Source organism: Acartia tonsa, chromosome 13, assembly GCF_053477335.1.
Source record: "Acartia tonsa isolate MP-2025a chromosome 13, ASM5347733v1, whole genome shotgun sequence".
NCBI classification, from domain to species: Eukaryota; Metazoa; Arthropoda; class Copepoda; order Calanoida; family Acartiidae; genus Acartia; species Acartia tonsa.
The window spans coordinates 29470151-29614329 of record NC_137272.1 but is presented as its reverse complement, the minus strand read 5'-3'; the positions used below and the strand labels follow the sequence as shown (position 1 = coordinate 29614329).

The 144179-nt window shown below is 35.1% G+C and overlaps 3 protein-coding genes and 3 long non-coding RNA genes across 7 annotated transcripts; 4 read left to right on the top strand and 2 right to left on the bottom strand.

Moving 5' to 3' along the window:
* Window positions 1-33955: 33955 nt before the first annotated feature.
* Window positions 33956-116846, top strand: LOC145335245 (uncharacterized). Its single transcript, XM_080180982.1, has 11 exons — window positions 33956-34058; window positions 34796-34928; window positions 49973-50037; window positions 62049-62122; window positions 93787-93862; window positions 95532-95613; window positions 109865-109929; window positions 114845-115023; window positions 115384-115506; window positions 116062-116166; window positions 116611-116846. Exons 1-11 carry the CDS (start codon window positions 33997-33999, stop codon window positions 116844-116846), a joined length of 1200 nt encoding a protein of 399 aa, XP_080037108.1. The 5' UTR covers window positions 33956-33996.
* Window positions 63186-65719, top strand: LOC145304177 (uncharacterized). The gene is made up of 3 exons (XR_013874012.1): window positions 63186-63264; window positions 64509-64616; window positions 65586-65719. It is a non-coding gene; the product is annotated as an uncharacterized LOC145304177 (long non-coding RNA).
* LOC145303847 (uncharacterized) lies at window positions 68706-70899 on the bottom strand. The gene is made up of 2 exons (XR_013873837.1): window positions 70782-70899; window positions 68706-69899 (listed from the first exon to the last, which is right to left on the bottom strand). It is a non-coding gene; the product is annotated as an uncharacterized LOC145303847 (long non-coding RNA).
* Window positions 116847-117155: 309 nt separating the features above from the next.
* LOC145335244 (uncharacterized) lies at window positions 117156-120477 on the top strand. Its single transcript, XM_080180979.1, has 5 exons — window positions 117156-117238; window positions 117647-117828; window positions 118632-118770; window positions 119508-119614; window positions 120184-120477. Exons 1-5 carry the CDS (start codon window positions 117162-117164, stop codon window positions 120288-120290), a joined length of 612 nt encoding a protein of 203 aa, XP_080037105.1. The 5' UTR covers window positions 117156-117161; the 3' UTR covers window positions 120291-120477.
* Window positions 120478-130381: 9904 nt separating this feature from the next.
* Window positions 130382-132499, bottom strand: LOC145335417 (uncharacterized). 2 transcript variants are annotated; one of them, XR_013885215.1, is made up of 4 exons: window positions 132423-132447; window positions 132101-132147; window positions 130978-131118; window positions 130382-130556 (listed from the first exon to the last, which is right to left on the bottom strand). It is a non-coding gene; the product is annotated as an uncharacterized LOC145335417 (long non-coding RNA). The 2 variants fall into 2 exon arrangements; XR_013885216.1 differs by lacking the exon at window positions 132101-132147 and having other exon boundaries at window positions 132423-132499.
* Window positions 132500-139484: 6985 nt separating this feature from the next.
* LOC145335243 (uncharacterized) lies at window positions 139485-143906 on the top strand. Its single transcript, XM_080180978.1, has 5 exons — window positions 139485-139691; window positions 141723-141849; window positions 142212-142361; window positions 142481-142591; window positions 142894-143906. Exons 1-5 carry the CDS (start codon window positions 139485-139487, stop codon window positions 142935-142937), a joined length of 639 nt encoding a protein of 212 aa, XP_080037104.1. The 3' UTR covers window positions 142938-143906.
* Window positions 143907-144179: the final 273 nt, after the last annotated feature.

Genomic DNA, 144179 nt, shown 5'->3' with positions numbered 1-144179 from the left:
TTTTAAATAGGGGTTTATCTAGGGTGGGGGGAAAGCCACCTTTCTATGCTTTATTTGATATATTTCAATGTTTTATTTCTAATTTAGTTACAATTTAACTGCTTTTTAAATGGGTTTGATCATTTCAGAGAGGCAATATAAATGTCTAGATGTGGTATTAGGCTATTTTCCTCACCTCGCCCGCAATCACCTCGAGAGGCTAAGATCAAAACAATACATTTTTTTCTCCACACAATTTTTAAATTAGTCGAATATTGATTTTTCTATATACACATAATAATATTCAATAAAATATGTATGAGAAATATTTATTGGAAATTATATTTAAAAGGGAAGTTTTTCTATAATTAGGGTCGGCCCGTCCGTCCGTAACGGTAAGCTCTTTTCGCTAAGTTAGACATGTTAGAATTGTTTTATGATGATTCCTATGACAGTTAGGTACAATTTAGAAAGCGTAGCAACTCTATAATCTTTGCTATAATTTGCGTACGTCCATTTTAAACAAGCTAATTTTTTAATATTTGGCCGTTTTTTATGATATGATTATTCATCTGATTTTTGGTATAATGATTCTTAGGACAACAAGGTACAGTAATGAAAGCGAGACATCTCTATAATCAAAATCTAAAAATGAAAGTATAAAAAATTGAAAATTAAAATTTTGGGGGTGATCCAAGTTCATTTTGGGGAGGGGGTTAATAGAGAGAAGGACGTGCAAGCTTTTTGGGATGTGATTACCCCCCTCCCCCCCACCCTCTTGGACGTCAACGCGCTGGTTGAAATGTATATACTTTTCAATTATTTTATCACAAAAATTTAATTTTTATAATAACTAGAGCCAAAAAATCAATGCCAGAGAAAAATAGATTGGTAATAAAAATCCATTAATTAAGACAGAACCATTGCAGGGGTGGGGGGAGGATGAATGAGAATATACAAAATAACCCTATATTGATAAATTCAATGGTTGAAAAGTTTGGAACCATGTGTGGAATGTGCCTAAGTTTTGATGCAACGAATAATATAACTTGCTTATAAAACTTTGGGTACCAGTGTAATTAACAGCCCAATGGCCTCCTCCCTCCCTGAATAGTAAAATTCTTTCATTTCAGGGAGGGAGGGAACATTGGACTCTATATTATTACAATGGTACCTAACTTTTTAGTGTCTAATGATTTTAAAGGGTAATTTTATGTATCTTTGACAGTGAGGGAAAATGATACTTATAGAGATGCCATGCATCTAAAAATTAATAGTTAATTATCGCATCGTATTATAGACAGCTTTCCGCGGATATTGGAATGATCATGGAAAAAACGAAGTAGCGGGTTTCGTCGTATTTTAACAGTAGCTTTTCTCCTAAACCCTGAACCACTTCATTATGCAATCTACATTTTCCCGGATTTTGTCTATGGTAGTCCATAAGTGTACAGCTTTACAGTACATTGTTTCTATTTGTTAAAGCAACACGTATGATAAAAGAAAAAATATAGATTTTGATTGATATATAAGCACTTTACTTTCAAAAGAATCTTTTTCTTTTATCATACGTGTTGCTTTAAACTGTTTTTAACCTATTTTTAAAACGTATATAAACAAGGATGACAACATACATAAAAAGCAAAGCAAAAATCTATTATGATATAGACAAACGGACAAATTGAGTTATAGAGCAGATCACCTGTTATAAGGACAAAGAAAAGAGAGAGAGAGAGAGAGAGAGAGAGAGAGAAAAATTTGCAAAAGAAATTTAAATCACTAAACCTAAATAAGATTTTGTCATTGAAAACTATAAAAAGAAAAGCAGCTAAAAAGATGCTTAAAAGCAGTCAAACTATGATATACCTGATGGCTAATTATGGTGCTTAATGAAGGGAATATTAGCAAGAAGTTTCTGCCGTGTATCTTTTGTAGGAGCAGAGAATTATGATGTAACAAGGATGACAACATCCATAAGTAGCGAAGCACAAAAAATTGTGGATGGGAATACGTAGAAGTAGATTAAAAGTGTATTTATTAAAATTAAGAATAGATTTATTGGAAAAAATAAACACGAAACCTTGTTTTATTTTGTATGATGAAGACGGTTAAAGTAAATTACATACTAGATGCTCCCTAATGATGGGAATGTTGTCAAAAAATTTCAGCTCTCTATCTTTTAAAGGTACCGAGTAAATTACGTTTCCCCTAATTCATTAATTACGGACGGACAGACGGACGGACATTGTGAATTATAGAGTAGCTTCGCTACTAAAAAGTATAAGGGGCTATAAAAGTACTTAAAAAAAATCTAACGGCTATGGATTTTTTATTCTTTATTATGCTCAATATTAATGGGTATGTTGACAAGAAGTTTCAGCCTTCGATTTTTTACAGGAGCCAAGAAAATATGTTATAAAAAGTAAAAGCGGCTATAAATCTGCTTAAAAGCAGTCCTATGGCTATGGAGGATTCAGACTTAAGTATACTCCATTTACCCGCGACCGTGGCTCAACATGTAGCGCACTCGCTTGTCGTCAGGGAGGTGATAGGTTCGAATCTGCGTCATAACTAAAGACGTTAAAAATTGTTCTTACTGCTACTATGTCAGATGCACGACATTAATAGTTAGAGTAGTGGAAATGCCTCAGTACTTCTCAGTCGTGCAATCAAAGGGTTGGTTGTCTAATGGGTGCTACCTAACCTAATACCCTGGGTGTTTGGACAGAAAAGGAGACATTTATATATATTTATCTATAGTTATATAGAATATATAGTGTAGATGGTTGATGATAAAGCAGTGTCTACTCTAGTCAAGTATATTATATAACCAGGACTATAGAGACACTACCTTATCTGTAGTTATATAGAATATTTAGTGTAGATGGTTGATAAGAAAGCAGTGCCTACTCTAGTCAAGTATATTATGTAACCATGACTATAGAGACAATACCTTATCTATAGTTATATAGAATATATATAGTGTAGATGGTTGATAAGAAAGCAGTGTCTACTCTAGTAAAGTATATTATGTAACCATGACTATAGAGACACTACCTTATCTGTAGTTATATAGAATATTCAGTGTAGATGGTTGATAAGAAAGCAGTGCCTACTCTAGTCAAGTATATTATGTAACCATGACTATAGAGACAATACCTTATCTATAGTTATATAGAATATATATAGTGTAGATGGTTGATAAGAAAGCAGTGTCTACTCTAGTAAAGTATATTATGTAACCATGACTATAGAGACAATACCTTATCTATAGTTATATAGAATATATATAGTGTAGATGGTTGATGATAAAGCAGTGCCTACTCTAGTCATGTATATTATATAACCATGACTATAGAGACACTACCTTATCTATAGTTATATAGAATATATATAGTGTAGATGGTTGATAAGAAAGCAGTGTCTACTCTAGTAAAGTATATTATGTAACCAGGACTATAGAGACAATACCTTATCTATAGTTATATAGAATATATAGTGTAGATGGTTGATAAGAAAGCAGTGTCTACTCTAGTAAAGTATATTATGTAACCATGACTATAGAGACACTACCTTATCTGTAGTTATATAGAATATTTAGTGTAGATGGTTGATAAGAAAGCAGTGCCTACTCTAGTCAAGTATATTATGTAACCATGACTATAGAGACAATACCTTATCTATAGTTATATAGAATATATATAGTGTAGATGGTTGATAAGAAAGCAGTGTCTACTCTAGTAAAGTATATTATGTAACCATGACTATAGAGACACTACCTTATCTGTAGTTATATAGAATATTCAGTGTAGATGGTTGATAAGAAAGCAGTGCCTACTCTAGTCAAGTATATTATGTAACCATGACTATAGAGACAATACCTTATCTATAGTTATATAGAATATATATAGTGTAGATGGTTGATAAGAAAGCAGTGTCTACTCTAGTAAAGTATATTATGTAACCATGACTATAGAGACAATACCTTATCTATAGTTATATAGAATATATATAGTGTAGATGGTTGATGATAAAGCAGTGCCTACTCTAGTCATGTATATTATATAACCATGACTATAGAGACACTACCTTATCTATAGTTATATAGAATATATATAGTGTAGATGGTTGATAAGAAAGCAGTGTCTACTCTAGTCAAGTATATTATGTAACCATGACTATAGAGACAATACCTTATCTATAGTTATATAGAATATATATAGTGTAGATGGTTGATGATAAAGCAGTGCCTACTCTAGTCATGTATATTATATAACCATGACTATAGAGACACTACTTTATCTATAATTATATAGAATATTTAGTGAAGATGGTTAATAATAAAGCAACGTCTACTCTAGCCATGTATATTATATAACAAAGACTATACAGACACTACCTTATCTATAGTTATATAGAATATAAATGGTGTTATAGTTATATAGAATATATATAGTGTAGATGGTTGATGATAAAGCAGTGTCTACTCTAGTCATGTATATTATATAACTATGACTATAGAGACACTATTTTATCTATAGTTATATAGAATATATAGTGTAGATGGTTGATAATTCTACCTTTATTCAAAGAACATTAACCAGTGAATAAATAACAAAAATTACTAATTTTTGTTCCATGTGACAAGATATATAACAATGCATTGATTTTCATTTTTGTCCATGTGGCGATTAAGAAGAACTATTGCAAGTTGTATGTATGTCACAATTGGGTTGATGAAGGCAAAATCCAAATAGGTCATCAAACTGTGATATGAAATTTGAAACATATCAGCAGTTGATAACCCAAATGGAAATACCATTTCCAAATACCAGTATACATAAGGAAAAATTTAAAGAGACTTAATTATAAATAATATACCAAAAATAAAATATTAAGATCAAATAAATCTTCTTAAAGGTCCAGGTAAGACAGTAAGGGAAGATACTAATTTTAATAAAAAATTAGCATATTTATTATTTATATTCTTAACAATATTAAGTTAAAAATATATTACAATACTAAAGATAAATCAATAAAGATTTATAGAAGCAAAAGCTAAAATTTAATGTTTTTACTGCATTTTTATCGATTATTATTTGTTTGATTTGAGTTTACTACTCGAAGATATTTTTATCAAGTTTCCCACCAAATGACCAGAAGTATAGATTATTATAAACCTTCTATGGTCACTCAGTGAAAAACTCAAGGTATAGGATTGATTTTTTTCTTTCAAAGTTGAGATTTGATTTTTTGAAGATAATTGTATCAAGTTCCCCACCAAATGACCAGAAGTATGAATTAATATAAACCTTCTATGGTCACTTAGTGAAAAACTCAAGGTTTGGGTTTGATTTGTTGGATTCAAAAAATCTTCTTAAATAATGAATAATGAAAGACAGTAAGGGAAGATGCTAATTCAAATAAATAAATAACATATTCATTATTTATACTCTTAACTATATTAAGTTAAAAATATATTACAATACTAAATTAATAAATTTTAAATAAATTTTTCGAAGATATTGTTATCAAGTTCCCCACCAAATGACCAGAAGTATAAATCATTATAAACCTTCCATAGTCAATCAGTGAAAAACCTGCTCGGGATTAGGTTTTTTTTTAGCAGGTAACCTGTAGCCAGACACAACGGAGTGCCATAGGGACAAGGGAAAGGGATAGGGAGAGAGACAGACATAAACCTAGAGGGTCTTCATGAGGGTCTTCTTGAGGGTCTAGGAGATTGGTCGGGTGACCAATTGATGGTTCAACCAACAACACAACAGCTCCAGCCACAGCTGGCAGCTACCCAGGATCCTAGAATACACACGTCATCAGTGGTTAAAGAGTTAAGAACACTGGTCATGACACTGCGTACTTTCCTCACCACCTCATGTAATGTACGGGGTAATTTGCACTAGGAACGGACAGAACCTCCCCCTCATGAACAAAAAGAAAAGCAGGATAACTGACCAACCAATACTAAACATCCACCACTAACCAACCAATATTAACCATCCAATATTAACCAACCACCACTGACCAACCAATATTAACCAACCACCACTGACCAACCAATATTAACCAACCACCACTGATCAACCAATATTAACCAACCACCACTTACCAACCAATATTAACCAACCACCACTGACCAACCAATATTAACCAACCACCACTGACCAACCAATATTAACTAACCAATACAACTACCAATCAATTAACCAGGATCCAAAGATACTAACAAAGCAAAACAACAAAAGAAAAAAGTTGAAAATATCATGTCTCATGTCATAATATCATTGTGTATTAATTAATATTTTGTCTGCACCTGTATATAGCCGACAAAAAATAATTTATAAAATATAAAACCTATAAAATTTCAAACCAAAATAAAGTTCAAGTTTGCTATAAAACTTATATTCATATTTCATGTTGTATTAAATCATTAAATTATTAATATTTTGTCTGAACCTGTTTAATAGCAGACAAAAATAAAAATGTTAAATTTAAATCTAAATTTAAATTTTCATATATAATTACGTCCTGAAGATATGTTGCGTTCAAGTTTCTATGGTACCTATGTTGCGTAGGAGTCTCTATACCTAAAAAAATTCGATTTTTATGATTTCTATTGTGAGGGGGGTGGTATCCTTCCCCAAAATAATTATAAACCTTCCCTGGACCTATGAGAAGCTACTCTGTTAAGAAGAACCCGATCGGTTCAGAGGTTAACGAGATCATACGGTATAAACAGACAGACAGACAAACACACATCCTCTACTTTATTATAAGAATAATATTTAAAAAATAGCCCACAATATAAAGAAAATGAAATTGGCAAAGCATACGGATTTCTTTATTGATTTGCTTGATTACACAATTGATAGGACTAACCATGAGTCATATTCAGATAAGGTTTTATACATTTTAAATAAAATGTTACAGATAGACGTAATAATTATAGAGAAGCTATAACATGAAGTTTACCTGTAAATACACACTAGATAAAGCTGCAAGGTAGCCAGGTGTAGAATAGAACCTAAAAATAATTACTTTTCATTGGATTCAAATTTATCCAAATATAAGTAGGGGGAGAGGGGATATGCAACCACAACTAACTTAAGTGTTCATTATTGCAGGTGTTATCAGTAGGTACAAACCTCAGACAAACGAAGAATTTCGTGTTCTTTAATAAAGTAAGCCACGGAGCAGGCTTCCACCCTCTTTGCCCAATACCCTCACCTCCTACTAGTTAAACGAATTGACTTATTCCATTTTGACGTCAATTTTTCAAATATCCATGAATAATCTACATCCAAATAAATATTTACCTTTAAAGAACACAACAACAATTAAACTCAACCAAGTTGCAAGATTGAAAACCTAAAATAAGAAATAAGAAAAGTTAAGTAATGTAAACAAAGATTTCAAGATCCATAAAAGTAAAGACCAGCAAAATAGACTGAGACGGCTGTTAATATTTTTTTTTATTATAAAATGATAACATATTTTTGGTTAATGCGACCATCTCGTAATCATTGATTAAATGGCACTGAGAGACACAACCCAATATTTCCCGATTTTGTATAATTTTTGAGGAACATGATTCCCGTTACGTCATATTTTTCTTTCCCGAAAAAGGGAAGGGGGGAAGAAAAAAAGGAGATGGGAGAAAAGGTGGTTTTCCCCATCTCTTTTGAAGAGATTTTCTCCCCCCCTTCCCTTTTTCAGGAAAGAAAAATATGACGTCACTGGAATCGTGTTCCTCAAAAATTATACAAAATCGGGAAAGATTGGGTTGTGTCGCACTTAGAATTCTAATTTCGATCTGAAATTTTTCATGAGTAATTTTTGGTATATCAATTTTCCCTAAATCGAACAAAAAGCTGGAAAAGTAACGGCTGGCGGCTCAGCCGTTTAGCCGTTTTTTTTGCCTATTTTCATGGCAAATTCATCATGAATAACGTAGGAATCAACTTTTTAAATAATATTTTTGGTTTAATTCATGTTAAATGATAGCAATAACCATTTTTAAATTTCTATTACCAACAGCTACTAGCTAGAACCGTTTGAAAGGTTTTTAAGCTACAAAAAGTGTCATGTGGAAATAGGTTTCATGACTAATTTGCTCCAACTTTTTGTTCTATTTAGGGAAAGTAGACCTACTAAGGATTATTCATGCAAAATTTCATTTCGAAATTTGAATTCTAAGTGCCAATTAATTATTAATTACGAGATGGTTGCATTAACCCCCCCCCTCTCCCTTATATAATTAGTCTTTAAACCATCCAGAAGTAAAAAATAAACATTACTTAACTTACCTTTATGCTTAACAATCATGGTTAAAGTTTAAGGTAATCGACGGACCATTAAAGACCTTTCAATTAAAGTCGGACCTGATAGTTGTCTGTGTTATACATCTATACATACATTTTTTATTGTTAACGCAGACCGACTAAATTCCAAAAAAAAATTTTTAGAGCTTTGTATCAAAGAAAAGGGTTGAAATATTTAGTCTTACCTCATTCTACTCCGTAAAATTACTCTGGAAGAATCTTGAAAGCAGGACAGACCTGAAATAAATAGAATATAGGATGACAACATCTATACAAGCGAAGGACAAACTTGTAGAGTGTCAGAACTGAATAAACTGAATATTAAGTATATACAAAATTGTAAGTGATTTGTTGCAAATACAGAATACTGTTTAAGGACGTACTGACGTTTTTAGGACTTGATTTTAGAGATGATTCCTAACTGTTATAGGAATCAGAATGCTAAGTAAGAGATGGATAGGACAATTCTAATCTGTTTAGATTAACGAAGAGAGCATACCGTTACAGACGGACAATGACACATTACAAACTGTCCCAATTTTGTATAACTTTTGCGGAACATGTCCTAGTTACGTCATATTTTTCTTTCCCGAAAAAGAGAAGGGGGGAAGAAAATCTCTTCAAAAGAGAATCTCTTTTTTCTTCCCCCCTTCCCTTTTTTTTCTTTCCCCTTTCCCTTTTTCGGGAAAGAAAAATATGACGTAACTGGGACATGTTCCGCAAAAGTTATACAAAATTGGGACAGTTTGTAATGTGTCACGGACAATAATTATAGAAAATATTCGCTTTTAATAATAGGTTATATTTATAAGTTATACAAGACCAGAAGGGATCACAACATGCAAAGTTTATTACACTAGTTCCCAAAGTTTTTGGTGAATTTGATTGGTTGGCTCATTAAGTTAAATGTTCTAACGTTACGACCACTAATTTTAATCTACAGAAGGTGAAATTTTGTGTATCATCATTGCGTATGTACATAAATTTAACGGCCAATAGTTATTAAAGAATTTATATTATATCTTAGCGAGAAAGTTTCTTTAAATAGCAATTAATTTACACCTTTATGTAATTCAAGAGTATTGAATAAAGAACACGTCCTAACTTTTGTGATTTAAAAAAAAATGCTAGTCCATGTTTTTTTGTAAGTAGTAGACGTTAAAAGATCCATAGAATTTAGATTAGACACCTTATTTTTCGAATTCTGTTCAGTAAATCTATTTTGTTCAACCCTATTAAATATATAAAAAGTTAAGACACATTGTTCAGATTTAAGCAAATAGAATATAATATTTTACCTTATTGGGCTTACAATTTTCATTGAAGTCCACTGTCTAGGGAAGCCTAAATAAAATAAAATTGTATTTCATAGTATTAAAAACGCATAGATAATCATAAAAGAGTACAGAAAGTCCTTTTAAAATCCCAATGATATATCTCTCCTTATAAATAAAAGTTAACATATGCTTAACTATTTTAATCGCAAATCATGCATAGAAGTCTGGATTCCCGGAAGTAATATAATACCTCTCGCATTTGGGACTTATTTCAAAGTTGAAAATGATTTAAAATAATAAAGAAACAGTAAATTAATCTAAACTTTTTGAAACACTTACGCACCTGTAAAAAAATTTCCATACAGATGGATAATATAGAGATAGTCCAAAGAAAAGTAGGTTATAAGCCACAGCAACAAACCTGCAAAAAATAATATTTTTAATAATATTTTTTAATTTAGATGGCATCCACAAAAGCGAAGCACTAAAACGGTTGGACATTAACACTTGCATATATAAATGTATACGAGTCGAAGCAAAATTGTATGTAAATTTGTTGAAAAACTGTTTTTGGACATTTTTAAAGTTGCTTCGCTTATAATATTGTACTTTGTTGTCCCAGGAATCAATATACCAAAAATCAGATCAATCGGATAATTAGATCACATAAAAAGCTATCCGTTCCGAACGTACCAACCCTAAAATCTTCACTTTTAAAAAGATGCTAGGATATAAGAAATTATTGCAATACAGACTAGATCGAAATTTAAATAAATAATTCACATCAATTAAATAAAATCAATTAATAAAGAAAGATGCTAAAAGTATAGAAATATGAAATAACATCATAGCAATTTGACAGATTGAATCATATTTTCTATAATAACTGGTGGTCAAAGTCAGCTTATATCAACAACGAAATTAATTCGAAACCCATACGTGTTTTTCAGCTGTCGTTGGGAGACAACTCAAAATTAACAACCTCTCCATTTGCCCCCCAAATATTATTTTAGATTTAATTCGCTTGTTATCCATGGGTCAAAGTAACGATGTTTTATGGTAATTATGCTCCATAATACTCATATTGACAAAGAACTTTCAGCCTTCTATTATAAATAGCAGCCGATAAATTTCCCTAATATTGTTACAGACAGATGAAATGACGGACGGAGGAACAGACATAGTGAATAGAGTAGCTTAGCTACAAAAAAAGAAGCCTAGCCAGAACATTATTAATCTGAAAACAGAAGAAAAAGAACACAAGCAAGTTATATATAAAAGCTATGAAATGAAATACCACTCAAGCAAACTACAGTGTGTGTTTTTTTATGAGAACTTTTTTGAAAGCAATTTTACCCCACTTATAGTAGCGCATTTTTCTCATGCTTAAATCTTTTATCCTTTGCAAGAATGGCTGCAAAACGCTTCAAAGTTGAGATACAGAATTTTAAAAAATTTATACAGATACTTTTGGGGACATGTACTAATACATATCAAAGTTTGAAGGCCATATTTTAACTAGGGATGAAGTACTGGCCTCCCAAAGTGGACTACTGAAAATCTAATTTTTTTCTTGCAAAGGGTAGAAGATTTGAGCTTAAGAAAAATTCGCTAAAACCTTTTTTAGATGTTGACACCTAAGTTTTGAATTTTTGATTTTACTGAACTTTTAAAATAAAAAATGAAATATTTTTTTGATGTTCTATAAATGGTTATTAAAAACGAAGAAAATAAGCCGTTAAGCATTAAATTTTGATAACTATAAGTAGGGTAAAATTGCTTTCAAAAAAGTTCTCATAAAAAACAACACACTGTATAATCAACAACCTAAAATTACTTATAATGTAATTAAAAGAAAAACATGTAATGAAAGGGAATGTAGAATAATGAAGGCAAATAACAAAAATATATTAAAAGAACAATTAAAGAAAGAAAAAACCTAAATGTAATCTAAAAATCAATTAACATATAATTAATAATAAAGCAAAGGATATGAAGATAATTTATAACATGCATAAAATAATAAACACATAAATTAAATCAACAAAAACGACAAATAAAGTTTACGAAATCAAATATAAAATAAGATTAAGAAGGCTATATAGTTAAAAATAAAGTCTAAACATACTAAAAAATAAATTAAAACAAGATATATATCATGCAAAGTAAAGCACAAAATATTAACCATAAAGAAAAACAAATAAGAAGGCAAAATTTAAAAAACATAGAAAATAAAGCACAAATTTTAACCATCATGAATAAAAATTATAAGGCAAATTTAAAAAAACATAGAAAGAAAAGCACAAATTTTAACCATAATGAAAAAAAATTTGAAGGCAATTTAAAAAAAAAAACATAAAAGTTAAGCACAAAATATTAAATATAATGAAAAAAATAGAAGGCAAATTTTAAAAACCATAAATAACACGGAAACAAAATTTCCTAATACTACCCAGAGATTCATGAACATTAAAAAATATAAGATTTAAAAATGAAATTATTTTAAACATACATTATAAAAAGTGCCAAGGCAAAGTTTAATATAAATGATAATATAATACTAACATAAAAACAAAAGTTAAAAATATTTACCAATCATACATTAACTGTTTGTGCACTACTAAATTATATCATCAAAAACCTCCCTATTTATATACAAATTTCAAACTGGAGAATGGTTGTGAGTTTGAATAATCCAGAAATAATCAGGCGGTCAATTTAATTAGAAAAAAATAGATTTATCAATGTAGATGCTCAATTAGACACAATAATTCGTCCAACTTAGAAAGTAATTGTGGCTTCAAAACAATTAATATCCACTGGATTAGATCCCAGTTATATACCATACTCAAAAATCATATATTGTATCGTTTTATATCCAGTTTTCTATGAGTATAAAAGTGTACAATCATAATATTAAAAACTTTTTAAATCTTTAATTGTACATTTGTATATCTGCGAAAAGCTGTTTATAATATAACACAATAAATTTTATGTTTGTTTAATCTTAAATTCAAGCAACAGATTTTTTGTAGGTTAAAATTTCCCAAAGCAAATCTTTATTTTAAGAAACTTAACTATTTGTTTACTTATTTTATCAATGAAACGAAAAAGAAACTTACATTTTGTACAAATTTATGTATATTTTAAAACAATAATGTGGCCGCATTGTTCCTTCACTGTGTTCCTATTAGCCCAATAATGATTGAGGATCTAAACTTGCATTATTTAATGCTGGACACAGCGTCCATTAAAACCCGCGAAACTGTCGCATTAGTAAAAGTTACGAATCCTATAATTTAAAGTAGGAGGGCTCTTTTGTCTGAATCTTAAGCTCTCAATAAACAATGAACTGCTTGAGTTCTCCTATTTTGGGGAAGATTCACCTAGGTCTCAGGGAGGTTTTAAGGTATTTCATTTTTAGATTCGTTTTAGCCTAGTTTTTCCCCCTTCTTAGCCACTTCAGTGCTAGTGGCCTACCCACTAGTACACAGAAAAGAATTAGCAAAAATGTTTGCTAATATTATAGAACACCAAACTTGGCGTGCAGGTAGCCATGATATGAGCAGCTACTATATAAAACTAAATTTTAGTTTTTTAATTTTTCTCATGAATCTATAATACAAAGTAGAATAATGTTTGTCCGTCTGTTCGTCCGTCCCTTAAGATCTCGGTACCACTTAACCGATTGGATTCTACTCTTCAAGGAATATACCTACTAGTCCTTTGGTGTTTTTAGGCTATTTTCTTGGGGGGTGGGACACCCCCAACCCCCCCAAAAACAAAAATCCCCCCCAATTTTTTTTTCGAAATTTGCGAATTCGCAATTTGATCGAGATAGTTTACGACCCATTCACAATTTTTGGCTGGGTAGGTAATAGAAGATGTAAATATTTTGTTACTCACATCATTTTTTAGGCACGTTTTTTTAATTACCTCTAGTTGCAAAGCCCCTATAGGCTAGGGGCAAAACCGCTAGTATACATGAAATCATTACTACAAAACAAAATTTTTCATTTAACTTTTGTTATTCTTTGCAATAAGCATTCTAAAAGATTTTGTTATTAAATATTTTAAAAGGAAATTGATTTCAAAAAATTAAAAATTGACCTTAGCCAATTATGTGAAAACAATTAATTTAGAAAGCGTAGCAACTCTATAATCCCGACCAGAATGTCCGTACGTTCATTTTAAACATGTTGATTTTTAACAAAAAAATTGCGTATAGTCTCTCTTCCCCCTCCCTTTGGTATTTTCTAAGCAGCTTTTTATAGGTTAGATTAGGTTAGGTGATTGACCCACAGGGTTGGGCAATTGACCCGGCCCGCAGTAATAGAGCACCCCGCAGGAGCAAGAAATAGGAGGAAATCTACTGTGAAAATAAGGCGAAACACACCTTAAGAGACGTTGCCACGAAAGGGACTATACTCAAAAAAATATATTTTTTATGATTATTTGATTAATCTGATTTTTGGAATACTGATTCCTAGGACAACAATGTACAATGTTATAAGCCAATCATCTCTATAATCAAGGCATAAAAATGTAAGTATGTCTTTAAACATTATCCTGCATCTAAGCAGTTCTTAAAATTTACTTACAATTTTGTTTCGAATTTATACATTTATATTCTGGTTATTCAGTTTTGACACTCTACAAGTGTTAATGTTCTTTCGTTTGAACTACCGTTTCAGAGCTTTGCTTTTATAAATGTTGTCATCCTTGTTTAAGTCTAAACAAAATTACATGTAAATTTACTGCAAAATTGCTGTAATACTGTTTAAGGATATTCTTTTATTTGAACCTAGTAATAGTGTCTAACTTTTTATCTTTGTGACGTAATAAAAATCGAAGGATAAGAGGGGAGGTGGGAAAGGAAACCCCTAAAAAAGAGATGGATTTTTGTTACGTCACAAAGATAAAAAGTTAGACACTATTACTAGGTTCTTTTATTTCAGGATTGAATATGTGGAGATTTATTGCTTTTAATTGTACCTTGATGTTAAAAGATTCCTCATAATGCGTTTGAAATTAAAAGGGCAATTTCAACAAATGTCAAAATTTACTAAAGGTGCTATTGTGGTATTCGGCAACCGTGAGCCATGCCTATGGCACCCCTGATCTGGGGTTCGGTGGAGGGTCAATGGCCCTCCCCCGAGTCCTGGGGAAGGGGTCTAGTGACCCCCTCCCTACGCTTAGAATTAATGATTGAATCTGTCATGTTTATTATGGTTAACTGTATTCTTAATTCTCCCCCACCCTTTTCAGGGATGGGGGATCATTATTGCCCAAACTGACCATTGTATATGTATTATTTATGCTTTTATGTTATGATTATTTATTCCTATCCATGTAATTATTGTTTGTTGTATATAGCTTCAGTATCTTTTAAACCTTCAATAAAGTGACAACTGAAAATAGATGTTGATCATTATCTAGTGAAAGCTAGAGAAGCGTAGCTTCTCTATAGTAAGGTGTCCACGTCTGTCACACTGCCGTAATCTAATTGAACTCCGGTGTCTGCCATTTATCCTCGGCGGATACCACAACTTTGGTGACAGCTGTGTGAGATTACGGCGAACCACAAGTGTAGAGCAGACGCGCATCTGAGGCTAAGGTACTCCCAGCAGTGAATCTGGCAAAACTGACGCAAGCAACCTGAATTACCCACCCTGGACAGCAAAGTTTAACTCTGCATCCGGCAGTTGTGGAAGCGAGACAGCGAAATTTGACGAATAACCGCGAGCAGCGCTGATATCTAACGGAGAATTGAGCGCCAAAAGGGCTGAAACAGGCCTGCGGACCGGCTGAAACAAGCCAAATAAGTGTAAACGGCTGGAAATAGGCCAACTTTACTGCAAGAAATAGCAGGATCCGAACCAGTGGCGCTAGCAGGACGGGACATTCCCTGCCGCCATCAGCCGGATTTGGATCAGCGGCGCTAGCAGGACGGGACATTCCCTGCCGCCGATAGGCTGAAACATGCCACATAGCTGCAAGCTGCGAGCTAACATACGAGTGTAGTGCACCAGAACAGAGAAAAACTACGTCAACTCCGAGTATCCTGAGAAGCTACAACGCAGCCACCCATCTAGAAAAACAGATATTATGTTACATTGCAGGGATTACCACCCTGGTGTGATGGCCAAACAATAGATTTATGAGCAAAGCTTGGCAAACAAATTGTTGTGTTGTGATAAATCTAAGAATAGAACAGGCTTGGATTATTGTGTATTGTGATAACAGCTAAAAATAGAACAGAGTTGGTAAACAAATCTGTTATGCAATTGTGATAAGGACAGAAATAGAAGCTAGATGTAATATAATAAAGACCCTGATATACAATCAAAACATCTCAAGCCCACAGCACAACAACAATACACCCCTTATTCCAAGGGAAAGGGAGGAGCCCCTCTCCATTGAAGGCAAATACAATCAGGGTGATATAATAGATAAGCCTAGGATTAAGAAGAAAAGGCACTATTACACCAGCACACAGTTACCCCCCTCCCTCACAGGGGGAACGGACGGAGTTACCCCCGTCCCCTCACGCGCTTCCCCCTTCCTACCCACACTAGACTAAGTCCGTCTGTAGTGTGGGGCTAGCGATCGGACACACAGAGCGCCATTCACGGGTAGCGCAACAGAGTGCGGAAAATATCATAAATCCAACGGACGAAGCGGACCAATGAGAGAGCGAGTTGAGGGGTGAGAGCGCGTTTTCCCCGTGTGCGCGGATTTGACGGCGCGGACGCGCGTTACAAGGACAGGAGATTCCACGCACACACACACACACACTCACACCGGAGCGGAGCTACTCCATAGCATTTAACAGGGGTATTTTTAGCAAATAAAGAATTACAAGCTTCTTTCCTTCTAGCTCTAGTGTGATAAAGGAAAACCCAATCAGTTCCTGACAGCAGTTCAGACCCTCAACATCTATCTACCTCTACCAGCCTACCCTACAACCTCAACACCTAACTAGTGATAAGTACAGCTAAGTTATATCTTTGCAACTAAACTCCCAACCTAGTGATACAAACAGTGTTGGCTGTTAGGCTAGGAAGCCTCAAGTGACAAACCATTCATTTTAGTACTGTATAACTTTGTGCCCGCCGTTGCACCGTTGACCCAATGGACCAGCATCAAGCCCCAGGAGGTGACCAAGCCCCAGGATGGCTCCAGGATGACCCTCAGCCGGCCCCAGCCGAGTACCGCAAGCTGATGCTGAGCAATCTGCCGGAGTTTAGAGGGCCGCCCAAGCAATCCTGGTCGGCACATATCCGCAGACTCGAGATGTCATGGGCGGCTTACCGCGTGCCACCTCATGATTCCCTCAACCGCCGCAACGCCCTCCTACTGTCACTGGTAGGGCAAGCGGCGGAAATGGCGTCCCATCTGTTTGGCGAGGCAGGCCAAGCCTTGACCTACGAACAGGTCAAGACTGAGTGTGAATTGCTATTTCGCCCTGCTTTTGAATCCCAAACGCTTAAACAAGCGTTTAGGGATTACAAGCAACACTCGACAGAACCTATACAAGCGTACATATCAACTAAGTGCGCCTTGTATAGGGACGCCTACAACCATGAGGATCTTGAGTTGTTGGTGGACGAATTAAATCGTGGAATTCGTAACGCCAATGTAAAACGCCTCATGATGAACCATGAAATTACGAGTGTACCTGAGTACACTCGTAAGGCCATGTTCACCGTGACCATGGTTACTAAGCAACTGAAGGAAGGTGTGTGCTTAGTGGACTCGACCGACGGGCTGACTGGATCTGCCTGCATCCAGTTGCCCCAATATGACGAGTCGGAGCCAATGGAGATTGGCTCCTTGGCTCCGGGTCTCCACCAGATGGGGAAGGTCGCTCCAGATGACAAGGTTCCAGGCCGCTGCTACCGCTGCCAGGGGAGAGGCCACCGAGCTCAAGACTGCCCGACGCCTGTGGAAGTTAGCCTAGAGGAGAGACGCACCCAGCCACGCCGTGACCGTTCTGCCAAGTGTGAGCGTTGCCACTATGACTGCCACACGGCGGCCGATTGTAGAGCTGACTGGGCCCAGGTAGCCAGCCGCAGGCGCACCGCCGACAAGGGTGCCCCTCCAGGGAAGCCCAGCCGAGTGGCCCACATGGAAGGGAGCGCGCCCCCAGCACCACCACAGCAAGCAGCCGCCCCCAGAGCTGCGGACCGAGCCGATGGAATGCCGCAGTTTGGGACTGTCCCAGCTAGGATCAACGTACTGGGCGGCGCGGCTGAACCCAACCGGGTTGGCCTAGGCTTCAGTCTTAACCATCTGGGGCCAGAGCTGATACAGCCCAACAACATAGCCGAGCCAGAGGTGCTGAGGCCCCAGCCTTTTAGCCTCAACATGATGGAACCTGCCCGACTGAGCCTACCCAGCAAGAGTGGAGGGGCGCTGCCCAGCGTCCCTGAGACGGTGTATGGGGAGGGCCTGGCAGCCGCCGAACGAGAGAGGCAGGAGGTGCTAGCCAGCGCCTCTGCATCGATGTATGGGACGCCACCCGGCGTCGCCACCTGGGATGATGGGGGGGTGCTATCCAGCGCCTCCCACCTGGTGCCTGGGGCGACAACCGTCGCCGCCACCGAGATACCTGGATCCTGGAACGAGCCAGCCTCCAACCTGATGTCTGGGGCGACAACCGTCGCCGCCACCGAGAGACCTGAGTCCTGGAACGAGCCAGCGGTCCCAGAGGAAGGGGTGACACCCCCAGTCAGCCAGCGCCACCAGCCTGCAGGGAGAGCCCAGCTACATGCCATCCAGAGCCCCCTGCCAGCCAAGGGAACCCAGCTGCTCAACATCAGGATAAGTTGAATTTGTTAAATGTGTTGTATCCAAGATATTGTAAAAACCCAGCCTTGCCTGTGCCCCCTGCACCAGAGGCTGGGGAGATTGAAATTTGGGAAAATAAGGACTTGCCTGTGCCACATGCACCTGAGTTCCTAGGGCAGGGGAGGGAAGTGAGTAAGGGCGAGCCTGTGCCACATGCACTTCAGCCCCATGCCACTGGGCATGCTTTGGACAAGGGAAGGGAGCACTTAGGGCTAGGGGAGCCGACACCCAGGCAAGTGCCAGTCGCTTGCCAGTCTGTCATTGGGGAGGGTATCGGGGTGCCTCGGCCGCATACAGATAACGCTCAATGGAAACTTGTATCTAGCCAGGAGCAGCCCAGCCGTGTCCAGTCCCAAGAAGCAGCCGTGACCAGAGCTGAAGATCCCCAGCCGCGTGTACGAGGAAGATGGTTGCCTGGAAGCCTCTCCCATTGGTGGATGGTCCTGTGGGGCCTCCTGCTGGCAGCCGTGTGGCCTACAACCAGCTACGTCCTGGTGGGGTGGGACTGTGCCAACCCCACCCATGTCACGTCTTACAATAACGAAAAGATGTGTAACACGGAGCCCCTACACCAGGAGGTGCCCCTGGGCCATGAAGTACACGTCCTGCAGCAAGTCAAGGTGAGGGAAACCACTGGGTACAGTTGTCAGCTCACCGTGTCCCAGTGGACATTCAGGTGTGGGGTATGGGGTCACCTCAAGGTGACCTCGGTCCCCACCCTCATGAGGCCAACCAAGATAGACCCAGAAGCGTGCCGAGACCTGGCCAGGAACCGAGTCTACACGTTGCCAGGCAAGACCCAGCCACTGACGTTCCAGCTGAACCATCCCCTGTTCTTCACCATCGATATGGTGGGCGCCCTCGTCAACAGCCCCGAGGGGGTGGGTTGTGAGGGGGAGGACGTCCACTTCGAGGGCCAGCTATACCGCAACGAATTAGTGCTCCAGGAGCGACGGCTGCTGGTCAAGGAGGAGACCTATGTGGTGGAGGATGGACGGGTGGAGTCCCAGTCTGACCACCTGACCCTAGAGTGTCCCCATTCTGAGCTGTCCTGCATCACTGGGGAAGCAACCTACGTGTGGGACCACCTGGGAAGAGATTGCCCCTTGAGGCTGATCCGCAGCCTCCAGCCCAGCCTGGTGATGGATGCATATCTGGTTGACCATCAGGCCCAGTTTTTCATCAACATGACCAACCCCACCTCGATTGTGAACTGCGACTTCGAGGCCCATGCCACAAACCATCCAGCGTTGTTCGTGGCAGCTGACCCAGCCGCGGCTGCGCTGCCCAGAGTGTCGGCCAGGGATGTTGACGTTCCCCTTCAAGCACAGATACATGCAGGTTATATTGGGTTTACCCTGGAAACGCGCATGAAAAGCACCGCAGCAGAAGAAGTAGCGGCCAACTGCTGGAAGCTCCAGCAACTAGACCCGGCCCACCCGGTGCGTGTCCAGGGGAGCACGTTCTCGGTACTGAGGGGAGACATCCTGCTGCAGCTGACCTGCCAACGTCACAAGTACGTTGTCCGCGAACACAAGGAGTGTTGGGACAAAGTGCCAGTAGAGCCCACAGGTTTTGTAGACGCTGTGACACGGGTATACAGTGAACACGCCACCAAGATTCCCTGCTCCTCCACCTACCCCCTGACTGTGCACGCGGAGGAAGGCTGGATAGAGTTAACCCCCGCTCCCAAGAAGAGGCCACCCCCGCTGGATACGCCTAAGCAGTTGTTGACAGAACCCTTAGATGACTTCAGTTCAGGTGGCTTGTATTCGCAGGCTGAGTTGAACGACTGGCAACAACTGCTGGCGTTCCCAGCATACAAGAGTGCCATGCTGACCGGCCTATCCTATGGCTCCTGCGTTCAGCAAGGCAGCTGTTCGGCCACAGGAGACCATGGGATAGTGTCCTACAACATTGACCGACTGGCGGAGGAAGGAGAGGCAGCCCTGGATGTCTGGGCTGGATTTAGACAAGCCATCCACGAGTGGGGAGATGGCGCAGCCATACTGTGTTTGCTGTTGTTGATCCTCAAACTGCTGGGGGACCTAACCATCATTTCCCTGGCAGCAGCGCAGGGAGGAGTCCGGGCAGCCCTGAATGCGATATCACAAGTGTTCCTGTACCATCCAGCTTTATATAGGAAAGCGCTGGCTAGAGCCAGGCTCAACCATGCCAAGTCCCGGGACTTTTCAGTGGACTGGGATGCCATTCCCATCGGCAGGGAAGCAGCCGAGGAAATGGTGTCTATGAAATCAACTGACAGCGGGCATGACCGCCCAGGTAGGCCAGGACCGCCCTCTGGCAGACCCCGCGGCCCCTCAGGAGGACAGGCCGCTGCTCAGACGATCAACCTGGCAGCCAGTGCCCCAGCCGCTGCCAACAACAACCAGCAGGCCCCACTGCTGACTGTTCCAGCAACAACTGTGCCACCAGCAAACCTGATACCTGCCGGCGCTGACCAACGTGTCCAACCCAAGCCAGCCTCTGCCTTCTATCCCACATTGGGAGCCCATCAACCCTAAGAAGATACTCACCACTAGGATTCCATTGAATCATTATCGTTTGTATATATTTTAGCCCTAAGGAGCGGGCCGAAGGCCTCAACCACTGTCGGAAGTCTGGTAGGGAAACCACCTCCCAGCCTTCCGAGGGGAGAGTTGTGGTATTCGGCAACCGTGAGCCATGCCTATGGCACCCCTGATCTGGGGTTCGGTGGAGGGTCAATGGCCCTCCCCCGAGTCCTGGGGAAGGGGTCTAGTGACCCCCTCCCTACGCTTAGAATTAATGATTGAATCTGTCATGTTTATTATGGTTAACTGTATTCTTAATTCTCCCCCACCCTTTTCAGGGATGGGGGATCATTATTGCCCAAACTGACCATTGTATATGTATTATTTATGCTTTTATGTTATGATTATTTATTCCTATCCATGTAATTATTGTTTGTTGTATATAGCTTCAGTATCTTTTAAACCTTCAATAAAGTGACAACTGAAAATAGATGTTGATCATTATCTAGTGAAAGCTAGAGAAGCGTAGCTTCTCTATAGTAAGGTGTCCACGTCTGTCACACTGCCGTAATCTAATTGAACTCCGGTGTCTGCCATTTATCCTCGGCGGATACCACACTATCAGTTACAGACAATGTAAAGAGTAAAGACCGACGTTTGTGTATTGGTTCCTTCTTAGTGACAAAAACTTCTGCAGTTGGACCTCATTTCTTAGTTATAAAGTAAATTCTAAAGATAAGCTTAAGCGGGTATTAACAAGGATGACAACATACATAAAAGCGAAGCTCTGAAATGGTAGGACAAACGGACATAAACACTTGTATAGTGTTAGAACTTAATTATCATAATATAAATTTATAAGAGTCAAAGCAAAATTGTAAGTAAATTTGTTGAAAAACTGCTTGATTCATGATAATGTTTATGGACATACTAACATTTTTAGGACTTGATTTAGAGTTGCTTCGCTTATTACATTATACTTTGTTGTCCCAGAAATCAATATACCAAAAATCAGATCAATCCGATGATTAGATCACATAAAAATTTGTTGTTAAAAAAGTAAAAAAAATCAACATGTTTAATAAAAATGGACGTACGGACATTTTGGTAATGATTATAGAGTTGCTACGCTTTCTAAATGGTACCTAACTACTAAAGGAATCACCATACAAAATTTAAAATCGATAGGACAATTCTAACATGCCTAAATTAATGGAAAAAGCTATCCGTTACGGACGTATGGACGGACCGACCCTAATTATAGAAAAGCTTTGCTTTTAAAAATATACTATGACACCAGTAGAACGAGACTGCAGAGCCTAAATTTGAATTAAGTCCCCAATAAACTTTTTTGGGGGGATTTAAATATTAATTTTTACTGTTGCCGTGATCATTTTGACCGAAGCAAAAGGTCTTTTTTTTATTTGGGTAAAATTCGTAGCTTTTAGAGTGTTTTGCTTCATAAATATTGTATTCTGGTATAGAGTAAAATTAGGCCTTATGATTTTACTATAAAAATTCACTAAAAAGTTAATTCTTTATAATATATCAACGAATTAACATTAACATGTTTGTGTTCTCTCACTTATTTTAAAAACATAAAAAATGGCTGTAAAGGGTTAAATGACAACAAATGTTTATGCAATACAACAAATTTATTTTTGTCACATATACAAATGTGTTATAAAATAAGATTATTCAAACTTATCTTTTAAAATAATTTTAAAAAGTATGTATCTTTTATGTGTATGGTTTTCATTCTTTTCATTTTAATTAAATAAAAAATATTTAACTACATTGGAAATACGTCACTTTGTGAAAACACTCTTTTTTTGAATTGTAAAGAATTATATAAAACAAGACTTCTTATTGGTTAGATTTCAGAATTATTTGTTTTATTGTAAATGTTAGATTTTTCAATGAAATTAATTGTTTTGGAAAAAATTATTTCCAATGAACAGAGTAATGTTTTTTTTATTGTATCAATATAAAGTGAATTATATAAAAATGTTTTGTAAGCCACAATATTACCCGAAGTAAAAAAAAGGTTAAAAACAGTTTAACAAATAGAAACAATGTACTGTAAAGCTGTACACTTATGGACTACCATAGACAAAATATCCGGGAAAATGTAGATTGCATAATGAAGTGGTTCAGGGTTTATTTCTAACCCTGCATGGCAATCATTACCATTCACCTAACCTAACCAAACCTATAATAATCTATCAAAAGCTACTGTGAAAATACGACGAAACTCACTACTTCGTTTTCTTTCCATGATCCAAATTGTCTGTAATACGATGCTGTACAAGATTTTTTATCATCCTTATGGTTAAGAAACGGTTCTAATCCAGCGGATTTTAATCGGTTTCGAAGCTATACTGATATAAACAATTTTATATTCACATTTGTAGTTTTTACAAATGTCGTCAGTAGCTGGAGAACTTTTAAAAATCAGTTTTAATAATGATCGATCTTTTTTTACTTAACGAGAATGGCCACGCTAAAAAATACAGTGCAGCGCTTAAACAAAAAATCTTTTCTAAATCTTAAAGGAATATTGCAGTAAATACACCGCTCCTACCGCTGAAAGACTGCCTCAAGTAGACCCAATACCACAAATTTTATGCCTCCAGCTTCAATAACAAAAAGAAAGGTGTTTAAAATGACATTTTAAGAGGCCTATAACGTTTTTAAAGGGGTGGGGGTGTCTGTCGTCAATACCTCCTTAAAATTTAAATTGGGAAGGCCTGTTCCCCCCCCTAATAGTTTCATATCCCCGTTGGTGAATCGCTGTGCATGCCACTTTAACATTCTAAACTGCTTATAGTGTTTTTTATTAAAAAAACACTATAAGAAAATAAACTTTTGTAAGTGAATTTTGTTTTAATGATATCTAGGACAATAGGTATAATATTATCTCTGTAATCAAGTCCTGAAAATGTATAAGTGTGTCCAGAAACAATAATCTATATTTTAAGCAATTTTGTAACAAAACATACAATTTTGTTTAGACTTATAAATTCATTTAACGTCTGATTTTAGATTCTTGCTTTTATAAATGTTGTCATCCTTGTTAAGAATATGGAGTTGCTTTGCTAAAAATATTGTATCTTGTTCCAAAAAACTGGTGTCAAAAAAGTAAAAAAAAAAAGTTTTATGGTAACGATTACAGAGTTGTTGCGCTTTCTAAATCATACCTAACTGTTACAAATATCAGTATAAAATCAATGGGACGATTTTAACATGGTAGATTAACGATAAGAGCTATACAAAACGTTGGGACGGACCGACCCTAGTTATAGAAAAGCTTCGCTTTTAAAATTTGATTTCCTATTTCTGACTCAGTATCATAAGCAGTAAACAGATTTTATATGGATATAGAATATGTAGAGATATATTGACAGGGGAATATTTGTCGGCAATTCAGGATGCTAACATGGATCACATTTATTGGTCAGCTGGTCCATCCAGTAGAATGAGAGGAGATGAGGTAACGGAATGTGGATGTGGGTATCGTTATTTTAGCCAACTGCTGTTGTATCACTTTATTAGAGTACATGAAAATCTGGTACAATATCCAAGTAATAATATATCGATTATTAAACTTGATCATCCTTGTTTATGATTTAAACCTGAAGTAATGATGACTGGATTTCAGGTATTTCCAGCAGAGGTTTTCCCCTCTGCCTGTCTACAATAACAACAGACAAGAGAGAGGGATTTTTTGTTAGTTTTGCAGGGATTTCAAGAGATAAGACAATGGCCAATAGATTGATATACATCCCAAATAATGATACACAAATTACCCCTTCTGTAGATTTAAATTGTGGGTTGAAACATTTAAACACTCAACTTATTGAATAAACCAATCAAAATTCTCTGAAGTCCCCAGAGTTGTTAAGTCAACGAATAAGAAAACGATATTATAAAACTTTGGAGACCAGTGTAACAAACAGCCCATTGTCCCTCTCTCTGTTAGTTTTGTCTCATTTTAACGTTCGTAGGGTTCAGAAGTGTAGCAACTCTAACCGTTACAAAAAAGATCATTTCAAACAGCAATTTTGTAATAGCCCAATCATTTGATGAATCCTATGACTACATGGTACAATGTTTTAAGCTAAGGTCTGCTTCTATGGATGTTGATTTCCTTGTTCTATACAAAATTGTTAGAAAACCTGAAATATTTTTGCATCAAAGAGCTTTAAATTCAAGTATTGAGAATTTAAAATCAGCTAATTTTATTATGATACAACAATCATATTGTGTTTGCTTTCATCCTTACCGCGTTATACTAGAGACTTTAAAAATATAATCTACAGCTGCAATGTTAGAAGTGTGACAACCCAAATAACGATAAATGTAATTACCCCTTCTATAGATAAAAAGTGCAGAGATGGGTTTTTGAAAGATGAAAGCCGCGTTTTTTCAATTCGCGAAATTTAAAGAGAGTATACAACTATTTATTTAATTATTTCCCTTTTGTTGGTACGGCCTTCATAGAAGAAAAACAAATTATCTCAAATCCATTTTTTTTGCATATTAATTAATACATCTTTTTATAGCTGTATTAGACATTATACAAATGGCTAAAATAATAATATTAAAATTTTGAATTCTTAAGTTGTATACTCTGTTGAAATCCTATCGTCTTCGTTCAATCAATCAATGTCTAAAAATTGTCGAAATAACGCGGCATTCATTTTTCAAAAACTAATCTCTGGTGAAAAAGTTTGGACACTCAAGGATTGTACAACCCAATCAAGATTGAATAAAGGTCCCAAAAACGAATTAAATATCATGATTTCAAGATTTATTAAAATTTGCTGTTCATTCTAATACATTTCTTATGTTTTAAAAGTTGATTTTAAATTAAAATCTATTAAAATTACTGTTAAGTTTTTTTCTTGATTTTTTCGACGCAATGCTATGCTTAATTGTATCATGAAAAAATTTTAAAAAAGTATAAAAGTCTTGTTGTCTATAGATTATGCTTTAGTTTTTATCTATAGATTCTTTACAAACTATCTAAATATTTAAAAATTATTGGTGTAAAAGATTATACTCTACAGGATTGAACAACCCAATCAACATTAAGCAAAATTCCAAAAAGTATCTAATGAATATTATATCAGGGAGAGAGGGGAGAGTAGTCTCCAAAGTTTTATGATATAGTTTTCTTATTCTTTTACTTTACAACTTTGGGGACTTTTTTATTCTTATTGGTTACTTCATTAAGTTGGGTGTCCAAACGTTTTAACCACTAATTGTAATCTACAGAAGGAGAAGTTGTGTGTAGCATTTTTCGTGGTGTACATCAATTTATTAACCATTGCCTTTATATCCTAGATGAGAAATAGTGTTTTAACAGTAAAATTTTCAGTCCGTTTTAATATATTCTTCATATTTTTATTAATTGCATTAAATTGTATATCATTCAGTATACCATACACAGCGTAAGATAACTTAACCTCATAAGGTTTCGTGATTTTTAAAGTAATTTTTATATCATATCTTAATTTAATCTTAATTAGCTCAAACCACCCTAGGACCAACGTGAAGCTTTCCCTAAAATGAAAACTTTATTTCTTTAATAGGATAAAGTGGTCATATAAATAGTATATTTTCTATATTTTTCTCTAAAATAGGCCTTAATTACATTAAGCAGCTGCTTTTTTTAGTCGATATCTTTCCCCCCCTCCCCCACCCCCCTGGCCTGCCCTTATACCATCCCTAGTATTGAAAGTGGACCAGAAAAAATGGTTATTTATCGCATTATATTAAAAACAGCTTTCCGCGGATATAAAAATGAACATTGTAAGATTAAAACAAGTTTTAATCTTATGATTGTATTTTTTTGTATTCGTAGAAAACTGGATATAATACGAAGCTATACATAATTTTTCAGGATTGCTGAGAAACGGTTCTATTCCAACGGATTAAAATCGTTTTCGAAGCGCTACTGGAATAGTTATCTATCGCATCATATTATAGACAGATTTCAGCTAGTGATACTAAAATAAATCAGGGTTCGGAAGCCGCGCCTCAGCCGCGCATAAGCCTCAGTTTTAAACCTACTTGTGAGCAGAAAAAGAAATTTTTGAAAGAAGGATTGTCTACTATAGAGACAGTTTTATACATCCAGCTAAATTTTATAGTGATAAAATGACGATTTCACTGAGGCTTACACGCGGCTTACGCGCGGCTTCCGATCCCTGAAATAAATAATCTTAAAATGAATTTCCAGTTTTGTTGCCCCTTTGAGGCCGATGGCCCGTGCTAACAAAAATGGTATTGATATTGATTTCATGATTTTTGTTTTATTACTTGTGGACAATTGTCTAGAATTCGATACAATACGTGATTTTTCAGTAAGCTCCATCGGATATTGAACGGTTACAAAGTTGTACTGAAAAGCGTAATTTTAGGCTGGCTTAGGTCAGGTTAGCAAAATTGGATTACAAAGCTAAATTCTGAAGAAAATAAATGTTAATCAATTTTTTAAAAAATCTTAAAATTTACAACGGACGTTTTATCAGTTTTAATAATTCAAAAATAACGTGTAGCTGCGATACTAAAAAGGACCTAATCGCAACGTTTTGGCAGGTAGTGTCGTTAAATTGTTTTAAATTAATCGAGTAATTTGCCCTTTTCAATTAACTTTCCCCAATTTTTTGTTCCATGTATGGAGGATAGATAGAAAGGTAAAAATATAAATGGATATATAATTATATGGATATTGCCACATATTTTCGCCTACTGTAAGAAAATGATTCTTTCAGCTTGCTAATAGTACTATACCCTTCATCCCCAATCCCTTCCCCAATCCCATTGACCAATAAATGATATATCCATATTGGCAATCTAAATAGATACAAAAATTTCTCTGTCACAATATCCACGTATTAAATATCCATTGGATTATAAAACTTTCCCATGTTACAAACACTAACTACTCCTTTGGGAGAAATGAAAGGTCCTACGCAGTGCAAACATTTTAGCAAAAAAAATCTTACACAAAAATAGCAATTTGAGATTTTTTGGGGCTTTTTTTCAAAGATTGTACCTTATCGATACAAAAAATTTTGTGTAAAGTTTAAAATTGATAGGTCTATTCAAGTAGGTCTAAATTAATGTCTTCTTAAGATTTGTGAAAAAGTAATAGCTATTTTATATATATTTTGTTAAATTATAAAAACTTTCAAACTGAAAATAAAAAAGTGGTTCTTATAATTTTAATACAATAAATTTTTTTCAACACTTTAAAAAGTGAGCTACAGTTGTTATTCTAGTATCTTGCAGTGGTCGAAAACTTTCATGGAACCCGTATAAATGATTGGTTGATCCTAGGAGAGAGGGATAAATAAATGGAACACAAAATGATACTCCCCGCAAGACTCTCATTCCAATTCCATAGACGTCCAAGGAGGGGGGTAAAGGGGTGATTGCACCCCTGACACACCTGGATAAGCCCCCATTTTACCATCCTCAAAATAAAAAGCTTGGACGTCCCTGTCCAATTCATTAATTGCTCAGCAACTTCCTTTTTATCCTTTTTTTTGTAAGATAGACACTAAAATTCTTATGTCCAGTGACAATCTACTCTAAAACTTTGTTTTTCCGTTTGTCTGTTTGGCCATTTTTATTAGAATAGGCATTATAGCTACTCTACTTATAGACGTTGTTTTCCTTGTGTTTAGAATAATATTTCCAGTGTGGCTTCGAAAACGAATATCAGCTTGGTTAAAACCGGTTCTCATCCACACGGAAAAATCATGTTTAGCATCGAATTACATACAATTTTCCAAGAATATTAAAATAAAATTCATAAAATTAAAACCAGTTTTTCATTTTAATATCCGCCTAAATCTGTTTATGATAAATAAATATTCTTTTATTGTCCTGTCCGGTTCTCCCTGGAGATTAGAAAGGTGCCAGAGAATTGTTTTAAAGCAGGTAGACTAATAACCTTTCCCCCCCGTTTTTAGTTTGTCAGTTTGTCCATTGGGCTAATCATACCACTATGGGAAAGAGTTTTAATATCAGAACTTTGAAAAAAACTTTGGATCATGGAAAGAACGTTGCGGGTTCCTTCGTATTTTCACAGTAGCGTTTCTCCTATTTCTAGCTCCTTCGGGGTGCTTTAACCCTGTGGGGCAATCATGTAACCTAAAATAACCTATTAAAAGCTACTGTGAAAATACGACGAAACCCGCTACTTTGTTTTCTTTCCATGCCCCAAAACTTTTATGCAAATGGTATTTTTAAAAGGATTATTTGTGATTTCGCAATATGTAAAAGTGGACCACAAACAAGCCCATATATTTGTTAGGCTTATTTTAGGTTAGGTAAGTTCTAAGATAAAAAAAAAGTAAAAGAATTTTGAAATGTACCTTAATAGTAAAGTTATCCTATATCAATCATAAAAATTAAAGAAAAAAATCTGTCAGAAAACCGATCAAAAGGCATAAAGTCCAACCTAATTCCACTGTGGATAAAAGGGGGGCTTTAAGAGAACTTTCTACCCTCCCAAAGGCTTAACCAAAGGCCACTGTGTGTGCTTAAACTAAAAATTATATTTTTGTGAAAACTGCAAAAATACTATTTATTGTTAGCTTAAAAAACTTTTCTACTGTTATTTTATCAATATACAATTTTGACTACTTGATAATGTTATAAATTTATATAACGTTATTGTATTCATTGGCTCTTAAACTTTGGGTTACTTTTAGTGAATTTTGTATAGTTGGTTATAATCTAGTGATGTCCAAATTTTTGGACCAATAATTTTAATATAAAAGAGGTGTAATTTTGTTTACCAAATTTTATCGTTCATTGTCTTATCCATTAATATAACTGAACTTTATAACTTCTAAAATTGTTTTTAAATTTTCTTATTGTTCGCTATTTTTTTATAATATTTTTTTTGGTTGAAATGGAAAAACACATCAATGCACTAAAACCATCATGGTATAGAATTCCCCCTACGGACCTAATAGATAGATAGATAGAAAGCAGATAGATAGATAGATAAAAGGTAGATTAGTCATTTAAGTTATAAGCTCAGTCACTGTTATTATAGCTTAGTGTCATGCTATATATACAAACCTTTGTGTAGTAGTTTTTTTTCTGGGGGAATATCAATTTTTGTTCAAATTCTTTTTTTGTGTGAATTTTATTATAGTGATATTAAAACGTTGAACAATAAAAGAATTGTTCTATGAATTTCAAAACTATAATTGTTTTGACATTGGTTTTTTTTGTTTATCTGTTTTGTTAGAGATAGAAAATTAATGTGTTTTGTCTAAATGATATGATTTTTCAGTTATTTTTTTGGGTTATCGATGACTAATATAAAAGTTGTGTTTAAAGTAAAATAAAATTAAAAGAAAGTCTGTTTCGTCATTATTAGAATGGCTTAGTTATTAGGGTCTGTCCGTCTTTTTGTATGTCTGATCAAGATTCATTATCGAAAAACAGACTATATTGTATATGTTGGACGAAAGAAGGGGTTGTATAATAATTCAACCCTCATTGTACTCTCCCTCCATGTGATACTTTACTAGGTAGTAAGGGTTATTGTGCACATGTTAGGTTAGGTAAAGTAAGGGTAAATAAATCCCACAGTTCTAGAACACTTTTTTAAATAACGAAAATTAGATGGGGGGGGGGGGGGAGTTAGTCGACAAGAGGGATTTTCCGGATTATTAAGATTTAAACATGGAATAAATATGTTTAATCTCAATAAGTTAGGATTATATCGGATAAGTTCTTTAGTATATCATAAGATGAATGCATAGGCGTGTAAAAGGGGGGCGTAGGGTATAAAAAAAACTTAATTAATAGATATTAGATTATGGATTCACATGAAATGATAAAAGGAACCATTAATAAATCATATAATAAATAAGAATAACTTTGAAGTTCTAATGACGTTAGAAATTTAAATAGATAGATATTAAAAAGATAGATCTTTAAAAAGTTAGATAAATTGATAGATTTTTAAAATCCTAATAAACCCGACAGACAATCTTTAAATATTGAAATTCCCTTCCATAAGATATTCATCATACAAGGATGACAACATCCATAAAAGCAAAGCACTGAAACGGTAGGACAAACGGACATTAACACTTGTATAGTATCTGAACTGAAAAATCGGAACATAAATGTATAAATGTCGAATCAAAATTGTAGGTAAATTTGTTGAAAAACTGCTTAAAAACAGGATAATGTTTATGGACATACTTACATTTTTGGACTTGATTATAGAGTTGCTTCGCTTATAATATTGTTCTTTGTTGTCCCAGGAATCAATATACCAAAAATCAGATCAAACGGATAATTAAAAAACTTGAAAATTTGTTGTTAAAAAGTAGAAAAATCAACATGTTTAAAATGGACGTACGGACATTCTGGTAATGATTATAGAGTTGCTACGTTTTTTAAATCGTACCCAACTACTACAGGAATCATCATGCAAAGTTTGAAATCGATAGGACAATTCTAACATGCCTAAATTAACGAATAAAAGCTATCTATCTCGGACGGACGGACGTACGGACGGACCGACCCTAATTATAGAAAAGCTTCGCTTTTTAAAATATGAATATTGAACAAAGTGAAGAATATTATAATCTATTGTTGTAAACAAATTTCATGGAATTTTAAGCTTTCAGAAGCGCAGCTACTCTATATACAACTAGGCTTTGAATGTACGTCTGCCCGTCGCTTATCTATTTTTTTAAATGGGCCGTATTCATTATTTTATAGTAATGCTGTTATTCAATTCTTTTGTAGAAGTTCGCTTACTATATTGTTGAACTTAAATTTTACTGTATAATACTTGACTGTCCAAATTTCATGAAATAATTATATCTAGCTGATTCTCCCCCTGGCCTCTAGGGAAGGGTAGACAGGTTAGAAAAATTACATAAAACCTACTCAAGACATTTATAAAGCTTCTCTGAAAAGTACAACCAGTTAGGATAATCCCTCTTTGAGATCTTTAGATTCAAACAAAGAATCTTACTACTTTATTTCATAGGATGGCTTCGCAAATGTTTCATATAATTGTCGTTGTTTTTCAAAAAATCAATAATTTTCAATTAAAAGGGTATTTAGTCTGTTAATTATTTGGTAGAGAAAATGGAGAGAGGGGATAGATAGATAGATAAATAGATAGATAGAGAGAGAGAGAGAGAGAGAGAGAGAGAGAGAGAGAGAGAGAGAGAGAGAGAGAGAGAGAGAGAGAGAGAGAGAGAGAGAGAGAGAGAGAGAGAGAGAGAGAGAGAGAGTGTGAGAGAGAGAGAGAGAGAGAGAGAGAGAGAGAGAGAGAGAGAGAGAGAGATAGAGAGAGAGAGATAGAGAGAGAGTTGAAGTATTATATAATATAACCATGGAGACATGTAGAAAATAGTTGAAGAGAAATTGAAGCTTTTCTGTCAGTAGCAAAGGATCTCTCTAACTTTTGAACTGATATGGGTCTCATTTACAGTGAAGCTTCTTACAGGTCCAGGGAAGGTTTTTTAACTATTTTGGGGAAGGTGCCACAACCCTCCCAAGAGAAATCGTCCCTAGAAAAATATGACCCCTTCCAAAAATTTTGTTTTACCTTTTCTTTTTAAAATCAAACTTGAAAGTAGGTTGGATCTTCTTGGCTTACTTCTCAAGGGTCACTCGAGGCCTCTAGGGGCGTAGCCTCTGTTACTAAAATATAATAAAAGGTTAATATTCCTTGAGAATTTAAATGTTGAGGATTTTATATGAGAGTAAATTATTGAGTAGCTTCGCGTGTAAAATTAAAGATAAAATTTGAAGTACCACTTAACAGATGTACATACGTCATACATACAAAATAATATTATATACGTCAATTTAAAATCATAAAAAAACAGCGCAGCCACTCTATAATGATGAAAGTCCGTCTGTCACCCGGTCTTTAAGAAACGGCATATGCTTTTCCTAAGCTGTACGTATGATTTCTGTTCACTATCTATCTTATTATCTATCTAATTTTCTATCTTACTATCTATTTATCTATCTATATATCTATCTAATTTAACTTTCTTTTTAACAATCTATTTATCAAGCTAATTCCCTCTCTTTTTATCAATCCAACTTGAATGTTCGATTAATAATTAACTACTTACATTTATTTTTAATCTTTGTCTGACATTCAACATGTTTTTTTTTCAGAGATTTATTTTCTAATTCTTACAATTTTTAAAAGCGAAGCTTTTTTATAATCATGGTAGGTCTGTCCGAAACGGTTAGCTCTTTTCGTTAATTTAGACAACTTAAAATTGTCCTATCGCTTTCAAACTTTCCATGATGATCCCTACAATAGTTAGGTACAATTTAGAAAGCCTAGTATCTCTCTAATCGTTAACTGAATGTTCGAAAGTCCATTAAAAACATGTTGTTTTTTTAACCTTTTTTACAAAAAAATAATTATCTGTTATAATTATCCTATTCATCTGAGTTTTTAATACTGATTCCTATTATAAAAAGGTACAATGTTAAAATCGAAGCATCTCTATGGTCAAGTCCTAAAAACGTAAGTATGTTCTTAAATAAATCCACCAATAAAGAGTGTTCAAACGTTTCAACTACTAATTTTAATCTACAGAAGGGATAATTTTGTGTATCATCATTGAGGATGTGCATCAATTTATCGGCCATTGTCTTGTTCCTTTAGATCCCTGGTTTTATCCACATATAAAAGTAAGAGGTTGTATATCTATATGTCTGTTTGTTGGTTGTAAATGATCTCATTAATCGCTAAACCGATATGATTCTCCTATATAGTAAAGCTTCTTAAATAGTTCCATGGAAGCCTATAACTATTTTGGGGAGGTACCTTCCTCCCCCCAAGAAAAAGTGCAATTTTTACCGTCAAAGATGAAATTTGTTTAAGTTTTAATGTTCTCTTTCAGAAATTATCATAACAAAGATGTTAATAAAGATACAGTGAAAACGTATTTTAAGAAAAGAAGAAAGTGAAAAAAAATATAAATCTAGAAAATAATTAGAATGAACATAATACGGAGATTGAAGAGCGAGGGAACTGAATCAATTCGCTACACAATGTGCAGGTGTGGCATTTTACATTTTCAGGGATAAGACAATGGACAATACATTTGTTTTTATCTATTGTAGATAGATATTATTGACTGACAGTTTGGACAATGTTAGTTTGAACCAACCAATCAAGAAACTATCAGAAAAATATTCAGGGATAAGACAATAGAAAATAAGTTGTTGTACTCCCCGAATGAAAATATAGTTAATTCTCGCATCGTATTACAAACAGCTTTCCGCGGATATAGAATGTACAATTATAGGATTAAAACTAGTTTTTTTTTAGCTCCGAGGTGCCGAAACTGGTTTTAATCTTATGATTGTACATTTTTATATTCGTAGAAAGCTGGATATAATACGATGCTAGACATAGTTTTTTTCGTATGGATGAGAACCGGTTCTTATCCACCGGATTCGAATGAATAAGAGAAAATAATTTACCCCTTGCTGATTAAAATTATTGGTTGAAATTAAGGCAATAAAATAGAAAACAACTAAAATACCTCTTTGACTGTTTTCGCCCATTTTAACTGTCCAAGGGATATGGGGTTAAGTAACAACCTACAGACAAACAACTCTTTGGTTGCACGACCTTAGTATAAAAGTGGTTATTGTGCATGATAATGAGTTGCACCTGTTAATGGGCCAAGGCTTCATAAAAATATTGATGAGCCATGAGACACGTACTAAAATTCCCAATTTTTTCTGCTTCGTTACTTTTGTATATTGTCATTCTTGTTTTTTTTTGTAGGTTTTACCTGTACAGCATAGTGCTATTGATGTTATCCGGGGGTGACAAGTTTTTAGCCGACGGTTTCAGCAACGGGGCACCGGATTCGGCCTGTGTCAAGGATTCCAAGCCGCGGCATGGCTTTCCACCTCAGGTTTGATAGATAGAAAGATAGACATGTAGATAGATAGATAAATGGGAAAAGATCCCCTGTGTTTTATTAGATTAAAAGTTTTTTTTTATTAACTTTGGGGGTAAGTTTTGTATTAGTTCGAAGGTCAAGGCAAAAATGATATAATAACATGGATTACAGAGGCGGTTATAAAATGGGGGGGGGGGGGTAAGATTAACCACTAGAGGTGTCCAACCCCTTACACCACCCTTGACAGGGGTCTACACTCCCCTAAAACAGCCAATTAAGTTGTGAATAAACTAATAGAGGTTCCAATCGATAAGGCAATTCTAACATGTCTAGATTAAGACGGACGTGCCCCCCCTCCCGAAATGATCGCTTATTAAAATACTGTAAAATTATACTAATTTTATGCAAATATGATATCTGGAAATTGGAAAAAAGGCCATACCGAATTATCAATAAACAAATTGAAAACTTGAAGAGTAGCGACGCTCTTATCATCATGACTAATACACAAATTTGCTCAAAGTAAAAATACTGTTTTATGATTAATCTAGAAATAATTATGATTCATACAATTTAAGAGGCTGGTACATATTTTTGTTGCGGATTTGGGTATGGGGTAGTGGGCAAGGTTTAAAGGGATACGACAATGGCCGATAAATTGATGCACATCCCTAATGATGATACACAACATTACCCCTTTTGTAGCGTAAAATTATTGGTTGAAACGTGTGAACACAACAATTAAGAAAACGTTATTATAAAACCCAACAGACTAGTGTAATTAACAGCCCATTGTCCCATTTCTATCTTCAATTTAAAATATTTTTCAATAAATAAAAAGTAAATTTTTGGCCGGCATCGCCTTGAGAGGGAAGTTTTTTTTTAAACGAAAAAAATATATTTTCTTGGGCCGTATTTATTGCTAAATAACCTAAAACCTGCCTTGGACTGATAATACAATTCGCTGACAATTGTGAAACGATCAGGACAGCCGTTTACAATCTCTTAGCAGACTGTCTTAACCTCTTTTCGAGGAAGCTTTGTGTTTATCAAGTTCGAAATTAAATTCCTTATCATTAAACCAAAAACAAAGCGCAAATGTCGTCTTTTAGGGCTTTCCTTTCATAATGTGGCGCGGCATAGAGTGTTTGTTTATTTTGGATGCGCACGTTCTTTACTTTTGAATGAGATATGAGAGTGTGAAGATTTCGGAGAACAAAATTGGGCCTATCATTGGTCTCATTGTGTGTGAACGACCCTAGTATATCAGGGATTTGAAACCATAAGAGCTTCAGGTAGAATTTGTTAATTTGATTAAGAAGTATGGTGTATAGGACGATTATATGAAGTTTTAAAAAAGGCTTTAGCCAGCTAAGCATGAAACTTAATTATGATTAATATATGTTTTAGTAATTTTTATGTGCTTTATTGTTGCATTTAACAATGATTTATTAAACCAAATAATTTTCCTTTAAAGCCAAACTTTCCAAAGATTTTTACCGTAGAGAAAAATGATTTTTAAAAAAGCAAATAAGATTACGTGGTTATAAATAACTGGAATTATGAACTAATTGATATTGTAATTTCAGGTCTTTGAAATAATTTCATCAATAAATCTATATTCAAACCTGCTGTTGAAACTTGATGGTTCCTGGTATTGGGGGTTTGTATGTTCGCCAACTGATCTCGTGAACTTCCCGCTAATTCGGAAGTCAAGCTCAACCAAAGTGTCATGGTTGAGACAATTGTTCTCCGAAATCTTCACACTCTCATATCTCATTCAAAAGTAAAGAACGTGCGCATCCAAAATAAACAAACACTCTATGCCGCGCCACATTATGAAAGGAAAGCCCTAAAAGACGACATTTGCGCTTTGTTTTTGGTTTAATGATAAGGAATTTAATTTCGAACTTGATAAACACAAAGCTTCCTCGAAAAGAGGTTAAGACACACCCCCCGTTTGAAAGTCAAATTAACTTCCTTAACGAGATTCAAGGTTTTTTTTCGCGCTGAGCACTAGCAACATTTCTCACTAAACTCAACTCACCATAATCACATGAGAATGGCCACATCCCGAAAACGTGACAATTTTGCTCCTAACTAAATGAAACCCCGTGAAATGCATACACAATATTATACTCCTCACTAGGACTCATAATACCTCACATTTTAGGATAGAAGGATGGGGATTGGTTTGTACCATACAACATTCCATGCACATGACAATCACAAGATCACATACACAATCCTAAAATGGATAATCCTATTAATCATGATGTTGTAATATAACAACTATACTAAATAATAATCATTTCATAATCAATAGGTAATAAATCATTATTAATAAATCAATAAGTACCTACGAAATCAGGTTGAAATGTAAATGTAAACAAATAATGGTAAAAATAAAACGAAATAAATCTTAGACAAGAAAATTAAGATTTATAGGTACTTAAAACTAAATTTGTTAAGCATCAAAAAGAGTAGTAAGAAAAAATTTTTCAAAATCCTTGGGCAGAAAGTTTTTCAAACCTAATGAATAAGAACTGTAATATCTTAATCAACAATAAAACTTTTTAATACTTAAAGAATAGCAAATAATAATATCTTCGTTAGAATTTTCATTGAAATTATGAAAAAAAATACCAATTTTTCTTTGTAAAAAAAAAATGAGACTTTAAATATAAATTTTCAATCATTCCTTGATCTGAATAAAAATGTTTTACTTGATTGAAATTCATATATAATTTTAAAAAAATCTGCTAAAAAAATACTTGATTTTTTTCTTAGAATAAATATCGAATCACGCAACCTCGACACATTTATTCCTTTTTGTTAAACTTTTCAGGTAAGTTTTAAAATGAATTGTACTTTTGAAAAGAAATTAAACTCAATAAAATTAAATTTGAGCATATGAAATAGAAGAATATTTAATCGCATTTCATTTGATTCTTATTTTAGGCATAAAAATAGGCATATGAAAAATGTGGCTTTTTACTAAAAAAATCTCAATTTCCATAAAATAAGAATCAATTATTAATCATAATTTTTAACAACTGCCTGACTGATACAGCATGTTCTTCTAGGGGAGATTTATCTGTCAGTCTGAACAAGACTCTTGCAGTCTTTCTTCCATCCTCAATTCTCGTCACTCGGCCCATCCTCAAACATCTCATCAGTGGATTGGTACTCGTAACCAGAACTATATCTCCGTCAGCTAGTGGCTCCGCCATCTCATCCTTCCACTTGGACATCCGTAATATCTTCGGTAGGATCTCCTGGCGGTAGGCAGTCCAAAACTGGGCAGATAAATCTTCCAACAACTTCAACCTGGAGGAAATTTGGTCCTCCGGTTTCATCGCCACATTGCACAACGGCTGGCAGTCAACATTTCCCAGCAGCTGGCCAGGGGTAATCAGCCGCCAATTCTCCACGTCGTTCGCAGCTTCAATCGTCAGTGGTCTGCTATTCATAATTTTGCTGACCTCCGCCAACAGCACCAGGAGCTCGTTGAAATTAACAGAACTATTCACCAACTTCTTGGACAGCAATCTCTTGGTTAATCCCACCATTTTCTCAGCCTGCCCAATATAATGGTGGGCTCGGGCCGGGATCTGAGACCAAGAAAACTCTACCTGGCTGCCCAACTTCTGCTCTAAAACCTTGCGAGCACCGGATAATTGTGTGCCCATGTCGCTTACTATGATCTTCGGCAGACAATGAACAGCTTCCAACTTGCGCAGGGACAACAGGATACTGCTGGTATCATACTTTTCCAAGGCATCTAACCACAACGCCCCTGAGAATCTGCAGACCACCACGAACACCCACACCTTCTTCGTTGCTGTCTGACTCCTCGTTTTGGCGGCAGCTCTCCTCGTAACCAGCGGACCCATCAGGTCGACTTGCACAGCTTCAAAAGGCCTGCTCGGGACCAACTTGTCAGGTAACACCTCCTTCATGGTAGCACGACATTCTTTAGCCCTCTCAACACTGCAGGGCCAACATTTCTTCACTTCCATGATGGCCAACCTCCTTGCCTTCACAATCCAGCACCAACGGCGGCTCTCAGCTAAAGTTCCACGGACACCAGAGTGAAGCTCAACATGCGCTTCTCTCATAAAAACAGCAGCTAACCAATTACCAGGCTCCAAAATTATTAAACCTGGCATGTCTTCAAATATCATTTTACGGCCGCCAGTAATGGCGTCAATGACTGGCTGTCCACGACCAACCATTTTAAGAATCCTCATCTCCCTGGTCACATAATTTCCTCCGGGACCAACGACAGGCCAGGTCAATGATACTTCATGCACTAATGGATTTAATGACGCATAATTGCCTTTAGCGTCATTTATCCACTCTTCCTCTTGGCTTCGTGACACAATGAAAAGTTCCGCCGCCGCCATAAAATTGTACAAAGACGGCTTGTACACAGCATCTGCAGCTGCTACATGACTACCAGCGGCTGTAGTCTTACCTTCTTGTCTGCTCTTTAGCTTCTTCAACCAGGTGTTCGCAACTTGCAGGACAGCTGCCATAATACGTTTGGCCTGTCCAAATGATCTCCTGTGCTTAAACCTAAAGACATCTCCAGCGGCTTCTCCGGCAACTTTCATTGAACATAACTTAACCATTTTGGTATTCAACTCCTCTGGGGGTAAAACCTGCTTGACTTCTTCGGCAGTTTTCACCGGCCACGCACTTTCATCCTGGCGCAACCATTCTGGGCCCAATCTGTACCTGGAACCTGGTCCCAAATCTGATACCTTGCAGGTGCTTCTGGTGCCCAAATCTGCAACGTTTTGCGTCCCCGGGACCCACCTCCAGTCATCCTTGTTGGTCGCAGATTGAATTTCTCCAATACGATGAGAATTAAATGTGTTCAACATAGCACTGTTGGAAACTATTTGTGATAAAACACACGATGAATCAGTAAAATACATCACTCTGATAATATCAAAGGGCAGGGCATCTCTGACGGACTTTGCCAACCTTGTGGACATCTGGCACCCCATCAACTCAAGGCGTGGAATTGATTCACACTTGACCGGCGCAACTCTTGACTTGGTGGCTAGCAGAAACGTTTCAAATCCTTGTCTAGTTGGCCACCTCAAATATGCATTAGATGCATAAGCCTCTGATGACCCAATTTAGCGACCTCAGCTCTGTCCTCCAGCGACTGAACAAGTTCATCCCGTAGACTTTTTGGAATGAAATCTTGCCAGCCTAAATTCAGCAAACATGTTTTCCGCAGGACAAGTTTAATTCTCAACAGAATAGGGCTGCAAAGCCCGATCGGGTCGAAGGTTTGGGCGGCGAACCTGTGAACCATCTTTTTTGTCAGATTCTCGTCCAAGGCGTCCTGGAGGTTGTACAAATCAGCATCCTCTTTCACCTTCCTTCCCTTGACTTTACCATCTTGGTTGACTCTTGTGGCGATGGACAACACATCGGTGGCTGGCTTCCATATCAGCCCGAGAACCTTGGTAGGCTGGCAATCATCTCCAGAATAAATGACTTGTTTGAAGGAAAAACTACCTTTGCCGATAATCCTGTCGGCCTCTTTCATCATCTCCTTGGCTTCTGGCTTCGATCCTGCTCCCGAAATAACGTCATCTATGAAGCTGTGCTTCTCAAGCTTGACTGCAACTGGAATCTGAGGTAACTTGAACTCCTCATCAGGGTAGGTAGGTATTTGTGGCTCCTTCCATAATTCAGGTTTGGCAACAATTTCACTACCGTTTATTTTTCCCTCTCCATACATCTCCTTGACCTCTGCTTCACTCTTTCCGCCGAACAGGCGGGACGTCAACTTCAGGGCTGTAACTGCCAAATTTCCCGCAGCTAACTCGCCGAAATTTACAACTTTGGTCAGGTAAATTTCAAGTGGACCATCTGGCGTCGGGGAAAATAAAACTCTCTTCATCTGGCTGTCGAACTCTGTGGCCAGGATGGAGTTATAAAACTTGGAGATATCCGCGGTTATACCAACCTTGTAACCGCGGAAAAGCATCAAATGATAAAATATCTTCTGCATTGGCGGCGGGCCTCCCAGCATTATGTTATTAAAACTGGTACCCTTGAACGTCAGAGAACTATTTGCACACAATCGCATGGGTGTGGAACTTGAATCCTCCTTGAAAGCAACCACTATTGATGAACAAGACTTAGGTCCTTCATACTGCAATTCTTCAGGCGTGGCTTTCTGAAAAACGCCTCTTCTTATGGCGTCGTTGAATACCTCCACATACATTCCATAGGTACCTTCCTTGACCATCCTGGCACGATCCTTTTCAGCAATTTTGCGGGCTAAACTCTCATTGTAGGGTAAAGTGTGAGGATCTTCAATATAAGCATATTGACCTGTCCACTTGTTGGACTGCAAGTCTAATGTTAAACCTGCCTCAATTATCCTCTGCCTCTCACGCTGGTCCCAGGTAGTGCCGTCGGCCATAGCCTTGCACTCTTGACAAGCAGTACACCCTGGACAAAGCGCCTGCGGCTGTACACCAAACGATTCAGACGTCAGAAAGTCTGGCAAAGTGCCTCCACTGACACTGACAGCCTTATAAGCCGACTTTTGATCTCCAGCTCCACCATCAGCACTCGTACAGATAAAACCACTACCAAAAATGGTTCGCCACAACATAGACTGGCCCACTTTCTGGTAGGTTGAAGGAAACACGTCAGGATGTGTATTTCCAATGATGATATCTAAGCCTCCACTAATATATGTAAACCTTTCTGGCGGCATTTTAAATATCTCGGCGGCAGTCTCGGGGTGGACCGAGCGCATCTCGTTGGCCCCGCCGAGGGTAGGCATGACAGCTGCCTCAAACTCCCTCAGATTGCCGTCCCTATCCTTCAAATAAAACACAACATTGCGGCAGGAAGACTCACTACCATCAGCTACAGAAATAGTTGTATATCTGCCGGTAGATTTCAGCTTCAACTTGTTGGATAACTTCTCAGACACAAGTGGCAAATTTGCCCCGGAGTCAAACATTACCGTGGCGTGGCAGGTGCCGCCGCCAGGTGCTACAACAGGAACTAACTGAAGTAAGAAGGTACAGGGGCTGGGTGCAGAACTTGACTTGTAAACTGTATTCACACCAGCACTAGCCTCATGGAGTAACCTGGAATGGTATCTGTCGCAATTATTAGTACCACAAACACCAAGCTTATCCGATTTATTACACTTGTCAGCAGTATGGCCGTCACATAGGCAGAGTTCACATAATTTCTTCTGCTGGACAACTTTCTTTCGGTCAACCACATCCATCTTCTTAAACGTGAGGCAACGGAAAATCGGGTGCTTCTCCTTGCAGCTCTCCACAGGACATGCACTGTTCCACTTGGAAGCCTTGTCCTTTCCAGCCTTTCCATTCTTATTGTCGTTGCGGCCAGATACTTGCGCGGCGGCAGCTCTGTCACGATTTCTCTTGCCGGCGCCAGTGTCATAGGACATATCACCGGCCAACATGGCACCCCTGGTCCTCTCCAGCAGTTCAACAATCTTCGGGATGTTAGGTTGGTTCATGCTACCTAGCTCCATCATAATTTTGTCTCTCAAATTTTCAGGGCACTTGTCTTTAAAAATATGAATGAGAGTTAGGTGGTTGTAATCCTTAGCTGCAGAACCAACGATGGCTTCTACCTCCTGCATCATGCTCTTGAAGGTAGCAATTGCGCTAACCACGTCCACAGGTTTATCCACAGGTTTCATCTTGTTCAACTTAGTTAAAATCCTCATGAACCGGCGAGTGTTTGATAAAAACATCTGGTCAAGAAACGCCCATTGTTCATTGTGATCTCTAATCGCTGACACTTGCTTGCGTAGTTCCGGGTTGGTTATCACCTTCTCCATACACAACATCAGACTTAACCTCTGGTCAGCAAATCCATAACCAGAGCATAGATCCTTAAAGACCTGTTTAAAGTTTGGGTAATCCGTGTCAGTACCGTCGAACGACGGCAACAAACTGTTGTCCCAGCGCCCATACTGCGGGTTGGAACTCCGAATATCCACAGCAGACATACTTCTGGAGAGCATGGCAGGTGTCCCACTCTCATCCAGATTAGATGAACGACGTTCCATCTCTCTAAGCCTTCGGTACATATCACGTACTTCTTGGCGCAACTCCACGGAAATTTTAAGCACTCCCATGTCCATCTTCACCTTCTCAATGACGTCAAGGTTCCTGGCGACAGTGCTTGACCTCGCGTCATCTGAATCATTGTCAAGCCAGTACAGAATTTTTGTACACTGCTCCAACGACGCATAAACTTTATCTGCAACAGTTTTCTGCTCACTAGCTTCATCCAAATCACGCTTGAACTCGCGCAGCTCACTAGTCTCCACGGCAGGTTTTAGACTTTTTATTAGGTCAGATTGGTCCTTGACCTCACTAAAAATGTCACGAATTGATTTTACAGTCACATTTTCACATGAACTAAAACTTTGGCAGGCTTTTAGATTGTCATAAAACACTTTTAACTGTTCATCAAAAACTTCTAGCCTTTCACTGCCAATAGCGATAGCTCGCTCAATTTTCTGCTTTTTGGTTAGTGGCATATTGATTCACTAGGTACTTATTTCACAGAAAAATTGTCACAGTTTGTTGCATCAATAATTCACTGGATGCTATTGATCTCTTGATGAATGCTAACGCCTATTCATCAGATACTTTGAAATTGTTCTCCGAAATCTTCACACTCTCATATCTCATTCAAAAGTAAAGAACGTGCGCATCCAAAATAAACAAACACTCTATGCCGCGCCACATTATGAAAGGAAAGCCCTAAAAGACGACATTTGCGCTTTGTTTTTGGTTTAATGATAAGGAATTTAATTTCGAACTTGATAAACACAAAGCTTCCTCGAAAAGAGGTTAAGACACAGACAAACATGACATTATATAGTATCAAATTTTATCCTTATTTTGAATAAAAATGCGAAGTAGCGAAGCCTATAAATACAGAACACCATTTTCATAAGAACAGAAACAGAACAGAAATAGAATATAAAGTAAGTTAAAGAAAAGAATTTTATGGTTCTTGGGAATATCTGCGCCAAATTTCAGGCATGTAAGATAAAGGAGTTGATAAAATACTATTTTTAACATTAGTAATAATAACCGACAGACAAACATAGTTTGATAGTAGAATTATTATAAAATAAAGAAATTCTACCTAATATAAATCAGCCGTCTATCTCCAATAGCACAAGAGTAAATAATAATCCCTTCTTTAGACGTTCAATCAGACCAATCAATAGAAAAGCTTTGCTTCAATTAAAATACAACATTGTATGTATAATTAAATACCAAATGTCTAGAAATTATAAAAATTAATGATCCAATGGCCTTGTCAAAAGCGAAGCTTTTCTATAATAAGAGTAATTAAAGATTCTTATAGCTATCGCTTTTTTTCTTAAAAGCATAAATGGCTAGAAAAAAACATTTAAGTTTTTATGCCCTTTTGAACATTACACCGAGTTTTTATGTGTATAATTCTTAAGTTCTTATGCCCTTTTTTAAATAATACACCGAATTTTTATATTATAGATTGTTTCTATCAACATGATTTTTGGAATTTACATTCCCAGGACGATAAAGCATAATGTTAAAAACGTAACATCTTTCTAGTAAAGTCTTAAAATGTATGCATATTGTAACTTTTGCAAAAATTATTACACTTTTAATACTTCAAAATTAAAAGCATTAAAACTCATTATTTGGTAATAACCGTTTGTCCTGTTGTTTGATTTGTTGAGCTTTGTCTTTATGGAAGTTGTCATCCTTGTTATTTTTTTGGTGACAATAGCTGAGCCAAAATGCATTTATTTTCAATGGACTAATAAGTAACATTAAAAATTGGTGATATTTTCACAATAAAGCTATTAGATGGTAGATGGCCAATACAAAATTTTAATAAACTTTCCAGTATGGCTTCAAAACGGATAAATACCCGCTGGATTAGAACCGGTTCTCTTCCATTCTGAAAAATTATGTTTAGCAGACTGATATGGAAATAAAATTCCTAAGATTAATACCAGTTTTGCTTCCTTGGGGCTAACAAAACTGGTTTGAATATTATAATTTTTCATTTTAACATCCGTGGAAAGCTGTTTATTATACTAGGCAAAAATTACTATTAATGGTTTATATAGACTTCGTGGTATTAGCGGCAATGCTGTTATGTTATTGACATATTTTACGTCGACTATAAGTCATTTCTGATATGATAAATACAGTTTTTATGTTAACAGCCAAAAAAATTTAAAACCAAGATTTAATAATTCACATTAATCAGTGTTAAAAATTTATGTACAATTATGAGAATACTAAACAAAATTACCCTTTCTGTAGAATAAAATTCTTAATCGAAAAGTTATTTACTGCTAGTTTTATCAAACCAATCAATTATCCAAATTTTAAGGCCTATTAACAGTCCAATGCATTTTTGCATATCAATTAAATTATGAACTAGTAACTCTTTTATGACAGCTAATGCTAAGTATGGCCTTGGATATTCAATAAAATAATGGATATAGAATAAGTGGATATTGTGACAGGGAAATTTTTATTGTCAATTTAGGTTGCTAATACAGTCCTCATATACAGGGTGCGCCACATATCTAGGGACTTTTTCTAAATTGTAAACAAATGAACATAAAATCGTTAATTTTAAAGATTTTGTTAAATTTTAAAAACTGGGGAGCAAATTAGGTATATGACTATTAGATCATTGAATAAAATCGCCGCCAGCATCAATCACCGCCTCTACCCGCCTCCTCAACCACCGGCAGGCCAAGGTCAATATGTAACTGTCCAAGCTGGCGAAGTTCTCCTTGATAGTGGCAATGAGGGAGGTCTTTATGGTATGGGTACGTCTATTGGTGCATGCTTCGAAGTAGCTCAAGGTCCAAAAGTCCATTGAATTAAGATCGGGCTTTTGGGAGGCCCCATTTCCTTAGGAATGTGAGTAACCGCAGGATCCAAATTCACCCAACTTTCAAGCTACCCTTTGACAAGGAGGCTCTTATTTGAACCACAGTTGAGCTAGAACGACGTTCTATACCTTGTTGGAAATGGTAGGAAGATTCATCTAGGGTTGTCAGCGCAATTCATAGTCTAAAATGAGTTTTTAAGTTCCATATGGGTCTTTAACGTCGAGAAACGAGAAATTTTCACGATTTTACACGATTTTTGGCGTTTTTGACATCTCTAAATCTGCCGCGTTTCACTTTGCCGGAGTACTACAGCCAAGCCATTTTTGATAGAGAGCTCTAGTCTTTTCTAGTGTCATACTTATGTATCTAACAGTATCCCCAGCAAGTTGCATAACTCTACCTCATCTACAGATGGGCTGAGGTCCGATTTAGTGGGCCCTAGTCGAGAATCCAGATTATATCACCAGCGCATTTCGAATCTGCCTTGTTGAACATAAGCGCGGCCAGCTCGGAGTACGAGCCTATCTTCGTTCAAAGATTTTTTTGTGCTAAAAGGTCATTACCTAAGCTTTTTATAGTCTGATTGGTCCTGATTGGTCAAGTAGTTTTGACGCTATGGCCGTTTTAAAAAAGTCCCTAGATATGTGGCGCACCCTGTATTTGTTTCAACCACCAATTTTAATTTATAGAAGGGGTACTTTTGTTTATCATCATTGGGGGATGTAAATCAATTTATCAGCCATTGTCTTATCCGTTTTAGATCCCTACAAATTTATGTCCGTTGACTAATTGTTTTAGTATTTGATTTAATTTATCAAGACTTATCATAATAAATCATAAAATATTCTTTTAAACATATTTTTAACAAACTAGGTTAATGCGAAAAATATAAATCAATTTTGAACCTAAGGACCAGGACACTAAAAACAGAGTTGCCAGATTTTATCTGATTAAAAGGATAAGGACACTAAATACAGAAGTGCCAGATTTTATTCGAACCAAAGGACCAGGACACTTAAGATAGAGGTGCCGGAATTTATTTTGACCAAAGGACCAGGACACTAAAAACGTATGTTCCAGATTTAATTTGGTCCAAAAGACCAGAACACTAAAAACGGAGGTACCGGAATTTATTTTGATCAAAGGACCAGGACACTAAAAACGGAAGAGTCAGATTTTATTTGGATCAAAGGATAGGGACACTAAAAACAGAGTTGCCGGATTTTATACTAAGTTTTTCACATTTTGTTGTGGTATGTAGGGTTCAGGTTCTTCAATTTTTTGTTGTCTTTTTCACTTCATATTTTTAAATCAGAGCAGTAGTTTTAAAAAATTGTTTATTATATTCAGACGAAACTGGAACAATAATCTTTCTCGTATTCATTCGAATACGGTGGATAAGAACCGGTTATCATCCATACGAAAAAACTATGTCTAGCATAGTATTATATCTAGCTTTCTACGAATATAAAAATGTACACTCATAAGATTAAAACAGAAACTGAAAGCTGTTTTGTAATACGATGCGAGAAATAACGATTCCGACTTCTCTTTTCAACTATTATTTCTAAAAATCTTTTACTTTTAGAATATCTTGGAACACAGCATATAGTAGCTAAGCATCTGTATGTGTCTATTAAATTTATAATACTCCTTATCTATAAAATTAAACAAATAAACAATTTTGAACAAATTTATTTTTGAAATAAAAAATTCACAGTTTAATTTGTAAATAATAATTATGGTTCAAGTGAGCCACAGAATTTCATAGAACATCCAACATCGTGTAATTTGTAGACAAAGTAGTTGGGTGGGCATTTAGTAACCATTATAGGCATACCACAATCACCTGGATTCCCATCACGATCTACACAGACTTTAACCGTAACTTCATCCCCGACTGTCATGTTATCCATGACATTACTTTCTTCTGCAATATAGTATGTTCCATATGTGGCACAGTGGTGAGGTCCTGGAGACTTTGTAGCCATAGCAATACCAGCTGGAGGTAGGAACCGGTAGTAACCTGCACCCTGCCAATCTTCACTTGTTTTATTTTCTGGTCTATTCATCTGGTCACATTCATAAGCACCAGGATAGTGTTCATTTCTCTTTTCGGAGTCAAGAATCAGATAGTCAAAGCATTGAAGAGGACTGAAACAATTCATGGTTCCGCCAGAACAGCCAACACAAGATTTAACTTCCAAACACTCACTGTACAGAAAACAAAAGTTTTCAAAGACTGTAGTTTCATCAAACCACGTGAAGCCCATACAGCCATTAGTATCTGTACAAGATTTGTGGCAATCTTCAGCGGAGGTAGTTGACAGTTCATCAATTATGTTATCAGGATCTGTGTCTCAATTTCCAATAAACCTAGTTGGGAGAGTTCCACTAAAACAGTCCTCACAAACATGGATACCCTCCAGTTCTGCAAACTCATAGCACCAGCCAGCAACATTGTCATACCTCCAGGAGTATCCTTTACATTCAGATTTTTCAGAACACATTTCCCTGCAATCCTGCTCTGTAGGTATTCCAAAGTGGGCGACATCTCTGCCAGGAACAAAATTCCAGGTTAATCCTTGCCCAGCTACCTTACACTTGAAGCCTTGGGCTGTGGTAAAGAAAACAGCTCCTAACATAAGACCCAGCATGGCCAACTTAGGTAAAGCTGCCATGTTATTAAAATTTGTTTGACTAAAATATTGATATGTTTGTACAAATACTTATAAGTTTTTTTGTGTTTATTTTGTTCTTATCTTCAAAAACAACAATTACATAAAACGTAAGGGAGTAAATGGACAGTGAACAGTCAATTTTCTGTATTGACTATTGTCTCTAGGGGCGTGGTGACGCTTCGGGTACAAGTCATCTCCACGTCACCTTTGAACATACTCTGCATTTTAAATTGCAATGTAATGTGCTCAATCGCCTGGGGTATCAACACCCATCAGACAACCAACCCTTTGATTGCACCTTTGTCTGAGAAGTCCTAACTGTTCATGGTAATGAGTTGCGCCTATTTGGGTCAAAGCATTTCCACTACTTTAACTATTTATGTCCCGCATCTGACATAGCAGCAATAGGAACCATTTTTAACGCCTTTAGTTATGACGCGGTGTCGGACCGAGATCGAACCTAACACCTTCCTGACGACGAGCGGATGCGCTACGTGTTGAGCTTTTGTTTTATAAATTATTTCCTAATTGAACTATGTGTGGCACTTCTTTAAATAAATCTTATTTGGATGGATCCAAATGAGAATCTTTACACCCAGTAATCTGAAGTGGTAGTTCTGTTTATCATCATTGGGTATGGGATATAAATTTATTGTCCATTGTCTTATCCCTTAAGATTCCTGCTTAAATTAGCTTAATGTTTTATCTAAAACTATAAATTCTATTTTGATTGTATGTAAATAATAGATAAGAAAAATAAGTATGACAAGAAAAAAAAATAAAGCTTAAAAATTTGGATAGTCAGAAAAACAAACATTATTAAACTATTTAATATTTTATATTGTGATTTAAAAAATTTCATAACTACCTGTTACAAAATTAATCTAATACAGGATGCTTTACATGGAAATACGTATATATTTTTTGCTTAGAGAAACATTGCTTATAAAATCATGTCTAATCACCCTATAGATCAATATTTCATGAATCAAGATAGTTTAAATATATCATATACATAATTAGAAATAAGCCTACTGACTTTCTGGTAATGATTATGGAGTTGCCATGCTTTCTATAAATATAAGAGAAAGAAAGAAATAAGTGAGGGAGAAAGAGAAAAAGAGAGGATGATGAACTTGTATAACCTATTATATAAAGTAGTAAGGTTTATTTATTTGTACTTTAGGATCTCGTTAACGACTGAACCAATAGAGTTAAATTATTTCGCTTAGGTTCCGGGATGGTTTGAGGCTATTTTAAATCTTAATCTAGATGGTTTTAGGCTGTTTTGCTGACCTCTCCAAATACAGAGCCCCTTTCTGCTGGAGGTGCAAGTTCAAGTTGGATCGATTTGCACCGGTTATAAAGTAGCTTCTCAAGTAAAAATAACCAATTTATAATTGTATATAATTTTTTAGAGCACCGAGTCGCCTGCAGAAATTGTCGTCGATCGATATTCCCTTTCTGCAGATCAATACCTCAGGTGGGTGGTTAGATAGATAGATAAATGGATAGATAGATGGATAGATAGATGGATAGATAGAAGGATAAATAGATAGATAGATGGATGGATAGATTTATAGATGGATAGATAGATGGATAGATAGAAGGATAGATAGATGGATAGATAGATTGATAGATAGGTAAATAGATAGTTATGTAGTGGTCAGGTTTTAGGCCAGAAATTGATGAGAGCTAAATAAAATAGCTCCCTCTAGGGGACGATAAAAGGCTATGGGAGCAGCTATTTGTACATAAATCATTGATTGAACTAGAGATCTAAAAGGATAAGACAATAACCGATAAATTAAAGTACATCCTCATTTATGAAATGGTGCATTATTTGCCAAATGTACCACTTTTCTGCACTACCTCTCCGATTTTGTTAATACTCTATATTTTGGTCCGTTGGGTCATTCAAGGATGCTGGATGGCCAAAAAAAAGTTTCAGAGTCCCTGGATGTCTAGATATCTAGCTATCTATGAAGGTAGGTAACAAAAATGTAAAAAACACCCATTTTTTCACAATTTTAAAAATTATTTTTTTCATCAATCTTACATCCAATCTATACATTTTATACACCAAAATGATCGTTTATTCATGTAAAAAGCGCACATAATGCTATTTTGGCCAAAACTCTAATTTTACAGGGTGTCCAACAAAAAGTGTATTTTGGATATCTAGCGTAATACCCAAAATACCTGTCCGAAAAAAATCATTTTTTTTGGCTTAAATCCTGTGTTTTATCTGTGTGCATATGTGGTATATAACGGTTTGGACCACCCGGGACTATAAGGTTGTCAAATTTCACTTTGGGACACCCTGTAAATGTGATTTTTGCGTCTGTAGAGCTAAAACTTGGTCCAAATTGGCTATTTTTTTCAAATTACTCTAATATGAGTCTTAGTATGTTTGGCCATAGTGTTTTCTGACCAGATCAATGTTTTCATATTTTTTGGACACCCTGTATTTTCAAAAAAAGAGAAAAAAATTTTTTGTTTTTTTTTTAATTTTTTTTCTATTTTTAAGTTACTTAAAACTGTCATATAGATACAGATTTTGACTAATAACAATAATATTTGCCTATTTTACAATTTTTTACACTTTTGGGACACCCTGTGCATGTTTTTGAAAAATGATGGTTTTGCCCATTTTTTGGGGGAAGGAGTCGTTTTAGGGCCATAGACTATTTCTTCATTTTTGTAGAACTTTTTAAGACACATCATTTGTTATTTATGCAAAAACCGCAAAAACCGAACCGTTTTGCCGTTATTCACCGCTAAAGGCGGAATTTTTTTACGTTTTTGCCGTTCCGGAGGTTGTAATGGGCATTTGTGGTAAGAAAACGTTGATTTATCAAAATCCCTTTTAAATACTTTTATTTAGGTAATTTAATTTACTAAATTTCATATTAAGTAAAATTTTTTGTGCAGCTAACCGTTTTTCGTCAAGATGGATTTCAATTGTTAAAACAAGAAAATTAAGTGAATATAACATAAATAATTGCTATAACATAAGTGATTAAAGAAACATAAATCATGTGCATTTGAAATTCCTTTTGACAAAAATCGGTTGGATATACAAAAAACTTTACTTCACATGAAATTTAGTAAATTAGAATGCCTAAATAAAAGTATTTCACAGTTATCTTGATAAATCAACGTCTTCTTACCACAAATGCCCATTACAACCTCGGGAACGGCAAAAAACGTAAAAAATTCTGCCTTTGGCGGTGAATAACGGCAAAACGGTTCGGTTTTTGCGGTTTTTGCATAAATAACAAATGATGTGTCTTGAAAAGTTCTACAAAAATGAAGAAATAGTCTATGGCCCTAAAACGACTCCTTCCCCCCAAAAATGGGCAAAAACCATCATTTTTCAAAAACATGCACAGGGTGTCCCAAAAGTGTAAAAAATTGTAAAATAGGCAAATATTATTGTTATTAGTCAAAATCTGTATCTATATGACAGTTTTAAGTAACTTAAAAATAGAAAAAAAATTTAAAAAAAAAACAAAAAAATTTTTTCTCTTTTTTTGAAAATACAGGGTGTCCAAAAAATATGAAAATATTGATCTGGTCAGAAAACACTATGGCCAAACATACTAAGACTCATATTAGAGTAATTTGAAAAAAATAGCCAATTTGGACCAAGTTTTAGCTCTACAGACGCAAAAATCACATTTACAGGGTGTCCCAAAGTGAAATTTGACAACCTTATAGTCCCGGGTGGTCCGAACCGTTATATACCACATATGCACACAGATAAAACACAGGATTTAAGCCAAAAAAAAATGATTTTTTTTGGACAGGTATTTTGGGTATTACGCTAGATATCCAAAATACACTTTTTGTTGGACACCCTGTAAAATTAGAGTTTTGGCCAAAATAGCATTATGTGCGCTTTTTACATGAATAAACGATCATTTTGGTGTATAAAATGTATAGATTGGATGTAAGATTGATGAAAAAATTAATTTTTAAAATTGTGAAAAAATGGGTGTTTTTTACATTTTTGTTACCTACCTTCATAGATAGCTAGATATCTAGACATCCAGGGACTCTGAAACTTTTTTTTGGCCATCCAGCATCCTTGAATGACCCAACGGACCAAAATATAGAGTATTAACAAAATCGGAGAGGTAGTGCAGAAAAGTGGTACATTTGGCAAATAATGCACCAAATGCAAAATTACCCTTTCTAATAGATTACAATTAGTGGTTGAAAAATTTGGACACTCAACTTAATAAACCAAGCAATCAAACTTAAATAAAAGTTCCAAAAGTTCTTGAGCCAACGAATAATAAAACGTTATCATAAAAGTTTGGGGACCAGTGTAATAGATAGCCCAATGTCCCCTTCTTCCCTGGATAGACCACACATAATGTAAATTAATTATCAATGTTATTAATAGTAACCACATTCATATTTTTAGCTTGTTCGCCCCAAGAGGGGTAAGAAAGATGATTACCGTTACTTCCCCCCCCCCTTAAAAAAGGGTTTTCCTTGAGTTATATCTCTTTTAAGATTGAAATATGAACCTCCAAATTCCATTAAATAGCCTAAAACATGCTTTGGGCCGAAATAGATTTTAATGTACAATGATAAAATTCAGGGCATAGGATTTTTTGATTGGTGGAAATGTTGAATGCAAAAATGTTTAAAGGTTTCTCTTTGAGGGAAGATTCATTTTGTGTGTATGTGTGTGTATGGTGTGTGTGTGTGTATGTGTGGTGTGTGTGTGTGTGTGTGAATTTGTCCATTATAATAAAACCTATCACCAAAACTAAAAAAAATCAATAAACTTATTTCCGCTAAACTAACCAAACTAATTTCATACTAATTTTAGTGAGTGTTCAGACAATTCCGCACATAAATCAGATCATCAAAACAGCGAATTATTATTACAGCACATGTTCCCCAAGGGAGGAAGGAGACATTGGGCTGTTTACTACACTAGTCCCCAAAGTTTTATAATTACGTAAGGTTGGCTTCACTACTTTGGAACTTTTATTGAATTTCTATAGGTGGGTTCATTAAGTTGAGTGTCCAAGCATTTTAAGTTTAACCACAATTATAATCAATAGATTGGGTTAATTTTGTTTATAATCATTAATGATGTACATCAATTTATCAGCCATTGTCTTATACCTTTAGATCCCCTATCATTTTATGCTATTTTGTAATATTGCGAATATGAAACACTATGCGATTGTGATGATATACGGTAGTGAATACACACTTTATAATTTTAGTATTCAATACTTTAAATAATTAAGGACAGGGTTAGGACAACGGATAATAAATTTATATCCCCCCCCATTTATTATAAGCATGAGTTTTTAGCATTTTGTAATATTTCATCATTTTTTCCTACCCTCAAGGCCTCACACCCCCTCTAATATAAATAGATTATAGACCCCCAAATTATTTTAGAATTTGTTTCAAGCCCTTTCGGGGAGGTCTAACCCTGCAGGGCTTTTCTATGTTTTACTCTTCCTAACCAAAGCATCAAAATTGTGTTTGATATAATTAATCTGTAAGTTAAAATCATACCTGACAAATAAGCCGTTTTGAAGATCTTAGAAGAAAAAGAAAGTGGTTTTGTGGTAAGCCGAAGCGTTTCAGCTTACCGGTTGCAAGTTCGAATCCAACGAGCCCCTAGCCTTGAAGTATTCTACCAATAACAAACTAGTAGGATTTACTCATACAGAAATTATATTTAAACTGAATACATTTACAATGGGTGATTACTATATATACAAAAATAGATGATAACAATGAGTTAGGTTTGAAGGGGGTGTGGGAGGCAAGGGCGTAGCCCGCGGCGGTAGGCATCTGTGGGGTAAGCTGCAGTAAAGGGGAAGGCACCACCTCCCGGTAGGATAGTTGCCTGAGGGGCGCGGGGTTGCTAAGTGGCCGTGCCCCTCCCCCATTTAGCCAGTCCAATCTGACCGCTGCCGGTGGGATCATCTGCGGTCATGAGGTGAATGGTGATATAATAGGATTAGTGCAGAAGGCTTGACTTGATAAGCTACTGCGTAGCAACTCTGTAGAATGCCCGTCCGTATGCTGCCGTATTACCACAACCTCCCCTTCAAGGGCTGCGGGGCCTCTGAGCCACCAGGCCTTGAACCATGGGAAACGGCAGCCTCTCCCTGGGGCACAGCTCGGTGCAGGACAGCCCTGGCTATACAGGCTCCTCAGGACACTCGTTGCTCGGTCTGGCTGTGGTTGGATATCAGCATTGTCAACTCCCGGTTGGCTCCCAGCTGAGGGTTGGCGACGGCCAGGCCTCGGCGTTGGAAATTAGGCCTTGTTTGCAGGACTATCTCTGTCTCGGCTGGTAGCTGAACACGGAGGCCTAGGCTCACTCTAGAGGCTCCCAAGGGGGGGACAACGATGGTAGAAGGCGCGTAGAATTCCATAGGGGCGCCCATCTTGTCCAGGTTGCTCGGCCTCTTAGCTCCCACCCGGATGGGGACGGCTGTCATCTGGAGGGGGCACATCGCTTCTGCTTCACCCTCTGGGGCCGCCACTTCCATCTCAGTGGCCACTTCTCCTCCTGAAGGCTCGCTGCTGGCAGGTAGGGGCTCCATGTCCGCATCAGGGTTCCAGACTGCATCCATAGGTGGTTCTGGGGCCGGTGGCGCCAGCGGTGGCTCGTTGGGTTGGTGCTGCAGGTTCTCTTCCACCGGGTCACGATCCTGGCCGCTAAGCTGTGGGGCGGCGGCTGCCGGCTGGTACACTGGAAACTGTCCTGGTTCACTAGATGGCAACGCCGCAGCTCCGGCCGGCAGCTCAGTGGCATCCTCGTCACCGTCCAGGTCGTCTTGGATGTCCGTTGGAATTTGCTGGGCGGTGACATCTCCTGTGTATTTGCGCAGTCAGCCGACATGCGCGGTGATTTCCGAGATCTTGGCTGTTGGAGAGGCGGGTCTGATGACGTAGTGGACGTCCGTGGCCCGTCTCACTACCTTCCAGGGGCCAGTCCATCTCTTGGTAATCTTGGCTGACTTCCCTGGCACCAGGCGGGGGGCCAGATACCAGACCAGACCCTCCTCTCGCTGCTGGATTGCGTCATACACGGCGTGGTATCGTTGCAGGAGGGCTTGGACGTTGGCTGGGACTGAGGCATATTCAGTGTCTGGCAGCCGGAGTACCAGGTCCACCGGGAGCTTGGCCTCTCTCCCAAAGTAAGCCAGGAAAGGGGTCACGCCCGTGGACCTGCAAGCCTTGGTGTTGTAGGCGAAGGCGATAGCAGGCAAGTGTGGCTCCCAGTTGTTGTTGTCTCTATCCAGGAACAGCCGCATGCCTGTGTTGAGCGTCCGATGGAACCTCTCAACCCGGTTGGACTGCGGGTTGTAGGGCGGTGGATGTGTCAGGCCAATCTCGAGCTTGGAGGCTAGTTCCTTGAATACCTGGCCAGTAAACTCCATCCCATTGTCGGAGTGGATCTTCAGGGGGCATCCGAACGTGGCCAGGTGGCGGTGCAGTAGGGTCTCGGCCACCGTGAGGGTGCGCTTGTTGGGGATGGCGTAGAGGCTGACAAACCGGCTGAACCCATCCTGACAGGTGAGGATGTAACGGTTCCCGGCTGGCGTCTCTGGTAGGGGCCCCACCAGATCAATGAACAGGACTTGCTGTGGATACCCCTGCCGGGAGGGCACGTGTATTCCTAACTTCAGCCTCTCCTTGGTGACCTTCTGTACGCACTCAGGACAAGTCTGGACCATCAGGCGGACGTCGCGGGACAGGTTGGGCCACCAGAAATGCATGGCGACGCGGGCGATAGTGGCGTCCATCCCATAGTGCCCAGCCATGGGGGCTCCATGGGCCAGGAAGAACGCGTCCTGCTGGAGGGCCGAAGGCAGCAGGTATCTTGTCCTCTCCCCTGTCAGGGTCTGGTCGGTGGTGGTGAGGCAGCCATGCTCGTCAAGTCCAAGGGCTGCGAAGCGGCTGGCGTACTGCTGCTTGTTCCGGTCCTTGCCTCGTAGCTCAGTCTTAGTTGGGGCTTTCCCGTCGGCTACCCACCGGCGGACACGGAGCAGGAGGGGGTCCTGGGTCTGGGCTTCTAAGACTCGTGCCGGATCCAGCTGGCGTGCGGGCTCCCCTAGCTGGCAAAGGTGGTGGAGATATTCAGCCTGTTCTGCTAATTCTTCGGCGGACGCTGCCGGCATATTGTCATCCTCCCGGAGGCTGAGGGCGTCAGCATTGGTATTCTGGGTGCCGGGACGATGGCAGACAGTGAAGTCTAGGGCCGCTAGCTCCTCCTGCCAGCGGGCCACCATCCCTGTGGATGCGTTCAGTGACTTCATCTGTAGCAAGGCTGAGGATCAGTGTTGATCTGGAAGCTGCTGTATGACAAGATGCCGTGAAACTTCCGGATCCCATACATGATGGCGGCCATCTCTCCCTTCCAGGACGGATAGCGGGTCTCGGGGTCGGTTGTCTTGCGCCCCACGGCGGCAATGAGCCTCTCCTTGCCGTCCTGGCATTGGCTGAGGATGGCAGAGATGGCCCAGCTGCTGTAGTCCATGGTGAGCTGGAACACGGCTGGTAGGTCAAACCTGGGTGGCGCTCGGATGGGGGCTTGGCAAAACTTGTCCTTGAGCTGTACCAGCTGGGCTTCCATCTCGGCTGTCCAGGTCAGTGTCCTGGCCGTTTTCTGCCGATTCATCTCGTAGGTGAGGTCGGCATACTCGGGGATGAACAAACGGTAGTAGCCAAAGAACCCCAGGAGCGCCAACAGGTCCTTGGGGGTGATGGGGGCCGGCCAGTCAAGGATGCAGTCAGTATAATCCTCTTGCATGGCTATCCCCTCACGGCTGAGGGTGTGGCCCAGATAGTCTACCTTGGCTCGGAACAGCTTGGTCTTGGAGGGCTTGAGGCGGATTCCTCCCCTGCGGTGGGCTTCCAAGACTTCCCGGAGCCTAGCCAGGTGGGCCCAGGTGTCGTGGTGGAAGGTCAAGATATGACTGGAGGTTGGCCGTGCCCAATGGGTTCAGGACCCCTGCAATGAATCTGGAGTAGACAGATGGTGCGGTGGCTAGGCCAAAGGGCATCCTTTTCCATTGGTACAAGCCCCTGGGGGTGGTGAAGGCAGTGCAGGGCCGGCTATCCTTGGACACTCGGATGGTGTAGTACGCAGCCACCGCGTCTAAGGCACTGTAGACGCGGTGTCCCCCGGCTCGTTCTACCAGCTGCTGGATCCTGGGCAAGGGATAGCTGTCCAGCTCAAGACACTTGTTGAGGGCCCTGTAGTCGACTGCCCAGCGGGTGCTCCCGTCCTTCTTCTTGATGGGCACCAGGGGGCTGCTCCAGGCTGAGTCCGAAGGCTCTATGACTCCTTCCTTCAACCATGTGTCCAGCTGCTTTTCCAGCTCGGCCTCCTGCCGTGGGTTCAAATCACGAAATCTCTGGCGGATCGGCTGGGTCCCTGGCTTGAGGCGCAGCTGTAGCTCTACTACGTCAGTGCAGCCTGGGGTGGAGTTGGAGAAGATGTCCCTGTACTCCGACAGCAGGGTCCAGACCTCCTTCTCGAGCAGGGGGTCCTTGCGCAGAAATTCATTCTCCTCCATCTCAAGATCTGCCCACAGCTGCTGCATATCTGGGGGCTCAACAGGCTCTTGGAAAGAATGGATGCGAGGGGGAGGCTTGTCGGAGACCTCCAGAATGTCGGGCTTCACCAGCTCCCCAGCCACGGGGAGGCCGGCGTTCAGCAGGAGAGGCATCTCCCCCTCATTTACCACCAGCACTCGGAACACGCTGGCGGAGCCAGGCCTGTGCGCATACAGGCCTTCTGGTATGACAAGATACTCCCCAAACCTCTGTTCTGGGGCAGACAGCTGGATGGCATCCTTGGTGCGGTGTCCCACTAGCTCAACAGGGACAGCCATGACGCCGCGTCCAGGCAAGACCACCCGCTTGGCCGTACGGAGTTGGGGTGGTTGGCCACTTGTTGGAGTGACAGCACTTAGCCTGTAAGTGGCTGGCACAGGGTCAGCTTTGGCTCCGGAAGCAACCGGCCGCGATTTGACGGGCTCGGCGCCGGGAGGGGCTGAGGTATCGGAGCCATGCGTGGCTCCGAGGGCGTCCGGCCACGACTTGACGGGCTCGGCGCTAGGAGAGGCCGGGTTGTCGGGGCCAGCCTTGGCTCCGGGGGCGTTCGGCCACGACTGGACGGGCTCGGCGCCGGGAGAGGCTGAGGCATCGGAGCCATGCGTGGCTCCGAGGGCGTCCGGCCACGACTTGACGGGCTCGGCGCTAGGAGAGGCTGGGTTGTCGGGGCCAGCCTTGGCTCTGGGGGCGTGCAGCCACGACTTGACGGGCACGGCGCTGGGAGAGGCTGAATCCTGGGTGCTGGGCGCGGCTCCGAGTGCATCAGACCGCGACTTGACGGGCCTGGTCTCGGACTTGGCAGGTTGGATTGCTGGGGGTCCCAAGTAGAGGGGGCCAGGTGGACACGGCTGGCCGTTGATAAAGGTATCGGCGGAGAAGATAGGCTCTGGAGGGCTGGAAATCTCGGGGAACGTCGTTGGCAGGCTCTCCAGAGGCACCTTGGGCACTGGGGGCACTCCCATGGCTAGCAGGTTGGTCCCCCTGTGGGGGTTCAGCGCAGCATCCACCCAGTGCGTGCCTTTCTCGACTACGCGCGGCTGCTCTGGCAGTGGGCCTGGCAGAGGCCCCTCGTAACTCAACTCTCTCTCGGCTGTCTCCCGGTCTATGGGGACGCCACGGAGTGGGATAAACTCCCCACGCACCCACAAGTAGGGGGGTTGCATATCGAAACAGAGCCTAGTTCCGAACTCCTTGAGAAAGTACCCCCCTAAGTTCAGGGGGTGTGAGAGGTTCCGTACCACGGTCACGTGGTACAGATGGAGTATAAGAGTGTGTGAGACTGCCATATATAATTCATTTAACTTTCCAATTACCTGAAGGGGTTGCCCTTCCTCATTAGCAGTCAGGATTTGGGTGTTGTCTGGAACCAACATCCGCTGCACGCCCATTGCGTGCATGAGGTGCTCAGAAATAACAGTAGACCCTGGTACACGGTTGCCAGAATCTACCATGGCATCAACCTGTACGTGCTGGGCAGGGTCAGGAGTAGGGAACCTCACCCTGATATGGCAGGGGAAGTGGAGGTCCTGCCCTTGAGACAAGGGGGCCTCCCGCTCGGCTGGGGTCGGGCGAAATTTCGGCGGTGGCCGAACCGCAGCTATGGTGCTATCGCCTACCATAGTGTGTGTAAACCTCTGGTGGTGGCTTACACTGTAGCTTCGAATCACTAGAGCTTATCAATTATCACTGGGTCAACAATTTTATATTTTATCACTTGGTTGACATTTATAAACACTTATGTGTAGTTATCACTAGGAGCTCTAAGTGTGATTCTGGAAGCAATGGCAGCAGGGAATGTCCGTCCTGCAAGCGTCGATGGGTGGCGGCGGCAGGGAATGTCCCGTCCTGCAGCGCCGCGGGTTCAAATCCCGAAGGGTGGCGGCAGGGAATGGCCCGTCCTGCAGCGCCGCGGGTTCGAATCCTGGGGGTAACGGCAGGGAATGTCCCGTCCTGCCGCACCTTGGGCTCAAATTCTGCTATCCATCGCAGTGGTAGGCCTTACTTGTGTGCTGAAGCTTCGCAGCCACACATTGCCTTCTCAGGGAGACCAGCTACGCAGCTGTCCGTCTCGTAGGTTTGGCCTGGGTGTCCTGGGGCTTGTCCCAGCTACACTTGCCAAATTAGACTCAGTTCTGTAGCCGTCTGAGCTAAATTATCCGATTACCGTGGCTGCGCACCTAGCGCTACTCCCGCACGGTATGGAAAAACGCCGTAAACTGGCGCTTTTAGCAGGCTAAATCTGCTTGCTGTAGGCCCGAGGCCTACATAATGCGTTCAAAATGATGGAAAATCGACCTAAAAAGGCCGTCTCGCGGGTCAGTTGGCTTCTTAATTGGCGGCTGACTGTCCCCTTACTTGCAAAAGGGTCCAATCAGAGGTAGAATTGGCTAGTTTCTGCAGGGCTCGATTGAAACACACTGACACCAAGTTGTGGTAAGCCAAAGCGTTTCAGCTTACCGGTTGCGAGTTCGAATCCAACGAGCCCCTAGCCTTGAAGTATTCTACCAATAACAAACTAGTAGGATTTACTCATACAGAAATTATATTTAAACTGAATACATTTACAATGGGTGATTACTATATATACAAAAATAGATGATAACAATGAGTTAGGTTTGAAGGGGGTGTGGGAGGCAAGGGCGTAGCCCGCGGCGGTAGGCATCTGTGGGGTAAGCTGCAGTAAAGGGGAAGGCACCACCTCCCGGTAGGATAGTTGCCTGAGGGGCGCGGGGTTGCTAAGTGGCCGTGCCCCTCCCCCATTTAGCCAGTCCAATCTGACCGCTGCCGGTGGGGTCATCTGCGGTCATGAGGTGAATGGTGATATAATAGGATTAGTGCAGAAGGCTTGACTTGATAAGCCACTGCGTAGCAACTCTGTAGAATGCCCGTCCGTATGCTGCCGTATTACCACAGTTTAAAAACACAAAAATCAGATTTCGGAGGAATCGAACCTTACACACTTAGGGGACACGCTCCCTTCACCTCAAAATACCAAAATCAGATTCCGTAGGAATCGCATATGACCTATATTTTTATTTTGTACACTAGAGGATTTTATATCCCTTCCCAAGAAATAAAACTCAGATTCCGTAGGAATCGAAACCAATCATTACTCCTTGTTCACTTAGGTACCTAAATATGTCACATAGGTACGGTTTATTATCTATAGACACATCTTCTAAGTATTTTATTTATTGGTATTGGACCAGCGTTGTCGCGATATTTATCGTTACCCTGTAATTATTAGTGTGGAGATGTCCTTAGACACGGACAAACCCCACTCTATAATGAAAATAATTTGTTACAAAGGAAACTGTCTAGGTAGAGTTGATAAGGGATCACAACGGGAATAGCAACTTCTTATGAAGGTTTTGGTTCCTTAATTGTTCCGAATTTATGCTTGGAGGAGTTGCAACTGACAGTAGGAGGATGTCTGAAATACACAGCAAGATACTGTATTTATTATTATCATTATTGTTAAGATTGTTTTGCACATATAACATTGTATCGGCTTGGCAAGCGTCAAAGTACACCAGTGGCTCCACAACCCTTAAAGGGTTATGCCAACTATCTGGTACAATGTTGCATGGAATTTTTTTTGTAAAATGTTATTTTCATCCTATTCGAACTGGCCTGGCAACTAGGTGGAGATGAAGTTCGGCCAATTCCATGCTAGGTACTTAATAATAGTTATTATGTAAATTGTTCTTAAACTTGAATCAAACATAACAAACCAGAAGAATCAAACCAATCAAAGCATAGTAACTTAATGTATGATATATACTTAATAAAACATGTTGTACCTTTGAGGAAAATAAATCTTATCTTATCTTATCTTATATTTGTATAAAATTAATTTTTTAAATGTTTTAGAGTTACTTTGCGCAGTTCCCGAAGTTTTAAAGGATTTCTGGTGAAGGCTGAAAGTGTCTCTACCAAGGGGGAAGGTAAGACTATACATTTTAATACTGCATACGGGCGGGGCTGTTGCTCATGACACTCTTACGTCAAGGTCCAACAACTTAAGATAACTATTGGGAGTATAGATATCTCCTTTTTTGTCCAAACACCCGGGTTAACACCCCTTAAACAGCCAACTCTTTGATTACACGAATTTTGTCGGTTGGTCCTAACTAAGCATGGTAATGGGTTGCGCCTGTTTATGGTCAAGGCATTCCCTAAACTCAAACTATTAATTTTAGCATTGGGGACCATTTTTAATGTCTATAAGCCCAGTTCACAAAAGCTAAAAGGTTGACTGAGAGAAATAAAAGGTCAACCTTTTATGAGGTCAACCTTTTTTCAGTCGTACTTTTTAAAATATACTTAGTAAAAAAAATCTTTAATGTTCCTTTGTCCCTGAGGAAATCAGCTGGAGGTTAACACTTTTAAAAATTTAGGCTGACGTTCTTATGATCCCAAGAAAATTATTTCAATAATATTTGATTTTTCTAGCAAATTTAAAAATTAAATTTACAATCTTAAAGTACTTGTGATATAGTTAATTATTGAAATGAAAATAAAATATTTGTGTTGTTATATCTATTAAAACTTTTTTGTAATGTTGAAGAAACATCTCTCAATATTTAACCTAAGCTAACAGCTGATCGTTAAAAAGTCCAACCAAAAAACAAAATGGCCAAACAATAACAATTAAATTTTCGTAATCTTTATAAAAATAATACATTGTTGCAATACGTATGTTGTATAAATGCATTATCATATTGAGTTTTTTGTGATTTTTTTTCAAATATTATAATATAAACGTTTGCTAAAAGTTAATTAAAATCAAGCAAGGCGGGAGGAGAAGACGTTGTTTTGGAATGAAAAGGTTACGCACTTTTAAGTGTGTGTGTGTGTCTGTGTGTATTAGAGACCCATAATTCCAATTACAACCAACTATTAACGTTAAAGATATATATGGTGTAATGAATAAGGCATAATAATTTATCTTTGGGTGTTATATCCCTGTTTTGTTTCCTCGATATTCTTAATAGTTTGGATCCTTTCAGATTTTACTAAAGATGAGATGCAAATTTTTTGAGTGACGGCGGATTGATTTTCTACGATGTTCTACTAAAAAAATAAGGTATTACATTATTTTTCATTTGAACTACAATAGAACCCACATGTTAAAAAGAGTGGGGTAGGTTTCTGGTAAAATCCGTAAAGGTTATGTGTTATAAGTTAAAAGTAGTAGCAGAACGATGAAAATTTATGTTAACTTTTTAAAAAAAAATTTTGTCTAAAGTTCTTTTCAATAAGAAATACACATATTTAGTGAATATTATCGTTCTACTACTATTTTTAAGCCTTAAAACACACACCTTTACGGATTCTACCAGAAACCTACCCCTCTATTATTTACAAAACTTAAATAGGATGCAATTAAGAAGTAAAAAGGCTTTTTGTTTTTGGATTAATGGTATCTGTTAAAATTAGTTCAGTTCAACGATTACAAATTTTTTAGTTATACAGCAGTAGGAACCATTTTTAACGTCTTTAGTTATGACGTGGTGTTAAGCTGAGATTCAACCCTATCACCTCCCTGGCGACCTGCGGATGCGTAACGTTTTTAGCCATGGTCGTGGTCCCGTGGATATATAAACTGGATTTTAGTACAGTGATATATTTATGAAGAGGGATTCATGATTTTATTAGGTAGTTACTTCGCCCCTAGCCTCACGGCGAGGCGAGAATAATAGTCAAAACTTACACAAGATATTTATAAAGCTTCCCTGTAAAGTAAATTTAATAGGATTGGTATTTTGTGACATCTTCAGCTTCGGACAAAAAAAAATCTTTATAAAATAGGACTATTTGCTTCAATTCTATGTTATGCAGCTTCCATGAAAAGTAAAACTAATTGGGAGTAACAATAAGATTAAACCTTACCTGGAAAAATCAGAATCTTTCAGTACACGCAGACAGACAGACATCCTGTTACTGTTATAAAGATTATTCATAGTGTTGTTTATGATTTTTTTTTAAAAGGGGGGGGGGCGAAAGTGACACTTTGAAACCAAATAAAAGTCAACAAAGGAACTCAACTAAAAAAAGAGGTTACAGGTCTGAGATTTTGCATGGCAGTTGCTTTATAGGGGTAAAATATGGATCTGTGAAGAAACGGCAGCGCAACCGCCGAAAACCGCCGTTTCCCGCCGAAATTTTTTTTGCCTTTTCTCGGTGGTTTCTTCACAGTTCCATATTGTACCCCTATAAAGCAACTGCCATGCAAAATGTCAGACCTATAACTCTTTTTTTAGTTGAGTTCCTTTGACTTTTAGTTTTGGTTTCAAAAAGTGTCACTTTCGCCCCCCCCCCCCCCTTTAGGTTAATAGAAAATAGACTGACTTGAAGCAAGCCTATACAACAACAACTTTTACCAACGAATAAAACAACGAAGAATTTCTCTGCACACTACATCCTATGTATATCAAGGTAAATATACGCAGCTCAAGGACTTCATCTTTTTTCATTTTAAGGTCGTAAATATTACAGTCTCTTCCCAGTTTTAGTCAGAAAGAGGTTATAGTTAAGATCTGCAAAATATCTACGTACAGAAATTGAAATAAAAACTATCAAAAAGGGATATTCCACGAACAAGAGAAAAATCGTTTTTTTAAAGCGAAGCTTTTCTATAATTAGGGTCGGTCCGTCCGTACGTCCGTCACGGATAGCTTTTTTCATTAATTTAGGCATGTTAGAATTGTCCTATCGATTTCAAATTTTGCATGGTGATTCCTTAAGTAGTTAGGTACGTTTTAAAAAGCGTAGCAACTCTATAATCATTACCAAAATGTCCGTACGTCCATTTTATACATGTTGACTTTTTTTATTTTTTTAGCAAAACAAATTTGTGAACTAATCATCTGATTGATCTGATTTTTGGTATATTGATTCCTGGGACAACAAAGTATAATGTAATAAGCGAAGCAAATCTCTAATCAAGTCCTAAAAATGTAAGTATGTCCAAAAACATTGTCCTGAATCCAGCAGTTTTTTTCAACAAATTTACTTACATTTTTGCTTTGACCCCTATACATTTATATTATAATTATTCAGTTCTGACACTATACAAGCGTTAATGTCCGTTTGTCCTACCGTTTTAGTGCTTCGCTTTTATGGATGTTATCATCCTTGTTTTATTAAAGGCCATTTGGAAAAGCCATTAAGTATGAAAATGTTTGTTTTTAATTATTGTAGAAATGCCCCCTCTTTTCTTAAAGTGTAGTTTTCATAAGCATGGCTGTTAGATTTTAAAAAAAGTAGTAGCCATATGTGTTATGTATGTTAATAACCAAATGAGAAAATATTTCCCCAATAGAACGACAGACTAAATGGGCAGTACCTTTGCTAATAAAAGAAATGGTTAGAATCTACTCTTGAATTAAGTATTTTTTTTTTCAGGAAACAGTGATGTTGTATTTATAGCTGCATGCAAGAAAAAACATTCAAAGATCGATAGCTTGTAATATTAATAAAATTTTGTGAGTGATTTCAAAATTATAGATTATTGTAACAAAATAAAATAAGATATTTCATATATTGTTTTAGTTCAATGATGTAATGTGCGAAGCTACTCTTTAATTCGAATGTACTTTTTAACATACATAGAATTATTTCAGGAATCTAAAGGGATAAGATAAAAGGTTGATAAATTGTACATCCCCAATAGTAAAATTACCCCTCCCTTAGATTAAACTTAGTTGTTGAAACGTTTAAACACCAAACGTAATAAACCAATCAATCAAACTTCAGTAAAAGTCCACAAAGTTGTTAAGCCAACGAATGAGAACACTATTTTAAAACTTAATGGACTACTACTAGTGTAATAAACAGTCCATTGTTACCTATCTCTGAATTTATATTTATTTTTCTGCTTTGCTGCTAGTTAATGGTATCGTACTTGATACCATTCAAACTAGACCTTCAGAAAACAACTTTTTGAATCAATACACATTTTTAATTGTTGCGGGTTCCCTCAGATCGCATGTGGACTATAAATTCTATTTTTGAAAACTTTTGTATGTTTATTTATGAAAAGGTTTGGCAAAGGGATAGAAGATCTATGCAGGGTAGTATCCCCTAGGAACAGGGCCCTTCGGGGATAAACAGTTGTTTGAAATATGTTGTTTATTTTATAAATTAAAAATAATGTGGGAGTTTTGAGTTAAAACATCATAAATGTGATACACGGGTATTTTTGAAAGAGTTTCCACACAAAGTTGTTGTTGGTATCATTTCGTGGAACTATTCTTTAGGTGTAGTAAAGTTTAAAATGTCATACTTTTAATCCTTATTGAAAAGTAAAAGGATCTCTGGCTGTCAGTTCCTATGGATATCTGGTACTTGATTAGGTACAATGTGGAACTGTAAAGTTTTGGCGGCAGGACCGCTGCGGCCATCTCCTACCGTTTTTTATGCTCTTTCTCTCCATTAATTTTAAATATTTGCAGGGAGAGGGCATTAATCTGTTTATTGCACTAGTCCACAAAGAATAATATTAACGTTTACTTGCTCAACAACTTGTAGTATTGTTAATCATCAGTGATATTTTAAACCTGAAGGAAAAAAATAAGTTCTTAAATGTTTTAAAGTTGTCTAAGAAAAGAAATAGCACAAAAATTCACATTTTACTCTTTAAAGTAACAGCTATTTTTCATCTTAGCATTTAAATCCTGTTTTAAAGTTTATGAACTGAACACATAACTTTAAGGAAAAATAGAATTGATAACCAACCCCCCTTTTTTTAAACAAGGATAACAAAATCCATAAAAGCGAAGCTCTGAAATGGAGGGACTAATAAATATTAACACTTGTAGAGTGTCAGAACTAAATAAGCAGAATATCAATGCATAAGCCTTAACATAATTGTAAGTAAATTTGTTGCAAAACTGCTTGAATACATGATGCTGTTTATGCACATGCTTACATTTTTAGGACTTTTTTGTAGAGATGCTTTGCTTATAACATTGTACCTTGTTGTTATAGGAATCATTATTCCTAAAATCAGATGAATTGTATAATTACACAAAAAAATTAGTTGTCAAAAAGTAAAAAATGAGCCTATTTTATTGGAATTTGAGACTTTTTGCTAACGATTAAAGAGTTGCTGCAATCTCTAGGTCATCCCTAACTTATAGGAATCATCATGCAAAGTCTGAAAATGATTGGACAATTCTAACCTGTTTAAATTAACCAAAAGAGCTACCTGTTACGACAAGAAAGACTGACCCTAATTATAGAAAAGCTTCACTTTTACACAGGACTTTCTGGTAACTATCCACGAATGAGAGCAATTGATTCTAAGCACCTTCCAGCAGTGATTCTAAATGTTTTTTCGATGAATATACGAGAGTTCAGTGTAATATCAATATGTCAATTTAAAGAATTTAGTTTCACCATGGTTTTATATGAAAAAAAAATTAAAATGTTAGGCATTTTTTATATACATCATCACATGTTTTGTTGAGCTCAAACTGCTGTGACACAAAAGTAAACTTTTTCACTAAAAAATGTTAATTTAGAAAAAGGGATGGTAACTTGTAATGTTATAAACAGTTTTATTAGTGTACTTTTGTAATTTACAGCATTTGATTATGTTTTGGCCTGTTATTTTTTTTCGAACTTTTGAACTCAACAAAATATTTGATAATATTTCGTCTAATATTGCTCAACATTTCAAATTGTTTTTTCACTTAAAACCATAGTGAAACTTGATTTTTTAAATCGATATAATGATATTACACAGAACCCTAGTATATTCATTTATTGGCTATTATTAGGGCAAATCTGCCATGAATTATGTAGGAATCAACTTTTGAAACATGTTTTTGCTTTAAATCATGTGAAATGATACAAAAAAGAACATTTTTAGATTTCCAGTACCAACAACCAGCGGCTAGAACCGTTTGAAAACGTTTTGGAGCAGCAAAGAGTATTATGTGGAGATAGGTTTCGTGATGATTTGCCTTGAAAAGAGTTTAAAAATGGCTAAACGGCTGAGCCGCCAGCCGTTACTTTTCCAAATTTTTGTACAATTTAGGGAAAATAGACCTACCAAGGATTAATCATGCAAAATTTCAGATCAAAATTCGAATTCTAAGTTTCATTTGCTCCTTGATTACAAGATGGTTGAATTAAAAAAAAAAACCTTTTATCGTTCTACTACTGTTTTCAAGCCTTAAAACTCATACCTTTACGGAATTTTAGCACAACCTACCTCCCCCTTTATCTCATTTAGCAAGAAAAAGATAAATCTGCAGGATATAGCGGTTTTCGGCGGCAGCGGCGGTATCTTCAGTAAAATACTGTATCTCATTGGAGCAACTACATGCCAAATTTCAGCATTCTACTACGTTCTACTTAAAATAAATAAATCTATGGCACACCAAGCAAGAAAAATTTCTCCCTTTGTAAGTATTTGGAATGATACACACACCTTGTATTGAAATTATTTAAGTAAATAACAGATGAAAACACTCTACCTAGTTATAAAGTAGTTACGATCTTAATAAATTAAAAGGATTGATTAAAGGAATGATTATATTTTTTTTATAGATTTGAATTTCATTATAAAATCATAATTTGACGATGAGATTAAGTAAACTATGTAACAGTTATTCAGAAACATTGAAGACAGGTTTTTTTTTTCTCGAAATGTTAATACTTAAAATTACATGAGATTTTATTGCTTAAAACTTGATTTAACTATATTAGCATTAGGTATAGTTATATGACAGGTGCCAAGCTGTTGATTTAAGTTGCAAATATGAAGCCTTCGAATGTGAAAGTTTATTTACAAAAAATGTATTAATAATAAAACAAGGATGACAACATTCATTAGTATTGAAGCACAAAAGCATTAAAAATTTGACTAGAAAACAAACAGAAAAACAAATTAACATGTAGAATGAATGCTAATAAATAACTTGAAATAATTTCAGAAGCATATTGAATAATGCAAAAAGCTACCTACATGATTCTTTATACACATCTAGCGACTATGCCCCTAGAGGCCTCTAAGGTCACTTGAGGGAGGAGATGAATTAGAAATATTAAATTCAAATAGAAAAAAAATTAGGGGGGGGAACTTAATTTTTAAAGGGCGATTTCTCTTGGGAGGGGGGTGGTACCCTCCACCAAAATAGTTATTAACCTTCCTGAGACATTTGAGAATCAACCCTGTTAAGGAGATCCTCAACAATTCAATGGTTAGCGAGATCCTTTGTTAAAGATAAGCATAAATACAGACAAACATCCTGTTACTTTATTATAAGGATGAAACAAACTTCAGAGCAACCAGAAATTCTTATAAAAACATAAAAAGTAACGATACTTGTTCTTTCATTTTTGCATAAAGGTCTTGTAGAAAAAAGTAAAATTTAATACTGATACCTAATATATATTATAAAACAAGAACAAAACAAAGATAGAAGGACATTTCGATTTGGCGTAGCTTATCTACTAAAAAGTATTAAATAATTTTCTTTTAAATATCACATATATAAGGCATTAATAATCATTAGAAAAATATCATGTTGTTATCAAAATACGTTCATTGGTTAGATAAAGACTTGAGGGAAAGAAGTCCAAACCACTTTCTTCTTATATATATTACTACACGTCGACATTAGATTATTTTTCTTGTGTGCTGTATTGTATAACATAGAGTTTCATCTCGTTGGTTTCATTTCCTCCTACTTAGCCTAACTGGAACCTCTAAAATAGTAAATACTTTTTAGTTGCAAAGGTACTCTATAATTCGAAATGTTTGTCCATTTTCACATTGTGACTTATTATAAGAGGGGCTTAGGACAATAAGCCTCAAAGAGCACTTCCCTGGACCTATAGGAAGCTTCACTGCAAAGGAGAACCATATCGGTTCAGCAAATAGCGAATTTTTTCGCTACAGACAAAAAAAAACATACTGCTTTATAAAATACTATTGGCATCTAGGGGCTCTGTATTCGAAAACGCAGAAATGGTCTAGAAAGACAGTTTAAACCCATTCCATAAGTAAAATCGGAAATTAAAATAGCCTAAAACATTCACAGGACCTATGTAAAGCTTGCAGAAACTAGAGAACCCAATCAGTTCAGTAGTTACTTAAGCTTCAGACAAAAAAATCGCATTACGTTATACAATAAGAGGATGGAAAACAAAGAAGAAAGCTTGTTTTGTCCGTCACGTAGGGCACTTATCATTGAACTTATATTTAACTTCACCAAAAATTGACCTGGCCTCCCTCCCCACAATTTTCTTTCTTTTACAAACAAAAATTGAAAATGAGGGGGGGGGGTAAGTCAACTACCCCCTCCTTTGTGCACCCTCATAGCACAACACTGTGCACGCCACTATATATTTATCTGTAAGCACTAATTAAGCATGGTAATAAGTTGCACCTATTTTGGGCCAAGGCCTTCCCAAATCCCATCTAATCTAACTATTTATGTTTCTAACCTAACATAGCAGCAATAGGAACAAGTTTTAACATCTTTAAGTATGACGTGGAGTTGGGCCGAGATACGAACCTATAACCTTCCTAAAAACGAACGGATGTGCTGCGTATTACGCAACAGTCAAGGGTTATAAAATAATTACCTTTTATAAATCATAGAGAGAAGTGAGCTGTTCAGTGCTCATGAAAATCATTTTTTTAAATCTGAAATTTAACACGGAATGATACCTACTCTTTAATCTAATTTTACATATTTATTTGACTAAGATACATCGGAAAAACATAGCGGGCTTCTTTCTTTTAAATTATAAATAAAAGCTACATGATAAAAAGGTAAAAAAACAAAAATATTCTTGCTAATTACTAAATGAATTACTGTCCGGCCTTGTCATAAACACATTTTTTATTTACAAAAACAAGTATCGTCGTAAAATCATATCAGCTGATCATTATAAAATACAAACAGAGACTAATATTTTTTTAATACAAAGCGATGCATGGCTAGCTAAATATAATTTTTTGCTATAAACCTCAAAGAAATTAAATAATTATCTAAATTGTTTTAACTTTAAAGTACAAGTAAAAAGAAATAATATTGAACGTTTTTAAAAGACAGCTTTTGAGTAATTTTCAAATAAACATCGTCTCACTACTGACCACTAGCAGGGATAGAAAGATAAACCAATGATTTAAATTAGATAGGCAAAATGAGACCAAGTATAGAGTAACTTTTTTTTCGTTAAACAATATAATTATACTGGTAAATCAGAAAAATGGGGTTATTATTACAATCTCTAATCATTTTCATGTACAAAAACTGTGTAATTGCAGCAAAAAATAAGATTATATTTCGGTTGGGTTATATTTCAGTTGTACTCAAATCAGTTGACCTACTGAAAAATTCGGTCGACCTCTAAAATGCTTTTGTGAACTGGGCTTTAGTTACTTAGCAGGGTTAATCGAACCTCCCCGACGACGAGCGTATGCGCTACGTGTTGAGCCACGGTCGCGGGTTATATACATTTTTTATAGTGAAGCTACTATAAAAGTCTTTTTAGGCTGTATGCCTGTCACTGGTACCCAAAGTTTTAAAACCATTTTATCTTATTTCTTGGCTAAAAAAAAACTTTGGGTACTTTTATTGAATTTTGTTAAGTTGGTTCCAAAATATTAGTTTCCAAACATTTAAACAAAATGTTAATCTTTTAAAAAGCGAAGCTTTTCTATAATTAGGGTCGGTCCGTACGTCCCTCAATGACGGATAGCTTTTTTCGTTAATTTAGGCATGTTAGAATTGTCGTATCGATTTCAAATTTTGCATGGTGATTCCTTTAGTAGTTAGGTGCGTTTTAGAAAGCGTAGCAACTCTATAATTATTGCTAGAATGTCCTTACGTCCATTTTAAACATGTTATTTTTTTTACTTTTTTAACAACTAATTTTTATGTGATCTAATTATCCGATTGATTTTTGGTAAACTGATTCCCGAGATAACAAAATATAATATTAAAAGCGAAGCAACTCTATAATCAAGTCCTGAAAATGTAAGTATATCCATAAACATTATCCTATATCAAGCAGTTTTAAAAAAAAATTACTTACAACTTTGCTTCGTCTCTTATACATTTATATTCTGATTATTCAGTTCTGACACTATACAAGTATTAATGTCCGTTTGTCCTACCATTTCAGTGCCTCGCTTTTATGGATGTTTGTCATCCTTGTTTTGGTATACCTAGTATATTTAAGCACTAGAGTTGGCTCAATATAACTATATCGCTATTGGCTAGTTTTCTATAAGTACATATCTATTTATCTATTTCTCAATAAATCAATAAATCAATTTTCCTCCCCCGCCATTACTATCTAAAAGAAAGAAGTAAATATTGGTAGATTCCTCTTAGTATTATTTTTAGCGATTTCGAAAATTTGAGTACCCCCCCCCCCCCCCCCCCGACAACAAAATAATAATTTAAGTAAACTATTATTAGGTTGGACAGGAGGAAGGGAGGGAGGGTATATAAGGCGAGACACGAGCCTTGCCTTGCCTCCATAGTCAACCATGCCAACCAGTCTAGGATCGCAGTCCCTCGCTACAAGGCAGTCGACTAGCAAACAGCTTCAAGCTTTCAGTCTATTTATATACAACCCCCTTATCCCCGCCCCCTTTATGTTCTCCCTCTCGTCCGCTACGTGTCCGCGTTTTTTTACTGTATTGTTTACCCCTTTCCTCTCCCATCTGACCAACAACCCCCTTATCCCCGCCCCCTTTATGTTCTCCCTCTCGTCCGCTACGTGTCCGCGTTTTTTTACTGTATTGTTTACCCCTTTCCTCTCCCATCTGACCAACAACCCCCTTTTCCCAGTCCCCTTTATGTTCTCCCTCTCGTCCGCGTTTTTTTAGCAAGAACAATTTTATTTGTGGGTTGCGTAGCAATATTTAAAAGAAATAGCCGACAACGAACATCTGTGGCCGCAGCGCTCGGCTCCCTAGCCTATAACCTAACCTAACCTAACCTAAAATAGTTTTTTGAAATTTAGAAAATTAAAGTACCCCAGACAACGAACATCCGTGGCCGCAGCGCTCGGCTCCCTAGCCTATAACCTAACCTAACCTAACCTAAAATAGTTTTTTGAAATTTAGAAAATTAAAGTACCCCAGACAACAAACATCCGTGGCCGCAGCGCTCGGCTCCCTAGCCTATAACCTAACCTAACCTAACCTAAAATAGTTTTTTGAAATTTAGAAAATTAAAGTACCCCAGACAACGAACATCCGTGGCCGCAGCGCTCGGCTCCCTAGCCTATAACCTAACCTAACCTAACCTAAAATAGTTTTTGAAATTTAGAAAATTAGAGTACCCCGACATCAAGTTGTGGACACAGGAAAAAGGCAAGCTTCAATTTAATTCAATAACGTGTCCGTGCTGTGTGGGGAAGCCGAGCGAAGCTTGCCTTTTTCCTGTGTCCAAATCTTTTCCTCCTCCCGCAGACTATCCAGACTGTCGGGGGGGGGGGGGGGGGGGGGCTACTCAAATTTTCAAATTGATAAAAAATTTTGTAACAGGAAAACGCCTAAATATTTATTAATTTAAATGATTTTAAAAAGATTATTTCAATTATATTTTTTCACATTACCATCACCAAAGGGTTAATATGATTAAAATTTTAGTTTTAATATTTTAACACAAAGAAAGTGTCGCCACAATCGAATTCTTTTAAAATACAGTTTTCTTAGATTTACTCTATTATGAACGTATATTTTTTATTTATGAAATAAGAATTAAATACTTCACTGTAATTCAAATATCTACATGAAGTGAAAAACTTAATTCATTCCATATACAAATAGGATAAAGGTCTTATTGCTTTGGTCAATGAGAGTTTAATGAGTATTATTGGAGCACTATGAGTTTTAAACACTTTACCATTGGAAGACTCGAGCTCATTTATAGACGTTTATTTCCTATATAGATCTGTCATTGATCTTGATGCAATAAAGCAGGCTGTTTTGAAAATGTTAAAAATTGGAAGATTTCATTAAATAAAAGTAATCGCAAATATACTTAGTAAATGACAACAATTTAATATAATAATAGGTTTATTTGAATATAAGCAAATATTTAATGCCATACAATATATATGAAACCCTATATACCATCAAAAGCCACAAAAAAAGAATAAATAGTAACCTTGTTAAACTTTTTGTTGTTTTCATATCAATATAAAACATTATAAGTCAGTTTTGATGACTTATTTCTATAGGTTTTTGTCGACTATATTGCTTTCAATAAAAGGTGGTCATAGCTGACATATCATCGACATAACATTATAACGATATTTTAACGTCATTATGGCTCATAGAGTGCTGTGATTTGCAATTGGTTGCGCCTGTTTAAGAACCATGGCATTCACCCTTTCTATATTATCAATTTTTACTTTCCAGTACGGCTTCAAATCGATTAATATCCGGTGGATTGTAATTTTCCACGAATATTAAAATAAAAGTAATGAAATAAAGTTTTTTTTTAGCGCGGGCCGTTATTTTTCTTATGATTTTTAATTTTTACATACGCGGAAAGTTGTCTATAATGCAATGCGATAAATAACGAAATATTTTTTTTGATTTGTGCTAATATGAGCTTGATATAGTCATTTTAATATTTACTTACCAGTTATCCTTATACTAAAGTAACAGGATGTCTGTGTGTCTGTCTGTGTGTCTGTGTGTACCGAAGGATCTCGCTAACCGCTGAACCGATCGGGTTCTCCTTAACAGGGTAGCTTCTCATAAGTCCCGGGAAGGTTTTTAACTATTTTGGGGGAGGGTACCACCACCCTCCCAAGAGAAATGACAAAAAAATCGAAATTTTAAAACACGTTTAGGAGACTTCAACGTCAAATGAAGAGGTATCGTACAAAAAAATTTAAGTAGAGACTTTATCAAACAAAAACATTTAAAGTGCCACTAGAGGCCTCTAGGGGCGTAGCCGCTAGTAGTATATTATTTGAATAGTAATTTGGTAATTTTACTTTTTAACAAGTGGAGCAATTATACCCCCTACCCCTCATCCCTTACATTATTCTTATAAATGATTAAACTATTATAAGAATAGCGTTATATGGTAGATTTATGGTATCTTTAGCAGCGAAACTACTTTATAAATGTTTATGTCTGTCCTTCTGTCTGTATGTCCAAGTTTTTCTTCTTTAACTTCTTGTAAAAAAAATCTCTTCTTTTTTATCATTAGTGCTTATATCTTTAAAAAAATCGTCCCTAATTTAATAAGAAAATATTATTTCAAATTCAGCGGACCTTTTTTTGGTTAAACTTCACATTATTGTTGTATTTTTTCAAGAATTTAGTGGATTTGACATTTTAAACTTCCTTTCCTTTTTTGCTGATCAGAATATCGTATGAAATATTTAACGTAGATCATTGTTTAAATCGAAATATGCGTTTACAACGCATAGGGGAATGTAATTCGTGGGTACAATTCTATCAATATTTCATTACTTAATGCTTTACATTGCTACATAGTTTGACCTTTGTTATGCCTCACCACTTGTGGATGTTTTCATCCTTGTTTTTCGTAATGTTAGACTCCACTTAAATCTTACTTAATTTAACCTAAAACAGTTTGGTTCATTTTCAAGACTAATACTAAAATAAGCATTGTATAAGCTAAAGGATAATTTTTCCTTTAAATTTAAGTCTTGGGATGTTTTTAGGCTATTTTTCTGCCATCACCCTTCTATAGAACAGAACCAATACATACTTGTTTGAGGTCCACTTTAAGTTCGAGGGGAATTGCCGCGTTTTTTTCCGTAGTAAAATGCACAAAACTCAATAATGTTTTTGATAATGATGGATTTATTGGTTTATAGAGTTTATTCACCTTTTTATTGTTTATTCAGTTCTAAAGTACAATCCGAATGAATAATTTTTGGGGTTCGCCTCAGGTGGCTGTGAAGCAGCTAATAGTGTCTAATAAAAATGACGCCATACAATACAAATTACCAATTGGTCAAAATGAATGTATCATTGGCCTATCATTGGTCATCTGTATTGTATTACGTCAATTTGTATTAGGCAATATGAGCTGCTTCGGTGGCTGACGTATCAGGCCTAAAACCTGCCTATGGCCAATAAAGTGTTGGCTGATCGGGCCAGCCGCCATTGCCGTTAACGATATCACATTTGACACACATATTTACATTAAGATACTTTAGTTTAAAGGGGCAAGGGGGGTTATTCTACTGCTCAGACAGATTAAGTATGGCAAATAATAAATTTATCTGATCCTTATCGGTCTAGCAGTTAGTAAGATCTTATTTGACAGACGGACTAACTTACAAAATATTAAATCCTAGTGTCCTTTTAAGTATATTTATACTGTAAATAAAAGATTTTTTTGTTTGTTTGAAAAGTATGATTCATATTTTTATCATCTCATAATTATATCTTCGATAAAATTCTATGACTTATGGACAAACAGCCAAGACCTAGTTATAGAGTACCTTCGCTACAAATAAAAATATCAATAAACTATAATTTATAAATGGATATTGAATACATGGATGTTATGAGAGATTTTCGCATACCCTGACAAAATTATCTGCCAGCTAGCTAATGTAACGATACGGCAAATCCCCAAAGACTACCCTATCCCCTTCCCTGACCATGGAGGAACGTATTGACTAATATCTGAGGAATATTTTAGCAACTTAAATTGATTTTTAAAATTTTCCTGTCACAATGTCCATGTATTTTATATCTATTATAGTTTATCAATAAAATTTATCTATTAGATATATTAATGCATAATATTTATATGTAATTAAGAATGGTGTGTTATCAATTACTCATATTGTCATATCCACAAAGTTTTCCATAATCGCGAAAAGGCACAATCTTCCTTATATAAAAGTAAAAAGATGTCTCTAAGTATATGTGTAACAAAGGATCTTTGTGTTGGAATGATTTTCTTGTATTCCCTGGCAAGTTCGAACCCATTAATTTCCTTTTCCTTACACCAGAGAATGAGTGTGTTACGCGGCATTCCTAACTATCTCCGCGCTTCGCTTGTAAACAAACAAAGGCGCGCACATTTTTTCCTTGTTGATTCCCATGTGAAGAGCTACGTGAATAAAAATAATGTATTGGATGGATATACATGCGCTCTAATCCGTGGAAGATCTCAAATAAGCCTTCCTGCTTAGTTTGACATCATAATGTGGTAAGAATTTATCTTAATTCTTAATAATAAGTGTAGTATGGTATATTTTTACGAAGAAATTTAAAACATTAATTTTTCAACAAATAGACCATTTAACTGCTAACTTTTGACCTACGAATATTTTCCTTAATTTTATTGATCATTTGAATCTAAAATTATCAATTTCTGATGCTATTTAATATGTTTCGTGCCAATTTAAAGTTTTTTAGAAATTTTATATTTTTAATTAAATTGAAATCACGCAACCTCGATATACAAAAATAATAAACCATTAATGCTATGTAATTAATCTTTATATTTTTGTTTTAGATTCACCGTTTTCATGGTAATAAATACACATTTGTAAACATTCACATGTTGGTCATTCGGAGGGCTTGGAGATTAAGATTTCGTGTACGGCAAGGCATGCGTACCGAAACAATGAAAACGAGACAGAACAGATGCGGCTAAGAAAATATCTGTGAAGTTTTGTGAATGTGTTGGTTGTGATACCTTACCACACACTATTATAATCGTAATCAGTACAGTTAATTATTGTGACAATCATGGGTCCTAAAAAGAATAAAGGCGCTCAACTGGGACTACGGCTGCGCCCAGCCGTCGAGGCCCTAACCAGTGAACTAAATAAAGTGATGAAGTTGGTCAGTGAATCTTCAGAGCTTGATGTTAGACATTTCACTAAGGAGTCAATCCTTGTCCATGACAAGTTCGAGACATTCGATAGCATTATGGTCGGTTTTAGCAAGCTTGGTGTGAGAATCCAAGAGCTTGAGGAGTTTAGTGACATTTATTCTAATATAATTACTGTGCAAAAGGATTATAACGCTCTGAAAGATGCTCTAGATGCTATGGAGGAGCTCAGTGACATTCAAAGTGTTGTTGATTTAGTTGGTGATAATTTGCCTGACCATAAGGCTGAACTATATGATCGTTGCATAAAGATTGTGAAAGTTATTAAAGGGTCATACTTTCCCTTACCAGAACCAATTATAAACACTTTGTCTGCTTTGATGAAACGGCTGGCCGAGGTTAAGCTTGAACCTGTGAAGCCGCCTACAACGACGGCGGGTGCTTCGACAGCATCGCCATTTGTGTCGCCGTTTGGCACACCACAGTTCGGCACCGGTTCTATGTTCACGCCAGGATATATGAATCGTGTCGACGAACGTTTTCTTCCAAGCTTTGACGGCTCAGAGTCAGCCTACGTAAGTTTCAAGGACAATTTTAAAAAGCTTACCGTAGGACAGGACCCGTCATATTTACAGTTATTGTTGAGCAGTGAAAAGGTCTGCAAAAATAAAGAGTTAAGACTTCAGTTAATTCAGATTCAATCACATGAATCTCAATGGGCTTACCTCGACGCACGTTTTAAGTCCAAAACACGTCAGATGCTCTGCCTTTTCAACCAATGGGAGAAGAAGCCTAAACCGTCGGACTCCAACCAGATTGTGACAGTCTTAGCAGAGTTTGGTGGTGCAGTTAGCCAGCTCGAGCAGCTGACTAAAGATGATGATGATGAGGAAGTCACCACAAGCCAGTGGTTGACCATTATTCTTTTGGAAATGTTATCCAAAAAGTTGCCACGTGATTTCCAGGACAAGCTCAACCTGGCGTTGGGCTCGATGGATACCCCAAATATTCCTAAGCTGTTGAAGATTATAGAGGAACAGCGTGGCGCCATTTTGATGAGGTGTTCAATCGATGTAGACACCCCCTCCAAGAAGAAAGGTAATCCTGCGGCCGCAGCTACAGCCGTTGGTAAACCTGGGTCTCCAGCTAAGACCAAGAAGAAACAGCCTTGCCCGTCGGAAGGTTGTAACTCTGATCACCTGTTGTTTAAGTGCTCCAAGTTTAGGGATATGTCTGTTCCTGAACGCAAAGTCTTCATCAAGAAGATAGGCGCCTGTTTGCTCTGCTTACAAAAAGGGCATCGGGTGGCCGATTGTCCCAGAGCCGATAAGCTTGGCAGCTGTACCATTGACAGTTGCAACCAGCCTCATAATTCATTATTACATGAATCAGTTGCTAGTGGACAAGTTGCGGCAGTGTATGAATCACAATTGTTTAGCAAAAACAATTTTATGCTGATGTTGCAGCAGGTCCCGGCGTTGGCGGCTGACAAACGTCAAGTCACCGTCAATGCCATGTGGGACAGTGGAGCAAATTTGACGTTGATCTCTAGAAGTATTGCCAAGAAGTTAGAGTTGCCATCAACTGGTCGCACAGCTACTATTTCTCTGGCAGATGGAAAGAGCCAAGCATGTCCTACAGTCAAGATTTGTTTGGTTGACCGCAACCGGAATTCACATATTCTGGAGGCGGCGGTAGTGCCCAGCATTGGTACTGAAGAAGGGTTGCGTTCTATTGATCCTACAGCCACCGCCGACATTTTCAACATGAAACCTGATAATTTTTCTATGGTTGACGGCAAGATTGATGTTTTAATCGGCCATTTAACACCAGCTATGTTCCCGTGTGCAGATAAAATGGTTGGTGATTCTAGACTGTACAGAAGCTTATTTGGTACAGGCTATTTAGTTGTGTCTGCAGATGGCAGGACTGTTGCTAATCCTGTCGCCTGTAAAGCTGTGAAGTTGGAGGTCAGCAAGATGGAGTTCCTGAGTACTGAGAGTTTGGGAATACAGCCGCCATCAATGTGCAGCTGTTGTAAGAACTGCCGTCATTGCGCCGCCATAGCCGCCGGGCAGTCCGCCTTGGATGTGCGTAAGCGGCAGCTGATTGAAGAAGGTCTGACATTAGATCTTGAGAACCATATTTGGACGGCCTCATATCCCTACAAGCAGCCGCCAAGTGTGTTATTTGACAATTCAGAGCAGGCCTATAAGATCTGCTTACGTGACCGGCAGAGAATGATTAAAAAAGGTGAGTACAGCACCTTCTGCCAAGTGTTTCAAGAAGCTGTGTCTCGTGGAGTGTATCAGAAAGCTTCGCCAGAAGACCTAGCTTATACTAAGCCCGTGTATTATTCGAGCCTAGTCTGTGCATATAAAGAGTCTATTTCCACGCCCTTGAGGATATGCGCCAATTCTAGCCTCTGCTGCAAGGGGCTAAGCCTCAATAGTATTATGATGGACGGCCCAGTTCCATTATATACTCTGATGCACAATCTTATCCGGTTCAGAAGTTATAAGTGTGCATTCGTGGCTGATATTCAGAAGTTCTATAATTCATTATTAGCTACCTATGAAGATTCTCAGCTGAAACGTGTTTTTTTCGCTGATACAGTTGATGGAGAGCCAGAGGTCTACCTTACCAAAACCATCAACTTTGGTGAGGCCTTGGCTGGAGATATGGCCGTGACCGCCCTCAGACTCACTGGTCGTATTTTTGGTGGACGTTCCCAGCAGGATGTTCAAGATGTTTATGGATCTGAGAAGATTAGAGGTTGTGACGTTGTAGCCCAGCAGGATGTGTGGAGAGATGTTCAGCAACCACTCAGTTCCGAATTTATTTTGTATCAAGATCCTCCATCGGTCAAATTGGAGACTTGTACTTACGTGGATGACTGTTTGAGCGGTCATAACAGCAAACCTGAAGCTGTCCAGCTGGTCCAAGAGCTGGAGGATATGATTGCACCTGGCAATTTCAAGTTTAAATCTGTTGTTTATTCTGGAGATGATGTTGACTGTGTAAAAGTTCTGGGCCTTGTATGGGACCCTAAACAGGATAAGTTGTTCCTACCTGTCAGAGCCAACCACGGCGAGAAGATTAAGGGTAGAAAGTTACTGGAGGATCTGGATCTGGAGGACCTCTGGAGAAGTCTACCTGAGTTGATAACTAAACGTGAAGTTTGGAGAATTGTGCAACAACTTTATGACCCAATGGGTCTAGCAGCGCCATTGCTGCTTAAGTCCAAGCTTTGTCTGCGCTCAGTTTGCATACATGGATGCAACTGGGATGATGTTATACCTGGAGAGTTGAGGTCGGAGCTCGTGTCCAGCCTCCAGGACCGTTCGGCACTTGGAAATGTGTCGTTCAGACGTTCGATGGTTCCTGATAAGCCATTAGGGCTTCCAATGCTTGTTGGTTTTTGCGATGCATCTAACCAGGCCTATGCAGCCATCACCTACCTGAGATGGCCAGTTCCTGGAGGATATGATGTAGTTTTGTGTTGCGCCAAGTCACGTGTCGCACCAGTGAAGATTGAGTCTATACCAAGGTTAGAAATGCTTAGTTGTCTAATTTTGGCAAGGCTTGTGGATACTGTTGCCAGAGCCCTACCTTTCAACATTTCTGGCAAAGTGTTTTTTAGTGATAGCAGCTGCGCCCTAGCTCAGCTATCCAGTGACAGTGTTATGTTAAATGTTTTTAACAGTCATCGTGTTTCCGAGATACAACAGTTGACGAGCCCTGAAGATTGGAGATGGGTTCCAACCCAGCACAACATTGCCGATCTGGCAACGCGTGGTTTGTGTACGATAGAGGATGTACAACCTGGATCTACATACCAGGAAGGTCCAAGCTGGTTGCGCCTGGAACAGGACCAGTGGCCCGTTAAGACGGCGGGTGAGGTAAATGCATCCATTCCCGAGAGCGAGCTAAATCCCAAGATGGCGAAGCTCAAGGTAATGTTCACACAGGTAGTGGACAATGATTTTTGGAGGTCTCTGGCAAGAAGGACCTACAGGCAGGCAAGGAGGACTGTGGCCGCAGTTCTTAAGGCTGCCAACTGCTTTAAAACGCTGCTTATCAAGAAACGTGGCGTTGCAGCAAATGAGGATGGTGTTAGCAACAATGATAGTTCTAAGTATTATGAGAACTATACTTTCACAAATACATACATGGATTCTGTTTGTGACCTGTTTTTGACTTCCTTCAACCAAGAGGAGGAGATGACCATGGACGCCGAGGGGAAATTTGACTCCCTTCAACCGTATCATCACAAGGTCCAGGTTTGTTGGCCTATTGTGGGTCATGATGGATGTTATCCTCTTAGGACATTTACAATATTGAAAATGTCCGGGAGAGGAGATGAGGCTCTTGAGGCCGCTGCTGGAGGCCCCAGGAAGATTATGAAGGACAGCCCAGGTGTTGTCTTGCTCAGCCGCCACAACAGGCTGGCGCGGCTCATCCTTCAACAGTCCCACGATGAATTGGGGCATGGAGGCCATCGTAAGACGTTGGCGCAAAGCCGCAGGTATGCATGGATCACACATGGCCGCATGGAGGCTATGAAAGTGGTCAAGAGTTGTGCTGCATGTTCCATTGAATATGCCAAGCGTTCGAGTCCCGCAATTGCTAATATTCTGCCAGATCGTGTCGAGCCCTCTGTGCCCTTCAAGGAGGTGCATATGGACCTTGCGGGGCCTATCGAAGTTACGAAGCCTGGCGTTGGTACCAGGAGTTCCAAGACCAAGTACAAAGTTTGGTTGTTGATTGTGGCCTGTAGATTTACACAGGCTGTGTTTGTTGATGTGTTGACAGATTATTCAACTGAAGCCGTAATGGTCGGCTTGAGAAAACTTCAGGCGTTTTACAATATGCCTAGAAGGGTTACCACAGACAGAGGCACCAATATGGCCGGTGCCAAGCGAATTATGGATGAACTTTTGAAGGATACCCGAATGCATTTTGAATGGCATCTGGTGCCCACCGCAGCACACTCGTTCGTGGGTACTGTGGAGAGGCAGGTTGGGCTGGTCAAGCGTGTGTTGAACAAGAAGTTGGCTGGTGCTACTGTAACCTTCAATGATTTATTGGTATTGTGTGCTGAGACTGCAAAAGTCCTGAATTCTAAGCCATTGACCTATGCCACCCAAGGAGATGACGTCAATTGCTGGAGAATAATTTCACCTGCTGATCTGTTAGGCGGCAGGACCAACGATGCAATCTGCACCTTTGAGACAGGTTGTAAAGAGCCCATCACCAGGAGGCTGGAGAACTTGGAGGAGTTGACCCGTCAGTTCCATCAGGTGTACAAGGAGCAGCTCATGCCTGAGCTACTCAAGTCCGTCAAGTGGCGCAGCAACAAGGTGCTGCTCGAGCCGGGAGACGTGGTGCTGATCGACGATAGCACAAATTTGATGAAGAAGTTCAGATTGGGGCGTGTGGAAGAAGTGCGCCCAGGTGGGAGGACCGTGGTTTGCAAGTTCAAATTATCAGATGACGCAGCCGCCACGAGTAACGAGACTTCCGCAAGACGTCTGCTCAAGATCAATCTACCCAAAGTTTAGTATAAGTATCGTTCTTGTTTAACTTTGAATTTTATTTTTACGGTAGATTTATCAGATATTTTTCTCGAAAGACAAAAAACGCAAATTTTGACTCAATTTCGTTTGAACTTTCAAATCGACGCAAGATTTTCATTTGAAATGCAAACTTAAGTTATTTATACGTTTACGCAAGTTCTTTCAATGATTTAAGTCTTTCCGGGACCAGGGATTTTTTCGCGGAAATTTTCCTAGGTACCTACGCAAATACGAACATTTTTATCCTTGTTTAATTGAAATTCGATATGATAAAAAGTAACACAATGAGATTTTTTTTACATCATATAAGTATTTCTTAAGATTTATTATAATCACATAGATAATTTAATATTACATATATATTAAAATTATTTCTATTTACCTTTTAACCGATGTACCTAAAGAAAAATGCAGATTCTTTTTCGTCTTGAATTAAGTAGATTCTTTGAGTTCGAAGATTTAAGCTTAATAAGACCGCTCTATAGTGTATCTTAGCTCTGTTACCTCGGTCAGACATACTACAGAACGGCAAAACTAAAGCATAAGATAATTTTATTTTGATTGCTTTGATTGATGATTCTAAAGTTTCTTGAATTATTCATGATTCTTTTAATTTTTGATTTGATTTAAACATCACTAATTATGTTTATTTTCAGTTGATGGAGCCCTGCGCCAGAAATCCTGTCGGAAATTATGCAGTATCAAAAAATTGTGATGGAAAGACATAACGTCCGTCAGGATAGCTGGAACATGGCATTATTAATATTTGAAAGATTGGTTAGTTTGTATCTTGAGGGGTTCATTCTAACTGAGGCCCCAAATTGCCTTAATTTTGACTGTATGAATATGTACAAGTTGCTTTCTTCTTAAAACAGAGAGAAATTGCAAACTCAGCATTTAGAGAAGTTCTTTTCTTATAATTGAGCTTTTGTTTTATTTTGGTAATTTAATTTGCATATTTCAATTGCAATTTTATTTTACGCAATTTTGATTCACGAAGATTTAAAATTATGAAATTTTAACTTTCCGATGTTTGATGATTTTTTTTACAGTCATATTTTATTTAGATTTAAGTATCTATTTTATTAAACATGTTAGATTTAAGGATTTACCTATTTTATCTAAGAATGTCTAGATGTAAGCCCGAGTATTTTTCCGCTGGAGAAAATGCTTAATCTTGAGAAGTTTTTTATGAAATTTTTACTTTCTTTTTTAGCAAAAAAGATTCAGTAGAAAAAAAATGTCATTATTTAATCTTTCTTTCTTTTGATTAAAAGTTTGAGTTGATTATTTAATTATTGATGCGATTTTTAATATAAAAATCATTTGCCTATTATTATGTAGGTACCTAATCAAAGTTTAGGTACTATTGATTATTAATTCATGTATTCGCAATTACATGGTCTGTAATTCTAACTTTAATTGAGATTATGAGGCCATGATATAATGAGATGTGTGAGTGGTAAATGTGCATTTCATGAATGTTGAATGCTTTTCCCATTCCTTATTCCTATCCTTATGTGGTAGTGGAGTCGGTTTGAGTTATTGTGGTGTTCGTAAGTTACCATAATTAATTTTAGGCCTGATGGCCATGCCATTTTAAACTCTTGTAATTTATGCGTTATGAGATTGTGATTTGTGGACACTGTCTGCACGCATGATGTTAAGATGAGTTATTGTGTTCGATTCCCAGTGACTAGACGGGTGTGTGTTGGAATGATTTTCTTGTATTCCCTGGCAAGTTCGAACCCATTAATTTCCTTTTCCTTACACCAGAGAATGAGTGTGTTACGCGGCATTCCTAACTATCTCCGCGCTTCGCTTGTAAACAAACAAAGGCGCGCACATTTTTTCCTTGTTGATTCCCATGTGAAGAGCTACGTGAATAAAAATAATGTATTGGATGGATATACATGCGCTCTAATCCGTGGAAGATCTCAAATAAGCCTTCCTGCTTAGTTTGACATCATAATGTGGTAAGAATTTATCTTAATTCTTAATAATAAGTGTAGTATGGTATATTTTTACGAAGAAATTTAAAACATTAATTTTTCAACAAATAGACCATTTAACTGCTAACTTTTGACCTACGAATATTTTCCTTAATTTTATTGATCATTTGAATCTAAAATTATCAATTTCTGATGCTATTTAATATGTTTCGTGCCAATTTAAAGTTTTTTAGAAATTTTATATTTTTAATTAAATTGAAATCACGCAACCTCGATATACAAAAATAATAAACCATTAATGCTATGTAATTAATCTTTATATTTTTGTTTTAGATTCACCGTTTTCATGGTAATAAATACACATTTGTAAACATTCATATGTTGGTCATTCGGAGGGCTTGGAGATTAAGATTTCGTGTACGGCAAGGCATGCGTACCGAAACAATCTTGCTAACCGCTTGACCGATATTGTTCTCCTTTACAATGTTGCAAAGTAGTAAGTTTTATTATCTGTAATAAAGATTTCGATAACTACTACACTAATCTCAATTTTGTCAAAGCTTCACATTGGTTTAGGGATGGTTTAAAGCTATTATTTTTTAGATTTTAGATGGTTTTGGATTTTTTTCAACCATTTACTACCTTTTTAGATACAAAGCTCCTAGATTCCTGGAGCAAAGCTGAAATTAGGAAATAAACATAGTGTAAACTTTTATATTATGTAAATTAGCTATTTGTGCTGTGGTAATAATCAGTGGATCTGATAATTTGAAAATGTAATACATTTTGTGTAAGGGATGAAACACCACTAAGGGCAGGTGGTAGAATTAGGCCTTTTTACACCTTTCTATCCCCCCACTTCCCCCTCCTCCCCCTAATGAAATATATTTTACTATTCCCCTATCAAATATTATGAAGTAGTTGGATGTTTTTTCTGTGTTTCTAAATATTATTAAAATCAAAATAAAGGGGACATTGAACTTTAAATAATAAGGGTAGTTTTATAAACATGTTCTTTTATTCGTTGGCTTAATAACTTTTAGTATTAATTATTTCTTGATTAGCTGGTTCAAACTAGCATTGTCCTTACTCATATAGGGGCGTTGAACCCTCGAAAACAATGTTTCCCTGAAAATTGTTGAACGATCGATACAGTCATTTGCGGAATTTTAATGATCACACATACACATACATTATACACAAACACAACCAAACCCACACACACACACACACATACACACACATAGACACACACGAACACACACACACACATACACATAAAAACTTACTTGTATAGGACAACATGGAAATTCAATGTTAATAAGTCATAAAACTAAAAATAGATGTTTCATGTTGATTTTTTTTCAAATAATTTATTTCTAATTTATTAAGAATTTGCTTCGAAAACGTTAGAAATTATCATCCTTATATAAAAGTAACAAAATGTCTGTTTATCTTTAGCTTAAGTACTGTGAATCTTCTTATAGGTCCAAGAATGGTTCGTCACTATTTTGGGGGAAAATACCCACATCCTTCCATGAAAATCGTCTCTGAAAAAATACAACCACTCCCCAAAAATTTTTAAAAACTAATAATCTCAGAAAATATTTGGATAGAAAACTTATTTCTTAACCTTTAAATCCTTGAAAACTATTACATCAATATTATTTCATGTTGAACTTTAAATTTTATAATATATTTTCTTCATGATTATTTCTGTTCATTTAAAACTACTAAAATAGATTTACAGTATTGACATCCAGGGGGGTAAAGGGGTGTTTACCCCCCTCAAACCTTTGAAACCCCTCATTACCCCCCCCCCCCTTAAAAAACCTTAATAATAAGGTTCTTTCTAATAGTAGCAGAACTTATTAAACAGAAAAAAAAACAGAGAGAAAGAGAGACAAAAAAGAGAGAAAATAGAGAGAAAAGGAGACAAAAAAAGAGAAAAAAAGATACAAAGTGAGAAATTTCTGGTTCCGTACGCTTTTCTTACAATTTCAAAGAGCTTCATTCCTATTGGATAAAAATGTAAATATTGCTACTTAAAGTTTTTGATTGTTTTAGGAAAACATAACTTCCTTCTAATACCAATAAAATTAGAAAATAAAATATTGGAAAAAAGAATTTTAAGATTATGGAACCTGAGGGAAAAAAATGACTTATACTGAGTAAACTCTGAAAGGACAAGGATGTGGGAGGGGGTTGAATGTCGAAAAATTATTTTTTTCTGGCTTAAAAAATGAAAAAATACAGCCGGTTCAAGTTTTCAAGGGACCTTTAACAAATGTTGCGAAATCAAGGGGCGGAGGAAGCAAAATATGGAGTGGGGACAAAACACCTAATTTAAAAATACCTAATTTAAAAATGCCTAATTTTATAAATGTCTAACGTGACAAAACACCTAATTTAAAAATGTCTAATTTATAAATACCTAATTTTAAAAATGCCTAATGTGACAAAACACCTAATTTTAAAAATGCCTAATTTAATAAACACCTTACTATAAATACCTAAGTTTAAAAATACCTAATTTTAAAATACCTAATTTAAAAAAACCTAATTTTAAGCATATCTTAAAACTGTTGTTGAATATATCAAACCGGCGGCTACGCCCCCTGGAGTCCTCTAGGGGCAATTGCAGTGTGGAGGGGAATTCAATAAGTCTGGGGGGAAGGGGAGTTACGACCCCCCTCCAAAATTTCAAAATATAGTTTGAAATAGAAAACTGGACGGACGTACGGACGGACCGACCCTAAGGGGGGGGGGGGGGAGGGGTTAATGCAACCATCCCGTAATCAATGATTAAATGGCACTTAGAATTTGAATTTCGATCTGAAATTATGCATGAATAATCCTTGGTACGTCTATTTCCCTAAATCGAACAAAAAGTTGGAAAAGTAACAGTTAACTGCTGGCAGCTCATTTTTTGGATATCTTAAAAGAAAATTAGTCACGAAACCTATCTCCACTTAATACATTTTGTGGCTCAAAAACCTTATCAAACGGTTCTAGCTGGTAGCTGTTGGTACTAGAAATATAAAAAATGGTTATTGCTATCATTTAACACGAATTAAACCAAAAATATGTTTTAAAAAGTTGATTCCTACGTAATTAATGATAAATTTGCTCTGAAAATAGGCAAAAAACGGCTAAACAACTGAGCTGCCAGACATTACTTTTCCAACTTTTTGTTCGATTCAGGGAAAATAGACCTTCCAAGGATTACTCATGAAAAATTTCAGATCAAAATTCGAATTATAAGTGCCATTTAATCATTGATTACGAGATGGTTGCATTAACCCCCCCCCCCTTATAGAAAAGCATCGCTTTTAAAAATAAAATTTTATGATTAGTTTGTGGCACCTCACATGAGAAATAAATTAACTAGTAAAATCAAAGGTTGAAGGACAAAGAAAATAAATTTTAATTTTTATTGGTTTCTTCCCTAACCTCAGTAGCCATAGCGTCGCTTTCTTGGGGGGTGATAGTTGACCATTCCCCAATTTAGTTCTAGTTTTATAAAGAAAGATTGGAGAAATATAAATAAACGGGGGGAGGGATTTTTTCAAAGGGCGAATTCTCATTGGAAGGTGTTGGTAACCTCCCCAAAAGCGTTATAAACCTTCCCATTACCTACGGGAAGCTTCATTGTAAAGATGAACCAAATTGGATTAATGTTATCAAAATTTTAAGTATTTTAGTGTAAAACTTTGAGAATAAAATTCCTAATATTTGGATAGAAAACTTTTTATTTCTAAACCTTTACGATTTATGAATCCTTGATAACTATTACCCCACTATGATTTCATGTTGAACTTGAAATTTTATAATATATTTTCTTCATGAATATTTCTGTTCATTTAAAAGTACTAAAATAGATTTACAGTATTGACATCCAGGGGGGTAAAGGGGTGTTTAATAAACCTTTGAAACCGCTCATTTTCCCCCCTTAAAAAACCTTAGTAATAAAAATGTTTTTTAATAGTAGCAGAACTTATTAAACAGAAAAAAACAGAGAGAAAGAGAGACAAAAAAGAGAGAAAATAGAGAGAAAAAAGAGAGAGAAAAGAGAGAAAAAAGAGAGAAAAAAGAGAGAAAAAAGAGAGAAAAAAGAGAGAAAAAGATACAAAGTGAGATATTTCTGGTTCCGTCCGTATTTTTTTCTTACAATTTGAAAGAGCTTCATTCCTATTTGATAAAAATGTAAATATTGCTACTTAAAGTTTTTTATTGTTTTAGGAAAACTTAACTTCCTAATAATACCAATAAAATTAGAAAATAAAATATTGGAAAAAGAATTTTAAGTAGAGAAAAAGAGATTTTTTCCCTTACGAATAAAATCTCCCCCTTCCTAAAGGGTGTGCAAAAAAAATGCGGACATTTTTAAAATTGAAATTGCGCGGCTTGTGTTAATAGTAGAAAATTCTTATGCATATCGTTAGAACCGTTATGAACTCTAGTTTAATAAATTATAAGAACGAATCCTGTGCTACGTATAGTTAGGGAGCTACGTGGTGAAATGTTCCTATTGCCTTAAGCCGCGCAATTTCAATTTTAAAAATGTACGCATTTTTTTTGCACAAACTTCAAGATTATGGAACCATTGCATTGAGGGGAAAAATGACTTATCCTGAGTAAACTCTGAAAGGTCAAGGATGTGGGAGGGGGTTGAATGTCGAAAAATTATTTTTTTCTGGCTTAAAAATTGAAAAAATACAGCCGGTTCAAGTTTTCAAGAGATCGTAACAAAATGTTGCGAAATCAAGGGGCGGAGGAAGCAAAATATGACTTTGATTCTTTTATAGCCGAATTTAGATATTTAACAGGAAAATTTCCAAAAACCCTAGATTAAAAATTGTACTTTGTTTTGGGCTATTTTAGCTTGTTAATACTGCGCTGCTTTTGAATATAATTGTACTCGTTTTTTTTAACTATTATCAATAAGAAATACTTCATACTTTTATTTATTATTATTTATTTTTTACACAAAAACATTTATTACATAATAATTTATAAAAGGATGACAAAATTCATAAAAGCGAAGTTTAACAAATACGAGAATCAAACAAACCTTCAAAATCTTTATTACAGATTTACTACACCTATAACATATAGTGCATTTATATAATCATAGGAATCTGTATCTCAATAAACCAGATAACAGGACAAATCTACAATTCTCACAAGCATGAATTTTCATTTACTAATTGTAGAAAAATTTTACAGTATGGCTACGAAACCGATTATTAACCGATGGATTAGAGCCGGTTCTTAGCTACACTGAAAAATATAGCATTGTATTGTATTATAAAAAAAATGTTTTGGCTCGGGCCTTTGGTAACTCAGGGCTAACAAAACTGATTTTAATCTTTAAAATTTTCATTTTAATATTCGCTGATAGCTGTCTACGATTATACAATGCAATAATAAACTATTATGCATGTTCTAAATAGGCAGTTAATAAATATGATATCGGTAAACAATCTATTTTACAATTATCAAACAATGAAATACTTATGTCAACATAAAAAAGTAATACATTTTAAGTTTGTGTGTGTTTTATTCAGTAAAATCTCAAAAACGGCTTCAATTAAGAAAGAAATAGATTCACATTAAATAAACTAGAATGACAACCCTCATAAATAGCGAAGCACATAAAATGTGTAATGAACAAACAGACATAGTAAACTATTGAGCAGATGTTCAGGTGTCATAAAAAAATAAAAAAAGAGATTATGCAAAACTAAAATCAAACTACAAAAACCTTTAAAAATGAGGTTTATGTTTTTGAAGCATGCCCGACAGACAGACGGGCAAAACAATTTAAAGACTAGATGTGCAGTGCATATTTCCTAGAAATCTTCACTGAAATTATCATCTGTCTTTAATAACTACGAAGAAAATCACATTTCCTTCATAGCCTTACAGACTATTGAACTGACCGACGGAGAGACAAATTGAAGCATAGAGAAGCTTCGATACTTTAAAAACCTAACCAGAACCTATATCAAACTTCCCTCAAAGGTAAAGCTGAATCGGTTCAGTGGTTAGCGAGATCTTTTGGTTCAAGTCTCTTTTAATTAAGGAAAAAGTACAATAAATTTATATAAAAAACACTAAAATGCACTAAAAAAAATCTAACAAGTCAAAAGTTAAAAATAAGTAGGTTAGTGAAATTAGACATTTCAAATTAAGCTACAAATTAATGTTAATAACAAGGATAACAACATCCAAAAAGTTTAGATGATCATGCATAAGCAGGGATCTATACGGATAAGACAATGCACGATTAATTGATTTACATCCCCAATGACGTTAAACAAAATTACCTCTATTGTAGATAAAACTTTTTGCTGTAAAGTGTAGATATTACCAGTTTGGAACCAACCAATCAAACTTAGAAAAGTACTGTTATAAAACCTTGGGTACCATTTGTAATTTCAAGTCCAATGCCCCCTTCCTCTCTGATTCTAATACATACAATTCAGCAAAAAACATTTATAAAGTTTAAGGCTATTTACCTCTAGTACTACAAATGTTTACAGCTTGTAATAATTACAGACTAAATTAACAAATTGTGGAGTAGCTTCGCTACTAAAAATATCTATATAAAATGATAATTGTCCAAAGACTGACAGAATTAGGCCGGAATTTCAACCTTTTTTCTATTATTTATTTATTTATTTCAAATGCACTTTTATAAATTTTATGTTTTTTTTTCAGTATGTCTTCGAAACTGGTTTATATCCACTGGATTAGAACCAGTTTATAGAAAATTTTATTGAATATTGAAATGAAAATTGTAAATTAATACCAGTTTTGTTTGCCCGGGCTCTCGAACCCGCGGGGACAACAAAATTTTTTTTCATTTTAAAATCATCGGAAAGCTTTTTTATTAAACGATGTGATAAATAATTATTAGCTTAAAATTATAAAAATTAGAACATTAGAATCAGTTGGGAAATCGTAATTTGAATTGCCTAAAAAACTCCCATTTTAGCTGAATATTATGTAAAGTATCATCCAACGGACAAGTAACTACTTAATTGCACGACCTTTGTTAGGAAGTCCCCACTGTGCATTATTATGAGTTTTGCCTGTTTATGGGCCTATACTATCATGTACCAGACATAGCACCTGTAGGTAGAATTTTAAAGTCTTTATTATGTCCAGAACCCGACATCTTCCTGATAACGGCAACCAAGCCGCTAATGACCGATAGACAGACCGTTTAAGTAAATTATATACTGGATTCTTAATGGCAAAGGGATACATTAACCAAAATTTCAGCCGTCTGTCCTTACTAGCAGCCGAGAAAATTACATTTCCACCAAAGGGTTACGGACGGACGGACAGGCAACGTTCACGTATAGAGAAGCTTCGCTACTAAAATGATTTACATTATTCATTCTAAAGTGCGAAAAGGGTAAATAAGTATTATATTTAACCAAGAATCGATCTATTATTACTTGGATGTTGCACCAGATTTTTATGTACTCTATAATAAAGTGATACTCGCTGCTGTCTAAAATAACGATATCACACTTTGCCCCATCCTCTCCTCTCATATTAGACGAACTGACAAATAAATGAGAACCATTTTAGCAACCTAAATTGACGACAGATTTTCCCCTGCCAATATATCCAATCCACGTATTCCATATCCGTTTTTATTGTATCCTCGTAGTATTAGTTTGCTATGTAAATTTATCAAGGTATTATTATCCTGACACCAATTGACTTTGCAGCAGTAATAAATAAACATTTTAAACAGCAAAGCTTTACTATAATAAATTATTAACAGAAGTATGTTTGAAGTTTTTCAAAAAAATCTTCATTATCAATAATTTAAAGTAGAACGATGTCTGTCCGTCGGTACGCCTGTCTGAAGCTTAAGTTCTTAGTAACCACTGGGCCGACAAGGTTGTGCTTCTCTGGGAATATAGATACTGGTCCTGTGGTGGTATTAGGCTATTTTCTTTGAGGTTTGGACCAAAAAAAAAGAAAAATAGTCACCAGAAAAAATGCCCACCCCCATTTTCAATTTTACATATGTAGTTTTGAAAATTTAAAAATAATTTTTTTGGGAAGGAATTTTTTTCTAGTGGCGATTTCTTTTGGGAGGGTGGTGGTTCCCTCTCCCAAAATAGTTATAAATATTTAAAAATTAATATTATTTCTAAAAATTGAGTAAACTTTATTTTAAAACTTAATATTATGGCCAAATAATCATATTATTTTTTAGGCGATTTTAATCAGTACGCGCTTGGATCTTGGTATATACCATATCTCAATGATAGCTCTGTACTTTCTGAAGCAAGGTACATAGATAGATAGATAGATAGATAGATAGATAGATAGATATATAGATAGATAGATAGATAGATAGATAGATAGATAGATAGATAGATAGATAGATAGATAGATAGATAGATAGATAGATAGATAGATAGATAGATAGATAGATAGATAGATAGATAGATAGATAGATAGATAGATAGATAGATAGATAGATAGATAGATAGATAGATAGATAGATAGATAGATAGATAGATAGATAGATAGATAGATAGATAGATAGATAGATACATAGATAGATAGATAGATAGATAGATATAATTCTGGGGTAAATAAACTTTAAACCTTAGCTTTCTAAAAACCACAAGTTTTTATTTACTTTTACTACTATTCAGAACTATTTAATTTACCATCCATTAGAACAGTTTTTATATTTAGTTTACATTCATGAAAGAAACGTTTTCCAGTTTAATTTCGAAACTGATTATTATCCGCTAGATTAAAACCTGTTCTGAGCCATTTACTATCTACGGAAAGCTGTCTATAATACGATGAGATAAATAAAAATAAGTAAAAAATTATTAAAGCTTTTAAAAACTTATCTTTTATTTATTTATTATTCCCATAATAAAAAGAAAGCAATAACAGAAAGCCTAGGTTTTACACCAATTTCAATATCGCAGATACTCTATAATTAAGCCAAGTCCGACCGTGCTTTCTTCTTAAGGGGGATAGGGTAGATAAGTAATCTAAGCCAACATATGACAAATAGCATTTATAGCATTCTTGACATTCTTTAATGTTTTTGGCCTCTAGGGGCACTTGAGGTGGGGGGAGGGGAAGTTCACTGCCACTATTTTCAATTTTTTATGAAACAAATTCTAGGGGTGATATCTTTTTAGAGGATGGTGGTACTCTTCCCCAAAAGTGTTATAAACCTTCCCAAGAACTATGAGAGGCTACACTGTAAAGGAGAACCAAATCGGTTCAGCGGTTATAGATGGTGGGTGTCCAGTATATCGATAATGTACACAGTTTTACAAAGTACAAAGGCAATTAAACACTAAAATATTTGTTCTAAAAATACATTATGTTTGGTTTTAAGATCTTCATTGTTTTTACATTTTATCAAATAAATATTTCTAAAACTAGAAAAAAAATTTAAATAGTTAACATTGTTACACATGTATGAAATAACAATAATAAAGGAAGTAATAAAAATTAATGATTGGGTAATAAAAAGGTTTTTTCAGTATTAATATCAAGGTTAAATTGGGTTTTAAAAAAAAATATTTCATGTATTACTGAGCGTAATAAAATTCAATGTTAATATTCATTAAATGTAAATAGGCAGTAGATTTCGATTGGTTGATAAATAGTTAGATACTCCCACTGACTAATCCATTTGTTTTGTAGATACTAAGGAACCAACCTCAGTTAGTTGTAAAAATATTAGATAGACACCTCCACTGACTAATACTTTTTTGGTAAATACCTTCAATGCATATTACCAATTTTTAGATAGTTTTTTGAAAATTAGGTAGACACTTCCACTAACTAGTGACTAATCCTTTTTTGGTAGATACCTTTACTTCGGATCTTGGTAAATTCCTTCTCTAAAGACTAATCAGCCGAATTTGTTGAAAAATAGGTACACACTCTCATTGACTAATCCATTATTTTTTGTGGTAGATACCTTCACTGCGGATCTGGGCGCCAGAACTCAGTGACCCACAGCGGACGGAAGACCAGTATGTACCTCGTCTCTTTTCAGGTGGACAAAATTGTTTTTTTTTGTTGTTGTTGAAATTGACGTACAGACTTTTGTTATAAATAGCGAAGCTATTTATATTTAGGATGTGTCCGCCAGTTCGTCCATTTTGTATACCTATAATTATAGGCATGTTAGGATCATCCATTTCTAATCTTACAAGAGGCGTCTGTCTTATCTAGAAAGCGTAGCATCCCTATAATTGTTAATAGAACACCTGTTGGTCCATTAACAAAACGTCATTTTTTAAATTTCAGATGTCTTTTGTCCATCCAACAAAAACGTTTTTCTCAGCTACTATAAAAGACCAAGTCGATCTTTCGCTAATGCTGTTGGGGACAGGGATGTAAAGGGATAAGACAGTAGAAGGTTAATTGTTTTACATCCATAACAAGATTAGTCCTTCTGCAGAATTCTTCAACTTAATGAACCAATATTAGATTAAAGTCCCATAAAGTCGTTAAGCCAACGAAGAAAGAAAATGTTAAAAAACTTTGGGGACTACTGTAGTAAATGAACATCTATTCTTTGTCCGCCTGTCTGTTTCTTTTCTCTTCTACTTATTGATGTTGTTATCCTTGTTAGTACTTTTACTTGAACAAACACTAAAAATGTAAAAATAATGGTTGAGCTAACATTTTATGTAATTGAAGGAGGTATAAAAGGCAATATTCCCCCACATCATAATAATAAAGATATAACCCTTTCCAATGGATTTATTATTACTTGGATCTTACACCAGACTATCATGTACTCTAATAGAGTGAAACTTGTAGCGGGCTAAAATAAGATATCCCCCTCCATTCCCTTTATTCAATCTTCTCCCCCGCTACTTAGTTAACGAACTGACCAATAAAAGACAAAGGAAATAGCTATCTAAATTGAGACGACAATTTTCCCCCTGCCCTAATATCCACGTATATACTACATCCATTCACTTTCCATTAGATGTACCTTTACATCCGCAGAGGGCTTCATATTCGCAAAAATAGACACAATAGCAATTCAGGTATCTAAATGGAAAAGACAATGGCTGATAAATTAATGCACATCCCTAATGATGATACACAAACCTACCCCTTCTGTAGATTTTAAATTGTTTGGACACTCAACTCAATAAACCATCCAATCAGAATTCACTAAAAGCTAGTGTAATAAAAAGCCCAATGCCCCCTACCTTACTGATAGCAATTAGATTAGGGTTGTGTTCTATTAAAAGAGTAAAGCAAAAGGGAAGGGATATTTTGTGCTGTTGTAATAAAATGCGGTTTTAATGGTTTAGTAATGGAAAATATTTGCGGAGATGAAGGCATACCCTTTCCATTATGTTAAGGCATTATGTTGCTTTTTATGCCTTTACAATCTAACAGAGAAATTTTAGCTTTTTTTATAACGACAACATATCATATACTTAATAGAGAAATCTAACAAATAAGATTTATTTATGCTTTATGTGGTCGTGCATACAGAGATTAGAGTAAAACACTAGAGGGAGAAAGGGTCAAATAACTGTATTTCCCTTATCACAATGACCTTGTGCCGACTCTCAATTGGGTCTTTAAAAATCAACCAATGGAAATGAAAATATTATAACAGCCAAGTAGCAGAAACAATGTTCTAGCAGGCGAAAAAGGTCATTGAAAAAGGGGGGGAGGTAGTTATCTGTATATTATACATCTATACTTTAGATTTGTTTTACAGAGCGGCATCGCTTTTAACAATTAGGCTAATCGTTATCCTTTTAAATAAAGTAACAGGATGTTTGTGTGTTTGTCAGTGTGTTTGTATGTTTGTACCGAAGGATCTGTCTAACCGCTGAACCGATCGGGTTCTCCTTAACAGGGTAGATTCTCATATGTCCCGGGAAGGTTTATAACTATTTTGGGGGAGGGTACTACCACCCTCCCTAGAGAAATTATATTTTTTTTTTAATTTCTCGATTTTAGAAAGAGAGTTCAACGAAAAATAAACGTCAAACGCAAAATAGCCATATTTTAAATTTATAAAAAAAAAACATTTAAAGTGCCACTAGAGGCCTCTAGGGGCGTAGCCGCTAGTATTTATATATATCATTATTAAAAATAATGAAATGGTTTTTTTTAAGTAAAAGTGTGTAGAAAAAAGTAGAAGGGATCATTTTATCAAATTAAAAGTTGGTATAAAGAAAATGCTAAAAATGGACGTACGTTCTTTCCTGTTATAATTATTATAGAGTTGCTTCGTCCTCAAACTTTTGTTGTTGTTTAAATCAATCCAACCACGCATAAATATAAATGTGAATTGATGTAAAGACTATCCGTTAAGACATAATGTAGAAAAGTTTTGCTTTCACAATCTAAATATTGTCAATTTTGTAAAAACTCTACTAGAGTATCAAGGCTAAAATGTTTTGTTATGGAATTTCCCTTCGCTTGTTTCTTTACATTAAACAGTTAGGGAGTTGAATCCATTTTTATAGAAGCAGAAACATAATCTATGATTATGGTTTGGACCCTATAAAACTGTAATCTACCCTTTCACTTTCCCCTCTCTTGGTGAAGATATCTTCAACGCCGATACGATTTTTGAAATGTAAGATTCCACTTTCAATAGAGGCGAAACTGGAATCATACATTCATGTTTACATATCAGCGTTTTCATAAACATTGATTTCCTTATTTATATCGACATAATAGTAATGTATCATTCTACTTTCAATAGAGACAAAACTGGAATGATACATTCAAGATAACATATCATATATTTAAATCGACATAGTAGAAATGGTACATATTAGTTAGTTTTTTTTATATTTTTATTAGTTTGAAGTTTTTAAGAAAAAAAGGACCTAAAAATAATGGTTGCTAACACTTAACAACCAGGCCCATTTCCGGACCTTAATAGTTCAACGCTCCCCCCCCCCCCCCCCACATATCATCTCAGCTCCCATTAGAGTTAGATGGCAAAAAAAATTGTGCATGTTCCCTGTTAAATAATAAATTTCCGACTTTAAGTGAGACAAAGTCATTTTTTGCTTACTTCACCCTTTCATTTAACAACTTTCTTTTTAAGGTTAATTAAAATGTTAAATGGTTTTAATTTCCTTATTTTTGAAGCTAGAACAATTTTTTTCAGAAAATTTTTATCTTGTAAATTTTATATTAGAAATCTCAAAACATAAATTTTTTTATTCGTTGGCTTAACAACTTTGGGGACTTTTACTGAATTTGGATCTACTATCTATAATACAAAGTAGAATGATGTCTTTCTGTCTTTCTGTCCGTCCATCCGTCTGTCCCTTAAGATCTCAGTAACAACAGAACCGATCAGATTCTACTCTTCAGGGTATATACCTATTGGTCCTGTTGTGGTTTTAAGCTATTTTCTTGGGGGGTGGGACAACCCCAACCCCCCAAAAAATGAAAATCCCCCCCCCCCCCAAAAAAAAAAAATATTCTGGTGATGCTCATAAATTATGGGCGCAGCACCAGAATTTTTATTTTTTTAAAAATTACCTCATGGGGCAAAGCTCCTAGAGGCTAGGGGCGAAGCTGCTAGTACTTAATAACCTAACCATTCAAAATCCAATAAAAGTCCCAAAAGTTGTTAAGCCAGCTAATAAGAAAACGTTATCATAAAACTTTGGGGACTAGTGTAATAAACAGTCCATTGTCCACCTCCCTCTATGCTAGTTCCCAAAGTTTTACAATAACGTTTTCATTTTTGTTTGCTTAACATGTTTGGGCACTGTTACTGAATTTTAATTGGTTAGTTTATTTAGTATAGTGTCAAAACGTTTCAACCACTGAAGGCAAATTACAGTAGGGGTATTTTTGGGAATGTACATCCATTTATCGGCTATTGTCTTAAACTCATCAGATCACTGGTGGCGATAAACTTGAATTAAAGTACCTAGAGGTTTTGGACCAGCTAAGAAGGTAATTTCAGTTCAATGTTCCCTACCTCCCTGGGTACAATAAAAGTTGTCTAAAGGGAGGGAAAAATGGACGAAAAATTAAATAAATTCTGTCTATAATAACATGAGAAAACAGAATGAGAAGGACAGTAGCACCCTGTAATCGTTATCAGAAAGTCCTGAATGTCCATTTAAAACATTTGACGAAGCTTATTATAATAAGAGTTATGACAATATAAATTGATAAGTGTATACAAAATGTTATTGCTTCTAAGTGACGTTTTCTACAAAAAGGGTTGGTAGAAGTCTATATGTATGTCTAAAAAAATCACTCTTATGGTTTGCAGGTTTCTATAACTATGTCTTCATAATAATGCCTATAATAAGGGAGGGTTTAAATTTCAGTAGTACCCAAAGTTTTATAAACATTTGTTGGATTTATAAATTTTTTTACTTTTATTTAATCTTAATTGGTTGATAAAAACTGGCATTGTCAAAACTAAACAGCCAAGATTAGTTGTTTATTGCATCTGTTTTTCCAGTTTTGTTAGTCCTGAAGGGGCGAAGGCCCAGTCTAACAAAACTGGTGTTCATATTACAACTTTTTACTTTACTATTTGTAGAAAAATGTCTATAATGCAATACAATACATGGTTTCAAGTATGGATTAGACGGGTCTGATCCAGCAGATATTAATTGGTTTTGTAGCCATACTGGAAAATCATAAAAAATCATGGACATAATGGCGGACAGGCAGAAAAGTGAATTGTAGAGTACCATCGCATTTTATTCTTTCTTAGTTAGTATTCGTATCCAGAGAGGGAGGAGACAACTGACTGTTTATTACAATAGTACACAAAGTTTTACAACAACGTTTTCTTATTCATTGGCTTTGGGGATTTTTACTGAATTTTGATTGGTTGATTAAATTGTGTTTATAAACGTTAGAACCACTAATTTTAATCTACAGAAGGGGTTATTTAGAGCGTCATCATTATGGATGTGCATTAATTTATCGGCCATTGTCTTATCTCTTTATATCCCTGATATGTTTCATAATTTTATTTGTTTGCTTTGCTTAAAGGGACTGTGAACGAAAAAATTTCTCATCAGATTATCAGACCTTAACATCATATCATTAATATAATCTCAAATATAGGGCAAAAGTATCTTGTTTCCTTAAAAAACGGCTTTTTCCAACGATTTTTACTATGTCCAAGTTTGGGGAAAAAATTTCCTGACTATATAAATGTGCAGTTAATTGTCTTTTTTTCCTTCTATAGCTAAAACTAAACTTTTTGACATAGTTCTCTATTTTTCCTAACGGTTAAGCTCACCTTTAACAATATCCTTTCTGTAAACCAATGTATAGTTACTTAAAAATTGATAAAGTAATATTTTTTATTGAAAACCAAATACAATAACAAAGCTAGAAACAGGTTATTTTATTAGTATCCAAGTAACTTTAGATGGCCCATCTCTTGCCCACCTTTATTTACAAATTTGTAAATAATAAAGGTGCAATATTTCTTTATAAACAGTCTGATAAAAGTGTAAACTAATTCTTCAAAGTAGGTTATTTATTGTCCAACACAATAAAAAAGGATATCATTATTTTAAATAACCTATGAGATTCAACCCGTTGTAGACTTTGAGATATTTTTTTGTCAATAATACAAATTTAAGATAGATCTTTATTACCTAATTACTACGTTATAAAAAAAAATAATTGGCAATTTTATATTACAAAATAAATTCCTTAACAGTAACTAAATTGTTTCAACTGTATATGACAAGTTAAATACCCCTACAAACATTTTAAGAAACAAAAACGTTCAGATTTTCCTTGTTTTTTCCTTTTTCCCTCCCAAAATACCATAAAATCAATGCATTATTCCTAGATATTTTTGTTAATAGGACATTTTTGGTTGATCAGTGTAGTGAAATGTGCTTAGAAAATGTTAAGATTTGATAATCAGATGAGAAATTTTTACGTTCACACTCCCTTTAAGTGAAAGCTTTTCATTACATTAGGTTTTATTAAGTATGTGTTATAACATATAACATAGGCCAAAGTTTAAACTTTATCTGAGAGTGATAGGACAATGTTAGGGTACAATGTTTGGCACTTTCGATATAAGTAAATGATAATAAAAAACCCATAAAATACGATAATAACTTCAGAAAAATCGATGAAAATAGTTTTCATACTAAATTTTGTTTTTTATTGTTTTTGAAAAATGTCATAGTAGAAGATGAAAAATGTCGTCTTAGTTTTTCTAAGGGATCTATATTCTCTGAAATCTAAATTATCAAAATAATTTTTTGGTAAATGATTATACGATATATGTCAAACATTTTATCAGAAAAAATATTTTAAATTATAAAGTAGAAACTTGAATAATTTTTCTTGTGGAAAAAGTTTTCTGCTAATGTTGATAAACATATGTCTGCTAGCATTAAGATTTTTGTACTGCCAATACATGTTGGGTTTTATATTTAAAGAATTTCTTTAAAATGTTGTTTTTTTACCTCGTATACCAATAACGCAATATTTGCTATCAGGAATTTAGGTACATTAAAAAATCATATTATAAAGCATTTGAATTAACAAAGGTTATGCTAATATTTTTACCATTTAAGTTTATTTAATATTTTAAAAAATATCACAAACCTCCAAGTTGTAGCTACTTTTCCTGGACATATGATTTGAAGAATATGATGTGATGTAATGTCATATAAGGAAATTTTAATATTCATTAAAAAAAATGTTATTTTTGCATATATGAAACATTTTAATGTGTTTGATGGCTAAAAAGAAAGATAATTAAAATTTATTTCATATTATATAGTTTAAATTACATAAGATAACCTAGAAATAGTAAAAAGGCCCCTTTCTTTTTTTGTCACAAAGGAGAAATTAACAAAGATTTTTATTAAAAGACACTTTAGTGTAAAAATTTAAAAGTTTAAATATGGTCACAAAAAGATTCAATTAGTTTATTAAATGTTTCATTTTCATCAAATAATGATTAAACTCTATTACAAAGAATAAAGTGTTAAAAGATGTTCTTGTTTTAATTTTAAGTAACTTAAAATGCATTTTAATACCTTTTAATGATTTATTTTTTAAAACATCATTTTATTAAATGTTATTGATTTTTAAAATTATATATTAGAATGTTTTTAAATTTTGTTAACATTTTGTTTTAATTGTAGAAAATTGGTAATTCTAAACATTCAAAAAATGATTTCATTAAATTTTCATCACTTAAATTGCATGTTTGATGAAATTTTCAACTGATAATTAAAAAAATCGTTTAAGTTTTATTATATTTTACTTTGAATTGTTTAAAAAATATTTTATTGTCAAAAAAGGAGAAGTTATCCTCAAAAAAAGACCTAAAAGATGAAAATTAACACTTGTAATGAGATTTTTTGCTTTCAGGCTTAATTCTAAGTAATTATTGATATTTTTTGTAAAAATGATTTTATATAAAAAGTTTTCAAACTCGATTTAAGTAGTGGTGCAAAAAAAGGTTGCAAACTTTTGCAATTTTCTTGCCAAAAAAATTTTCTCGGATTTTAAAATTAGCAAAGGGTGTTATTAGACGTACTTACAGATACAATTGCTAAGTCAATTTGGCCAAACACTAAAATAAAGTTTTTACATCTGAGGGTGGAACAGTGAGCATAGCAGATTTTTTTTCAGATGCATATAAATAAGCTGAATGGACATTTGAATGTCAGTTGCCCATGGCTTGTGGTGCAGAACTGTGATTCTGTTCACCAGACTAATGAGGCTTATTTCTCTACTTACCCTCCCTCCCACCCCTCCCTTCCTTCCTGTCCAACATAATAATATTTTACAGAAAAAAATTATTTTGTTGTTGGGGGGTAGGGGGGGGTACCAAAATTTTAAAATAGAAGAAATTACCAAGGAAACACCCAAATATGCCTTTTTTTGGTATTTTCCTTGAAATATAAAGATATCTTAAAACTGATTGATTGGGCTTGTAAAGGAACCATTTGAGTATCTTTGGTCGAAAAAGGTCTGATTTGTGAGCATTTTTGACCAAGTTGTGGCCAAATAATAATGAAACATATAAAAAGGTAGCACACTTTAAATACTCAGTCATTTATAGTAAAAGTAGCTTATATAAGTTGAAGTCAAGAAAAAGGAGGAGTAATAATTGATCCCTTCCTTCCTGTATGCAGTTTATGAAAAAATTAAGATTTGACTGATATAAGCCAAATAAGCAATGTTTTTCATTGATTACCTGTAAGTAATTTATCAAAAATAGCATAATTTGTTATATAAGCCAAATAAATAATAATTTTCATTGATTGCTAATATGTAACTAGCGGCTTCGCCCCTAGCCTCTAAGGGCTTTGCCCCAAGAGATAATAAAAAAATATAGTACTACTGGTGCTGCTTATAGTCTAATGTGTTCCCAAGAAAATTATTTTTTTTTGGGGGGGGGGAATTTTCATTTTTGGGGGGGTTGGGGGTGTCCCAACCCCCAAGAAAATAGCTTTAAACCATGCAAGAAATACCATGCTTTAACTGCTGAAAGACTGCCACAAGTTGACCCAATACCCCAAATTTGAAGTCTTCAGCTTCTATAACAAAAAAGTTCTAGGCATTTTAAAATGACATTTTATGTACTATGAAAATTTTGAAAGAATTTCAGTGCTAATGTTAGAAATTTTGAAATTGAACTACGTGACCTAGAAACAAAATTATAAGCTTAATTTTGTCATAAATTTAGGTTGCCAGTAACTAATTATATTTTTACAATAAAAATACCCATTTTTATAGTCACAATCATTAAAAAAATTAAGTTTAACTCGCGTTATACCGAGTGTACTGTAGCCAATCAGAAATCTGAATCAGCTAAGCAATCAAACACAGCTGAGCTTGTATTAGTTTACCCCTTTGTTTCCTCTATGATTTTGGTTTACAAATGCAATTTAAATCGATTTTTTTTTCATAGATTTTGACTATGAAATTTGGTGTTTTTATTTTAAAAATATAATCAGTTACCAGCAATCTAAGTTTCTGACAAAGATAAAGTTATAATTTTGTGTCTAGGCAACATAATTTAATATTGTTTTTTTTTTATGAGCATTGAAAATCTTTCAAAATTTTCATTGTACATAACATGTTATTTTGAAATGCCTAGAACTTTTTTGTTATTGAAGCTAAAGATTTTAAATTTGGGGTATTGGGTCTAATTGTGGCAGTCTTTTAGCAGTTAGAGCGTGGTATTTCTTGCAGGCGCCCTTTAAGGGTACTTTTAGGGTCTCAAAGTTGGACAAAATAGTAGGTGTTAAAGATCGACCTACATAAAAATTGGTAAGACCTAGAACTAATCCATAAAAAACCTTTTTAACTAAGAATTGTCCATACTTTTCAAATCGGTTGAGAGCTTTAAAATAGTTAATATTTTTTTTAAAATGTCCAGAGTTGGTGGCGGGGTATTTTCAGGTAATTTTGAAAAAAAATTTTAATTTGATTTTTAAGGTCCATTTTCAGGTTTTCAAAAATTCAATATGGGCTTTTTAAGAATTAGGCCAAAAAGTGGGTAGGACAGTGGATTTTTATGAAAATATTTTATTTTTAAAGAAAATTTTTGCAAAAAAAAATAAAATTTCCCATCTTTAAAAAAATGATTTTTGACATAGAAGGAATAGTCTAATCCTTATGAAATTTTTTGTGGATAATCCCTTTAACCTAACCTAATTATGTTTGATTGACTGTTTTTCATTGATTTTTTTAGGTTGAAAAAAACGTTATTGGTTTAGCCCCCCTGTGGGGTATTAATCAGTAACAACTTTAAGTCCCATTATATAAAACTTCTAAAATCCTAGGATAACCTGATAGTCTTTTCCGTAAGCTTTCTAACATTCTTGGTTTCATTAGAAAATATTAAACTGTTTTTAACCTATTTTTAAGTAGGGTGTCAAAAATATACTAGGACTCCTATAGAATCAGACTGCAGAGCCCAAATTTGAATTAAGTCCCCAATAAACTTTTTTGGGGGGATTTAAAAATTATTTTTTAATGTTGCTCTGGTCATTTTGACTAGAGCAAAAGGCTTTTTTACTCGGGGTAATATTGTGGCATTTGGAACAATTTATATATAATTCACTTTATATTGATACAATAAAAAAACATAACTATGTTCAATGGAAATATTTTTTTTCTAAAACAATTAATTTCATTGAAAAATTTAACATATACAATAAAACATATAATTCTAAAGTTTGAACCAATAAGAAGTCTTCTTTCATTTCAATTCTTTACATTTCAAAAAAGAGTGTTTTCACACAGTGACTCATTTCCAATGTAGTTTAATAATTTTCATTTAATCAAAATGAAAAGAATGAAAACCATACACATAAAACATACATACTTTTAAAAAATATTTTAAAAAATAAGTTTGAATAATCCTATATTATATCATATTTGTATAAGTGACAAAAATAAATTTGTTGTATTGCATAAACATTTGTTGTCATCTTACATTATTAATGATATATTTAACCCTTTACAGCTGATTTTTATGTGTTTTAAATAAGTGATAGAAAACAAACATGATAATGTTAATTCATTGATATATTGTAAAGAATTAACTTTTTAAAGAATTAATTTAGATGAAATCAAAAGGCCTAATTTTACTCTATACCAGAATACAATATTTATGAAGCAAAACATTCTAAAAGCTATGAATTTTAACCAAATAAGAAAAGAGCTTTTGCTCTGATCACAAAGGACCACAGCAACAGTAAAAATTAATTTTTAAATCCCCCAAAAAAGTTTATTGGGGACTTAATTCAAATTTAGGCTCTGCAGTTTGATTCTAATGGTGTCATAGTATATATTTTATATATGTTTTAAAAATAGGTTAAAAACAGTTTAATATTTTCCCTATTTTCTTTCTTCAAAAACTGAAAAAATTACCGGTTTAGTTCGCCCTCACCCTAATGCAAGAAAATTTAACTCTTTCATTTTGTACAAAAAGAACTTTTGATTAATTGTTTATAAGAAATTAATGAAAGTTTTTGTTTATTAGGCTTTTATACCAAATCATGCCATTTGTTGATAAATTACTTTCAAGCAATCAATCAAAATTTTTGCTATTGTCCAAATCATGGTAATTTTACGAAAAAATACTCATAATCAATCAATAAAAACTATTGCTTATTTGGCTCATATACCAAATCATGCTATATTATGATAAAATACTTTTAAGTAATCAATTTGATTGATTAGCCATAGTTTTGTATAGTTTTGACCTGGAGTAGGCGTAGACACTTTTCCATAGAAATAGGGCTATCAAGCTCCATGTTCAAGCACATTTTGACTTGACTTGCTATCTCATAAGATCTACTCTTACCTTACCCTTGCCGAATATGGCCCAAATTAGTCCCAAATTAAGTCATGGTAATGAATGATGCTCTCCAAAGAGGAGCTTGGGTTAAAGGTAGTACTGTAAGTAAGTGACTATTGGGTATCCAAACTTACTCAATAATCCCCATCTTACACAACCAGGGGATGATGCACGATTAATGTTGCGAATGAGAAATTAGAGTCAACCTATAGAGAATTGAACTTGAACTCTCACAAATTTAGCTCAGTGTGTTACCACTAAGCATGACACCCCTACTAAGTAATCAATGAAAATTATTTGACTTATATATATATACAAAATCAGGCCTCCAGGTGGTCTCTCTACAGGTAAAAATGAAAAAAAAATTTTTTTTAAGAGTTAGAAGTCAGCTTATGAGACAAAATATGTATGTTTTTTCTTCAAATATGTGAATAACAACAAAAAAGAAGCATATTTTGTTTTATAAGTTAACCTTTAACCCTTCAAAAAAAAAATCCTATTTTTAATTTTTATCTGTACAGAGACTACCTGGAGGCCTGAAGCTCCGGAACCTGGAGGCCTATCCAAAAAATCTTAAATCTGGGGGAAATTCATCATATAAGAATGATTTTATTCCTAATAACCTATCCTCTCAGTCCAAAGATAAAGCCTATACACCAGGTTTACGCAAATGTGTCAGAACTTCCCCCCCCCCCCCTTATTACTCCTCCTTCTTTTTCTTCACTTCAACTGATACAAGCAACTTTTACTTTAAATGTCCATTTATTTACTCCATCCACTTTTAACTCACAAATCAGACCAAATTGTTCAGTAATTGATCAGTAATTTACCACAAAAATGCACAATTAGATCAGCAACTAACCTTTAAGTGCTTACTTACTCGGTGAGAGATTACTAGGGAAATATTAAGATGAAATAAATTGAACAAAAAAATTACAAATATATACAATTGAATTAATTAATAAACGACTTTCTTAAAATAATTTTCATTACTCATTTGATACACTTTTAAAAGTATTTTTTTAAATAAACAAAACATCTTATATAAAAGGCTCTTTGTATGTCTTGTTTACTTAATTAAGAATATACAACAATGTTTAAATTATGTATAAAATCTATGCTTTTTTTCACAATTGACATAATTTTAAAATAGTATGGTACATTTCTATTATGTCGATGTTAAAAAAGTAATGGAAGATTACAGAAACATAGATATTAAAAATGTAAACCATGATTCTAGTTTCGCCTCTATTGAAAGTGGAATCTTCCATTTCAAAAATCGTATCAGCGTTGAAGATATCTTCACCAAGAGAGGCAAAAGTGGAATCTTACATTTCAAAAATAGTATCGGCGTTGAAGATATCTTCACCAAGAGAGGGGAAAGTGGAAGGGTAGATAACAGTTTTAGAGGGTCCAAACCATAATCATAGATTATGTTTCTGCTTCTATAAAAATGGATTCAACTCCCTAACTGTTAAAATTAGACAAAAAAAAATAGAATGGTAAAAAGCAATAAAATGTCTATATGTCTGTTTATAATTGAAATTTAAGATCTCAGTAACAGCTTATTATGCTTTTTTTGAGAAAAGTCAATAGGATTAATGTAAATTTTCAAGTTCGTTTTGGGTTTTGGATATTCATATATGATTTCCCTTAAAGTGCCTAGCATGCAAAGAACCCCCTTTTACCTCTCCCTCACTCTAGTTTTTTTTCTTACAGGGGTTATATCTGCGATTCCCAAACCATGCGGGGCTACCCTGTATAGTCAATGTAACCTAACCTTACATGAGATAAAACATAAAGACTTCCCACCCTCCTTTTTTTAAAAATAAGGGAAAAGGGGTTTCTCTGCTCTCTAGGCACTTTGAGAGAAACTGCCGGATAAATATTAGTTTAAATGATTTTCAATAAAAACCATAACTTCAAGTACTCGTCCTTGAAATTTGGTAAATGACAAATTTTTGGGTAATTAGCGGTGAAGCTGCTATTTAATACAATTTTGCCGTAAAAAATATACAGTTTTAAGTCATCCTTATTGCCTTCTTACGCAGGGATCTAAAGGGATAAGCCAATGGCCGATAAATTGATGTACATCCCCAATGATGATACACAAAACTGACCTTCTGTAGATTAAAATGAGTGGCTGAAACGTAAGAACACTCAACTTAATGAATCCACCAAAATTCTTTAAAGTTTCCAAGGTTCTTATTTCAACGAATAAGAATAAGTTATTATAAAACTTTGGAGACTAGTGTAATAAACAGCCCATTGTCCCCTCTCTCTTTCCGCTTCTTACGGATATGATTAATATTATCCTTGTTTTTATGCACAAAAACCCCATTCTATCAACCTTGAAACTCTGTATGATAAATAGATACAACATTAAGTATGGGAACTTATAAGTTTATAATTTTCAATGGTCTATATTGACTGGATTTTTTGCACTAAAAGTGGTAATTACTGATATTTTGTAGACATAATGCTATTAAAGTAAATAATTAAAGTCACTTTAGGTTGTTTAATAGCCAAAAACTCACATTTCTTTTTTAAAATTCATAGCATATAAAATGATTCTATTTCCATCTTGAAACAAACAGACAGACAAAGTGAATTATAGCTTTGATATTTAAAAGAACCAGTGATTTCTTTTAAAGCATCTATCAAGCACTGAATCTCTTCCTCCTTCTATTACAACAAATTGAAAATATGGAAAAACCCCTATGGGGGCCCACCACTGCGAGGCCTATACGCCCCAACCCTGCGTGGTAACTCAGCACTCAATTTTACCTAACCTGTACTATCTTCTAAAGTAATTACCAAACAAATGCAAACTACTCCGCCCCATTACAATTATATATTTGAAATAAGTGATTTAGAGGGGGGGGGGGGGGGGAGGACTATCTGTGCTCTACCAGGGACTTTGAGGGAAACTACCATACAAATTATTCTTTTCTTTGTTTAGTGGAAGCCTCCAGATACATACAGCGGGATTATTCTTATCAGAGCTACAGTGGTTATGGACTATAAGTAAGTTTATAAGTAAATAGATAGAAATATGGATAGATAATATAAAGAGTCATAGAGTAGATTTTTAGCTATGAAAGCCAATTATACTTCTTGTACAAAAAATATGTATTCCATAACAGTAGCAACCAGCAGACAGTTATGAACAGTGTAAATGTACGTTTGTCAGCTATTTTCACCAAAATAATTGGTCCTCTATCTTAAATAGCAGAAGATAAAGCTATGTTTCTCTAATATATAGTAGCCATATAGTTAAGATTTTATCCTGAAGAAAAATATTGACAGACCGGACAACGAATTTAGTTTCTTTACATGGAATATTTTTAACAAATTTAAGCTGTCTATCTTAAGTAACAGCCGAGAAAAACACAGCTGACAGACGTCCATTTAGTATTATAAAGTAGCTTCGCTACTAATAAAAATAAATAAGGATATTAAAACATTTTTGGGTTGAAATATTTTTCCAACATTCTAGGAAATGCAGAAAATAAATAGGAAAGCAAACACTAGACTAATCATGCAATGTTTAGGTACAATCCCTTTTTTTAGCAAGTAGCCCCCCCTCCATTAATTCAAGTAGGAACAAAGCCAATCCTGGAGGAATCTTTAGGGATAAGATAATGGAAAATAAATAGGAAAGCAAACACTAGTCATGCAATGTTTGGGTTAAACAGTTAGGGAGTTGAATCCATTTTTATAGAAGCAGAAATATAATCTATGATTATGGTTTGGACCCTCTAAAACTGTAATCTACCTTTCCACTTTCCCCTCTCTTGGTGAAGATATCTTCAACGCCGATACGATTTTTGAAATGTAAGATTCTACTTTCCCCTCTCTTGGTGAAGATATCTTCAACGCCGATACGATTTTTGAAATGTAAGATTCCACTTTCCCCTCTCTTGGTGAAGATATCTTCAACGCCGATACGATTTTTGAAATTTAAGATTCCACTTTTGCCTCTCTTGGTAGAGATATCTTCAACAAGAGAGACAAAAGTGGAATCTTATATTTCAAAAATCGTATCGGCGTTGAAGATATCTTCACCAAGAGAGGGGAAAGTGGAAGGGTAGATTACAGTTTTAGAGGGTCCAAACCATAATCATAGATTATATTTCTGCTTCTATAAAAATGGATTCAACTCCCTAACTGTTAAATCCCATTTTTTTAGCATGTAGACAATAACCCCCCCCCCCCCTACATTAATTCAAGTGAGAACAAAGCCAATCCTGCAGGGATCTTTAGGGACAAGACAATGGAAAATAAATAGAAAAGCAAACACTAGACTAATCATGCAATGTTTTGGTACAATCCCATTTTTTTAGCAAGTAGACAATAACCCCTCCCCCCCCCCCTTCATTGATTCAATTAGGAACAAAGCCAATCCTGCAGGGAACTTTAGGGATAAGACAATGGAAAATAAATAGAAAATTTTGGGTACAGTTCCCTTTTTTATAGCAAGTAATAATAATCCCACCTCCCCCCCCTCCCCTCCTACACGAACACTCACACACACGTCTCCTTGTAAATTAAAATTATTGGCTAAAAAGTTTGGACATTGTTAGTTTTAAAAAAGCACTCAATGTTTTAAGCCAACGAATGAGAAAATGTTTCTTTAAAACTTTGGGTACCAGTGGAATTTACAGTACAATAACCCCTCCCTCCCTGCAATTTTGTGTGTATATGTGAGAACTAGTCTATACAGGTAAGCGGGAGTGTGCCGGAAATGAAAGCAATGTACTTTGTAAATTTTGGTGTGGGTACGGGGGGGGGGGTGGCTCTGGGATAAAACAGCCAATAGACAGAAATTGTATGTATGTTTGTTAATACAAAAACAAATAACCACCTGAATTTAAATACTGCCCTAAAAGTAGAATTTATATACTTTATTTTGTTTTAAATTTCATTTACTGTACACAGTTAGGTCTTGCATTAGTTTATCATCGTCCCTTGAGGGTGTTATTTCTGATACATTACTGGTGAAATCAGAGACTTTACCAATAGCTGTTTTGCATTTTTATAAAACACTTTAATAATTTATTGAAGGCGGAGCTTTTCTATATCAAGGATACATATGTATTTAAAAAAAAAAAAACAATTATAAGATATTTATAACATCTTATTGTAGGCAGCTTTCCGCGGATATTGAAATGAATTTGAAAGAATTATCCTAGTTTCGTTGGCCCCAAAAAGGCTGAAGGCTCACAAACTTAATTTTATGAATCTTATATTATTATTCGTGAAAAATTGTCTATAATACAATACGATACATGATTTTTCAGTATGGTTCATCAATTAGTATCAAAGCCATACTGAAATTAGTTTTTCTTTAATATTTTTGGGTATTTTCCAATATGAACACAAAAGCTAGTGAATATAAATTTATTAAACAAAGTTTTATATGATATTTGGTATAAAACAAATAAAGGATACTTTTTAAATAATTTAGTACATAGATTATTGAACCTAAAACTTTTATAAACATTTTAAATAATATTAGTAAACATGACCATTCATAAAATCGTATGATTTTTTTCCAGCCGTTTTCTAGATCTTACTGAACTTACAAAACTTTAGTATTTTAGATAATGCTATGATACAATGTACAAATTTTAGCTTTTAAATGTTTTAGAATAAAGTATTATAAATATAAAATTAACCCTTCAGTAGGATAAAATTTTTGTACTACTTTTTTAAAGAACAAATTAAAACTTTGGGTACAAGCGTAATATATAATCCATTGTCCCCTCTCTCCCTGAAATAGACATATTTATTAAATAGGCTTTAAACATTCCAAATTATAGAGTAGCTTCACTACTTATAATAAAAGTTTGATTTGACCAAATATCAAATAAACACCTAACCTCAAATTCAAAATAATTATTAAATATTCATGTTTTGATTAGTTATGCATTATATTTTTATAAATAGATAGATAGATAGTTAGATAGTAGATAGATAGACAAGGAAAGATTAATAGATACATAGATTATCATAAACAAAATCAACCCCTTCTGTAGATTAAATTATTAATTAAAAGGTTTAGACACTACCAGTTTATAACCAAACAATTAATAGTACTCAATGTTTTAAGTATGTTGTGGTTGTAAAACTTTGGGTACCAATGTAATTTACAAAGTTTAAAAGTTTTGCCAATTTGAACCTACCAATCAAGATTTAATAAAAGTTTTTCTCAAGTTCATTTGAATCCGGTGGATAGGAACCGGTTCTCATCCAGACAAAAAAAACTATGTCTAGCATCGTATTATATCCAGCTTTCTACGATTATAAAAATGTACAATCATAAGATTAAAACCAGTTTTTTTAGCCCCGAGGTGCCGAAACCTCGGGGCTATAAAAACTGGTTTTAATCTTATGATTGTACATTCTATATCCGCGGAAAGCTGTTTATAATACGATGCGAGAAATAACTATTAAACCATTGAATAAGGAAATGTATTCATAAAAAAGTACCAGTAAAATTAACAGTCCAATGTCAACTCCCTCCCTCACTGGTTAAAATGAAGCGTTTGTTTAATTATATTCCTTTTCCAATATTAATGCAATTAAAGGCATTTAATTACTCATCATAAATAAACACACACTCACACATACACATACACTTAAACATACACACACACACTGACAAAAACACACATACACACACATACTCTCACACACACACACACACTCACACACACATACATAAACACACACACACACACATTCATAAACAAACTTAACCTACATTCTATTATCAAATAATCTAAAATTGCGTTTGTACAAAAAACAAAATAACTTTATCATTATATAAAAGTAACAGGATGTTTGTCTGTCTCTTTTTACCAAAGAATCTCGCTAACTGCTGAACCTATTTAGTTCTCCTTTACAGTGAAGCTTCTGATAGGTCTAGTGAACTTGTGAAGGTTTATAACTATTTTAGTACCACCACCCTCACAGGAGAAATCGCTCCTAGAAGAAAATTCTCTTCATTTTTTTTTGTAGTGGAGGTTCGCTAACCCCTCCCACTTCGCTCGTTCACTCAAGTGCCCCTAGAGGGCTTGTGTAGTCGTTAGTTAGTTTATTTCTGTATAAGTGGCTACGCCCCTAGCATCTAGGAGCTCTATAATCGAAGGAATATAGAAAAGCAGAAAAATAGCCTAAAACCATACCCGGACTTATTTATAGAAATAATAAAATAGCCTAAAACCATGTCAGGACCTACAAGAAGCCTTACTGTAAAGGAGAACCATATCGGTTCAGCGGATATATGATATATGAACGTTTTCTTTTTTGTAGCTTTTTGAAAATACTTTACTACAAATATTTGATAAGATCTACTAAGTAATATTGGCTATTGATATTGATTAGTAATAAATACTTTTAATTATTTACTTACATTTCATTTTAAGGGATGAGACAGTGGATGTTAAATTTATCTACATCCCCAATGATCATGAATAAAATTACCCCTTGGGTAGTTTCTAATTATTGGTTGAAAAGTTAAAACACTGCTTGATTGAACAAGTGTATGAGGGGGACAAAAAAATTTATAAAGAATTATTTAATATCACTTTGAACTTAACAAAACGTTTGATGTTTGAATTATTAAATTAATTTAAATACTGAAAATGATATGTTAACAAAAATGATATGATCCCATAAAATGAAGTTAATTGGTGTAATTCAACATACATAATTTTTTATTAAAATTTCGTAAATATGGTAATAATTACAAATAAAGTTTAACCTTTTTGTCATAAGAATCCCGACAGTACTATTGTTAAAAGCTGTAATTAATGTATAATATTTAAAATCTATAGATAAGTTGGAATAGTGTACCTATACATTAAAGCATAAAGATGATTTTATCTTCTATTAACATATCTCTAAAAAGATTCTAATATTGAATTTTTTGCAGAACATATTGGACGAATATCGGCTCTGCACCAATAACAGTTAACCCAGCAAAAGAAGTTGCGCCGCCAACGAAAAACGATGAAATCCTTGACAACGAGATACCAAATGATAATGATGATATTGGGGCCGTAACTGATGGGACTCAGAAATTGGATGAACCACTAAAACCTCTTCCACTAGGTATAATACTTAAACTTATATATATTATATGTGTACAAAAAGAATTATTTTTTAATGGGTTAAGTTAAGTAAGTTTTAGGATATGTTGTCATAGGAATCATTATTCCACAAAAGAAAAACTTAAAATTGTTAAGTTAAATCAGTATGCCTTAAATGTACATATGGACTATCTGGTAATGACTATAGAGATATTTTCACTTCCTAAATCGTACCTAACTGTTATTCAAATCATCATGCAAAGTTTGAAATTGATAGGATAATTCCAACTTGTCTAAATAAACAAAAAGAGCTACAGACGTACTGACCGACCCTAATTATACGAAAGCTCCTTTTTAAAAGTTTAAGTATGTAAAATTGTAGTGACCCGACTGTTTATCCCCTTCCAAGATGATTCTACAGAAACTCCATCAGATAATGATGATGTCAATAGAGATGATTATAATGATTATGGCGCTGGGGATGAAACTGAACTTCCTAGATCAGGTAAATAGTGGATATATATTTTGTGTATATTTTGAGAGATTCTCGCATAACCTGATAAATGTTTCTCCTAGCTGGCTAATGTATTAATACCCCCATCCCCCGGTTTATAGCTTTACCACATCCCCTCCCCTAACCATGGAGGAACATGTTGACCAATATCTGAGGACTGCATTTATGTTCTATGGAACACTCAACATTTTGTGGGATTGCAGCAAGCCTCAACTTTACTATTCGTTCACAAATCACTTTAAGGTATAGACAGAAAAGCTATATTTTACAAAATTCTGCTATGTGAAGCACAGCAGAACTACATATATTCTGGGTGATTTTGCCAGGTTAAGGACAGAAAAGCTAGGCTTTGTGTGGTTAAGGGTGGCTACTTATATCCTTGATCTTGCAAAATCTTTGTTAAAGGAGTTGAGTTATGCCCTTCATCTAATAATTTCTCACTTAAGAAAGGCAACTTATGTCCTTCATAGAAAGGTGACTTCTGTTTTAATCAAGGAATTACTTCGTTTTCTTTAGATGATCCAAAAACCTATTTTTTGTTATCAGGATCAAATACAGTGTTAATGACAGCCACAGAGTCAGCTATACAACAAGAAGAGACAAGTGAGGATATCATTAATTCTGCCAGTGATATGGATGGGCAATTTTCAGGTAATTTTTAAGGCAAAGTTGAACAATGTTTGCTCGTCTGTCTGTCTGGATGTAAGTTAAGACCATGGTCGTAAAATTCAGGGAGGGAGGGGGCATTGGGTTGTTTATTACACTAGTCATCAAAGTTTTATTTTCCGTTTGCTTAACAACTTTGGGGACTTCAAATGAAATTTGTGTCTAAACGTTTCAACGTTCAATCACTGATTGTAATATACAGAAAAAATAATTTTGTGTTTCATCATTAGGAAAATACAATTATTTATCTGTCATTGTCTTATCCCTTTTAATTAATTTGAAAAATAAAATTCTGAAGTGTATTATTTACTTTTGAAAGAAATTAAAGGGAATACAAATTTATCATTGTATTTTAGAATAAAAAAGCCAAAAATGTGAACCTATTAATATAAATCTTTTAAATATTACAACAATCATTTTCTATTTTAGTATTTGTAACAACAAGATACATGATCAACAAATATCCCAGCCAAGAAAACACCAACAACGACGACATTCAAAACAAAAATGGCGCCAATGAAAACACTAACGACGACATTTTAATTAAAAATGGCGGGAACAACAATGTGGATGAAACTGGTAATACAAGAGCAGATCTTGATGGATTAAATGTAGAGAATGTAGAAAATACATTCACTACGAAAAGGCATTTATTGATCAATTGACATGTGTTTAGCTTTTCATTGCTACTATTGCATCTAATAGTCCTTATCTTACTTTATTGTGTAAACCGGTGGCTGTGACAGAAAAATAACCTAAAACCATCCCTAGCTAAAATCTTATTAAAAAGTAGCCTATAACTAACCAGGGACCTATGTGAAGCTTCTCTAAAAAAGTAAAACTCAGTAGTTATGAAAATCTTAAGCTTCAGACAAAAGAAAATATATAATAATATAAATTTTCATGGTTTACAAAGAACGAATTAAGTACGAAACTAAGAAAATCAGCTGATTAATAAATATGAAATTAGTGATGTTTTGATGCGACGAAGTACAACAAGTTATGCCCCGGCAGTTTATGTTTACCATACAGGGGTTACTCCTTCAGTTCCTAGCAGGTACATAACTATCCATCTGTCTATCTATGGATCTATCTATCTATTAGTTAGTTAGTTACTAAACTGAGATGGATAATCTTTCATTTTTATGACGTCACAAAGCTGATTTTTTGACACTTTGTCCAGCTATTTCTCTTTCTGGTATAAAAATCTATCTATTGATCTGTCTTAATCAATTTAATAATCTATCTATTTATATTACATTTGAATCTTTTTATTGATCTATCTATCAATCCATCAATCTATCTAATGCGTTATCTGGTAATGTATCTTTAGTTATTGATTTATGCATAGATAAATCGATCTATCAATTAATTGATCTCATTATTGAATATTGTCTCGCACTCAATTCATCTATCTATCTATCTAACTCTCTATCAAACAATAACTATCTATTTCTATATCTAGATTTGAAGAGTTTCTAACTGAGACCATCAAAGCTAACATGGACAATATGAATAACAAGGATGATGTTACCAATGGTGGTAGTACAACTCCCAGCAGTAAATATAAGAATGAACATGAGTATACTCATACTAATGATACTGAAGAGGGAAATTTGAGCCAAGATTTAAAAGGGATGCTCTACAGTTTGAAACTAAAATAAAAATTTCATTATTATATGGGAGATAAAAGTTTCCAGTATTAAAGTTTTTATTGAATATAATGTTGATGTAAATGAATTTTATTATGAAGGAATTAAGTTGATAATATGTCAGTTCTACTTCAACCCATTAAGACGATATATACTTCTTAATTAATTTGTTAGTAATTATATTATTTTTGGAGAGTTCTTACTTTTTATCAAGTACTAGTTGTTTCTCCCCTATTCTTTAGGGGAAGATTGGGGCAGTAAAGAGAAAAAATATCCACAAGGCATTTATTAAGCTTCTCTGAAAAGTTCAACCAATTCGTACAAGTATTATACGAGATCTTTAGCTTCAGACAAAAAATCCAAATTGTAGAACATAAATTTGCTGTAGACAAATCAGGAATAACAAGTACAACAACGTTCAAACCAATTGTAAAAAAGGATACACCTCAAACACCAGGCATATTCAAATGATTTTTAATAGCAAAGCTTCTCATAATTCAAATTGTCCGTCCGTCTGTCTGCAAGAAATGGTGAGAATGAAAAATTTTTGTTTAAAAAGAAAAAAAAATGTTTTGGGTTGGATTCATTTTTTACTAGGGGTGAATTCTCTTGAGTGGGTCTTCGAACCCTTCCCTATAATAGTTATAAACCTTCTCATAGTCTATGAGAAGCTAGATAATATAGGAGAACCATATCAGTTCAGCGGTTAGCGAGATTCGTCTGTGCAGATTGATACAATTTAAGAGTTCCTGTTATTTTAAGGATTTAACATAAAAATCATTTTACTATCCAATTTAGACTTTTCTATACCTGACCCTTACATCCCCGGAGTTGAGAATATAGAAACAACATATTATGATGCTAACAAAAGAAATGATACTACTGAAAATAACCATAATAGTGAGCAACACAATCAAGATCTTATTGAAGCTTTAAGGTATAAACTATCTATCTATCTATCTTGAGAATATAGAAACAACATATTATGATGCTAATAAGAGAAATGATACTACTGAAAATAAACATGATCAAGACCTTATTGAAGCTTTAAGGTATAGACTATTTATCTTCTATCTATATATCTATCTATCTTGAGAATATAGAAACAACATATTATGATGATAATAAGAGAAATGATACCACTGAAAATAAACATAATCAAGATTTTATTCAAGCTTTAAGGTATGTAATATCTATCTATCTATCTATCTATCTATCTATCTATCTATCTATCTATCTATCTATCTATCTATCTATCTATCTATCTATCTATCTATCTATCTATCTATCTATCTATCTATCTATCTATCTATCTATCTATCTATCTATCTATCTATCTATCTATCTATCTATCTATCTATCTATCTATCTATCTATCTATCTATCTATCTATCTATCTATCTATCTATCTATCTATCTATCTATCTATCTATCTATCTATCTATCTATCTATCTATCTATCTATCTATCTATCTATCTATCTATCTATCTATCTATCTATCTATCTATCTATCTATCTATCTATCTATCTATCTATCTATCTATCTATCTATCTATCTATCTATCTATCTATCTGTCTATCTATCTATCTATCTATCTATCTATCTATCTATCAATCAATCTATCTATCTATCTATCTACCTCTCTATCTATCTAACTATCTATGTATCCTAGTGAGATGGAGGTGGTAGAGCCAGAACTGGAGTACCTGGACCCGGAGGAGCTAAATGCCACTCTGCTGGAGAGGATGCCCAGGCTTAATCTTCCGAATGCAGAATTAGGTAAATTTCATTACCATGAAGCGCCGGAAAGTGTCAAGTGTGACGTCATAAAAAAAACGTCTAAAAGGGTTTGTTGAGAGGAGAGGTTGTAAAGAAAATCCCTAAAAAAGGTTGGATTTAGACATATTTTTATGACGTTGCACATGACACTTTCCAGCGCTTCATAACCTTCTATGACACTGTAAATCAACCCAAACAGCTAATGATAATTAAGGGGAGCAATGTTTGCTAGGTTTAGAAGTGTATTAACACACCCAACTTACAACTAAACCATTGATTGCACGACCTTTATTTTACTTCTAGTTACTGCGACCCTAGCTTCTAGGGGCTATGTATTGAGAAGTGTAAGAAGGAACCAGAAAAATAGCCTAGAAGCATCCAGGAACCTAAGTAAAGCTTTTGTAAAAAGGAGAACTCAATCAGTTCAGAAGTAATTGAAATCTTAAATTTAAGACAAAAAAATCTTACTTTTATATAATAAGATGGTTTTCATAGATTTTTGCATTCTTTAAACAATATTATATTAATATTTTTTGATAAATATGTACTAATTAATGAATTTTTTTCAGAGCCATATGCGAAGTTAGATCTTGGTTCTACAGGCCACTCCATAATCACAAACTATTTCCTTATTTTACCACTGACATTAACACTTATAGTGATAAATTACTTTTAAACTAATTAAAGTGAAAACAATGGTTGCTACATAAACTATGAGTGAAAAAAATATTTTATATTATGTATTAAATGTTATTTAGAAGTCAAACCAACGAAAACTATTTTTTTGAAAGGGGAGGGTTTATTTGTAGGAATTTTGTAAATTAAGGTATATGGACACTTGAGAACAATTAAAAATAACTAGTTTTTTTTTATTGGGCCCCTTTCTAGGAAGCTTTTAAGAGATTTTACCTTGATTACGATGTTTCAACATCCCCCCTTCCCCCTTTATCAATCTTTAAAAATATTAAATCGCATATTTTATAAAAAAAAATATCGAAATTTATAAAAGATTTTGCAAAATTTTATAGAATTTTTGAAAAACTTTACGAACACAGTAATAGTGTCTGACTGATTATGACGTAACAAAAAAAATAGCCAATGAGAGGCCGTTATTGACCAATGGTAAAATTAATAGTGGCCTCTCATTGGCTAATTTTTTTGTTACGTCATAATCAGTCAGACACTATTACTGTGTTCAAACTTTACTAATAAAATAAGATTCTAGTCATATTTACAATAAAACATTATAAAAATAGCCCTTCTGAAGAAAACAAATGTATTGCTTTTTTCTGCCAGTTATAGGAAAAAGTTTACCTCAAAATACTGCCTTTTTACTGGAAAAAATAAGAAAATATAGTTTTTCGTTATGTGCAATTTCTCTTAAAAGGTAAAGAAAGGTTGTAAAATAATTTTTGCATTGAAAATTTGAAATATTCATTATTCACCCAAAAATTTAAAAATTAAATAACTCGTTCTGTGATAATTAAATGTACCTTTATTATTCAATAATCATGTATTTTATGTATTAAACTATCAGGATGTGCGGCTGTTTATCTGTAAGATCTCAAAGACGGGTGGACTTTTGGTACCATTCAATTGTTTAATGTCACCCTACTTAGAGATTTTGTAACAAATTTAATCCTCCCTTTCCACAAAATATAAAACAAACTAAATGTATGGTACAACCCATCAATTTTTGGCCACGCACTGTAGAGACTAGGGGCGAAGCCATTAGTTATTCTCAGTGTTCATAGATTTTTAAAAGTTAACCTCCAACAACTGTAGGTATTCCAATAGCTAACCTTACCTAATTGATTTAACTGCCAGAACTTTAAATAGAATTTTAAAACAAGGATGACAATATTCAATAGTAGGTATGCAAAGAAATAAAAAATAACAACAAATATACAAAGTAACTGCCTAATAACAAAACACTTGAGTCGTCTAACTCGAGTATCTAAAAAGATCTAGGACAGACAGTCATTTATAACTATAGAGTAGTTTTGTAATTAATAATAATAATAATATGAAGATTTGAAAACAAATTTAACATTAAAAAAATCGGAACTTTTATGCATTTGTATTTGTTCTTTTTTCATAGTACCTTTTTAAGATATTAATAAAACTAATATAGTTATGATAAAATGTCAGATCAACAAACAAAATTAATTATGATTTGTTTTTGAATAGCTTCGCCGCTAAAAAAGATTCGTTCCAATAGACAAATAACTGCCACAAAATTTTTTTTTTTTTATCATATTCTAAAATTTTTCTCTAATTTGTATGAAATGAACTTTTTGTTTATTTGGAAAAGGTTCCTAATTCTATAAATATTTTTTCCTGTTAGTTATAAAAGGTTAAAGAAGATACAAATTTTCAAAAGAATCGAAGATTAATTTTTCTAATTTCTTCAATTGAATTAATTTTATCTAAATCCATCACTTTGGTATAAATATTTATAAAATCTTGAAAGTGTTAAAACCAATATCTCATTACTCAATTAAGTTTTAAATTTTCCATGTATATTTTAATTGATAAGCATCTTTACTTTATAACTAGGATATGTCTTTCCGCAGGGAGGGATATTAAACTGTAAATTATACTGGTACCCAAAGTTTTGTGAATACATGCTTTATAAACTTTGGGTACTTTTATCAAACTTTGATTGGTTTGTTTAAACTAGTGGTTTCCAAAAGAATCTTGGTAATTTTGTTTTTTATCAATGGGGATTTACATTGTCTTATACCCTGAGGTCTCTGGTTACCGGCGGCCTATAATGTCAATATCAATGTATTTCTAGAGAGGGGTGTCCCCAAAGTTTACTAAAGTTTTCTCATTCGTTGGGGATTTTAGTGAATTTTGATTAGTTGATTCTTAAGCTGAGTGTTCTAACATCTTAACCATTAATTTTAATCTACAGAAGGGATAATTTTGTGTATCATCATTAGAGATGTACATCTATTTGTCTTATCCCTTTAGATCCCTGTTCTATTTCACAATATATCTGTAATTTGTTATTGCTACGCTTCTTATGAACTAAATTGTACTTGTTAAATCATAGTTTGACCCATATTTTCTGTGTACATATATATCTGTATACGATTTTAAACTTATCAATTATATTAAATGTATGTCAGAACTTTGGCTAATAAATTTTTAATCATTTTGAGTGTTAGTATCAGTTTATTTCATGTATGAACATATATTAACTGCTTAGTTATTAACTCATTGGAGCGAGATTTTGTAGCTGATGAAAGTGTCTCAAAAATCAGCCATGGACGTCATAAATATGAGGGAGATGAGAGGAAAAAAAGTGGGAAAGAAAACCCCTAAAACAGAGATGGATAATCCCTCATTTTTATAACGTCACAAGGCTGACTTTTTAAGACACTTTGTCCAGCTACGGGATTTTCCTTCGATTTTAAGTGATCATCTAGAGAACCCAAGGGCATCATCCGCTTGTAATGAGATGTATTACCCACTATAGGATAAAGTCAAGAAACATTTAACAGAGAACTAACCCCTTAATGAACGACCTTTGTCCCAACTGTGCATGGTAATGAATTAACCAGCCAGGGCATACCTCCTACTCTCACTACGAGTGTCACGTGCCAGACATATCAGCAGTAATTTTTAAGGTCTCTAGTATGACACTATATGGTTCAAACTCAAACCCGCACCTCCCCGGTAGCAAGCAGACATGCCATCATTTATGCTACATATGAACTTTTGTTAAAAAATCACAAAACCTTTTCCGAATAATTATTTTCAGAAAGTGAGAAAGTTAAATTCTGGTTCCTAAGAAAATTGGGCAAAATTTTAAAAAGCATAACATGAAATGTTAGTATGTTTATATCCAGACCAATATCTGGCTTAAGTGCTGGAGACCCTTTTCGTCTGCTAAAAAATTTCTCCTGTTCATTTGTAGGGACTCGGCTACGTTTATATGTATTTCTGACTCTATTAGTTGATTTCAAAGCCCCTCCCCAATAAAAAATCGGGCCAGGGTCCCCGCCCTGTGGAACAGAGTCACATATAGTTCATGTCCCCCTCTATTCTTTTACTTTAATGTCTCTTTACCAAATTACAAGAGGTCCATAAATAAACATTTTCTTATAAGAATGGATATAAAATGCGTGGATATTGTGATAAATTTTAACATCCCCTGGTAAAATGTTTCTCTCAGTTGGCTAATATAAATGATAACCTACACCCCTCCACTCTCCTTGTGACTTTATCCCATAGCTTCCCCTGACCATAAAGGAACGTATTGACCAATATCTGAGGAATATATTAGCAACCTAAATTGACGACAAAAAATCCCCTGTCACAATATCCACATATTCTATATCCATATTGTTGTAAGAGTCCATAAAAGACCCCACGGAGAATAAAAAGGCCTTTGTATGCCCTTTTAAGGCATTACACGCTTTATATAGTAAGAAATGGTATAATCCCTTTAAATGAACAAGTAGAGTATAGAACCCCCCCCCCCCCCATACAAAAATACTTTTTAGTAGCGAAGCTACTCTATAATTCCCTTTGTGTAATCGTCCGTAACTCTATGGGTAAATGTGATTTTCTCAAGTGGAATTCAAGATATGCAGCTGTTTTTTTTGTGAAGACTCCCTATACCAATTAGCATACAGCATATAATTAACTTTGTCCATCAGTCTGTCAATCATAGTTTATAAAAAGAGATAAAAATATGTGAGAAAGGTTTCGTTATTTTTTAATATCCTTGTCCTTACATGCATCATTTTTTTATGCTTTGATGTTTTTTGATGTTGTCATCCTTAAATTATCTTTAAAAGACTGTTTTGGGCCCCTGTGGGGAAACTCTAATCTTGTGTGGCTGTATCCCTACGGGGCTCTCCTAGTCCATTCATTTGGTAACCTAAACTAAAATAAAGTTTTTTGGAGAGCAAAGAAGTTTTCCAATTGCCAAAAACAAAAAGATATTTAGATAGATAAATATATAAAAGAAGGAAAAGGATAAATATATATTTAAATAAGAGATAAATAGATATAGATAATATAGAAGGGAGCGGATAAATCGTTACAAAAGCAACAGGATGTCGGCCTGTCTGTGTGTGCTGAAAGATCTCGCTAACCGCAGAACCGATACAGAACTCTTTACAGTGAAGGTCCTTCTCATAGGTCCTTGAAAGGTTTATTTTGGGGGTACCACACTTCTACCAAGAGAAATAACTTTAAAAAACTCTAATTTTTATTGACTTTTTCTTTTTAAAACTAAAATTTAAAGTAGAGGGTTTGAATTCGCCCCCCCCCCCTCCCCCTCCGATAACTATTGAATTGACGCATTTGTAGGTTTTTTAAAAGAAAAAGAAAGTCAACATAAGATAAGGATTGCAACATCAGAAAAAAGATACAAGATACGAAACCTTTATGTGCTTATTTCAGCCATCTGTCTTCAATAGCAGCCGAGAAATAGACGTTTCCCCCATTCCGTATCAAGGTGACAGGTGGATGGAGGGAAACGGACAAATTGGGATACTGGATCAGCATGATATCAAAAACAAAATTCACCAATCTATCTTTAAAAGAAGCTTATAAAAAAGTAATACATGCTTTATATAGAAGCTTGACGTTCACAATTACATTACCGACAGACCAAGTTATTTTTATATTAGCAGCTCACTGATCAGTAAAATTATCCCTAAGCTTGACCGACAGACCAACGGACAAAGAGAGTTGGTTACTGAATATTCATTTATGAGAGAAATCTTCAAAAAAAATTAACTATCTTTCTCTGATAGCTGCCAAGTGAATCCCATTTTCATTAAGCGTTACGGACGGACGGACATGCACAGACGGAAGTAGGGAGGCACCAAAAAAATGACACCATACGATAAAATAATCAATAGAAGGCTAGTATAAATTTCACCATTATTAGTCAATTACAGTGTAAACTGGCCTCTCATTGGTCAACTTTATTGTATGACGTCATTTATGAGTGCCACTTAACGCTGTCTCGGAAATAGGTTATAGAGTAGCCTCGCTACAATAAAATTGAATTATTTCTGCAGTCAAAGGTAGAACTAAACTCGTTAATGGAATTTTTAGGAAATAACTTCAAATCTTTTATAGGTTTACAAACCAAGACTGGTGAATTCAATACGTAGCGCAGCTAGTATTAACATATAAAAGTGATTACGTTAAAAATTAGAATATTAAATTCAAAATATCTAGTTGAACAAAAGAACCCCTCTCCCTTTTTTAAAAAAAATTGATAATAGGGGGGTAGTTTTCGTTAGGACCCCCCCACAATCTTAAGGAAAGTGCCGAATATGGTATATAAAGTTCACAAAAAAGGACGTTCAAGCTTTTTAGGGGGATAAATGGAGGGGTTTCAAATGATTGAGGGGATAAATCTAATGTATTTTGTAAAATTTTGAATGGGTAAAGAATTACATCCCCATTTCCTCCACCCCCATTGGACGTTTGCCCTTCGTGATTGTAGGGTAGCAGCGCTATTGAAAACTATTTAGGGGTCAATAGTTTAGTAGTGGTATTGAATAGTAGTTTTGGTCAGGGAGGAAGGGAGGGGACATTGAGCTGTAAATTTTTATGGTATTTAAAGTTTAAAATGGTTCTCCTTTGCGTACTTTTATAAAAATCTTGATTGATTGGTTCAAAATAGCAGTTGATGTAACCAAAAATTTCGATTTTCTTTACGGGTAACTTAGTTATAGTCATTGGGGATGTAAATATATAACGTTCATTGTCTTATCCCTCAAGATCCCTGCGTTTTTTGGTAGGGGTATAGGTAATGGTATGGCATTTTTTAGGGCATAGCCACTTTTTAGAGGCATTTTTTAAATTACTAGCCACCCAAGTAGGACTTTAGGGCTCTTATTGACATGGTTTCGACTTGCTATTTTATTGTTTTTATGTCGACTTCCTACTTGTGTATATCGACATAAGAATGTCGTCATAATGACGTTATTTCGATATCAGATCTATCGTATATATGTATATACAGAAAACTGCCTCCCTTTCTTTTTCAATGACCATTTTAGTCTGCTTCTAAATTATTTTCTGATACTTGGCTGTGTTAATGTAAGAGATACCATTGGTTGATTTTCAATGACCCAATAGAAAGGTTGCACAGGGTTGATGCGATGGGAAGATACAGTTATTCAACCCTTTCTCCCTCTAGTGTTTTACTCTAATATTTCGATGATATGTCAGCCATGAACACTTTATTTAATGTCATATGCTAATGACATTATAACTATATATACTTATGTTGAAACAATGGTTACACAAAATTTTGATTGGGAAAAATGTATGTCAACCAAAGGCCTCCAGGTTTAACACGACAAGTTTTGAGAAATTTAGAAATCATTCCCAAAAATGCTATAAACACCACTTTAAAACGGGGATTTGACAATGGATGATAAAATAATATTTCTAATTGGGGGGATGAAGGGGATAAAGATCATTTGAATGTCATCTTCTATGTTAGGTACCTAGAGAAAGAAAAGGAGAAAAAAAGAAAAGGTATTCTTAAAATCATATAAACAAGGATGACAACATCCATAAAAGCGAAGCACTGAAACGGTAGGACAAATGGACATTAACACTTATATAGTGTAAGAACTGAATAATTTTTTTTTCTTATTTAATAATTTATTCCTTTAAGAACAAACTATACATAATTAAATCACATAGTCTTGAATTATTAATATATACAGTTTATAAAATAGCACATAAATTGATAATAACAAGCGATATTATAATATATTGTAAAAAAATTATCTAGTTATATTTGGAGACAGTTTGAAAATCAAATACTAAAATATTTTGTGTTGTCTTTATATTTCAAAACAAAATTAATAAATTTTTCAATGAGATATGTTGATATACCACCTTTATCTAATAATTTTGAACAGAATTGAGCTAAAAGCAATGTTTGAGAAAAATAATTGTTTTCATTCCATCTTGATAGACAAGGGTCTTTACTAATTTTTAGCGCCCTGTCTTTAGCTGCTAAAATGAGCATCGAAATTTGAGCAAAATCGTCACCTTTAAAGCATTCATAATAGATGTTAAAAAGAAAGAAATTTTCTTTAAGGAAAATGAACTCAGGGCAACCTTGGAAATAAATTTCATCTAGAAAAATAGCAAGACAATGGGCGAAGTATTTTGGGAATTTGCAGAAAAAAATTGCATGATCTGAATCATTTTTTACATAACATTTAGTACAAATATCACTATCTATTAGATTCCATTTGAATAATTTTGTACAACTTAGAATATAAATGTATAAGAGTCGAAGCAAAATTGTCAGTAAATTTGTTTTAAAACAGGATAATGTTTATGGACATACTTACATTTTTAGGACTTGATTATAGAGTTGCACCGCTTATAACATTATACTGTGTTGTCCCAGGAATCAATATACCAAAAATCAGATCAATCGGATGATTAGATCACATAAAAATTTGTTGTTAAAAAAGTAAAAAAAAACAACATGTTTAAAATGGACGTACGGACATTTTGGTTATGATTATAGAGTTGCCACGCTTTCTTAATAGTACCTAACTACTAAAGGAATCACCATGCAAAATTTGAAATCGATAGGACAATTCTAACATGCCTAAATTAACGAAAAAAAGCTATCCGTTACGGACGTACGTACGTACGGACCCTAATTATAGAAAAGCTTCGCTTTAAAAAATTAAATGATATAATGACTATAATTTTTATCTATAATACAAAGTAGCTTGATGTCTGTCCGTCTGACCGTCTGACCGTCTGTCCGTCTGTCTGTCGGTCTGTCTGTCCCTTAAGATCTCGGTAACCACTGAACCGATCAGATTCTACTCTTCAGGGTGTATACCTATTGGTCCTGTGGTGGTTTTAAGCTATTTTCTTGGGGGGTGGGACACCCCCGACCCCCAAAAAAATGAAAAAATCCCCCCCAATTTTTTTTTCTTTTATTTTCTTTTTTTTCTTTTTTTTCAGGAGATTTCCTAGGTCCTTTTTGTTTTCTTTTTTTTGCAAGAGATTTCCTTGGTCCTATTTTTTTTTTGATGAAGATTTCCTTGGTCCTTTTACGAATTTCGCCAAAATATTTTTTTGATCACCTCTTGGGGCAAAGCCCCTAGAGGCTAGGGGCGAAGCCGCTAGTAAGTAGAAAAAGTGAAAACAAATAACTACATTTTTACATTATAACGAAAGTAGAAAGGAGAATTATTTTAATATTTTAAAATATATTCACGAAACCTCTCTATTTTTTTCATAAAGTATTCATGTCAGCAAAAGAGCGTCATGTGGAAAATATGTCATTTTTGATCACTTTTAAAGAATATGATATAGTCATATTATTACAATGGCCTGTATTTAATTTGTCAGCCGTAACCATTTTTTATGCTATTTACAAAATAGTTGGGATTAATTATTAAGATTTTAATCAAGCAAAATGACTCTGATATACTTTTTTCGGTAGTTTTAAATGTTTTGGTTGGTCGGACGTGTATTAGTTATAGAATATCTTCGCTACAGGAACGGAATACGAATTCTCCATCTGTTTATCTATTTCTTAAAAATATTTCAACTAATTTCTGCACATTTTTTTTTTCTCGCCGAGAAGATAAAATTTAATAGTTATTTCTCGCATCGTATTATAAACAGCTTTCCGCGGGTATAGAATGTACAATTATACGATGAAAACCAGTTATTTTAGTCCCGAGGTGCCGAAGGCACGTGCTAAAAAAACTGGTTTTCATCTTATGATTGTACATTTTTATATTCGTAGAAAGCTGGATATAATACGATGCTAGATATAGTTTTTTCGTATGGATTGGAACCGGTTCTTATCCACCGGATTCGAATGAATACGAGAAATTGTTTTATTTTATTACTTTAAGAGAAGTGGTAAGAAAAATTTATAGGGAAATAAACAAATTATATACATAGAAGTGTCCGAAAGAATTAGCCGTGTGACGTCAATAGATCCATCTCTTTTTAAGTGGTTTCTTTTCCCACTTCTCCTCTCATCCCTCATTTTAATGACGTCAAACGGCTAATTTTTTCGATAGATAGATAGTAGGCATAAACTAAGAGAAATATAAAGATATAAACGCTCACAAGACAGTTATTTTAAGAAACCGAGAAAGAATTCAAAAAATGCCTCGAAAATTTCCTCAAACATTTTTGCTTACCTTTAATTAATCAGACCAAGAACAAGGAAAATGCAAAGATTGGTTGGTTTTTCCTGTATTTCTGCATATTATTTTGAGTAGCGAAGCTACACTATAATAGTTAGCGTCTGTCAGTGACGGCGATTGTTCAATTTTTCCCCCTTTATTATCTGTAAAAATATAACATTATAAAAGAACTAGCGGCTTCGCACCTAGCCTCAGGGGGGTTTGTCCCAAGAGGTAATTAAAAATAAATTTAATTAAAAAAATTGGAGCTGCCCCAGTATCAAATTCGAAATTTTCGGGGAAAAAATGGGTGGGGTAATTTTTTTTTTTTTTTGGGGGGGGGGTTGTGGATATCCCACTCCCTAAGAAAATAGCCTAAAACCACCATAGGACCAGTAGGTATATTCCTTGAAGAGTAGAATCCAATATCGGTTCAGTAGTTACCGAGATCTTACGGGACGGACGGACAAACAGGCGGACAGACATCATTCTACTTTGGATTATAGATATTACGCGGAATACTATACCCTATCGACTGCTACATAGCTACGTATGGATATTAGATTCTCCACCAGTAATTAACAATGAATTAAAAACGACAATTTATTTATAATAGCACATAATTATATAGGTAACATATAAATTAGACATGTAGATAAAACGGTGGTTAAAATTGTAGGTAATAATTGTTTGTAGGACTCTGGTTATGAATTAATTTACATGTAAGCAGTGTCTCTCTACGGTTGCATCAACTGTGTTGAATACTGAAACAATAAACTATTATAAGTCAGAGAAACCAATAGCCGGACAAATCTGGAAGGCTTATTGGTACAATTAAATAAGCTGGTTTAATCCTTTAAATACCTTTCATTGGCTTGACCCTTTAGGGTAAGGTTTACTCTTTTAGATGATACTCTAATGTAACATAAGCTGTAGTTGTTATCAACGAATTATAGAGTTTAATGTATAGGTAAGTTAGGACGATTTTTTTTAACACAAACCCATCTAGGAACCTCTTATTTGGGTTAGGGTTATCTATTCATTACATCCCTGTATGGGTAATTAGGTACTGGCTGTCTTAGGTATAGGTATAGCTTCGGGTTTATTTAGATACCTAAACTGATGAAACCCTATTCATGGAAGCTCCCCTTTACTCTATCAGTATCTATAGCTACCTTTTCTTACCTAAGAATAAGTAGAGTAAAACAGTGCACACTGCAGGGACAGCTCTGTTGGGGTGGACCAATATGAGGCTTCTTGTCTTGTCCCAGAAGTCTGATGAACAGGTCCGCCTAAGCCATACAGCAGTGCATCATCAACGAATTTCTAGATACATAAAAAACTATTAATTTCATTAGATACTTTTCTTTATAGGCCTGTATTTGAGAGCGCAGCTACTCAACAGATATTTAGATATTTAGTCCGCCTCTCATATAGATATATCTTAATAAAAAAAGAAGATTAATGCTTGGCCTCTTGAGTCTTTCCTTAGGGCGCAGCTACTCAATAGATATTTAGTCCGCCTCTCATATAGATAGATATATCTTAATAAAAAAAAAGGAAGATTAATGCTTGGCCTCTTAAGTCCTTCCTTAGGGCGCAGCTACTCAATAAAACAAGGTCCGGCTCTCCATAGACAATTCTAGATATATAAATAAATAATACAGTTATTTTAAGTCTTCTTTGGGGGCGCAGCCACTCTATAAATAGTTTAAATGATGCCCGGCCTTCTACAAAGAAATCTAGGTTAGAATAGATTAATATACAGTTATTTTAAGCCTTCTTTGGGGGGCGCAGCCACTCTATAAATAGTTCAAATGAAGCCCGGCCTTCTACAAACAAAACTAGATTAGAATAGATTAATATTCAGTTATTTTAGGCCTTCTTTGGGGGCGCAGCCACTCTGTAAATAGTTTAAATAAGGAACGGCCTTCTACAAATAAATCTAGATTAGAATACATTAATATTCAGTTATTTTAGGCCTTCTTTGGGGGCGCAGCCACTCCATAAATAGTTTAAATAAGGAACGGCCTTCCACAAACAAATCTAGATTAGAAAAAAATTAATATATGGTTATTTCAAGGCTTCCTTAGGGGCGCAGCCTATTGTTAGACGTTTAAGGAGCATAGTAACTCTATAAGGGGTTTATAGCACAGCTACTCTACAGCTTGTTTAATACCGTAGCTACTCTATAAGTGAATTAAGACCGTAGGTACTGTATTAGTGAATTAAGGGGTAGCTACTCTATGAGTGAATTAAGGAGCGTAGCTACTTTATAAGTGTAAATAGATATAAATAAGATTTTTACCTCTTGTTTCAATATTCTTAGGTCTCTTACGTTACAGCGAGTCCAAACTAAATTAAATTCACTAATTAGACAGAATTGTCAATAAATCACAATACATGGATTTTTAAGCATACTGCACTTAATTTCAATGGTCCTGTTTCTTTATATTAACGAATGGGAGAAAAAAATCTGTAGATTTGTGCCTATTTTAATCAAGCTTGACTTTAGAGAAAAAATGAATTAATTTAGAGTTTTACAACAAATTCTCTAAAACATATATGTAAATTGCCAAAATTCATGCATATAGTAATATTTAAACTAATTATAAAAATCACTATCTCACCTTCACTCGATCGTGGTTGGTTTAAGACTGGCAAAAATTTCTCTTGTTTGGATTCTTTTCTGGTGATTAGCTTGATAATTTGATTTTTAAACTGTTCATTATAGCTTGTAATTCTTTGTTATTTTTTAAATTTCAGTATTTTTTTATTTGTTTGTTATTATAAAATATTATTTCTTAAGGTTAATTTTTGGGATGCTGACAACTCTTGATGGGTCTTTTCACATCGACGGTGGAAGCGCTAAAAGTACTATAAAACGAAAGAAATAAGATTTTTTTGTCTGTAGCTAAAGATATCAATAACTATTGAAAATACAATGTTCTCCAGTTTTGAGTCGCATCCAGAAGGTCCCGTGGTGGTTCTAAGCTATTTTTGACTCAAGTCATGGAATGGTTTGAATCTCATTTCAGCCTTTCCCAAATCCAATTACAGCTATCCCCTTAGATGTTAGGGGCGCAAATGTACTTTAACTAACTCTTTCTCGTTCTGTCGACAAACAATAATAGGTATAGATTGAGTGGACTGTATGGCATTAAGTTTAAGTGGTCATCCTATAATATAAAATAGTAAGGGTTTTTTTGTCTGTAGCTAAAGATCTCGGAAAATGCTGATCCGAATTGGGTAATTCTTTACAAAGCAGGTTTCTATATGTCTTGGGGTGGTTTTAGGCTATTTTCCTGTCAAATCAATCCGCCTCTAGAGGCTAGGCACGAAGCATCTATTTTTCATTTTGTCGATTTTTCTGGGGAGAGTGGTGGTACCCTCCCCCAAAATAGTTATAAACCTTCCCGGGGCCTATATGAAGCTACCCTGTTAAGGAGAACCCGATCGGTTAATCGGTTAGCGAGATCCTTCGGTATAAACAAACAAAGAGACAGACAAACATCATTCTACTTTGTATTATAGATATATATATTCAGCGGTTCCAGAGATTTTTAAGACGAACAGATAGTAATCGCTACTTTGTATTACAGATATATCATTTTTTAAAAAGGTCGAAAACAAGGAATTAAAATTTAAAGAATTTAAAGAATAAAATATTTTTAAAATGCAGGCAGTGGAATAAATAAAAACTAAAATTAATAGCTTTGAAATGCCATATTCCACTTAATCTTGTTAATAACTAATTTAGTCGTATTTCTGAAGGCTAGTTTGGCCAACTTTATGTTCTGAGAACAGTCTACTCATGCGGGAAAGATTAGGTCAGGGTATGTCCTCTCCCTCTGATTCAATTAATAGGTGGGGACGTATCCTAATAAATAAACTAACCAGCGGCTACGCCCCTAGAGGAGGGACACGTAAGCACTACAATCTATTTTAGATTTAGCGATTTACCAAAAGTATTTTTGTCGCCGCTAGAGGTTGTTAGTTAAATTTTTGAGCTAATTGCAAAAATATCCACAGGGCGGATTTTTATTTTTATTTTGTCGATTATTCTGAGGAGAGTGGTGGTACCCTCCCCTCAAAATAGTTATGAACCTTTCCAGGAACTATGAGAAGCTATCCCGTCAAGGGGAACCATATTGGTTCAGTGGTTAGCGAGATCCTACGATTCAGACAGGGACGTCCTAGATATTATGATAGCACAAACAAAGTGTAGAGTAGATGTGCTGTAAAAATTCAATTTTGATCTCCCTATTAACCAGGGGAATTTGTGTTATTAGTTTTTAATAAATTCCATTCGTACGACATCTAACAATTTCAATATTAATTAACTTCAGATGATTTCAGAGAAAATTATCCTATATCCTTATGTAAAAGTAACAGGATGTGTGTATGTCTGTGTGTCTGTCTATTTGTCTGTCTCTCTGTACCAAAGGATCTCGCTAACCGCTGAACCGATCGGGTTCTCCCTAACAGGGTATCTCCTCATAGGTCCCGGGAAGGTTTATAACTATTTTGAGTGAGGGTACCACCACCCTCCCAAGAGAAATAAAAAGAGATATCGTAGAATTTGAAAGCAATAAAGAGGTATCGTAGAGTCTTGAACAAAAAAAAATTTAAAGTGCCACTAGAGGCCCCTAGGAGCGTAGTCCTTATGTAAAAGTAACAGGAAGTCTGTCTGTCTATCTGTCTTTCTGTGTGTCTGTCTGTGTGTAAGGATCTTGCTAACCGCTCGGATTGTTATAATTCTCCTTAACAATGGAGCTTCTTACAAGTTTATAACTTTTTGGGGATTGCAGAAATATTGTTTTAAAATCTAAAATCGAATAAGAGGGTCGACATCCCTCTTCATCCACCGTCCCTCAAGTGCAGAAAAATACACAGATCAACAAACAGACATCCTGTTACTACATAGCGCCTGCCTTTTTTTTGAAAATACTGTTTCTATTTTATGATCTTGTTATTGTTGCGCTACTTATGGACATATTTGATTGTCCTTGTTTAATTTAGAAAAATCTAGGATTTTTATTTTTTACATCGTGTAATAGACAGCTTTCCGTGGATAGAAAATTTTAAATTATAAGATTAATTCCAGTTTAGTTAGCACCGAAGGGGCTGAAGGACCAGACCAACACAACTGGTATTGATTTTATGAATTTTATTTTAACATTCGTGGAAAATTGTCTACATTAGGATATTACACATGATTTTTTAATAGGGATCGAAACCGGTTCTAATCCAGCGGATATTAATCAGTTTCGAAGAGATGCTTGAATAATTATTAATTGTTAAAGATAAATAAATCATATTTTCATTATTTGCTTTTTCTCTAGGAACTCATTTAAAGACAAATGTACGTGTGTGTTTCTGTATGTGTGTGTGTGTGTGTGTGTATGTGTGTGTGTGTGTGTGTATGTGTGTATGTGTGTGTGTGTGTATGTGTGTAAGTGAGTGATAAATAGGTAGATAGATAGATAGAGAGATAGAGAGATAGATAGATAGATAGATAGATAGATAGATAGATAGATAGATAGATAGATAGATAGATAGATAGATAGATAGATAGATAGATAGATAGATAGATAGATAGATAGATAGATAGATAGATAGATAGAAAGATAGATAGATAGATAGATAGATAGATAGAGATAGAGAGAGAGAGAGAGAGAGATATGTGGTAGTAAATGAAATATTGTTTTATTACAATCGGTCCACATTAACTTAATACTCTCCCCTAATTGGTCCAAATTTGGCGGCAATTTTGGTTTGGCGGCTGGTTTTATTTCTTCTCAGCCAATAGGAATGCATGAAGCGCCTCTATACACTGCAGTGATTTCTTTCCCCTTTTTTTCTCCTATTCACATCAAAATTTAGGACGAATCTTAGAAAAATTATATTAGAATGCTTTAAAAAGGTGTTTGTTGATACAAAAGACGTTAAAATGGTACCTAAAGCTGCTATATCAGGGTATTTATGTTAAGTTCATATGTAGGTGGAATGCCTTGAACTATAAACAGGTTCAACTTGGTAATATGCCTAGTTAGAGAAAGGTCATGCAAACCAAGGGTTGCATGATTATTTATTTGTCTCAAAAAAGATACTCTTTCCTTAGATTTTGCCAAAAAAAATTGCATTTTGTAGTAAGTAACAGATAAAATTGGAAGGAAGAAAAGTTTGTAGATGAATTTCATCTTTCTTGTTCTCTCGGTCTCTGCTTTTTAAAAACCAAGCTTTTCTATAATTAGGGTCGGTCCGTCCGTCCGTACGTCCGTCACAGAGAGTTAGCTCTTTTCGTTAATTTAAACAGGTTAGAATTGTCCTATCGATTCCAAACTTTGCATGATGATTTCTATAGTAGTAAGGTACAGTTTAGAAAGCGTAGCAACTCTATTAACAATACCAGAATGTCCGTACGTCCATTTTAAACATGTCGATTTTTAACTTTTTTGACAACAAATTTTTGTATGTTAAATTTATCCGATTCTTCTGATTTTTTGAAAACTGATTCCTATTACAACAAGGTACAATGTTATAAGCGAAGCAACTCTATAAACAAGTCCCAAAAATGTAAGTACGTCCTTAAACAGTATCATCTATATATGCAGTTTTGCAACAAATTTTCTTAAAATATTGTTTGTACTGATGCATTAATATTCTATTAATTCAGTTCTGACAATCTACAAGTGTTAATGTTCGTTTGTCCTTCCATTTCAGAGCTTCGCTTTTATGGATGTTGGCATCCTTGTTTTGTTATACCAGCGGTTGCGCCCCTAGCATCTAGTAGCAGAAAAAATTCCAAGGTCTAAATTTAAAAAAGAACGAAAACCATTCCAGGACCTATGTGAAGCTTCCATCAAAAAGAGAACTCAATCACTTCAGAAGTTATTGAAATATTAAGCTTTTGACAAAACCCTTACCCTTACGATAGGAATTAATAGGATGTTACCAATAGAAAAAATAAGAATACCATTAACATAATTTTGTAGTCTTGGTGTCATTAGAGTTTTTTCGGCAATATGTCAGCTATGGCCACAATTAAGTAAAGTCAATAGTCTAACAAAATTCTAAATTCTAACAAAAATTTTCGTTGGACATCTAAATAAATTTTGGGCCGCCGTCGCTCTGAAAGATTTCAGGAGCGGTGGAGGGGAGGGGGGAGGTGTAAGCACGGTATCCCCCATTTAGATGAAATAGTTAGGGGAGAGGGGGGGGGAATATTTGAGGGGAGATCTTTAAATGGTTTAGGTTGGTTTAGTTGATCTGAAACTATTTAGCAAGATATGCTACTGTAGATTTGTAAAAATTCTTTTATTGCATCTTCAATAACCAACCCGCTTTCACACCAAGGCTTTACCCCAGGTTAATAAATCAGTGAATATTAGAGAATTAAAGTGAAAAAAAACAATAATTTTTAAAAGTGACATTTTAAACAATAAAAAATAATTATTTTTGGAGGGTTAGATTCATAATTAGTGAAAAGACGATTTTTGTTTGAAGCGTAGCCGCTGTATAGATTATGCTATAATTTTAGTTGATAGCGTAGCCGCTGTGTAGATGGTGCTATAATTCTAGTTGATAGCGTAGCCGCTGTATAGATGGTGCTATAATTCTAGTTGATAGCGTAGCCGCTGTATATATAGTGCTATAATTCTAGTTGATAGCGTAGCCACCGTATAGATGGTGCTATAATGAGCTGTGAACTGATGAATCCATATCAATATTCTTCTTTCCAGTACCATCATAGAAGTAGTGACTCTCATAAGGTATCTTTATTTTTCTATTTATTTATCTTTTTTCTCATTCTTTCTATTTAGTTACCAACCCACAAGTATTCAAATATTAAGTTTATTTTTAATTGCAAAATGTTTCATGTACATGGTACTGTTTGTTAACATATTATTATGCTAAAAATGTTAAACCATTCGAATTCGTGGATTTTTCTAAAAATGGCTGGCGGATATGTATATATGTCTTTCTGTCTATCTTTTTATCTATTTTTCCAACTATCTGTCTAAACCTGTTCCTATACAGGCAATCCATGTTTAAATTTTTTATTGTACTGTTTGTGGAAAATTGTCTTTAATAATAGCAGCGCTGTTACTCTATAAATGTTAACCTTTCTTAGCCCTTTTATGTGATTTTTGTTAAGCTTTGTTTTTATGGATGTTTTCATCCTTGTAATCGGTAACATTTGACCCTTTTGATTAGAGTAAGAATTATCATATCATATTACAAAAAAAAAACAGAATCATTTTCATTTTAAACTATTATATCTTAAAATATCAACAATAAAAAAAATCCAGTAAAGTGTGATTTAATTAGCTGTTATTAGAGATAGACGTTTAAGAATTTGTGTGAAGATCCCCTTGTATCATTTTAAATATGCTACATTCAAATTTCTTATTAGAGATTATATGAAGCTTTTTAAAGCCTATAAAAAATGACGTCATATTGACCTACCATTGGTAAATTAAATATGGTAAAATGTATACTCAATTATATTCAAAGGCTTTATTTTAAAAGCTTTAAATTAATTTAAATATTCTATGTACTGACATCAACTATATTACTTAATTTTTACGTTTTTTTTTTATAGATTTTCAAATATCAGGAAGGGATGGGACATTGGACTGTAAATTATACTAATCCTAAGATCATAAATACATTCTGCTATTAAACCTTGGAGGTTTAAGTTAATTTATGATTGCTTTTTCAAATTTTTCATGCCTATAACTCTATTCTAAATAGATTAAGTGGTAACTGTCAGGGATCTAAAGGGATAAGACAATGGTCGATATAATGATGTACATCCACAATGATGATACACAAAATTACCCCATCTGTCAATTACAATTAGTCGTTAAATCGTTTGAACACTCAACTTAATGATCCAACCAATCAAAATTCACTTTGGTCCCTAAATTTGTTGAGCCATCGAATAAGGAAACAACTTTGGGGACGTGTGTTATAAACAGCTCAATGTCCCCTCCTTAATTTTTAACTATAATTGTGTATATATCTATTTATCATCCGTTGTCTTATCCCTTAAGAACCCTGGAAATAGTAAATGTTTTTATTTTAGGATGTACGGTTACAGCGGGTACGTGGTGGCCACTCCAGCAAGGAGCATCTACACACAGAAACTGAATATGATTATACCAGTGCGGCAACTAGGCATACTCCTAGTAACATGTACCAGGTAGATAAATAGATAGATAGATAGATAGAAAGATAGATAGAAAGATAGATAGATAGATAGATAGATAGATAGATAGATAGATAGATAGATAGGTAGGTAGATAGATAGATAGATAGATACTAGATAATTAGATAGAAAGACATACAGACAAATAGACAGACATACAGACAGATAGAAAGACAGATACATAGATAGATAGGTAGATAAATAGATAGATAAATAGATGGGTGGAAGATTAATTTTGTGTTTATATTTTACTACTTAGGTCATACAGGGCACAGACTATTCCAGACTTTCAGAAACAGCTGATTATCAGGAAAGGGTTGTCAACAATATTTTGTAAAATTTTTCTTTATAAGTTTTAGTAACTCATCTACGGACTTTTGGCCAGATTACTTTAGGATATGTTCTTTTTTAATTTATTTATACCAAACACGCTTTCAGCAGAGATTTTCAGCATAATTGTACCACATATTAAAAAATGAATATTGCTTCATACAAAAATTGTCAACTCTGTTATCAGACTGACCCAGAGGTAGCTAAACATCATGTCGCCAGCGGTCACCCAGACAAACATCATAGCGGTCACCATTCAGACAAACATCATAGCAGTCATGCTGATAAACATCATGGGAGCATGACAGACAAACAGACAAACCTTTCTAGTCTAGAAGTAAAGGGAGAAAAGGTAAGATAGATAATCAGATAAAGGACAAAAAAAGTAAAGGTGTCAATTAGAACTTTTTATTTCAACGTTTTAATTTATCATAATTGTCTTTTTCCCGAAAAATTTCCTAATTTTAGTAAATTAAATTAAATGAATATAAAAGGTAGTTTCCACTACGTCAATTAATTTGGGGGATTTTCAACAAAATTTAATTTTCCATCATTTAATTAAAAACAATTAACTACGCTTTAGAAAATATTTTATTGAATGACCCTCTAAACAATTCAAATTTTGTACTATTTTATTATGAGTAAAACAAGGGTGAAATAAACAAAGTAGCAGAGTTTTAAAATACTAAAATGAATTATAGTGAAAAGTATCATGGGATTCTTGACAAAAATTATAGAATTCTGACTTTGATATGTTTTGAGATTATATTTTCAAACATCTAGTAATGATAGCAGCTGAGAAATCTTATTTTTTTGCTTTTTCTATATGGACATATGGAAATATGGACAGAGAAAATGAGTTATAGAGTAGGTGGGTAAAAATTATTCCGAAAAGTGTAGAAAAATCTTTTATCAAATTTCTACCTTATGGAATCTTTTTTATATCAAGATTGTATAGACAAAACAAAAACTTAAATAAAAAGAACTATTCACGTGCTACTATTTTAACTATAATTGCAAAGTTTTCCTATTTCTTCAAAGTTCTTTTCTTTTAGTAAAAATCAACAAAAGACAATTTTTATCACTTTATATTATATTAAAAAACTTTCCATTATTTACTAAGTATATTTGCGATAACTTTTATTTAATGAAATCTTCCAATTTTTAACATGTACAAAACGGCCTGCTTAATTGCTTCAAGATCCATGTCAGATCTATATAGGAAATAAATGTCTATAAATGAGCTCAAGTTTTCCAAGGAATGTTCGTTGAAAACTCATAGTGCTCCAATAATCCATAATAAACTCTCATTGCCCAGAACGATTAGACCCATTATTTTACTTTATTAAAAATAAATTCATTTTTTTCATTTCATGTTGCTATTTACATTATAATGAAGTATTTAATTTCTAATCATAAAAAAGAAAATCTAAATTTATAATATAATAAATTAAAGAAAACTCTGTTTTAAAAGAATTCGATTGTGGCGACACTTTGTGTGTTCAAATATTGAACTAAAATTGTAATCATATAATAAACCCTTTGGTGATGGTAATGTAAAGAAAAAAATATAATTTAAAAAATCTATTTAAGATCATTTAAATTATTAAATATTTACTTCCGTTTAAATAGTAATGCCGGGTGAGGAAAATAGATTTATTGAGAAATATATATGCATATAGAAAACTAGCCAATAGGGAGATAGTTATATCGAGCTAACTCTAGTAGTCTATATAAAAGATATTCATAGCTTAAAAGTTATTGAAAATATTCTATTCTACAAAATTCATAATATTAAAAACATATTTTTTTAATATTAAACTTTCTCTGACATCACAAAAGCCTTTGATTCTTTCCCTCCTTTTGTTAGGAATCAGTAGAATATTTAAACAAAATAAAATCTCTCTTTCGATATTTCCATCAATTCTTATACCTATATATATAAATATACATTAGTATATCGATTTATGTATCTTTTAATGTATCGATTGATGTTTCAATTAATGTATCGATTAATATAACGATAGATTTATTAATAAGATTAAATTATCGAGTCTTACATTGACTTCTGATGAGATCAATCATGCTCGAAACAATTTGTAATGTATGAATAAATATGTAAAGTTCATTTTTTGTCTGTGAGTTAACCTCTTAGATCTATTGATAGATTTATTGGTTGATGTATTTGTTGATGTATTGATTGATGTATTGAACGATTTATTATTTGGTTTATTGATTAATATATTACTTCATGTATTATTGTAATACATATTATTTGCATCAATTAATCTCCTTCTCTATTTTTATTAACATACTTTGCTATCTACTAATTCTTTTAATATCTACTGATTCTTTTGCTATCTATCAATGAATTATTGTTTAGGATAAGGATGAGAGTAGAGCAGAGTATATATCCTCAGATTGTGTCATATTTACCTATTTTGCTGGTGATATTATGGATGCTGTCAATGATCACTTCTCCAAAGCCCTTAGCCAAGAATCAAGTAAAGGTGAGGATGAAATTAAAATATTTATCAGTATTGCTTCAAAACCGTTCAATATCTGGTAAATTAGAACTGGTTCTCAGCCACACCAAAAAATTATGTATAGCATTGTATTATATCCAGTTTTCTACAAATATATAATGTGCAATCAAAAGATTAAAACTAATTTTTTATAGTCCCATGGAAAGCTGTTTATAAAATGATGCGATAAATAACTATTATTAGTTACTGCTAATACTTATATACAGATTTGCAGACCATTTGATTGTTTGATTGTATGTCTTTAGTATGATGAGGTCTGGAAATACATCTGTAGTCAAAAAACACTTTTCCTTTAGATTTCAACAATGTAATTTTCTTTTTTTTAGATGTTGTTCCTTTGTCAGCCCGAGGTTTGCCTGCCTCCTTCTGGGACAGCAGTTGGTTGGGTGGTAGCCCCCACCATGCTTTCACCCCCACACCAGACCTTTACCAGGAGTATACTGATCCTTGGCAATCTTATATGGCTAGTATGTCAGGTGAGGAGAAATTTTTACTCAATAGATTTTGTCCTACTTGACAAGGTTGACTATTTTTTCTCTGTATATATTTTTCATTACAATTATGTTTTGTGAATTATACACATAATAATTTTTAGGTTATTCCTCTGCGCATGGAATGTATTCAAGATCCTATTCTTCCCTACTTCTCCATCATTCTCGGAGAGACTGGATAGACTCCAATTACGCCTCTTATTCTTCTTATTCAGGTGACTATTAAAAAATACGCCTCTTAGTTTATCTCCTCTAAGATAAGGGTATGTCAGTGAATATGTTATTATTCAAAATAAGATACATTAAATGACAAACCCTATCTTGTACTTTTAATAATTCAAAAAATATAAAAATCAAATTGAATGGTTTTAGAAAAGACTTCTTTTATACAATTTTATAGTTAATTGTTGATTTTAATACCCACAAAATTTTTAATTAATATTATTGCCATAGTTGCACCCCTTGTGGACATAAATATTCTATTATATTAAATCCTAATCTAATTCAATTCTTTCAGATGGTTCTGGAAATTCAGGAAACAAAGAGTTATCCTGGTTTTAACTTGATACAGTGGACTTTCCTTTTAATTTCCTGATTACCATACATACATGAATACAGACAGAGTGAGGGAACCAAAGTTTTATAGAAATGCTTTGGGGGCTGAAATTCAAACAATTTACATATTAGTGACTGTTAAACTTTCAATTTTGTGTTAGCTTATACTCTTAAAGTTGATAATATGTCATTTTAGGAAAGTGGTCATAACTGACTAATATTTATGTCAACATTATGACCAAGACTTTAGTTGTATGTTGATAGAAAAACAGCACACGGTGATAAAAAATCAAGTCAAAGTTGAAATTTAAAAAAAATCAATATTAACTGTTGTAAAGCTTTCAAAAACTACAAAAAAAATGTTATGTTACCCCAGTGAATTATAATACATTTTTACACATAAGGTCCTCCTTCCCTTACTATTAGAGCTAAGTCCCTAAAGGCCAGGGGCGAAGTCATTTGTTCCAATGGATATATAATACGTGGATATTGTGAAAGATTTTTGCATACCCTGATAAAATGTTTCTCCCAGGTGGCTAATAGAACTTACCACTTACTTTATGACTTTACCCCATCCCCTCCCCTGGCACTTGGAGTGACGTATTGATCAATATCTGAGGACTATCTTAGCAACCTAAATTGACAACAAAATTCCTATAATATCCACGTATTTTATATCCAATTTTGTTCCTAAATAGTATATAGAATTAGAGAAAAAATAACCAAATCTAAATTTTCAATAATTCTTTTTCAAAAATCTTGCATTTTTAATCCATTTACAATATATTTAATTTTTTTTTGTCATTTATAATGGCAATAATACCAGTGCCCAAACTTTTCCACAAATAAATTAATTTAAAAATATTTGTTAAATTGTACATAAATGTATGCTTTCAAAATATTATCTGTTGTTTTTGTTTATGTTGTATTAATAAAATATTAAATTATAAAAAGTTAAATAAATTTCATTAGACAAACGTTTTTCATATTAATTTAGTGGTACAGCTACTCTTTAATTAGGTTTAATGTGCGTGCGAGAGAGATAGAGAGTGAGAGAGAGAGGGAGAGAGAGAGAGAGAGAGAGAGAGGGGACAATATTCTGTTTATTATACTAGTCCCCAAAGTTTTATAATAACTTTTTCTTATTCGTTGTCTTTACAACTTTTGGGACTTAATTTTGAGTGGTTGATTATTTACTTTGAGTATTCAATAGTTTCAACCACTAATATTAATGCACAGAAGGGGTGA

Excerpts from the sequence above, each read along its gene's own strand:
- LOC145335245 (XM_080180982.1), top strand. The coding sequence starts at position 33,997 with ATGAACATAATACGGAGATTGAAGAGCGAGGGAACTGAATCAATTCGC. Across the intron at positions 93,863-95,531 it reads TCTGTACTTTCTGAAGCAAG|ATACCTTCACTGCGGATCTG; the intron begins GTACATAGATAG and ends TTTTTGTGGTAG. Across the intron at positions 116,167-116,610 it reads TATGGATGGGCAATTTTCAG|TATTTGTAACAACAAGATAC; the intron begins GTAATTTTTAAG and ends TTTCTATTTTAG.
- LOC145335243 (XM_080180978.1), top strand. The coding sequence starts at position 139,485 with ATGAATATTGCTTCATACAAAAATTGTCAACTCTGTTATCAGACTGAC. Across the intron at positions 139,692-141,722 it reads TAGAAGTAAAGGGAGAAAAG|GATAAGGATGAGAGTAGAGC; the intron begins GTAAGATAGATA and ends ATTATTGTTTAG. Across the intron at positions 142,592-142,893 it reads CTCTTATTCTTCTTATTCAG|ATGGTTCTGGAAATTCAGGA; the intron begins GTGACTATTAAA and ends CAATTCTTTCAG.
- LOC145335244 (XM_080180979.1), top strand. The coding sequence starts at position 117,162 with ATGCGACGAAGTACAACAAGTTATGCCCCGGCAGTTTATGTTTACCAT. Across the intron at positions 117,829-118,631 it reads TTTAAAAGGGATGCTCTACA|ACTTTTCTATACCTGACCCT; the intron begins GTTTGAAACTAA and ends TATCCAATTTAG. Across the intron at positions 119,615-120,183 it reads TCTTCCGAATGCAGAATTAG|AGCCATATGCGAAGTTAGAT; the intron begins GTAAATTTCATT and ends AATTTTTTTCAG.